This window comes from Primulina eburnea, chromosome 8 (genome assembly GCF_022965805.1).
Source record: "Primulina eburnea isolate SZY01 chromosome 8, ASM2296580v1, whole genome shotgun sequence".
Classification (NCBI taxonomy): Eukaryota; Viridiplantae; Streptophyta; class Magnoliopsida; order Lamiales; family Gesneriaceae; genus Primulina; species Primulina eburnea.
The window spans coordinates 5,606,261-5,721,939 of record NC_133108.1 but is presented as its reverse complement, the minus strand read 5'-3'; the positions used below and the strand labels follow the sequence as shown (position 1 = coordinate 5,721,939).

Genomic DNA, 115,679 nt, shown 5'->3' with positions numbered 1-115,679 from the left:
ACCGCAGCATTATTGGTAGCCTTCTATACTTAACTGCCACTCGCCCCGATATCATGTTCAGTGTGTGTCTATGTGCTAGGTACCAATCTGATCCAAAAATATCCCACCTTAAAGCCGTGAAACGCATACTGAGATACATTGCTGGAACTTTAGAATTAGGTGTGTGGTACACTAGAGAAACTAACACCAATTTAGTGGGGTTTTCTGATGCAGACTGGGCAGGGGATCTAGATGATAGAAAGAGTACGTCGGGAGGATGTTTTTATCTAGGAAACAATCTAGTGTCATGGTACAGTAAAAAACAGAATTGCGTGTCACTATCCACAGCCGAATCCGAATATGTCGCAGCAGCAAGCTGTAGTTCACAACTTGCTTGGATGAATCAAATGATAGAGGATTATGGCTTTCATAGTGACAGGATGATAGTTTACTGTGACAACTCAAGTGCGATTGACATCTCTAAAAACCCTGTTCAACACTCTCGAACAAAACACATAGATATAAGACATCATTTCATTCGAGATTTGGTTGAAAAAGGAATAATTCGACTAGAGTTTGTTAGGACTGAAAACCAGCTAGCCGATATATTCACGAAACCTTTGGATTTTGAGAGATTTTCCAATCTTCGGAAGTCTCTCAGCATGTGCGTACAATAATCACACACTAGTATTGTCGTCGGTGTTCCCAACACCGGTGACAACACCATTGGTGCATATCATTTCTTTAGGATACTAGACATACTGCATAATCATAATCATCCTATTTATGTGTGTTAAGTCTGAACAGTGAAGGGAATTTCTGAAAGGTACCTCCTGTGTGAGTCATACTTTCAATCAAATGTCGAGGTGTAAATTATGCTCAATCCAAGGCATCGAGTAGTTGAAGATATCCACGGAATTCGTGATCGTGTCCAAAGTACAAAAGTGACTTGGAAAATGCGAGCATAAGGAGAAAAACAGAAAAGAGGCAAAACAACAAAAAAAAAAGGGGGGGGGTGGGGGATAAAGAATAATAGAATGGAAAAAGCTACCTAGGGGAGTCCATTGAAGACCGTTCTTCTAGTGTGGGAGCTACCACTTCTATGTAAAAATAATAATGGAAAAAGCTACCTAGGGGAGTCCTTTGAAGACCGTTCTTCTAGTGTGGAAGCTACCATTTCTGAATCAAAAGAAAATTTTATGGAAGTTTGACTCAACTCAGTGGTGTTGCCAGGAGGTGTTGCCAACACTCAGTTCAGACATTTCACGATTCATACATTGTCTGACATTTTGTTTCATTCATCTTCCAAAGGCATCTTTAGGACTTGCATATTATTTGTTGGTTCTTGAAGACATCAAAATAGGCTGGAGATCAGACTTGACAGATAACGGTTGATTAAACTTTCTTTTAAACCAAAATTTTGAGGATTTGATATGTCTTATCTTCTGTGGGTTACAAATCGGAGTGGGCCATCAGTGGTTCCTCTATATCCTGAATTTGAAACCTTGATGAAATTGTTACCGTTGTCGCAGGCTAACCCGTTTTTTTTACCGTTACTGTTGCGTCCGTTCGATTCAAATTGTTACCGTTGGTGCTAGGGTTTAAATACCATGTTATTTGATTTCTCCTGTATTAATCACATTTCTCTGGCCACTGTGTTTCACGATCACTCATTGCTTTTCGATATTTTTTTCGGGGTACTTATCACTCCCAAGCGATACTGAACTCTCCTCTTCTTGGTTATGGCAGATCATCAATTCGATCCACAAGACATCCGAAGTGAAATGGAGACAACTCATAGTGTTCCCAGACGGGAATCAACACCACCTCCAACACCACCGCCTGAGACTCCTGCTCACAATCCTCTGCAAATTGTGCCCGTTCTTCCCCAACTTGCCCCGCTTGAGGAAATTGCCCCGGGAGAACCTGGAAATCCATGGTACCCAGGCATGCCAATCGACTACGAAGCACTTCGCCGAGCCTTTCCGCCACAAAACACCACCGCTCTCCGGCGATCTAAACGGCAGGCAGGATATAGTCCCAATTTTGATGCTCCAAAGAAACCGCGGATGGCCACATACTTCACACTCGACCCAGATTTCTCGTCCGGAGATGATTCGAATGATGACAACTTTGAGTTAGTACATCGGAAGCGTTCTACTCGTGTGAAGAAATCCACTGCTCCGACCACATCCTCTGGGCAACAACCTGACAGATCCCCGGAAGTCGGCTTTTCTTCAGAGGACGAACAATCCCTGGCTGACTTCCTTAACAACTTACGAGAAGCAAAACACAAGGGTGCTTCGATTCCTCATAAGGATGCAGCCCCACCAGAACCCTCTGATACCTCCTCATCTGACACTGCCATGGAGGCTGAATTTCAAGAGTCTGGTGAGCACTCTGGCCATTCAGTTGACACTGAGGCCGCTGCTGAAAATGTTGGCACTGGTGCTACACCGGGTGTTGACAACACTGTTGACGAGGACTATAACCTGGCCACTTCCTTCTCTCCTCAATTTTACTCCGAGACTGCTGTGGGCCATTGGTACCTGTATGCAAACAGGAATTTTGTTGAAGAACGCAATATTGATTTTGAGGCGTATGGAAGGTACAATCTCACCACATTTCTTAACATCCGCAGGCTAAGCTCCACAGTGAACTCTGTAATGCCTTATGCTAGACGACCTGTTCTTGAATTCTATTGCAATCTGACCACCAGTGTTGGAGATAAGAGGTCACTTAGGTACGGGCGTGTCTTTGTTCGGGATGTCATATACGATTTCTCTCCGCAAATTATCAATGCCTTCTACCATACACCTACCAATGAGAATGTGGATGACCTTCCACATATTGACTACATCACTTCGGTTCTCACCGGGGGATTGGTCACTCAGTATCCACAGCTCCCAGAGCGTCTAGCAGCAGCAAAACTGACATCCTTCTACTCAGTTCTCCACAAAACTGCCATACGCAACTGGACCCCGTCTCGAAACACTACTGTGGTCACCCGCCTTCAAGCTGTCTCCCTATTTACCATCGGCACGGGCCGGAATTTCAACTTTGGGGAGTTAGTGTTTTCCACTGTTATGCAGTTTGCAGAAGGACAGTTGAGGTCTGTCACACTCCCGTATCCATCCCTAATTTTTGGTATCCTTGAATCCCAGGGATTTGTGAAAGCGGAGGATGAACCTCTAATCGAAGTCGGAGAACCCTTGAAAATTGCCTCCGCTTATTTCAAAGGCACTAGGGTCCTTGATCTTCCCTGGTCTGACACTGGGTTTGCTCCTGCTATGGTTCCAGACACTAATGTTGATCCTAGTGGTAGCACCACTTTTTCCTCTTCATCTACACCGACAGGGTTTCTCCAGCTTCCAACTTCTGCCATCCGTGCCCAAATTGCTTTCGGTGTTCAACAGATTCAGCAGGCTCGTGACACCATTGTTCTTGCCAATCAGCTGATCTCCCAATCCAATGCAACCATCTCCTATTTTGAAACACAAATTGCTACTTACAACATGTTACTAGGGAGAGGCGTGCCTTCTGTCCAAAAAGGGGGAGTAAGGGATGATGATAATAGTAGGGGTAGCGGTGATGGTACCGACCATGATGATACTGCTGGAGCTACTGACTGACAAGGCAGAATACGTTCTTTCTTCAGACTAAGTTTCTCTTCCTTTCTTTTATTCTAGTGCGCTTAGTTGGTTTTTGTTTTGCTGTCTATCTGGGCCTGTCTTACGGTGTTGTGTGATAGTGTTTGCCAACACGAGTCACAACACTACTAACAACACATGGCAAATTTAGGGGGAGTTACATGGAGGGGGAGTTGTACACTGATGGATCATCCCGTTCTAAAGTTTTGTCCAGAAATGCAAAAAAGGGGGAGATTGAAAGGAATTGTTGATTCCACATTTTACTGAGGTTTTATTTTTGCATTTCTAGATAATATAAATGATTTGTTTCCTTAGAAATCGATACTCATTCATCAGGGAAAATATCTATAGGATAGGCCATATCTTGAAAAAGAGTTTGATTCTTTTTTAACACACTTGTTTCCTTGATTATAGATTTAGAGAATCGTGAAAGATCGTGATGCAGAAATAAATATGTGAACATCATCAATCAAAAGGGTGTGCAGTAAGAACTGTGAGGTATATACAAAATCACCTTGAAGAGATTCTTGACGACGTTTTGACAAAGTTGAAGATCAAGGGAGGAATCGCTTAAACTAGAAGGATACTCTCGTTCTGGTGTACTCAGCAGTTGTTCGACTGTAACATCTAGTTTTGGGTTAAAAGTTTTTATTTGATGTCGTTTAATTCCTTGGCGTGTCAAGGAATTTATGTTTCGTTATTCTCACTAGTATCTGTTTTGTGTGTAAACGATTTACATACTTTTCTAGTGAATTTGTTGCCTTGAGGCTTTGCACAAGTATTAGTACTTGTGCATAATTGAATCCTGCTCTTTAGTTACTTTACTCAGTTTATAATTTGATCAGTCAATTTCCGCTGCTGTGTTGTGTGCCGTGTTGACAACACCAACCACAACACTTAATTCTAACATACAAGTTTTTAATCTTTATTTCCTGACAATTAATGCACAATAATTCTTACATATTATCTTAAATTTATTAAACAAATGCAAAAATCGAAGAAGATTTAAGCTCAATAAAAAAAAATAAAAAAAAATACGGAATAACAAAAACCAAGAAAGCAACTTTATTGACCAAGTCCCGCGGCAACGTCGTATTATGGAAGAGTTTTGAGTTGACTATTCAAAACCTCTTGAAATGCATCCCATTCCGAATTCCATTTTAGAATACATTCCACAAAATGATATTTACAAATCCAAATTCCGTCAAGTCTCGGGATAATGATATTTTGGGTCCCTTAATTTGTACATTTTTCATTTTTTTGTCTTGTTATCACGATTTTAGTCAACAAACTTGCATTTTTTTCTTTCAATTTTAGCATTTTTCTATCAGCGTCTGATAAATCATCCGACACAGCAACAATATTCAGCGTCACGTCAGCATTTTTCGGAATCATGAATGCAATTCCAACATCATGTCAACGTGGAAACGAACTAAAATAAAAAAAATTACAAGTTATTTAGTATATTAAGACTATGAATTGATGGATAACAAAACAAAAAATGAAAAATGTGTAAGTATTTACTATATCAAAAATGTAATGTCAAAAATCCAAGAATCCATTCACGAGAAATTTAATTCAATATTATGAAAATTATTTGTTTAATGGTTTTAATTATAAATTTATATGAAAAAGTTAGTTTGATGTTTTTCATGTACGAGTATAATTCCGGTGATGAAGGAAATTGAGACTAGCCTATGAGCAAAATTTAAGAATTTTAAAACAATATCTGTTTATTATGCACTTTTTATTTAAAATTAAGACAAGCTATTTAATTTTTAAAAGTGAAATATTTTAAAATATTAAATTTTAAGCTTTATAGGCAAGCTTCTATTCCGCAGATTTTTCTATTAAAAAATTAGGGTGGTCCATGCGTAACGCAGGCAAAAATTTTCCCTTGCCTTATTTTTCACATTTGTAGCCGACTCTCTCCATTTTTCCTCTAGGTTTTGAAAATTTCACCCTTTAAGTTAGGAACATTTTGTGTGTGGTTCGTTCGTATTGAGAAACAGAGTAAAGCTCGTTTCCAGAAACGGAAATAACCGTTTATTGAATGAATGTAAAAAAATTGTTCTACAAGATGGAGCCAAAGAAACTTATTTATACTATCTATTTCAGAACCAAAAATGCTATTATGAGAAACACGCTTTTAACTCAGAAACAGATGGAAGCCTTTTAATACTCCCCCTCAAGCATGGAATATATCAAGTATTCCAAGCTTGCACAACAGATATCGGTGTTGATTCTTGTTCAAAGCTTTTGTAAACAAGTCTGCCGGTTGTTGGTTTGTAGAAATGTGTGACGTCTCGATTAGCTTGTCTTGAATCTTTTCTCGAATTAGATGACAATCAATTTCTATATGCTTCGTTCTTTCGTGATATAACGGATTAGAAGCAATATGCAACGCTGCCACATTATCACAGAATAACATCACTGGCAGCTTCAACTTCATTCCCATGTCTCTCAAAATCTCAACAATCCATACTACCTCACAAGTTGTGTTTGCCATTGCCCTATACTCGGCTTCTGCCGATGATCTTGAAACGGTGGATTGTTTCTTAGTTTTCCAAGATATTAAAGAGTCACCCAATTTAACACAATAGCCGGTTACCGACCTTCTACTCATAGGACATGTACCCCAATCAGAATCACAGAAAGCTGTCAATGTGAGTGAACTTCGTGAGGACAGCAAGATCCCTTGTCCTGGTGCAGCCTTCAAGTACTTCAGAACTCTTAGGGCAGCCTCCATGTGAGATGTTTTGGGATTATGCATGAATTGACTAAGTAACTGCACTGCAAAACATATATTTGGGCGTGTTACTGTCAAATATATCAGCCTCCCGATTAATCTTCGATACAAACATGGATCATCGAGGAGAGGGTCGAGTGAACTTTCTTGTCCAATGCTATCATCATATTCTTTTGTAGTTAGCTTCAAATTTTGCTCCATAGGTGTGTCAAAACTCCTAGCATTAGCAAGCCCTGCTTCCGAAATGAGTTCCAAAGAATATTTTCTTTGATTCAAACAAATTCCATTCTTCGACCGAGCAACTTCAATTCCCAGAAAATACTTCAATGTTCCCAAGTCTTTTATCTTTATTTTGGAATGCAAGTACTCTTTTAGGTTCAATATTGAAGGCTCATGGTTCCCGGTGATAACTATATCATCAACATATACCAACAAAATGGTTATAAAGCTATGTTCCTGTTTCACGAACAAGGAATGATCGTGTTGTGATTGTTTGAAACCAGCAAATTTCATGTGTTGAGCAAACTTCATATTCCATTGTCTCGAAGCTTGCTTGAGGCCATACAAAGATTTTGTGAGCCTACATACTGTCTCCCCCTCACTTCGAAGGCTAAGGCTACGAGTCTCCCCCCCCCAGACTTCGAAGACCCTCAGGTAATACCATATAAATCTCCTCATCAAGATCCCCTTGGAGAAATGCATTTGTAACGTCCATTTGATAAAGAGACCAGTTACAAATGGCAGCAACACTGAGCAAACAATGGACAGTGGTAATCTTCGCAACTGGGGAGAAGGTATCATGGTAATCAATCCCATGAAGTTGTGTATATCCCTTCGCAACTAGACGGGCTTTAAACCTATCAACCCGGCCATCAGCAAGATATTTGATCTTATAAACCCATTTGTTGCCGATGGGATGTTTGCCAGGAGGCAGCGGAACAAGATCCCATGTATGGTTGGCATCCAAAGCTGCTAATTCTTGTGCCATAGCCTCTTGCCAACGAGAGTCAAGCATGGCTTCTTTGTAGGTGTGAGGTTCTTTTACTGATGAAAAATGGGACAGAAAAAGACTGTAGGAAGGAGAGATATTGGAGTAACTAACAGAATTTGAGATGGAATGAGGAGAAAGAAGCTTGGTTTGGGAGGAAGAGCAGACAAAATCTCGAGTCCAGATTGGAGGACGAGATTCACGGGATGATCTTCGAATAGGTGGTGTTAAAGGGGCAGCTTGAGAACTGGTGTGTTCAGGGATGGGAAAAGAGGTAGGAGATGAATTTTCAGTAAAGGGAAAAGAAGGCAAAGAAGCAAAAACAGGTGGAGGGGTTGTGGTATGGGAAAAAGGAAATAAGGATTCATGGAACCGAACATCCCGAGAAATAAAAAATTTATGTGTGTCAAGATCTTGAACTCGATATCCTTTTTGAGTGGATGAATAGCCAAGAAAAACACAAACATTGGCTCGAGAGCAAACTTATCACCACGAGGCAACACCGGTGCATAACACAAACAACCGAACACCCGCAAATGTGAATAGGATGGGGTGCGATGAAATAAGAACGCATAAGGGGATTGATTGGCAAGAAGAGGAGTAGGAATACGGTTGATAAGGTACACTGCTGTGAGAACACAATCACCCCAATATTTGTGTGGAAGTGAAGCCTGAAATTTCAAGGCACGAGCCACTTCCAGAATATGCCTGTGTTTACGTTCCACAAGGCCATTCTGTTGTGGAGTGTATGGACATGAGGATTGATGAATAATACCCAAGGAATTTAGAAGGGCAGTGCACTCAGCCTGGAAAAATTCAGTGGCATTGTCAGTGCGAATGAATTTGACAATGGCAGAGAACTGATTTTGGATGAGACGTAAGAAAACTTTGAAAGAGGGAAACACATCGAGTTTTGATTGTAAGAGGTATACCCAAGTGGTGCGTGAGTAATCGTCCACTATGGTAAGAAAATAACGTTCTCCATTATATGTTGGTGTGTTATATGGCCCCCATACATCCAAGTGAATCAATTGGAAAAGATGACTAGATTCAAATGTTCTTTTTGAAGGAAATGGCAGTCGAGTGTGCTTAGATTGTGGACAAACACCGCAATGAGGCATACTAAAATCATGAGTTAAGAAAGGAAGAATTTTCATTCGAGATATTGAAATGTGGCCAAGTCTTTGATGCCAAATAGATTCATTATTCGTATGACCACCAAGATTATTGACAGCAGAAAATAAGGAAGTACACAAAGGCACAGAATTATTAAAAAAACAGTGACTACGCTGGACAGCTGTGGAGTGAAGGCTTGAAGTGGTTAGATGATATAGGCCATTCTTCTCTTTACCAATCCCCATTATTTTCCCATTCGAGAGGTCCTGAAATACACAAAAATTGGGATAAAAGGTGACACAGCAGTGGTGATGTTTTGTAAACATAGAAACGGATAAGAGATTATGCTTGAATTCAGGAACAAAAAGCACATTGTCAAGGGCGATGTTATTGGTTATGTCAACTGGTCCTATATGAGTGACTTTGGTGGTACTACCATTTGGCAATTGAATGGATCCCATGGCATCAGCATATGGCAAAGAATCACGCAACATGGTGTGATGCCCAACCATATGATCATTGGCACCCGTATCAATTATCCAGCTAGAACCAGAAGATGATGTATTACCTGCCATGTTGGCTGAAGCAACACCGGAATCAACTGCTGATTGGTCCTTCTCAAGCATCTTAAGGATAGCAGCATATTGGGCAGGAGTGAATGAATTTCCAGTGCCAAATGGTATGTTATCTTGATCACCATGTCCCTGTGGAGTCACTGAAACATTTGCCCGTACCAATGGTTTACCTTTATCATTCCAATCCTTGGTGTTTCTCTGATTCATTCCTCTATTTGGGACTTTATATAATCGATGTCCAGGAGGATATCCAACTAATTTGAAACAATTCTCTTTAACGTGTCCAAGTAGATTGCAGTGGTCACAACGAAGACTATATCCTCCTAATTTTAGACAATTCTCTTTATTGTGGCCAAGGGAATTGCAGTGTTCACATCGAGGATTGCCTCGCCTCCGATCTTGAGTAGAGAAAATAACTGAGGAAGGCATGCCCGATGGAGATGGCCCTGAACTCAGTAAGCTTCTGTCGGATTCATCTTGAGAGATAATAGCAAAGGCTTGAGTCACGGTTGGAAGGGGGCTCATCATCAACAGTTGACTACGTATGTGCATATAACTCTCATTTAGTCCCATTAGAAACTGGAGGAGTTTGTGTTGTTGAAGATATTCCACATATTTCTTTGCTGCTTCACAAGAACAGGTGGGCAGGACAACTAAAGAACCGAATTCATCCCATAGCTGCCGAATCTTTGAATAGTATACTGAGATTGAACTATTACCTTGTACCAATTGTCCTGATGTCCCGATGCAACGCAAAGATTCTTGAACCATTCACCTTATCAAAACGTTCTCGTAAATCCTCCCAAACAGTTGCTGCATCAGTGGAATACACAATTCCTCCAAATATTTCCTTCGACACGCTGTTCATTAACCAAGACAATACAATAGCATTGCACCGCTCCCACTGTAAAATAGTATTTGCTCCAGGCGTAGGGCGAGGACAGCTCCCATCGACGAAGGCTAATTTGTTTTTTGCGCGTAAGGCGATAACCATCGCTCGGCTCCAGATGCCATAATTTTCAGTACCGATGAGATGCTCATTGATCAAATTGAGACCAGGAGTATCAGAAGGATTCACATATAGAGGATCATACGTATCAACCGGAGTGGTATTCAAACCCCATGGGGAGCCAGAAGAAGCCATTTCGATGGAAAAAAAAATTGAGATTATCGAAAAAATTCAAACGATTTACCTCAATTAATCGAGGAATTCAGGAGAATAACGCATGAGCGGAAGATCTCAGAATGCGCCAATCGCTTGCTCTGATACCATATTGAGAAACAGAGTAAAGCTCGTTTCCAGAAACGGAAATAACCGTTTATTGAATGAATGTAAAAAAATTGTTCTACAAGATGGAACCAAAGAAACTTATTTATACTATCTATTTCAGAACCAAAAATGCTATTATGAGAAACACGCTTTTAACTCAGAAACAGATGGAAGCCTTTTAATAGTTCGTTTCAAAGCTAATATCGCATTCTCGGAGTCCAGTTATTCCCTATCGATTATCAAATGCAAGTTATATTCAGTCATTTGAAAGCACTATCCAAGCGATATTAAATATTTTGATATTAATGTGTGTATATCAAAGTTATGATGTTTTCTTGCGAGAAATCTCAATATTTTGAAGGAACATAGGCATGATGATGTGTATACGTAGAGCGTAGGTCGTTCTCGACAACTTATCAGCATGAGTTAATGGGTTATAGGGATTGAAAGGGGTCAAATCTGGTTTTATTTCGAAGAAGGGTGTTTTTGAGTCAAAATTCTTGAGAATGATTTGAAATGAGAGTGTTTATATTGTTGTGTACTGGGGGTATAAGTCATGGGAGAAAATCATGTGTTATGCATGTGGATGTGTTGGGTTAAGTTCTGCATGCATGGGGTGAAGGGAAACAAATTCCCGCAGGTGGCCGCTGAGCCACCTACGCGAGGGGGCATGCAGCATGGGTTGGGCAGCGTACCAAAGTAGCCATGCACGGGAAGGGGCACGCATGTGTATTTCCTCGCATGGGTATGACAGATGTTTTAAACTCTTTTTGGTCAAGTTTTCTCTTGTAGCATGCATGTAAGAGTCTGAGTGTGGTCTTGTTTGCATGAAATGTCGTCGATAACATTGAGAACGACTTGCTAATTGGATCGCTAATTTTACGTAATGCATAACACTCGAAATATTTATTTTAATGAAAGTTATTTTTAAGTTTGAAAGCATGATGTTTATGAAAATTCACGAGACATGTTTACTTTTCTTGTAAATGGCATGGATGATTTCAAGTATGAATGTTCATGACCATGAAATGAAGAGCTTGGCAACATTGTTTTGATGTTTATCGTGAGTACTTGCATGTCATGACAGTACGGAAGTGATGCCCCGAGATGAGCTCAGGGAAGCCCTTTCCGAACAAGAGTGAACGGTATGCATATTGGTATGAGCGGTAACAATGATATATCTAGGTTGCGCAACTATTTACAAGATCATAGAACTCAATGAATGTACTCTAATGATGATTACTAAATTTGCATTGTAATTCATAACCCAAAGCTAAAAATATTGAAATTTTGTGTTATGATAACATCTTACACATGTATGATGATTTTATTATGTATTACTTGATCGATGATTTCGGTTGGAAAAATTAGCAGGTTCACTAGGTTAAATTATAATATAGTTGGATGAAGTCCAAGTCGTTCTCACATATACTATTATCAAATTACTAGGATATTCATTATTTAATTTTTATATAGGCTAAATAAAAGAAGTGATTTTTGTGAATAATTAGATCAATTAAAATCAAATATATTATTCCAAAGAATATAACACAATTCACTTAAATAACGAATAAGCTTAGGAGAAATTTAAATTCAAATAAAATGACAGAGAACACACAACAGTACCAAATATCAGTTATTGCCATGTATTGGTTTTGATCAAACAATAATTATTTTAAAGTCGCGATGAAATTCCTATCTTAATTATTAATTTATTTCTAGAATTAATAATCTTATTTTTATTTAACATTTCAACTATTTCTAATTGAATTTAATTCAATAAAACACATTCAACAACTATGGTTTTTCAAATCTTTGCCTAAAATCGCACACTGGAACCAATTATTATTTTCAGTCGGTTTAACCATGTGTTGATCAATATTTTTGAAACTATTTTTCAATATATTCTCTTTCGAATTAAGATCAAACAACAAACATGCAATTAATTGGTCAAATTACATGCAATAAATATACGTAAATAACATAAAATAAATAAAAACTCTAATCAATCCGATATGCAAACAATGATCAGAAGTTTGGTCCTATCGTGGTCCCAGTCATAAGACGACTACTTTATAAAATCAAAACTAGACAAAAATATAATGTTTGAATTCATGAAATTAAAGAAAATAAAGATAAAAAAAAAAGGAATCTATGCGATGACGCATGAATTTTCTCGTCCAATGCGTCTTCTCCTCTTTGTTCTTCAAGTCTGATGAAAAATCCCTCTGAGATTGTAGTCTTTTTGGTGTATATAGAAGAGAAGATAGAAAAAAATTCAATTACAAAAATAATTCTATTCCTTCTTTGATAGGATGTAGTTATTAATAAGGAATATTGAGTTTTTTTAAAGAATAAAAATCCTATCAAGTCTTACCTTATCTTCATCTTTTAAAAAAAATCATCTCTCCAAATTATTCAACAAATGAAATACCACAATTATGATTTTCAAAAAATGATATTTTTATCATTAAATTTGAGCTCCTTCATGTAATTACAAGGCAGAAGTGAAGCAGACAAAAGACATGGTCACGCCTTGTTCAAGGACAGTTACAAGGTTGCGAAGCAGACACAAGGCGTGATCCGTGATCCAGGACCTCTTCTGTTTTTTCTTTATTCTAACTCCATTTACCTTCAAATACTATGTGACAATTCTAACCCAAATTTATTCCAAGATCACAAAACTTCCTCGATTTTATCATATATTTTTTTGGATGATAGGAAAACTCTTCGTCAATTATTTTCTTCATTATCGAAAATCCTTCCTACTTGGCATTAAATTATTTGACATTATCTTCAAAATTAATTTGTTTACACATTTCGGTCAAACCTACAAAAAAATAAAAAAATATGGCGATTTAAGCGTAAATCTCGGAAAATAAGCACAAATACGATAAAATAAAGTCCTGAAAGACCTATATGATTCATTATTATCATGTACTCTTTACTAAATGAATACGCTTGACTCACTAATTTGGATGATGCGTGTGAGGAAGATACTATTAACGAATTTGAAGATGGACAATGGACGGAGTAATCGAGGAACGAGAAGGTTGCATGGCACGCTGTCCGAGTCCCTCTAGCAGCATATATGTTCATGAAATTATGCATGTTTTCACGACATAAATACTTTATTTGATTCAATACTGGTACGATAGTTGGAGCTAAATATTTGTTGGTTCTAGTGCGCATATTAGAATTTCTTAGAGTTTATGAATATTTTGGTTGCAAACGATTGTACGCAAAAATTTTGGATTTTGAATGCAAGATATTTTATATCGCGTGCATGAGTACATGTTTCTTTTTCTTTTTTTTTTAAAAGAAAATTTATTTCACATTTTTCGCATTTAATGTATGGTTAAGCATGAATGAGACTCAGGACATCACAAAAAACGTATCTCCTCCCATCCTACGTTATTGTATTTCGAGACCTATTTCCAAAATACATGGTCGACCAAACATATATTATCAGCAACTGGCACGATGCCCATCTTTTAAATGGCAAATTTTGGAAATTTACGTCGTTGGGCTTCATGTGCAATACGTAAGAGATTAAGATAAGTCGACAGCCTCAATATATTAAGGATCCGAATGCCTGACAGGAAAATGATAATTGTAAAGTTTCTTTAGAGAAAAGTTGTCACAATGAACCAATGCTGGCGAATAAAGCTGGCTGAAGATATCCAAAAGATCAAAATAAAGAGAATTTTGCATTTTGTTTAAAGTTATCCCAAACTTATGCACAGACACATCGTGAAAGCGCCCATGCAAAATATAGCACGATGGAAATTCCTAAATAAGTAAACTTCCACGGGTTTTTCCATGATGTGCCCATATCATGGAAAAACTATATATATATATATCATGGAAAAACTATATATATATATATATATATATATATATATACATACTATATATATATATATATATATATATATATATATATATATTAAAAAAATAATTGTTTTGATTCACTAACAGCTTGTCTCAATTTGGGTTTTAATCCACTAACTAGTTACTTGGTCTTTGTGTACTAACTTTAAATTTTGGCAATATTGATCCAATTGTCAACATGTCAAAACGCGAATGAAAATATAAAAAATCAAAGTTATACACCAAAATCAAATTTTGAATATTTAATTGACCATATGAATAAGTTAATGGAATACAAAAGTTATTTTCACATAATTATTTTACGAAGAAGTTTAGTGTGTAACATGTGAGGCCTAGTACTACAGGCTAAGCTTGATGATGCGTTATCTACATGTACAACATTAATGGAATCCACGTTTCGAAGTTGGTATCTTTATGAGCTTCCAATAAGCAGTTAGATATCAGTTGTCTCCATTAATATATATGGCAAAAACTTGTGTGAAACGGTCTCACGGGTCGTATTTTTGAGACGAATCTCTTATTTAGGTCACTTATTAAAAAATATTACTTTTTATTCTAAGAGTATTACTTTTTATTGTGATTATGGGTAGGGTTGACCCGTCTCACAGATTATGATCCATGAGACAGTCTCACATAAGACTCACTCAATATATATATATATATATATATATATATATATATATATATATATATATATATATATATATATATATATATATATATATATAGTCTCACGAGTTGTATTTTGTGAGAAAGATATCTTATTTGGGTCATCTATGAAAAAATATTATTTTTTATGTTAAGAGTATTACTTTTTATTGTGAATATCGGTGAGATTGACCCGTCTCACAGATAAAAATTCGTGAAACCGTACATATATATATATTTATTTATTTAAATATAACTTGTCGAATTTTTAGTTTTGGTCTATTAAATTTTCAAAATTTGCTTTAATACATTAATTTTTAAATTTTTCTTATTTTGATCGGACACGTCAACATTTTCTAATGTCGTGTTATAATTTTTAATTGTCAAATCGGTATCTTTCGATGTTACATCAATAATTATATCAAAATAGTTGAAAATTAAAAGTTAATGTAAAAAATTAGACAAATTAATGGAAAAAGGTATTTTCACTATACATAATTTTGGATTCTTATTTTGTGGAATAATTAGCAAAATAAAAAGACTAATATGGAAAGCAGCATGCATGCTGATTTTATTGAATCGTATGTACAATATAATGGAATAAGTTTAATAAATGACATGCATGTGCCTTGAAACTTTAGCTGAAGCATATTCAGTTGTTTATTATATATATATCCTATTATAATTAGATATATAATAAATATCCAACAAATGCAGGCCAGAGACATTCTGGTTGATATTGTAGCACAAACGATCGAACGAATTCTTCATTGAATGCCACATTTAACTCCAAAAAGGGACCTTGATTTCCTACTGCAAAAAGAATACTTAATTTACATGTACTATATACTCCATTTTTTCAGCTCTCATGCATGTCTTCTCGTAAGGACTCGAAAGACCAGCAAATGTAGGAATGTAATAGACAACAAGCTCTCGTATGATCTCCTTGGTTTCACCTGTTTGATAATCAGTGAAGAAAGAATGAAGACACAATATTAGAAACTCGATTTAATATATTCGTCGATCGTTCTTGTTACCATACACTTCCGATCAAGTCTAACTGCTTTTGTCAATCTCCGACCCAAATTTTATCATGAAGCATGAGATTTGATTCAAACATATTCATGAATTAGGAATGTTATAAGATTTTTTTCATCTCGAATGGGGCAATCGCTAGGTTTCCGGGCTGTTATATGTACAAGCTAAGAGGGGTTTAAGCGCGTGTAAAAGGAAAAAAGAGGGAAAAAGAATAAAGGAACACATGATGTTTGTTAAGTTTTTTTCCAATATAGAAGTTTTGAAAAAATCTTTGGGTAAGGATTTAATGAAAAAACTTAATAATATCAGAAATTAATAAATTTTAGAAATAAATATGAAGGTGGTGCAGGATCATATGTTTTTACCTGGCTGGAATCGGAGGTTAAGGAAATAGTTGCAGATGAAGTGCTCCCAGACAATGAAGTCAGTCCGACGCTGTACGCCATTGTTCCATCGGGCTGAAACAAGCCATAATTCCTTTCCGAAGTCAGGCCCGGTTTCAGATCCTCATTAAACAAAGCAAACACGTAAATCTCTAATTTTATCTTAGGCCGCATTGGAGTCCCTTCGTTTTCCATTTGCCTCCGAAACAAATTCCGGTTATATATCGCCGCGTTTTCAAGCGTTGCTCCGATTTCACTCGAGTCCCCTCTGGAAGGCCAGCCCGTTTCCGAAACACCCACTTCTATTCCGGCGTACCCCATACGGTACATTGCAAATATTACTGCATCCACCTGAGCGTATAACATGTTGTCGTAACGGAGCTTCGTGTTCTGGTCGATCATACCCGAATTCGGGTTGAAAAGCACGTAGTCTAAGGAGATGTTACTCGGGTCGTCTTTGTATGCGAAATACGGGTATGCGTTGATCCAGAATGGGGCTTTTGTGGCGGCCAAGAACTGTAAGAACTGCGGCATTATCGCGTTGAGCTCGGGCCGGAAACACCCAGCTGACGGCGGGAATGATTCCTGGAGGACCGCTAAGGAACTGGGCGTCGAGATTTTGATGAACTGGTCGAGCCCGAGTCGAGCTAGAGCCGCGTGGATGCTCACCATAGCCGGTACGAGGTACGACATGAGAGTGGTGTCCCCACCGGTGAAAAGCTCGTTTCCCACGGAGATTCCGGTGATTCTCGTTGCCGGGAAATATGGTCTAATGTGGGTGTACACCCACTGAAAGGCCTGGTTCGGGTCCATCAATGAGGCAAGCATGTCGTTTTCTACTGTCACAATCAATTCTACGTTGGAGTTGGCAAATGATGTCAAAATCTGTGGGTTTGTGTCATAGATTCTTGCCTTTGTCACCCTAAGCGACCGAAGCAAGTCGAGAACTTTTTCCGGAGGCGGTAAATTGTTGCCAACTTGACCATAGTTAATTCCCAGAGATTCTACTTCTGTTGATATCAAATCAAGACATTAGTTAACACCTTAATGTATCACACACACACACACACACACGACAAGATCACAGGAAATTAAGATTATGCTTCATGCACGTCGATGAATCGCGATCAGTAGCCACGAAAAGCGCCCATGGTACCAAAGGATCTGGGCAATATTATGATCATACCTGATAAAGTAAGCAAGAATAATCCAAGAAGAATATGCAGCACGACATTCCTACCAAGAAGCTTTTCCATTAGAGAAAGATCAAAAGGAAAAGATAGTTGAAGGAGAAAGATCGAGAAACCAATTCTTGAATAAGAATCTCTGTATGGTTTAATTGGCGAGTCAAGGGGGGAGTAAAATGGATGCAGCAAGAGGCCATATATACCTCTTCGTTTAGCTTTGGCGCTCGGGTCTATCATAGTATCTTTTCAAGGAGGCCGATCCTCCTGTCATTGTCTGTGTCCAAACAACGTCATGACACGCTATCACATGTGGGATATTCAAAGAAATACATACAAAATTATAGATTACATTAAAAATTTAATGTAAGAGCAAGAATTTCATAAAGCATATCTAGAGTGAGGAAAAATGGTAATTTTAGTCTTGTAAGTTAGTCTGATTTTTGTTTTAGTTTTATAACTTGTCAATATTTGGTTTTCTTTCATTAACTTGGATTTATTTTTGGATTTAATTTTTTTTGCCTGAAACCACTAAATATATCAAATATTCCATACTTGAAACTGATACTCTTATACATGACTCGTATAGCCAGAATAAAACCTATATTATACGCATTGAAATATATCTAAGTAAAAATAAAGAGAACCAAATTTTTTTTTATTATTTTGAAATATTGAGTATCGTTTTTTTTTAGTTTATATTTATTTTGATGTGTGTATTATGAGTTTATTCTTGCTACATGGGCTAAGAAAAGAGCATCGATATCCGATAAATAATAATCAAAGGAGTTAATGGCTTTTGACAAAAAAAAAAAGACCCAAAAAAATCTTTGTTATTGGATTAAAAACAAATATTGACAAGTTACATGAAAAAAATAGAAAACATGCCAAGTTATATATAAGGACTAAAATTGTAATTTTTTCAATAAGAGAGAATGATAATTGTTTAATTAAGTTTGTACCCAAGATAAGATGACAATTTGAAGGGAACTTTGAAAATTAATTAGCATAACCTTTATAAATATAATAATAATATAATGTCTAATAAGTTTGTGTTGCTGATGTCAAAAGCTATAATAATTCATTATGATTAATCTGATCTTTATTTGATTATTCACTTCAAACATAATAAATCATTATTACTCGTCCTTAAGGCAGGCTTGGTGGGATATAAAGGATAGATAAAGATAATATTAATGGACTATATGTTTTGGCCGTTTAGTAAATAAAAAAGATAAAAGGATAGTCAATGGCGAACTCAAGGACATTATAATTATGATATTTTATTATTATTTATTTTAAAAAGTAATATTAGAAAATACAAAATAAAAACAAAAGAACTTTGTGGTTAGAGGCAAGTGAAATAATTAAAAACTATCCAAACATATTTATGAATAAAAACAAAAAACCATCTTAATAATACATATTTTCTTTTACAAAATCGGGCTTTTGACTTCGGAAGTAATAGGTAAATAATTATCGAATTAGACGCACGTAAAATAATAAAAAAATAATATGTTTTTACTTTGCACTATAATCAAAATCGTAGCCCTTAAAAAACGAAATCTTCGACCGATTTAAATACGCAAAACATATTCTAAATTGGTCCGGTTCCGAAGTGGAAAATTGTTTTTTACTTCATCCGTTTCCTAAAGAGCCATAGTCAAAGACCACATTTGACTGCACATATAACATTAATTGAAGAAGTAAAAAAACCACTTTTATTTCATATTTTTCGTAAATTAAGGAAACTAAAGATCACATTTTGTTGAAAGGGTAATTAATTAAGAGTGAGTATCATGTGAGACCGTCTCACGGATATTAATCTGTGAGACGGATCAACCATACTCATATTCACAATAAAAAGTAATACTCTTAGCATAAAAAATAATATTTTTTCATGGATAATCCAAATAACAGATCCGTCTTACAAATATGGTCCATGAGACCATCTCACATAAGTTTTTACTATTAATTAATAGAGTAATAAAAGTCTTTTACTTCATCGTTTCGTAAATTAATGAAGTCAAAGATCCTATACGATTTTGAGTCTTTACTTTCCAGATTTTTTGAAGTATTTGAGATACTTTTAAATTCATTTTCAAATAAAGTAGTGAAGTAAAAAAAATAACCAAATTGAACAAATATACAACAGTAACACAAAAAATACATCTAGAATCCATTAGATTAATTAAATAATTCAAATGTGTCAACTACTAACTTATCAAATGACCTAATCGACACCCACAAATTCACAAGTTCGCCCACAAGTACAATCCACAAATTCATCGTAACATACACAAGCAGTGTTGGGTGCAATAATTGTCCCTGTTTTGTAGAGCGATCGAACCGTGATGCTTGAGATGCTGTGCGGTTCAAAAGATTTGAGTTGCACTATTACCACCAGCTATAGCTTTTGGTAAAACGGTAAGCACTCGGTCCTACAATTGGTATCAGAGCCAAGGTCATGAGTTCGATTCTCATTGATTGCAAGAAGTGCAATTATTAGGAGGGAGATTGTTCGGTGCAATAATTGTCCCTGCTTGGTAGAACGATCGAACCGTGATACTTGAGCTGCTGTGCGGTTCAAAAGATTTGAGTTGCATCATATTACCACCAGCTATAGCTTTTAGTAAAACGGTAAGCACTCGGTCCTACAAGCAATTAAGCACTCATATAGGAGTAGACGAACTCGCTTAATTACTTTATCATATATAAGTTAATAATCCATATACCCCAAGTTTTTCACTGTCATTTGTTGCTTCGATTCATAAAAATAATATATTGTACAAACTGAACATGATCATGAAATAAAAAATGTTGAGTGATATCATAACTGAAATGAATTTTGAATGAGGAGGCGCAAATTTGATGAAGATACTAGCTATTTGTCAAAGTGCATTTTGTTGCAGCACTACACTACTAAACATACCAGCAACCCACATAAATATGATCAGACAAGTTCAAATATAAAGAAACGATTCATTTCAATTTAATGCAGAATTTAATTGAGAAATTCAACAAATGGGTTCAAGTTTTGATAGATATAGAAAGAACACAACAATGCATTGTGGAAGAATCGAGAGTTTTTAGTTGGGAAAATAAAATATAAAATAAGAACGAATGTAAATAAAAAAGTCTATATTGTTATTAAAAAAAAAAAATGGACGGGTTTACTATTTTACTTCAAGACTTAGGGATTTTAAAAAAAAATTTGGCAGCATATTACTTCATCAAATAGTTTTTGCCGAAGTAACACGACAATTCAAATTTAAAGTGAATACCGTGTTTTTTAACATACAAAGTCTAAAATAGTCTATTCCTTCGTCGGTCATATAACCGAAGTTGATTACTATCTATTATTTCGGAATTCGAAATTGAAGAAGTAACTTTAACGAAATAAAAAAAGAAAATCGATTTTCTACTAGTGAGTTAGGGATAATAACTTTTTTGGTCTACTAACTTGTCCTATTTTGGATTTTGATAAATTAAATTTTTATATTTTAGTTTTAAGGGAAAAAAATGTTTAATATTTATTATTTAGTAACATATTATGAAAATATTTAGGGATAATAATTTTTTTAGTCACTAACATGTCCAATTTTGGATTTTGATCAATTAAGTTCTTAAAGTTTAGTTTTGATACTTTACCTTTTAATTTTCAATTATTTTTGTCAGATTGCTAACGTGATATCAAACAAGTCAATGATTTTCGATGTCACGTAAGTCACCATTTTATATTAATAATCATATTCATTTTATTTGATTGAAAATGCATAAAATGTTTGAAATTATGATTATAATTTATAATGGTATCTGAACCTTGCATGTGAAATACTCTGAAATACGAAATTTAAATATCAATATATGTGAATTAATTAGATAAACATGAAATGAAAAGAGAGGTTCAATTCAAAAAGCATTGCCGATCTCAAACATATATAAATGCATGCATGCACTACAAATTATATTCAATCATATCTCTCTATTTATATGGTATGATTCTTTATTTTACCTTTACACCAAATAGCTTTACAAAAGCTCCATCTTTTCTATATCATTCTTTACGAATTCTATCAAATACATATCCACATCCCTTTCCTATTTCATTCTCACCACATTTGAAATTTTGTTGTTGCATTGACCATTTTTTAGCTAGGAAGACACAATATATATCGTACCGGCCTTAATCGACAAAATACGGCGTATTTCAATATTATGTAGTATACTCTATAATTTTTGCGCCACAGATTTTTTTTTTATTTTAAATGTTCTCATATAGTCAATTAATTATAGTGGGATCGATCGCGAATTTTCTTTTTTTTGATGATTAATTAGTAGTTAAGTTCTTGTGTAGTGGGGGTGCATAAACAGTAAAATGAAAAGGAAAAGATTGTTTTTGGTTATTGTTAGAGATCTACCCAACAGTGCTTAATTCATGGATATGCTTTTGTCAAAGTTTCTTTGATTTTTATCGATCGATCACACTCGAATGTCTTCTTTTTATCTTTTATCGGTTCGCATAACAATATCCGTGCTCGAAAAAGATAATTTTTCAACAATATTTGGTTGGATGATCTTGTAAGGGAGACAACAAGCTAAGTATGGGTAATAATAAGGTGACTAATTAGTTAGCTATAATTAAGCAACCTTTAATTTATGTAAAGTAGATGATTAATTATAATTATCATGGTGTATCGCAATCGGTTCTTAGGAGTTAAGCAAAAGATTCTTCCACGATGTACTTATAATATAATCAAAACTTTTTTTGAGAAATGCGAGTCAGTGTAGAAGTTTCTTCTTTCCATGTTCTTCATTGACAAATCCATTAACTTTAAGATATAGCGATATACATTTTATATTAGTTATTATTGTAGAACAAGTAAATGTTTTTTTTTTAAAAAAAGTATTTATTTATTTATTTTATTTTTTTGCCATTTTTCAAGCCTATGAAAGTGATCAGGAAGACAGGAATTAACATAATGTGCGTCGAAAATAAAATAAATAAAATTCGAATGTTCATATCTTTTTTATTAACAATATATAACCTAATTTTTTTAAAAAAAATACATACATTAATATATACTTACTGTTTTATTAAAATTGAGAAACTAGTAATAACTAACTTTAATGTTATAATATAATATGTTTCCAAATTACAAAAAAAAAATTATTTTATTTTTAATAAAAAAAATTATAAAACTTATGAGTAAATTTGTATCTTATTATATGTTGGAAAATTTAAGTTTTAGTCATGTATGAATTTTTCCAGTTATATTAACATTCAGCACTCCAAGAAATTCATTAACCAATAAGTTCAGTAGACCACAACAATTGGCATATGGCAAGACGTACGACTTACATTTATGGTCTTATTACAACTGATTTATTGTCGTTCAGATTATAACGTTGGAAGATCTTCTATAAAAAGTCAAGTCATAGTTCACTATAATTTAATTTTTCGAATTCACGCGATCATATAATTCAGAAGCTTTGTTGAATACTTGAAAAGCACACTCTCATAAGCCTTACCAGATATTTTTAGAGATCATCTTGTGTTGTGTTATATTTACGATAATCTTAATATCTATTATATCATTTCAGTGAGTTTTGTAACTAACAGAAAGAGTATTTATGTTCAAAATTCTATATAAAATTTTGAAAATGTTTATACGCAGAGTTTCAGTAGGCAACATTAATTAAGTCTCACTGAAATGGATGTTTAGAGAAACTGTAAATATAACAAAATCTTTCAGTGAATATTTTCCGGAAACAGAAGAATGAAATACATAGAAAGTTTCATCATTCGAATTTCAAGAAACAATTCTTGTTTCTTACCTTATTGTGCTACTGTTTTTTGTATTTGTTCACAAAGTATCGGTATACTCATTTCGCATCGTATATCAATCGTCTGCTGAAGTTTATAGGATCAACCAAAGCAAAGAATGTTGTGTGATGTTTATTCATCTTCCTCTAAAATTAACACCTCCAATGATCCCTAACACTATAACAATCATATCCAAATAGAATTTCTTTATTGTTATCCATCTTTATGAATTTTTAAATTACAATATCACTCATAATATGAAAACTGTAATAAAAAAAAATATAAAGTTTTAATTTTTAATATAATCATTAATTTTTTTGCAAAAATTATTGTGCATAAATTTCTTTAAAAATATATGCATACATTATATGTCAAAGGACAAAATAACAACTATCAAAAAGTTTATTCGAGATATTTGGGTCCTCAAAATAACTTTTTTCGGCACAAATAACAGTGTAAAGGCAAGATATTGCATTTGCAACCAAAGAGGAAATCAATTCAAAGGTGAGGAAATTGTTAAAGTCGCATCATTCCCACGTAATATATATTACATTCCTTATCCATTTACCAAATACTTTCCACTTTCGTTAGGCTCTGTTCCTTTCGACACAAATTTTTCAAGCAAATTAAAGGAATTTTTTCGAATATATATATATATATATATATATATATATATATATATATATATATATATATATATATATATATATATATTGGACAAGTAAGGTCTTGATAAGTAGATGGTAAGTCTGAATGTCACACATAGGAAAATCATAATAGTATTATTGAGCTTATACTGAATTACACTTTGTGAAGCTGTAAGAATGAATGGTCAAGAGACTCTATCTCAAGCACGCTGGCGCAAGGGGTGCAAATCATGGGCTCGATATGCACTGAAAAAGATTGACTTGTGTGCAAATGTATGAGCGCGACGTTGGTGTGTCGAACGAATTTCGGACCGAGCAAAGCAAAATTGCCCACCAAGGTTCACATGGCTTTTGCTATTTTTATTTTTGAAAATTCAATTTTGGATAACCTTCCATCTGCCTGACTCTCCATATGGTCTGTCTGTTGTTGCTCCTGAAGGACTGGATTTTGGCCTTCCGGATGGCCAACTGTTGGTACTCCAGTTGACCATAAATTAATTGAAAATAACTGTGATAATTCCAATTTTGAAGTGATTATACTAAGATTAGTAAGATAGTTATTATAAGATGCTCCCTCATTTTTATTTTATTTTTATGATTTGGGAACCTATAATCGGTATCTTTCAATGTATTCCAGATAAACCCTCAAACTAAAGCAATAACCTGCAAGCCACGTTAGTCAGGTAAAATATAACGAGTAAGGCATGTGTGACAAACTCACTTGTGAAAGTGTTGGTAGGAGGAATCGAACTCTTAACAATTGCCGATGACATACTCTACCAACTTAGATCTTTTTTGGAGACGCTTTATCCTATTGCGTAGTATAGAAGTGTAGATTATCACATCATATTTCAAATAAACGAAACAAAGCGATAATATTTTCTCATTTAAGTATAGATTATGATAACCACTTTGTACATCTAAGTCGATACTGTTATTTGTTGATTTTATAGTCTCCATATATTCTATGAATCGAATTTTCTATTAGTACACACGTATGTATAAGTGTATATATTGTTTAATTTATATACGCACATGGCTCAATGACATAAACGTAGGTATGTACGTAATTAGTCTTTACATGGAATTGATGGAACTTTTTTCGTAAGGATGTGTATGGAGAAATGGAGGCGTAATCCATGACATAACCACGTCGGATATCCATTTAAAATTTTTCCATGTAAGGAATAGTTGCGAGTCAAAAAAGAAGCGATGATCAGTTAATGAATAAACATATTTGCTTTATCATTCCATAAAGAAATTATTGTATTGTTTGTGATAAGATAAGCAAGTTGGGCATATGAAAAAAACACGGATGCTTTAGTGGGTTATAATAAAGTGAAACTTGTGTGAGCCAGTCTCACGGGTCGTATTTGAAAACAGATCTCTTATTTGGACCATCCATGAAAAAGTATTACTTTTTATTGTGAATATCGATAGGGTTGACCCGTCTCTCAGATAAAAATTCGTGATACCGTCTCACACGAGACCTACTCTAAAGTTAAAGTGAAAGTGAAAGTGAAAGATGACATCCTCTCTATAATCTAAATATGTTTTGTTATCTGTTTTTATCAACTAGTATTTAACCCGGGATGATATTATTAAAAATTAGTGAAAAATGAATAGACATTTAAAATTGAAAAAATAATATAATTATAAAAACTAATTTTTCGCTATTTTTTAAAAAAATTCTTAAATACAACACATGTGGATTAATTTTTTTGGTTAATAATCACTATCATATATCTAAATTTTAAATTGTGTTAGCATATGCCAATGACATGGTGCTTATCGTGTTTAGTGTATTGTGTCGACCACCAACCTTAATACATATTTAATTCTTTACTTTTGGAGAAGCTATATATTATTATTTTTTAACATATAATAAAAAATATTTTTAAATCAAATTCAATAAAAATAATGAGAAATACTTTTTTTAAAGTTCAATATTTTCATCTAAATCCACATTCACAAACAATTTTGTGATATGGCACGTGTTTGATACATTTGAATGATAACAATAATTATTTCATCAATATCTTTATCCAAATGGGTTGTGGATTTATCTACGAAATTTATCAATAATATACACAACAAAATATTATTCCTAAACAAAAATGAAATATGCGATTATAAATAAATTATGTATAAACCATAAAAGTTATTTTATTAACATTTACTATGTGTAAAACTGACCTGAGAACTCTCTTCATTCTTTTTTAAATTGTTCATTCAGATGAGATCTGTTTTCGGACTCCTCTTGTTCTTGTTGGGGATTCTTGTTTGGGGGTAGATTTCTGGCCATGGCATCCTGAACAACAACCGCGATCCATTGAGCTAGCTCTTCAGGAGCAACAATGATGTTTTGTTGCAGGTTATTAGGGGGCGGATTGCTGAATTAGCAGTTTCTCTTTCAGAGTGATTTCTTTGGGATGTTATTCGTGTGGAAACCATATATACGTCTATAGATCGATTTCCCAGAAAAGACGTCTATGACAAGGCCCATGTAGATTGGGTGAGTTTGGTGTGCAATTTACCAGAATGATGAATTGTCCTTCTTTATATGTAGTTATGACTGAGTGAGATAAACCTCGTTGGACACCTGAGAACAAGACACAATAATGGGGCATCAAAAGATTTTTCGATGTAGTCACTCCGACGCTCAATTCAATCAAGTGAATACTCAGAGGAAAGATAGCGTCGTATTAATGAAAACATATTAAATTCTAGTGATCATAATTTATCATAACCCATTTTCTCCTCCCCTCTGATTTTACCTCTACTAGGGTATTTATATGTTGTTTAGATCGGAAATCATCCCGAGATGCTCGGGTAGTGGCCAGGGTGATGTTAATTTTCTGTGGACGAGGTCCATGATCATTTTGAATTCGTCCTCTTAAGTTGATCGAGCTTGGATACAGATTCGAGCTTGTGTGAACCTGTAACGATCTAATAAGCTACCCGGGCTAATTCAATTTCAGATTGATAGAAAAAGTACTCATTCCTTATCCGGACTGGTTTTCGACTGTCTATGTGACCAAGGTAACGCTTTTGATCTCGGGTAAACATTGATATTATTGGAGTAACTCCTACCCAAGACACCTCAAACCAATTGTGGAGCCGCCTTGTCTCAGTTTCTACTCCTACGCTCGAGTCCAAGGATGAACCGTGCTCTTATCGGGTATTTGATACATTTTTAACTATAGTAAATATACCATAGAGAAATCCAGAATTTATCAAAATTATATCCAAATAGTAACATTTTAAAATTAAGTTAGCAACGAAAAACGACATTTTATGAATTAAAGTTAAGGATTAAGATATTTATTATTTAATAATATAATCTAAAATATAAATATATAATTATTAATATATATACATGGACGAGTCCATTAAACCCATTATAGCCAAATAATAATATTTTAAAATTAATTTACCAACTAAGACGTCAAATTGTGAATTAAAGTTAAGGATCATGACATTTATTATTTAATAATATAATATAAAATATCAAAATATTTATATTATTAATAATATTTATATTGGGCCCATTTGATCGGGTTTAGACCCGCTTCAAACATGCGAATTTAGTGCGACCTGACTTATTGTCATCTCTACTTCCACATCGAAACATTAATTTGAATCGAATTTCGAAAATAACTATAGTTATGCCGATATTTTTCATTTTCTTATCCATATGTCATACTTCTTTTATTATCTCATAACTATGGCAAAAACTTGTGTGAGATGGTCTTACGGGTCGTATTTGTGAGACAGATATCTTATTTGGGTCATAAATGAAAAAGTATTACTTTTTATTGTGAATATGGGTAGGGTTGACCCGTCTCACGGATTATGACCCGTTAGACGATTTCACACTAGACTCACTCTATAACCAAATGGTATGAAAATGTCATATGATTAAAAAGGATTGGGCTTAAACCTGTGACTTGTTTTAAATTCAAAACCAATATCAACTGGACCAAGTAGTCCAACAATTAATTCTTAGCAGATGGACCTACTATACTGGGTTAGCCCGTATATGTTGGGCTACTTTTGTTGATATTTGTCCAAGTAATTGTTGTTTAAATGAGGCCCATGCGAAAAGGGCTTACTTACTTTAAACGAAGCCCGCTTTCAAGGTAAAGCCCAAATTAAAAATAGTATATTTTACTTCAAAAAAAGAAAAAGAAAAAAAAGGAAATCGGCTTCCTGATCTTCAATCGCTGCTTCCTTCTTCGTTGCTTCTCGTGCTATGAGGAGCTCTCTCCTTGAGATTTCTTTGTGATTCTTCTATGTCTCAGCCCTCCACCTCCACCTCCGCCTCCGCTAAAGTCTGTAAACGGTCATCTCCTTATTCTTCCTCTTCCCCCACAACTACTGTAGGAGGCGGCGCAGCTTCAATTTTCCCAGCAATGAAAAAGGCCAAGTCACAGGCAGTTGCATCCTCTGTTGATGGTAACAAGAACGGACAGCAGCATATTAATCCTCACGTACACTTCTCTGAATCCACAATGATCGAAAATGATCCCAACGACGTTGTATTGGAGCCATCTGCGGCCTCCGGCGCTTTCAGCGGCCGCGTTGGCGCTGGCGGAGGCGGAATTACCGCTAATCTTGCTAGGAAAAAGGCCACGCCTCCGCAGCCTACGAAAAAGCTTGTGATTAAGCTCGTTAAAGGTTCTTTTTTTTTTTACCTTTGAAAATTCTGTCTATTTATGCGAATTTTATGGATTGAAGTATCTCTTGTTGATGGGTGTGGATTGAATCCGAGGTTTTCTCAGAATTCTGGGTTGCACTTGTTGTGATTGAGGTGAAAATGTTAGGGTTTGGAGTGTTTAATTTCTTAATTTGAGAAGGGTGCCGAGATCTGAGGTTTTCTCTGGTTTTAAAAACTGCGCTTGATTTTTCCTACCATGTGTTGAGTCGCCCCTTAGAAAATGAACTCTCGTGATTAATTGGACTGATTTTGAGTTCAATCTCAGTGCTTATCTAGACAGGTGAGTCTTACTGACTTATAGATTGTTCTATGAATTTCTGATATTGTTGTCAATATCTTGGTTATCATGATGCGTTTAAAATCCAAAAAATGTGAAGCTGAAATAAATCTTCTTTGTAATTGATTGTGGATTTTTTTTAGTGGAAGATGAATCTATTATGTTTTACGTCTGTTACAGGAAAAAAATACAAATATCTATAGAAATTCAGGAAAAAATACATATGTCCATATAGTCAGCTACTCGCTTCTCTTCCCCTCGGCCATGGGCCCTCTCCTCTTGGTCTTATCTTATCATGAAATTTGGTCAGGAACTCAGGATACTCTTCTGGATGAGTTCATGATGTTTATATTATTTGTAGGCCAATTGTATTGGCAGTGATGCCTCAATGTTAAATGAACAAGAGACATATAGTATAAGAGCTTTTATTTTGGTTTCTTGCTAATCTTCATGCATGGAACCAGACTGATGCTTTTTCTACAGTTCATGAAGAAAGCTTAACTTTCCATTAGTTACAACTTATTCATTTATTCCTGCAAAAATTCTTGCTGGAGTGCATTATAAAAATACTGGGTAGACCTCTGAAAAGAGTTAAGTTTTCTGATGTATGTGCTCCTCATGAATGTGTGCTTCAGAGACTCCATGATGTGTGGGCGAGATTGTACATACTCAAATTTTGCAATGATGAGGTTTGAAAATGATCCTATTAGCAATTGAGGTGATATACCTTCCAAATGCTGGATTTTGAGTGACTTGAAATCCTTCCACAATGAATCGAGGGGAAAAAGACTCAGAAAGTACAATTTAATTTTCCACGTTCCTGAATATTATTGCAACTCATTTTCTAGAAAATACAAGGAAAGCCACCATGCATGTGATTTCTTAAATTTGGAACAAAAATCTGATAGTCATTGTTGGCTTTCTGTGAATTAGGAATACACTTTTTTTTTTATACCAAAAAAATTTAACAAATGAAATATTGAAGCTTTGATATAGAAATGAGAAAGCCTTCTCCTTATGTTGTAGAGTCTGCTTGTTACTTGCTTTGTTCGGTAAGAAAAACACCTTTGTGATGGTTCATTATTAATTGAAACATATGTTGAAAGCACATCATTTAAGCATGGTAATCTGTAGAAAATATATTTTCAAGGTATTCTGATGTATTATGCGTGTTAACCATCTTTGGTGCTAAATTCCTTGATTTATGTGTCTCTAAAGCTAAACCGACGCTGCCTACTAATTTTGAAGAAAATACATGGGCCACCCTCAAGTCAGCTATCAGTGCCATATTTTTGAAACGGCCAGATCCTTGTGACTTAGAGAAGCTATATCAGGTCAGTTTAGCGAATGTATTTTTTTATTGCGACATTTTGTCTTCAATGCTGACAGAGGCCACATCATAATTTTTAGGCTGTCAATGACCTTTGCCTGCACAAGATGGGGGGGAGTCTTTATCAGCGAATTGAAAAGGAGTGTGAAGCTTTCATTAACGCCGCTTTACAATCCTTGGTTGGTCAAAGTGAAGATCTGGTAGTTTTCCTATCTCTGGTTGAGAAATGCTGGCAAGATTTTTGTGATCAAATGCTGATGATTCGTGGTATAGCTCTATATCTCGATAGAACATATGTGAAGCAAACACCAAATGTGTGTTCATTGTGGGACATGGGTTTGCAGCTTTTCCGCAAACAGCTTAGTCTAGCTTCAGAAGTGGAGCACAAAACTGTATTCGGTCTGTTAAAAATGATTGAGAGCGAAAGGTAATTTCATATATTTTTTTATGAAGCTAGACAAAGAATTTATACCAGCTTGATTTGTGAAGAATGATTTGTGTCTTGGCATGTAAGGTCTCGTGACCTGGCACTGATTTCAGTTAACTTTGGATTGCATTGACTACTTATTTTACCTTCTATATGTAATATTTAGACCATGATTTGCTTTATGCCGCTAACTTTTAAGAAAGGATTTTATATAAATTCATGTTACTGTTGTTAACCCACAGAGACCAATCGGGACCATGCAGTAATTATATAAAACGACTTGAACTTGATCAGTTGGTAAACAAGTTTTATAATATTTCAATATCAGTTTTATTTGGGTGTTTCTTGTAGATTGGGTGAAGCAGTCGAAAGAACTCTCCTTAATCATCTGTTGAAGATGTTGACTGCACTTGGGATTTACCCAGAAAGTTTTGAAAAGCCATTTCTTGAATGTACATCTGAGTTCTATGCTGCTGAAGGAGTTAAATACATGCAGCAGTCAGATGTTCCGGATTATTTAAAGCATGTCGAGGTTTGTATGATGCTGTGTTTTCAACATATGCTTATGGAAAATTTAATCTTCCAAGCAATTTTAGCACACTGTTACCAGTACTTGTTAATTTTTTTCTATCGTAAATTGGAGATATTATCAAATTTTCCATTTGTTCCTCCAGATGAGGTTGCAAGAAGAACATGAAAGATGCTTGCTTTATGTGGATGCAAGTACTAGGAAGCCATTGGTAGCTACAGCAGAAAGGCAACTACTTGAACGTCACATATCTGCGATTCTCGATAAGGCAGCTTTTAACAGATCGTTTTCCTCTGAACTTGCTCATATTGCACTTGCATCCTTATTGTCATTCTAATGATCTAATCCTTGTCCAGGGTTTCATGATGCTGATGGATGGGAAGCGTATTGAAGATCTTCAAAGAATGTATTTGCTTTTTTCCAGGGTTAATGCACTTGAATCATTAAGACAATCTCTTAATCAATACATCCGAAGAACGGGCCAAACCATTGTCATTGACGAAGAGAAGGACAAAGATATGGTGTCCTGCTTACTGGAATTTAAGGCAAACCTTGACATGATATGGGAAGAAAGCTTCTCTAAAAATGAGGCATTTAGCAATACAATAAAGGATGCATTTGAGCATCTCATTAATCTCCGTCAGGTACGGTCATTTTACTACATTATTTTGATATAACCAGTAGTGTGGAGAAAGCATCTCAACCTGACTAATTATTGACTATAAAGTGTGACAACTGCATCTAAAGATTTTTCTTTTTAGAAATCAATATGGTGGGCAAAATTTTCTCCATGTCTGATTTCCTTTCCAAGAAATTTTGTCATAAACATTTACCGGAACTGAAAATGAACCATTACACATATTTCCATCTCATCTAACATTTTATTTTTTAATTCTTTTTTTGCCATTCCAAAAAATAACTCGTGGTCATTTTATTTGCCAATAGTAGTTTATAATCATTATTCAATTCTCTTCTAGAACCGGCCTGCTGAGTTAATTGCCAAGTTCGTGGATGAGAAGCTCCGAGCTGGAAATAAGGGTACATCAGAGGAAGAATTGGAGGGTACACTGGACAAAGTCTTGGTTTTGTTCAGATTTATACAGGTAATAGATATGTATCTGTTTTCAATTTGGACTTAGTTTACCCATCAAGGAGAGATACGCCAGGACAGGAAGGATTAGAAGTAAGAGAATGACAGTATCGAGTGAATATTGTGGCAATGGGAGGTGAGCTAGGGAGTTTTAGAAGCTACAGTAATATCATCAGAACATACGTGGTGGTGATACTATGGGCTTGTTTGGTTCTTTCATAGTTTTGGGAAAGTAAATGTATATTTGGTTTTGTTTGTTTTAGGTAAAAGAGAAATTTTAACATAGATATCAAATCAAACTAAAATTTCTTGATAAAATATTATGTTTGGGGTTATAATATGCTATAATAACTGTTATCCCTTGGCGAGCATGTGATATTAAATTTTAATTTAACTATATCGAATTTATATATAAAAAATAATTGTGTTGGTAATTTTTAGAAAAATAATATTTTTGAAATTTGATTATATTTTATTTTTGTGTAGATAAAACAATTAATTTTACTTAACTATTATACGGAACCTACATTTGACGCCCATGAATCACACTTGTTCTTTGTTTAGTATGGTATGGATGATAAATTTTTTTGAAAAAATTAAAAGAAAGTTAAAAGTAATAATTGTCTCACAGAAGTGAAAGGTGAGAAGATATATTTTTGTAAAAAAGAATTAAAGTGAGATGATAATATTTGGTTTTATTTTGTGAATCGAAAAAAATTGATATCAGAGAACAAAAACAAACAAGGCCTATGTCATTCGCGTGTTGTGGTCATAAAGAATTGATTAGCATATTTTAAACTGCTTCTGTAGGGTAAAGACGTATTTGAAGCATTCTATAAAAAAGATCTTGCTAAAAGGCTCTTGTTGGGTAAGAGTGCTTCTATTGACGCAGAGAAGTCTATGATTACCAAGGTAACGCTTACTGCTCTACTCCAAGGCCCCAATGCTTTTGTTTCCATAGTGAAATGATACTATCACATTTTTATTGCAGTTGAAAACAGAATGTGGCAGTCAGTTCACTAATAAACTTGAAGGAATGTTCAAGGTGCATATCAATTTTCCAGATTGCATGTTTGATGCACGTGCTTTTGTAGCTTTATTAAGTGTTGCAGTTGTGGGAAAAGAGCCTACCCTCTTCAAAACCACCCTTAGCTTCTGATGAAATTTTTGCCCAAATAGATGGGTTTCTCTAACTCATTTAAATTGTTATAATATTACCTGTTTTCCCTTGTGGTGCTTACATCTTTGTTCTGGAAAAGTTCCTAAATATTGATTAAGACACATTAGTACTCACTGTCTAGCACTGACAACTTCGATGAATTCTTTGGTGTTTTCAACCTGGCCAGTTATTGGATTACTGTTGGATTAGAGTTGCCTTATTCCACTCTTTCTTGGCTTTCTTTATCAGAGATTTTAGATCATCGACATTGTCGGGTTTAATGAATCCCTTCACAAGAGTTATTCTCCCCAGTGTTGCATGGTTCGCATTTGATAAAACCTTGTTTTTCTTCTGATGTACCTTCAAGAACACGGCAAGAGACTATATATGTCCAGAGTACTGCAACACAAAACAAAAAACTGCCATATTAAAGTAAACTGTCCAATAAGCCCATTAGCTTTTGGATCTGGTCATTAGCTTAGTTGCATTACTCCGTTGTTCCAGGATATTGAATTGTCAAAGGAAATTAATGAATCATTCAAGCAATCATCCCAAGCTCGGACAAAACTCCCATCTGGAATTGAGATGAGTGTCCACGTCTTAACAACAGGGTACATAGTTATATCTCTCAGTTGTAAATGCGTATCATTCTGATCTTAGTCTTCTAGTAAATTAAAAATGAATGGTTGATTTGCTTCAGGTACTGGCCAACCTATCCACCCATGGATGTCAGGCTGCCCCGTGAGCTCAATGGTTATCAGGTTTGTCCACACATCATACAAATTTAAATTGGATATAGAGCATAGTATTCTGTGGAATAACCATGTGTAGCTACTTTAATTGCACTTCAGGATATATTTAAGGAGTTTTATTTGAGCAAATACAGTGGGAGGCGGCTAATGTGGCAAATTTCATTGGGTCATTGTGTACTAAAAGCAGAATTTCCAAAAGGTAGAAAGGAGCTTTCAGTTTCTCTATTTCAGGTTAGTTTCGTTGAATTGTACACGCTTCATGTTTTTCGCAACCAATAGTGCTTCAGTTGAGTGTTGATATGCTAGCGTGTCATCGCATCTGTTTTCTCTGCGCCAGACTGTCGTCTTGATGCTGTTCAATGATGCCCAAAACCTTAGCTTTCAAGATATCAAGGAATCAACCGGTATTGAAGATAAAGAGCTGAGAAGAACTTTGCAGTCCCTTGCATGTGGAAAATTCCGTGTTCTTCAGAAAGTGAGTGATCATTGTCCAACAGCCGTTGCTTCATTTTCTTTGCTGCTCACAGAATTTATTTATGAATAAAATAACAAATTTTCCTTGCAGATTCCCAAAGGGAGAGATGTGGAAGATGATGACTCCTTTGTTTTCGATGATCAATTTACTGCACCTCTGTATCGTATCAAGGTATATTTTTAATACACACTTTGATAACACTGTAATGCGATTAGTGGTGAAGAACTAACATGCTTTTATATGAACAGGTAAATGCCATTCAGATGAAGGAAACAGTGGAGGAGAATGCCAGTACAACAGAACGGGTCTTCCAAGACCGTCAATATCAGGTCTCACACAACCCTGTTTCATTCTCTATGATTCTCATGTTATATGGTTATAATTGCTTGAGAATATCTGCCCAGTAAATACTACTGTTGCTGCTGCTGTTGTTCATACAGATTGATGCAGCTATTGTTCGGATTATGAAGACAAGAAAAGTTTTAAGCCACACCCTCCTGATAACTGAACTATTTCAACAGGTAATTGGCATTATCTACTGTGTTATGTGGCTTTCTTGTGAAAATAGGATGTATAAATTGAATGTGCTCTTTTTTCCAATTGCAGCTCAAGTTTCCCATAAAACCAGCCGACTTGAAGAAAAGGATTGAAAGTCTCATTGATAGAGAATACCTGGAGCGCGACAAAAACAACCCACAAGTGTACAACTACCTTGCATAAATGGGTGCGAAACAACATGTCTTCTCTTGTGAACGGCATGGGAATCACTGCCCTCTATGAGGAAGCTGAAAGCCTGAGAATCCCATGTCGATTTATATGTACAGGTACTCATAGATGATATTTTTGTCGTTATGTTCAGTGAACGTATCTACTTTCTATAAAATCCTGTTCCAGTATTCTGAGAAACTCAGACTGCTCATTATCATGCAATCGATTCTCAAGAACCAAGTCGAAATCTTCAGGAATGTAATTTTAATGATAATGTTGCAACTGCGTCGAAGTGATGTTGCATCTCATGTCTCATGACATGTGGTTCATATAAAATCAAAAATGAATCTTAATTACTCGATTGAAGATCTGTTGGATCATCTGATGTTTCGGGACATGAGCTTAAATATAAAATTAAAAATGATCTGTGATTCAAGTGAAGATCAGTTGGATTCAGGCTAGGCCGTGTTAAAATTCGAAGAGTTGCGACTATGGATTTCGAATTATTAACCTTAAAAACAAAAGATTTTGATGATGAAAGAGTCTTCAACTTGGTGAAAATGCATGGCAATTCTAGACTTCTAGGGCCCAAAATGATGCAAGAAAAGAAACAATATGATGGAGTGCACAAATTCAGTTGTGAAATTTGAAATTCGTTACATTTGAAGGTAAATATTGTTGTATACCCAAAATCTCGAACTTTTAAGACCAACATGTGTCTTACTCAGACTAGTGTCACATTTCACCAATGGCATGAAAACCTTGCAGGATTATAGCTACAAATAGACATCACACAAGTCAAGCCGTAAACTATCCTTGTATATATTATACAACAAAAGACATCCACACGCTGAGATCTCATTGTCCATTCATCTCACATGACAACTATTACAACAGCAGCAGCAGCCACAACACTAATCCAAGTTCTATGCAAACATAACCTGAGCACTGGATGGTGTAAGGTCAAAAAGAGATCCAGGTGCATCCAGAGTTTGCCATTGCACGGAAAACCTGCATTTCTTTTCGGAATCGTTACTTGAGTATACCCTAAGTATATGTCCAACAGCGACATGAAGATTCCGACCAACTACATAAATCTTGCATTCCCAACAGTTTACGCAAAATGGCTTACATATCTGCTCTGGTAAAGGAGGTCCTTCCACAATGTCCCAAGAATCGCACTGTGCATCATAAACCTTGACTTTCGTTCTCTCGTGCTCTGTAACCACAAACAAATGTCCATAAATTACAACACTTGAACCAGTCCAACCTTCTCTGAGTCCAGTAGCCATATTCTCCCAGTTATCAGTTTGTGGGTCATAAATCTGACCTCGTGGGACCACATAGAACGGCCAAAACCAACCTTCTGTTACAAGAAGCTTACCGTCAAGAACCGCTGCATCATAGGAGGCCATATTTGTTTTCATGTTAGAAACGTTTTGCCATGTCCCTTTCTTAGGATCCAAGACTTCTACTGAATTAAGCTCGAAAAGATCTGTGCTGTTTCCTCCAGCAACATATATCAAATCATTTATCACCCCACTCGCGAAAAATGACCTCGGTGTGGTCATCTTCTTCATAACAGTCCACCGATTCTTAATCACTTCAAATTTCACAACTAGATTGAGAGGGCAATCTACATCAGACACGACGCCGCCACAAACAAAGAGAGTACCCTCATGTGGGAAGGAAACACACCTGAAACCTTGTGGGCAGACCTTCTCCTTACAAGGCATGGCTGGGATTGTGTGCCAAGAGAATCGAATCAGGTCAAGAACCTTCCACTCTATTTTTCCTGTACATTTATGATACGCGAACACGAAAAGCCATGGATCGTGAAACCTGAACTCCTTTCTCCGAATAAAAAACTGCTCCTTGCTGCCAAAGAGTAAATACCAGCGCTTCGATACTGCCCTGCAGGCTCCATGATTGTCGATGGCAACACGAAGGAGGCACTGGAGAGCAACATCATCAGGGAGTCCCGGGATTAGAGGCTCTCCTTTGATAGAGAGCTCAAATTCTAGAGAAGGACTCTGCATACTGGATTTCATTGCAGCTAATCTAAATTTTGGAGATAAGGTCATTTGCGAATCCCCAAGCTTGTGCACTGGAGCTTGATGAGATGAAACACGCACCCTCTGCATTTATACCCCTTAAGACTCAATATATAGAACCAAATGCACGGAACAAATTCGATCCTAGAACCAACAACTATAAACTATAATCTAATCACGCCACAAGTGTTAAATAGACCCTTGTGCACACAGATTCTGTGAGGTACAAAATCACTTCCTTAAACGTCTCAATATAAAAGACTCGAGATCAAAAACTACCAGCTTGAACCTCTAACAACTAGTAAAACAACATGCCGTTCTTCATCTCTACTGAATCGACAGAGCCGTTGATTAATTCTCGCCCCATGTCTTGAAAAAGTTACAACTTTAAGAAACCAAAAGCTAATAAAATCTTACTGAAAAGTGCAGAAAGAAGCATCACAACGCACGGTCTTCAAACAGCTCGCCTTGTTAGTCTTTTCACCAAATGAATCTCAAGATACTCAACAGTCTCCAAAACCCAATTCACAAAAATCTAAAACTGAATGATTTACAGGGATTTACACAAGCTAACAAAATCAAGAAAACCCATTTCCCAAAAGTCACAAAACAAATGATCTGGAGATTATTAACACCTTAAAAGCAGAAAGTAGAGGCGCCGGCAAACCAGATAGTAATATCTTAAAGGACCGAGGAAGAACCAAAAAAGGAACAACTTACAGATAATTTATACTAGAGAGAACGAAAAGATGATTGAAACACGGTTCGCGCAGATTTCACGCTAAAGAAACGAGGCCGAAAAAGGGTCCTTTTTTCTTAATTTACATTATCTGGAAGGAAAATTGAATGGCTCTATTCTGCTGATTGCTTTGGAACAAAGTACAATTGCCAATTGGCTTCATCCAATATGAAATGTTCCTTCCTCCAGATTTTACTGTGCAGCAAATTGACTTCTCTGTCCACAATGAACCAAAGTTTGACGCTTATGCACGCGCTAATCGAGCGTGTTACCATCAATCAGGAAAATTGATAGTCAAGCTTGCTGATTGAAGTGGCAACGTGATGTAATATCATTCTTTCATTCCACCCCACCAAATTTCGGGTAGTTCGATATTGATTAGGAGCGGACTCGCCAATTTTGACCACACGCTGAATCATTGGATGATACCCTCGAAAAATTGGATCCTGTCTTATGAAAATAAATCAAAAAACAAAGATATTTATTCTATTTTTAATAATTATTGATATTCACTTAAAATATATTATGCTAGGTATGAATGAAATTCTCACCTCTCAAATGTATGTTCATCGAGTTTTAGTTCATTGGTAGAAGCTTATTTATGGACTTATGTTACATTTTAACATGATATCAACAATAAAAAAAATCGGAAAATATCGATTAAATCTTTCACTTATGACGCGAATTTAGCAAATATGAGATTCGACTATCTTTTGTATCTTCTTCTGTACTATCTATATTATCTTATTAAGGTTAATGAGATCCTACCCATGTGGGCATTACATCCATGAGAGGATGGATAGCCAAGATCTTGTCAAACATACAATTTCAAAAAAAAAAGTGGGTCCTACATATACATGGACAAATCTTGACCATCCATCCTATAATGGAGGCAATGCCCGCATAGGTAGGATGAAATAAACTCTTATTAAGTGTGAGATCCGTAGAATAATTACCTTAGAGGATAACAAAATATTTAATTTCATAATTATTCTTCTTATCTTAATAAAAACATCATCAAATCAGTTCATTTTTACATATAAAAAAATATAAACAAAACTTCCTTTTTAGATCAAACAACTCTTGTAAATTGAAAATAATTTAATGTTAATTTTTTAATATTATTTGATCAAATTAAAAATAATAAGAAAATATATAACGCGTGTGCATATTTTATTAGTTTATATAATATGCCATATATATCTTTTTGTTGATCCATTGATATTTAAAAAAAAAGTTAAACTAAATTTAAAAATAGATAATAAATAATAATAAATGTAAAGACAACAATTTTATTTAAAGGGTGTTTAAGTAATTTGGCGAGTTAGGGTTCGAAATTAGACATTCCCAGGGGAATTTACATTTTCTCCGTTATCTTTTTTTTTTCACGGGTTACGCAAGCTGAAAGTTTTGGATAATTTAACCCTCTCTCGACATTTGTAAATTTCCACCAGCGCATATCTTCAATTTATCCGGAAATTGACTGTGGATTTGTTTCAATCAGGTTTGATTTTCCGATGCGATTTTTCGAGCAACAATCTATTTGTTTGATGATTTTACATGGCCAGGTTTTCGTGAAAGATTATTTTTTCCCCCTTTAATCATGTCTTTTCCAAATGAAATTTCAGGTAAGAGCATTATGCAAATCATCTTCGTTGGATAATTAATAAGCTGCTCTATGCGCGGAATCTTTCTTTTTTTTTTGTGTGTGAATACATTTTACATTTTATTTCTTTTTATCAGCCCTGCAGAATTAGTGTGACGTAGAAGCCCCACGAGGTTCTTTTGATCCTTGCTAATTTTTCCGGTTGAGTTATAATGTTTCAAGTCCTCTGTCTTGAGTAGGGGTTTTAGATTCAAGATTCTTTCTTTATCATCTTTTTTGTTACAGCTTTACGATAATACTATTTTCTGGCATGGATATGGATATACATAGCTAAATGACTGATTGGTGATATACACCTCTGATTTTGACGGAAACCATTTATCTGGAATTAATTGCCAGACTTTGTTTAGAGCACTATGGGTGAGACTGGGAAACGATATCGCCACCATCGTGATGACTTGGACAACAGGAACCAGAAGAGGAGGACTGATAGAGGACGAGACAAAGATGAAAATGGCAATGATGAACTAATAGTGTACAGGATTCTGTGTCCTGATGGTGTGATTGGGAGTGTAATTGGGAAGGGTGGAAAAGTTATAAATTCTATCCGGCAGGACTCGAGAGCCAAAGTCAAGGTGGTGGATCCATTTCCAGGCTCTAAAGATAGAGTTATTTTAACATATTGTTATGTTAGAGATAAGGAAGACGTAGAGGTTGACGAGGAATTCAATAATAATAAACCTCTCAGTCCTGCACAAGATGCGCTCCTGAAAGTGCATGCTGCAATTGCAAACGCTGTTGCCACGGTCGGGGAATCTGATGGAAAAAATAAAGACAGAAGTAAGGAGGGATGCCAGCTTCTTGTACCTGCTAGTCAGTCTTCTAATATTATAGGCAAATCGGGTGCAACCATCAAGAAATTAAGAAACAAAACGAGGACTAACATTAAGGTCATTGCAAAGGATCTCAGTGATCCATCTCACTCTTGCGCCTTGGAATTCGACAATTTTGTTCAGGTTAATTTTCTGTTTACTTGATAAGCATATATTCTAAATGTCAATCGACATGATTCTGACTCTATATAGATGTTATCTTATTAATGTTTTTTCATTAAGATATTAAATGTTTGTGTATGCCCTAGATATCTGGAGACTCAGAGGCTGTGAAGAAAGCACTTTTTGCTATTTCAGCAATTATGCACAAGTTTGCACCCAAGGAAACAATTCCTCTCGACACTTCCATTCCTGAAGTTCCTCCAAGCATCATCATCCCAGCAGATGTTCCCATATATCCTGCCACAGGACATTATTCAAATGTAGATTCTATTGCCCCTACTAGATCTATCTCTTCCATTTTAGGTCATGCAAACACACTAGATATTCCAGGTTATACAGATGCCGGAACATCATGGCCTGTCTATCAATCTACTATACCTGTGGTTTCTGGCTATGGAGGGTCTTCACAAGCTGAGGAGTTGATAGTAAAAGTGTTATGCCCAGGTAATGTGATTGGGCGTGTCATTGGAAAAGGAGGAATTTCCATTAGAAATATAAGGCAGGATAGCGGTGCTCGTGTTGATGTGGAGGACCCTAAGCCCAAGCATAATGAGTGTGTCATCACTGTGATCTCCATGGAGGTATTTTAATGTATATTTGTTTTATGTCATATCTGGATTCCCTTTTTTCGACTCCTGTTTTGTTCATTTATCATATGTTGTGCTCAGATAATACTGCAATTTTTAAGTTTTCGTATTTGCTAGCATTATGTTTGACCACAATTTACCATGTCACACAATTTGTGTTGATGTTACAGGCATGACACAGGGGCATGACTATTCTGAAACAATTATTATATAGGACATGAGATTGAATGCTAGTTGTGTCTTGCTGCATCTCATTTTAATTAAAGATTCTCCGGCTGACGATAACTTTTTCTCAACTTTGGAATGGCTTTTAAATTTTTTGATGGTTTAAGCAGTAGACGTAGAACCATTTTTTATGTTCATGATTGACATATGTTCTTGCATCAGGATCCATCTTAACAGTTTCATGTATCATTTTTTTGTGCCATGCCACTGCTCATTACTTGATTCAAACATCTGCCTATCAATTGATTAGTTTGTCTTACAACATTTCCGATGTGGTACTTATTTTGTAGGCATTAGACGACTTGAAATCCTCGGCAGTGGAAGCTGTGCTATTGTTGCAAGCAAAGATAAATGATGAAGATGATGAAGCCGTAACTATGCGGCTTCTTATTCCTTCAAAAGTTATAGGCTGTATAATTGGGAAAAGTGGCTCTATTATCAATGAAATCCGAAAGAGAACTAATGCAGATATTAGAATTTCCAAAGGCGAAAAGCCCAAATGTGCGGATGATAATGATGAACTTGTTGAGGTCTGTATGACTTTATTTGTTGATTATTTCAAAACCTTTTACATCCTTTTTTTATTAATGTGAATTGGATGTTACAAGTGTAGATTTTTGGACAAGTTGGTCGCGTGAGAGATGCCCTTGTTCAGATTGTTTTGAGGCTCCGAGATGATGTATTAAAGGATAGGGAAGGTGGCCAAAATTCTTTTATTGGTGGCGAAGCATTATACTCTGGTGGTGCATCTCTACCAGCTCAATCTGGCTTGCCCAGTGTGTCTTCTACTGCTTCATTTGGTTATGAGAAAAGGCCAGAAAGTGGGAGTGGACTGGGCTTGCTGTCCTCCAGTGCTTATGGATACAAGTCTTTATCGGTATGCTTGCAATTTACTTACTTGAAAAATCATATTTTCATGCACATGATTGCTTATAAATGAGAATAAAAAACTAAAAAGGCAGAGTATTGTTCTCATCACTGCTTGGGCCAGGTCCTAGTTTATATTTTTTCACCAACATCAGTATTTGGGGAAAGTACATCTATATTGTTTGAATTCAATTATTGGAATGAATGAGAAGATTTCTCCTTTCAAGGAGATCATTTATGATAATATATTCATGATACTTTTAATATATTTCTATTTGTGGTCTCAAATGTTGAATGCTGTCTTTATGTAATTGTTCTTTTATGTTTCAAATTTTCTCCGTTATAACTTTGTTGGTCTTCACTGCAGAATTTGCATTTCCTTGGCTTCTAACCTAGTGTTCTCTTTTCATAAAGATGGGAGATAGCGGCCATGGACAGTTGCTTTCACGCTCATCATCACTATATTCAAGGTTAATATCTTGTCCATGGTGAGTTTATGACTTTTACTTAAAGCCTGAAGCCCTCAAAAGTACATCTTTGTTTGCAATATTTGATCAGGTTCCCTCCACCATCTACTCTGGATATGGTTATCCCTGCACATGCGATTGGTAAAGTCATTGGAAAAGGTGGCACAAATATTGAGAATATCCGGCAGGTGAGTTGTTCTTCATTTACTGTAGAAAGAATTGAGCTGAAAATCACTGTGTTATTTGGTTGAAGACTAGAAAGGAAAATGAAGGAGGTTTTTCGCGCTTCAAGCCTAATCTGAGAAACTAACCTTCTGTTTCTTTTCACCTTACCTTCTGTTTCTATAGTTTTACTCCAATAATTTTCTGCCTTCACCATGCATACATTTCGATTACCAAGGGGACAAGTCTGTTTTCAGGCCAACGGCTTGTTGAACTTGGCAATCAGTAATTGTCATCCTAAGATATGTGGTGCTTTTTATCGTTAATTTGGGTGCTTGTGAGTTGTATCATTGGTCGTGATCTGAATTTAATGGTTATTGGTTATACTTGTTATTTTAGATTCTTCCTGTTCTTGTATATGACAACTTTTTTTGGGGAGGGACATAGATAAGCCATTAACTAGCTTGAAGCATATCCTTTTACTTATTAATTGTCTACTAGTCCATATGTCTGCTTGGCTTAGCAAGGACTATGGGCATGGGGTAGGGATGATGATGTTGCATAATTCACATATGATGCTTCATGTGGCTGTCATATTTCTTTTTCAACTTATATTTCCATACACACTCGTTCTCTTCCAGATATCTGGAGCTACTATAGAGATTTCTGATCCAAAATCTTCCAATGGTGATCGTGTGGCTTTAATATCGGGGACCCCTGAGCAGAAGCGTGCTGCTGAAAACTTGATTCAAGCATTCATATTGGCCACCTAACTTGTGAGGATTCTTCATTCCCAATTCTCTCTAGTTCCTCTAGGTTCCCAGCACTGATGTTACCACATATATCAAGTTTCTGGTGAACTTCGGTCTCTTCTATAGGAAATCTCTTGAATCTAGAGGTTAAATCGAGTATTCTGTTTCAAGTGGTACAAGCTGCTGTTTTGCAGCATGTAAAATCTATTTATCTGCAGAGTTTCATAAGTTAGGAGAAAACTTTCTTCCCTTAAGTAGTATTTATCAGATTTTGTTGACTGCAAATCTTGTTTCCAGCACTGCTTTCCTCGTGATCTGATGTTAAGTGGATTTCTAAAATCTTATATGCATCCTTGAAATTTCTGTTCCTTCCGCTGCTGTTCTTTCATATTGGTGAGTCATGAATCTAGATCTCTACTTCATGTTCCTTTTCCTAGGGTTCATGAATGGTATGCAGGTGCTCTGGGCAGTATTTTCTCCTGGTTTACAAAAACTTGATATGTCTCTAGTACGTCTCAGGCGTACTGCAATTTTTCCAAATACCAATCTGGTCAATAGCTTGCATAGAGTTTCTTATCGACATTTACTAATTATTCTGACTTGGTTTCTTTATTTTATTCATTCCATACCCTTCATGATAACCTTTCTGCCAAAGCCTTTTAAATTTTTTTCATATTGTATTATGCATCCCAGGAATTCAAGAGCGTGAACTATTGGTTGTTTAGAAATTGATTTCCCATGCTCATTATTTGTTTTCAAATACCAGTGGTTAATGACGAACCTTAGGTATGAGGATAGATGCAACTAGTTTTCGGTTTCCATAACCACATCTATTTTCTGATGACCAGCCTGCTATATTCACACCTAATTTATTTTGCTTTGAAAATTAAAATGGTTGTTGGCATCAGTTCATTCACTCATTATTTGGATTGGATAGTAGTGTGGTACATAAAGCATTACCCTTTTTCCAAATGGATTAACCTCAATAATTTTGATCCGATAATGTAATTATCTTTTTTCTAGATTGACGTTTAGTTGTTCGCAATTTTGCCTCCCAAGAATTGTACTGTGGTATTCTTTCATCAATTTGTGAATGGTACATCACCACTAACAATATCAAATCAATTTTGCTTTAACTCGAAGGAAAGAGAAAATCCCTTCTGAAGTAGTTTTACGATGTAACGATAAATTTTTTCTGTTTAAAACATTAAAGAATGTGATAATATCTGTTGGTGTTTTAGCCTTGACAATATCTACCGTCATCAACTCCAATTATCACAGGTTTCAAATACATTTTAGTTTTTATGCGTTTCAAGGTCAATTCTCCAATTTCTGTACAATGTATGGAAATGTTATGCTTAGCCTGCATCCCTGCATGCTTATTTTTCATGAGCAGTTATCGTCTGATTGCTTTGGTCTGTATAACAATTCTGTCATATTTTTTTTGTATCAAGATAAATCTTGTACTTTTGAACCTTTCTACCTTCTATGTCTTCTTTTAGTTGGCAGCCGTCCAATTATCTTCTGTTAGATTTTCTTTGTCTACATTCCTTATCTCCTTTCTCCTTTTCATTATCGGTTTATTTATCTATGAATATTTTTTGGTGGGGTGATTGCTGGATGGGGTTTATGGTTTCGGTAAAGACGCCAATCCCCTTTTCTCCCTTTTAGCATGGATCCAATCATTAGTGATATTTCCTTTAAGACCATTGATAATGCCACTCGAGATGCCAAATCTCCCTTCTTTGTCTCTTTATCTGTTGATGACTATGGTCAGTAATACCAATTTTTTTTGCTTTGCTCTATCAACTCTGCTGATGTAGCTTTCTTTGTTTCCCCCCTCACAGTAAAGTTACATTAGCGATTATTTTTCTACCTCCATTCTTTTACATGTGCATGGACTCAAAATATGATAAACTAATTGTTTCTTCAACTGGATGGCCATTTCCTTCATACATGTTGGTTTTCATCCTTGAGTTGAATGTTTTTTAGTGTTGAGAGGCTGGTGAAGTTATTAGGGAACTTTATTATTTTTAGTCCATTCCAGCTTTCGGATCCATATCCTGTAGAGGTGTGGTAGATGGTGTTTCTTCATCGGGTGAGTGGTGGTAGTTTCCTCGTCACAAATAGATAGCTCCTTCAATGGATGCTTAGGAATTCTCGAGTTGTTCTGATGTGGGGGTGAGTTTATTTTCTTAGAGAAGGCAACTGTAGTATATATTCGGCTCTCTGTTTTTAATTCTTTACTGATTCATTACCTTAAATTTATTGTATAATGTTACATAGTTTTGAATGAGAGATTGTAGCATTATTTTGACTGGTGTATAATTACTAGTAACATCTTTCTTCTTCCTTTTTTAGTGTCGCGTGATAGTGTTATGAACTTATATACCATGTATATGACCCGGGAAAGAGCAGGTTAGTGCTGAACTATTCAAACCCAGTGTACAGAGATTTGTTGATATTCTTTAAAAAAACCTGTGCCCTTTATTTTTGCAAATAGCTACTGTGTCCAAAATGTTCTTGCTTTAATTGATTGAAACTAAGTCTTGCACATTTTTATGTTGCTATTATTGTTTTATGGCCAAAATCAGGAATGTTGTGAACATTAAAATTCCACATAATATTATAGTATGTCTTGGTTAAAAAAATTGCAAATTCGAATTTGTATCGTTGATCTTAAAAAAATAATAGTGAATCGGATATAGTTGGGCCTTGCATGTCATGTCTTGGGTCTGCATGACTTCAGGGATTCTCAACCAGGTTGAGTTTGATTCGTTTAAGATTGATAGATAATTCAAATTTGATTCGAATTTTTATCATTATGTTCGTGCTTGACTATCTTGAAATTACTAAGCTAGCTAAAATTATTAAGCTAGCGAAAAGCTCGAGCTTGGTTCATTAAAAGCTCGTTTATCATGGTATTCAAGTTGGGTTCGAGCTTAGTTCATTAATATATTTTTTTATCATGTTTAACAAATCTGACTTGAGTTCGGCTCGTTCTTGAGTTCGTAAAGCATTACGATTGAGCTCGAGTTTAAGCTTGTTAAAAATTAAATATATCTATGTTCAATTCCTTCCCTTGGGATTAGAGCTAATATTTTTATTTGTCAACTCAACAAATGAGTCAAGTTCGAGCTTACAAGTCACCTAATCAAGAGCTGAAGTTCTTGAGCCTATTAACAAACATGTTTGTGAGCTCACGAGCCGAATATCATTAGGCTTGAGTTTGGTTTGATTAAATTGTCGAGCTCGAGTTTGGCTTGATATGATTAACAAATGAACTCAAACGAGTTTTTTATCGAGCCGAGTTTTGAATAGCTCGCGAATCGTGTGATTCGTTTACATCCCTATGCCAAGCACGAAGTATAATAGGTTGTTTTTTTATGAAAATGTTCGAACTCCATTTACTAGAAGAGCTTATTGTAGTCTCATCATAAGTTAATATTAATTTCTTTTTTCAACAGCATGAAATAATGATTAAAAAAACGTAGGATATGGTCGTAACATTCTTTTTACGATGATTTGAAGCTGTTATTTTTTAATATGCATTGAGTAAATCCTTTGATAATACAATAGTTTGATAATTGATCGAATATATATATATATATATATATATATATATATATATATATATATATATATATATCTTCAATTTTTTTTTTACAATTAACTCGGATTAATTAACGTGTTGTTTATATCTAAGAATCTATCGAAAACCAATTTGCCCGATTCGCTTTCGATGTTGGCTTGTGTTTAAGTGGATAATTTGTCTGCATATCCGGAAATTTCAAGATATGTTTATGGCATTATCTCGATCATGCATTCAAGGATAAATATTTAATATATTCAATGGATTTTCACGTATATTGATAAATAATCACGGTTAGATGCACTTTTTAGGTAATATGGATGACAAATTTATATCCAAGTATATTAATCATAAATTTTATATAAAATAATTTTTTTACTATTCATGTTTCTTGTATATAAATATTTTGTGATTAATTAAAAATTAATCCTTTTAAAATTGGAATAAAAAATTTAACACGGTATTCAATAAAAGTTAAAAAAAATCACTTTATTCAAAAAATTGGATCGAAATTTATATAAAATGAAAACCAAAAAAATCAAGTAATGAATAATATTTTTAATTCGAGTAATTAAAAGTTTTAGTTAACTTTATATATATATATATATATATATATATATATATATATATATATATATATATATATATATATATATATATATATATATATAATATATATATATATATATATCAGAACAAATTATTTTATATTTGACACAAAATATAAAATTAGAACAATTATATTTATATCAATATTTTCTACACTTATTTGTGTGATCAAATATCATATATTAATACTCGATTTGAAATAGATTATATTAAAATATCATATATTAAGTATCACATTTAATATGTTTTGTACCAATTTTTTCATCCGAAAAAACGTGTCATTAATATCAAATTTTTTATACATATTTGAGTACTCGAAAATCATATAGTAGTGTCAAATTTGAAACATTTAATAATCAAATATCATATATCAATACCAGATTATTAATGTTTTTTTAACCATATTTTTATCCCAAAAAAGACGTGTTATTAATTCCAAAATTTGTACACATGTTTGATATTCAAAAATCATGTATTAATGTCATATCTGAAATATCCAGTATTCTAAATATTATATAGTAATAGCCAGTGTTCAGGTTGTGCACCAAAAGTTTTATCTGAAAACATATCCATTAAATACAAAAAATTGGCATTCATGTTGAGGACTAAAAAAAATTTATATTAGTGTCAGGTCCTAAACATTTAGTTCTGATATATTATATATTTGTTCCATATTTTCAATGTTGTACGAATTTGATCCGAAAAAGTATGATGAACCCAAAAATAAAGATTTTTTGTTAGTCAAAGACTACATAATCTATCAACAAAAACATCGATCAAACAAAATTAATGCTATTGATTTATTAGTATTAAAATACAATTGAAGCTGAAAATTTAGTGAGCCATTCCAACCCTAATCTATTGTTGGTGCATCAATGTGCAGTTTTGTATAACAAGCCCAACCCAGTATTCAAATCTTACACTAAAAAGTATATTCCTAGAATATTCTTTTTGTTTACTATTTAATTATAAATTTAACAATATAATTATAATTAATGTTAATATTAGTATTATAATTATAATATTTTTTTATCTTGTTTGTCATTTTTATATTTTTATTCGCATTGTTATCTTTGTAATTTTCAATTATGTATTATCTTCGAATTTGTATTTGAAATTGCATTTGTATTTCAATTATCTTTTTCATTTTAGTTATGAATTGTAGTTGGTGTGCGATCCTAAGTTAACATGCTAGCCTGGTTCCCCAAAGGTAGGTACTTTCGTATCGGGAAGTGCCACCGTATGGTGTCACCTGAATTTATTGCTACCTATATTCACCAACGTGAATCCAGATTTTTTTTCCCACAGAGGAAAATTGGAAAGCCCAGATTTTTGCCAGTGCTGTTTGGGCGTTTTTAATCTCGCCGAGTTATCGTCTTGAGATTTGTACGATTGCCTTCTTATTAACAGAGGAAAAGAGAAGGCAGATATTGACTCTTGGTGGATTCTTAGATGGCGTTCAGGAAAACTCTACGTTATGTATTGGCAGGAGTTCAGGGGGAAAGACATGTTAGGAGCTTTAGCGCACTCCCAGAAGGCAGCGGCGCTTCTGCACAATCCTCTCAACATCTCATCCACTTGGAAGGCCAGTACAGTGCCCACAAGTAAATTCAACACTTGAACCTTTCTCGTTGTCTGTGGCGAACGTTCCTAAGTCTGTGTTTTTTTGTGTCTTTTGGTTGCATCCTGTTGTTGTCTTGTCTTCTGGGTTTTGTTGTATGGTGTGGTTAATATTTTTGTTTACTCGATGGGTTGAAGAAAATTTTCGATGCCCCGAAGATGAAATGTACGACGTCAACCTTTTGTTCGTTGGATTAATGGGACACGAGAGATTCACTGACTGGTTGAGTTTCCGTTACCTGCTTCTTCTTCTCAAAGTGGTTTCTTTTCTGGAACTTTGGGGTTATTCTTGCTTATTAACTCATTATATTTATATCCCACGAGTGTGTGGATAGGTGTTCAGAAGCGAAGAGTGTGTTATGAATGAACATTACATTATTTGTCCAATTCTTTGGAGTATCAAGATTGCTTATTTCCTTAAATTATATGTGTTTCTCTTCAATTAATGTGTGCCGGAAGGTTCTAACTGAGGCTGCCTTCTATTGCGGTGTTCATTGTCATTTGTGTTGCTAAAACGCTTTCTCTCGGTTGATTCTCAAACACAAGATGTTTATCTCCTTTATTTTTTTATCCAAGTTGAATATGTTGAAACTGAAAAAAATTTAAATTCTTGACCACAACGGGGAAGGCTTTATGCTTGCTTTATGAGATCATCACATTCTGGTTATCAGAAAAAGGAAGTCCGTTGACTCTTTTCTTTTGTTGCAGTTATCACCCTATTCCCGTTGTCTTTTCGCAAGCCAAAGGATCATATATTTGGGACCCTGAAGGCAATAAATATGTTGACTTCCTCTCGGCTTATTCTGCTGTTAACCAGGTATGAGACAGGAAAATATTGGGTGTTTGATTCTTAGTTATTCAAAGCTTAAGTTTATCTTTTGGTAATGCAACATGCTATAATACTTAGTTCCTTGTTATTAAAGTACAGACCAAAATGATCTAATTTTCTGTGATTAATTTTTTTTTTAATTCTTGTAGTTATAGCTGAAATGCTTCTTGCGATTCCCACAACCTCATTGTGCTAACAGAATTCACCTTTTAGCCAATAGAGTTCCCCGAGGAGGCGGAGAAGGGCTTTGTTGTTTTAATTGTTTATTCTGCCATAGATTTTTATACGGGACTTCAAAATACATGAATTGAAGGTAAATTCATTAACTGAAGACTTTTGCTGCAGGGTCATTGCCATCCCAAGATCTTGAAAACATTGGTAGAACAGGCTGAAAGGCTTACGCTCAGTTCAAGAGCCTTTTATAATGACCAATTTCCAGTATTTTCCGAACATCTGACCAGCATGTTTGGATATGATATGGTGCTGCCGATGAACACAGGTGCTGAAGGTGTCGAAACAGCATTGAAGTTGGCCAGGAAATGGGGTTATCTCAAGAAAAAAATTCCAAGAGAGGAGGTAAGGAACTTTTGATATTGCTTATACTTGAACAGGACATATGTTTCCAGGGTTGATTGAATAATCCACGATTTTCTTTGTGTACAGATCTGCTATTAGTTTCTAGAAACTAATATTTTGTTTTTATCCTTTCTTCATGGTAGGCCATCATTGTTTCATGCTGTGGCTGCTTTCATGGGCGCACATTAGCTGTTATTTCTATGAGCTGTGATAACGAAGCAACTCGTGGGTTTTGGCCTTTGTTGCCAGGCCATGTCAAAGTTGATTTTGGTGATGAAGTTGCAGTTGAGAATATATTTAAAGGTCTGCTGACTTTTTAGCATGTGCAATGATCTCGGGAAAAAGACTCAAATATCGGAAGCTATTACTCGTTAGAGATATTCGTTTGCATTTGTTCTATCTACTAGGACAACTAGAGTTTAATTTTTTCATATGTAAGCTATTTAACTCATAATTTCTTATGATTTTCAGAGAAAGGAGATCGCGTAGCAGGTTTTCTCTTTGAACCTATCCAAGGGGAGGCAGGGGTATGTATCTCCCAGAATTGACTGACTCCTTTGGATGGATAATATACGAGAGCACAAGTTATATAGTTTTCATAGTATAATTTGTGATAAGTGATTCTTAATGAAGGCTAACAATGTTCATGGTCTTCTATTGCATAAATACCATATGAAATGTAGAATGAGAGACACAAAGCCTACTTTTCAAAATCCTGCTAGTGATGTTTACAAAAACTTAGGGAGATCCCTGTTAATATGGTTATATTTGATTTTCTTTTTCCTTTTAGAATCTCTTTTCGTTAAATTGATTATGAGGTTTTGATGAGATTCTTCTTTTTTCCCTAGGTTATAATTCCTCCTGATGGTTACCTACATGCTGTTAGAGATCTTTGCTCAAAATATAATGTTCTAATGATTGCTGATGAAATACAAAGTGGCTTAGCTCGTTCTGGGAGAATGCTTGCGTGTGATTGGGAGAATGTCCACCCGGATGTTGTCGTAAGGGCTTTAGTTTGATTCTTGGATTTTATGTACAGTAAACACACAAAAAATTCATATTTACCAAATATTCATTTAGTTAGAAACCCTGATTCTTTAGGAAAAAAAATGCCATTACCCTTGCTATCTCTCAGAAAAAATTATTAAAGTGGAGACCTTTTCAATTCCGCAAGCATTGACAAATTTTTTGGGAAGTTAGTCCTACCTTGCATATATGTTTAAAGCAACAGATCTCATGGTCTTCTATTGAATAATTGTCTCTTGATTGGGAAAGTTCAGTTTCAAGTGGGTGTGCATTCCCAGATAAAAATGCATTATGGGAATTTTTTTTAGTTCTGAATGGGTACTTTTTCGAACTATCGTGATCATCCATATTATCATGGTTTACATTTTTGTCGTCATTGAATTTAATTATTCACATTCAGAATACCAGGCTGCATTGCATTCTCAATAACTTGATATACACGATTCACTTCCATGCTTCGAAATGACACCTTTGATTGTTGCCTTGTTAAGATACTAGGAAAAGCCTTGGGCGGTGGAATGTTTCCTGTCAGTGTAGTTCTTGCAGACAAAGATGTTATGCTCTGCATTCAGCCTGGAGAGCATGGAAGGTTTGTAACTCTCGCACATAAATTGGCCCCCTTTTATTTATTTTATTTCTCCTAAACATAATGTTAGATTAAACCATGCCAAATTCTGGAGCATGCTACTCCATAAGATTCAAATACATAAGAGACAATTGTTTCCTATAACCAAGGAAATCAAAATTGTTGTGCATTTCACCATACCCTTACTGGTAACACGAGGGATTTTTTAGAATCGTTTATTCCAATTGTTTTGACAAGGTGTTGCATAGACTATCAACATTCTGGTCTTTATATCCTAATTATGCATATTGAAAATCTAAATTGGTAACTTGCTATTGAGGTAATGTGCAGCACCTTTGGAGGGAATCCATTGGCCAGTGCAGTTGCAATTGCATCGCTGGATGTGCTAAAAGACGAGAAACTTGCTGAAAGGTATCAAATGTTTGCCTTGATCTTTGAAATGACTTTGCACGGAGCTTTGGTATGGTGAAGAAAACAATGATATTATTAATTTTTAAATATTTCTGGGTCTTGCATATGCTACACGGCTTTTTGCGTTGGATAAGGACTTAGACACTTAGGTGGAATGTAGATGATTGTTTAATTTTTTTTTATACACTCTAATATTATTCTCACATGGTCCTTGAAGCAGTCAAATATTTCAATTTCTATTAGATCTGCCCAACTGGGACAGGAGCTTAGGGAACAACTTGTGAAGGTTCAACAGCAATTTCCCGATCTTATAAAAGAAGTACGAGGAAAAGGCCTGTTCAATGCCGTGGAGCTTAACAACGCAGCCATGTCCCCAGTAAATGCGTATGACGTATGCCTTAAGCTCAAAGAGAGGAATTCTTGCAAAACCCACCCATGATTCTATTATACAATTAACACCTCCTTTGACCATAAGGTATGGAACTGTTTCTCCACACAATGTGCATAATAGATTATCATAAATCTTTTCTAATCGAGGATTTAGCTTTTTCTTTCATTCATTCTTTCTTTTATTAACTTTCGTACCAGTTTGGTAGAACGCTGAGAGATGCATAATGTAGCCAGCAAATTACCATATTGTCCATCATCGTTTTTAGATGTCCTATATCCGTTTTCAATACATTATTGTTATGAATCCATATCCAAATATGAGAAATTTTATCCATTGGGCCAGGAACATTAAATTCAGAGGGCCAGACATGTTTGACAATGAGAAGCCCAAGATAGTAAAAATGTATGCCAGGAGAACTAAAGGAAAAACACGTGAAGAGGGAGATGGATAAAAATAACAGTTAGTTTGTATGAGAGAGTATTCAGTTACATTCTTGTTGAGTGAATACTAGCATCTTGCTAACGAAAGGGAGAATCGTACAAAGCAATTATACTCGGGTTCCTTATTTTCAGTTAATGCAATATTCCATTATCGTGATTGATCTTTCTTCTATATTTGAATTGCATATCATCGAGTGAGACGTAACATTGGTCCGACCTGTCGGATTCGAGGCACGATCGACGACGATGGCCAGCACACGAAATGATGCGAAGTTTGAAACAATGGAACAATCGATGAATGGGTTGCAGGAGAGTATGCTACAGGTGCAAGGCATGCTAGATAAACTCAATCAAACTCTCGGAGGCTTCAGTGACCTGATGCTCTTGAATCAAGGCACATGGAGGAGTGACAGTTACCAACAATCAATATGAAGAGGCGCTAGAAGAAGGTCCTGACAGACAAGGAAAGGAGGAGAATGCGGCGACCAACGATGGAGGAGATCGAGAAATAGTCACATAAGAGATAAGAAGGGCATTAATGAGTATTGAGCTACCTGTTTTTGAAGAAGAAGATCCGATGGGCTGGCTGGGGAAGGTGGAACAATATTTTGACGTTCATGACACCTCGTTCGGATGTAGGCTCAAATTGGCTTACATTTGTATGCAGGGATCCACCATCCATTGGTTTCGCTGGATGAAGGTGAGGATTCCCAACATGAACTGGGATCGGCTTGCTTAAGAATTAATTAAGAGGCGTGGTGGGTACGATGCTAACCCTTTTGAGCTTATGGCATAGCTGAAACAAGGTCAACAACCGATCGACACCTATATCGAACACTTTGAGGTGTTGGTCGCGTATATTGGTGACGTTCAAGAAGATCGATATCTGGGATATTTTATGAGTGGGTCGCGAGAGGAGATTCATCGGCGAATGATCGTTCATAATCCTAGAACAGGTGGATCGCGTGATGATGTTAGCGAGGGTATTGGAAGTGGAGTTGTTTGGGAAGGTGATGGTTCATGGCAGAAGTCGATCTAGGCTTGGCCTGGGTCCTGAACAGAGAGGGCCCAGTGAATAGGGGCTAGGCTAATCAGGCCAACTCCCTTTATAAGGATCGCCACTATGGTAACCCACAATCGCGTGTTATCACAAAAACGATGAGTCCAAGAGAGGCGTACTAGCATAGGCCTCTCATGGTTCATGGCAGAAGTCGACCTGGGCTTGGCCTGGGTCCTGAACAGAGAGGGCCCATGAATATGGGCTGAGCTAATCAGGCCCACTCCCTTGGTAAAGATCGCTACTATGGTAACCCACAATCGCGTGTTATCACAAAAACGATGAGTCCAAGAGAGGGGTACCAGCACAGGCCTAGGGGGGGAATGCGATCAAATCTTGGTGGGAACAGTGGCGGAATAACTAGAGTTCCGGCATAGAAGAATCGTGTGGGTTGAATAGTATCACGCAAAGAGTACTTGCATAGGAGGGAGAAGGGATTGCGCTTTAAATGGTGGAAGCCATATCACCCGCTGCATCGATGCGTGAATAAAAGTTTAAGGGTGACCATTCTGGCCGATGAAGATGGGGAAGAAGGCGAGTTAGAACAGGGGGTAGCTGAGGAGGAAATTGGCTGTCAAGAAAGTGAGGTTGAAGCGTGGCAGGAAGCCTATGTTACTGAGTACAATACATTGGAGTTACCATTGTATTCTGTCAGCGGAATTAATCAACAGTAGACGTTGAAAATGAAAGTGAAGGTGGCAGGGCGAGAAGTGATGGCAATGGTTGACAGTGGTGTGAGCCACAACTTCATCTGGAGAAGCTTGATCGCTGATTTGGGAATTAACGTGGATGAGAAGATGCGATTTGGCGTGTCTCTGAGCGATGGGTGCTGCATAGCATGTCAAGGGTTGTGTAAAGATGTGGTAATCGATTTGGGTCTTTGCCAGATACAAATCGAAGGGTATTTGTTTTAATTGGGTGAACTTGATCTCATTTTAGAAGTCGACTAACTCCGAACGTTAGGCAATGTCATGCTGAAATGGGCCAATATGGAGATGAGATTTAGTTGGAAATGGCAGACAGTGGTTCTACGGGAGAGATCCGATGCTCAGTAGATCCGTGGTATCTCTCAAATCAATTGCTAAAGTACGGGAAGTGGAATTTTGTGGGGATGCATTAGTAAAGTAGAATGACGGTTGGATGAGCAAACTGTAGGTAGAACAAAGAAATTTGAAGGGAGCAATTGACAGTCTCCTTACTAATATGGAGGATATTTCGAAAGCTTACCATATGGTCCCCCTCGTCGATTACAAGATCATGTTATTAACAGCAACAAAGAATGTGGGCCGATGTTGTTGCGGCCATATAGCTACGCCCACCACCAAAAAGATGAGATAGAACGTATGGGGCGAGACATGTTCAAATCGGGTGTCAAACAACTTAGTGGCTGCCCGTACTCTAGCCCCATTATTTTGGTTAAAAAAATGGCAGTTGGAGATTCTGTAATGATTACAGGACCCTAAACGAAATTACAATCTCTGACGAGTATCCCATTCTGGTGGTTGAAGAATTTTTCGATGAATTGCATGGTGCTAAATACTTTTCGAAGTTGGATCTCAGGTAGGGGTATCATCTTATTCGGGTTCAACCTAATGACATTCCTAAAACAGCATTTCGAACGCACGAAAGGACGTTATGAATTTGTGGTCATGCCTCTTTGCTTAAAAAAAGCCCTAGGGACCTTCCAAGCCACGATGAACGAGGTATTTCAGCTTTATATGAGGAAATTTGTTCTCGTATTCTTTGATGACATATTGATTTATAATAAAGGATGGAGGAACACTTGATGCATGTGATAACGATGTTGGACGTGCTGTTGCATAACGGGCTGGTTTTGAATAAAAAGAAATGTCAATTTGGGCCGAGTCAAGTTAGCTATTTGGGACATATTATCACTGGCCAGGGACTGATTGTGGATCCGAACATAATAGAAAATGTTAGTTTTTGGCCGGGACGAAAAATACAAAGGCCTTGAGGGGATTTCTTGGATTGATTGGTTAATACAGGAAGTTCATTCGAGACCATAGGAAGATTGCAAGACTCTACAGACCAGGTGAAGAAAAACAATTTCTGTTGAAATGACATGGCAGAGGAGGCATTTGTTAAGCTTAAGAAGGCTCTTGGTACTGGTCCAATTATGAGAATGCCTAATTTTGGTCAGGAATTAGTGGTGGAATGTGATGCATCAAAAGTGGGTCTAGGGGCGGAGTTAGTCCAAGAGGACAGACCCATCGACTACTACAGCAAGGCGTTGGCCGATAGAGCATTAACAAAGTCAACCTATGAAAAAGAGTTAATGGCTTTGTGTTCGCTGTTCAACATAGGCGCCGTCATCTTTTGGGGCGAAAGTTTATTGTGATTACGAACCATAAACCATTAAGAAGCAACGAATCACCACTCAGTCCAGACCAACAATGTTGGTTGGCCAAACTACTCGGTTATGAGTTTGAAATCAAGCATAAGGTAGGGTCGGATAATGGGGCAGCAGATGCTCAGTCACGAAGAGGGACAAAGGCGACTTGGCTATTTTAACAAAAGCAGAATGGGTTGAGATAAATGAAATTATAAAAGCAGTTTTGGAAGATCAAGAGCTGAGGAAAATTAATGATAAGCTTCGTGAGGAGGATGGGGGCAACACACATTATACGTAGTCGATAATTGTTTGTTGCACAAAGGCAGATTGATAGTTCTGCGATCTTCGCAGTGGGTCTCCAAGTTGTTAAATGAATTTCATAACACACCAGCTGGGGATCATTCTGGAGCATTAAGAACATATAAAAGGGTGGCTAGTAATTTCTATTAGAGGGGAATGAAGAAAGAAGAAAGATGTAAGTAAGTTTGTGGCCCAATGTATAATTTGTCAGCAACAAAAGTATGAAACCACCAAGCTTGCGGGTTTGCCACAACCGTTGGCTCTCCCGGAGGTGATTTGGGAGGATTTAGCCATGGAATTTATTACCGGACTTCCAAAATCAAAAAGGTATTATGTTATATTAGTTGTGCTTGACAGGTTGTCCAAGTATGGACACTTCCTTCTTTTGAAACATCCCTACAAAGCAAGTACAATGGCTGAGGCGTTTATAAAAAATGTGGTGAAATTACATGGGGTTCCAAAGAAGATTGTGAGTGACAAGAATGCTATATTTATGAGTCTTTTTTTGTCTGAACTTTTTAGGCTCCAAGGGACTCAGCTTAAAATGAGTACATCATATCATCTGGAAATCGATGGACAGAGTGAGGCTTTGAATAAGTGCGTTGAGACTTATTTATGTTGCTTCTGTTCGGAGGAACCCAAAAATTGGGCTCAGTGGCTACATCGGGCAGAGTATTGGCACCATACTTTCTATCAAACATCGGCGGGGATGAGTTCGTTCGAAGTGGTATGAGTTCGTTCGAAGTGGTATACGGACGCAAACCACCGAGCATGGTTCGATTTCTTCCTGGAGAGACAGTGGTAGCAGCTGTATCGCAGACGTTGTGGGATAGGGATGAGCTTGTAAGGCAGCTAAAATATAATCTTGAAAGGGCTTAACAACCCTTGACGAAGCATGCTAACAAAAAATCGGAGGGTGGTTCATTTTCAGGAATGGGATATGGTATATTTGAAGTTGCGACCACATCGGCAGAACTCAGTTTGCACTGGAGTTGTTCAGAAATTAGCTGGCAGGTTCTATGGGCTTTTTAAGATCGAAAAGAAGGTGGGGACAGTTGCCTACAGGTTACGGTTACCAGAGGGGTCTAGGGATATATCCTGTTTCCTGTTTCATGTTTGAAACGAACAGTGGGTAAAACCGATGCTGAGATCAAATTACCTAGTGAATTAGACACAATTTTACTCATGACTTTTGAACGTGATATGATTTTAGCAGGGCGGATTAAACACTTAACCGGGCAGCCATGTCAGCAGCTCCTAGTACAATGGAAAGGATGGTCTGATGAGGAAGCTACATGGGAGAACCTGGAAGACTTCGAAAGACAATTTCCTGATTTTCGCCTTGAGGACAAGACGATTTTTTAGGAGGCCGGTACTGTTATGAATCCAAATCCAGATATGAGAAACTTTGATCCATTGGGCCCAGGAACATCAAATTCAAAAGGCCGAAGCATGATTGACCATGAGAAGCCCAAGACAGTAAAAATATATGCTAGGAGAACTAAAAGAAAAACACCTGAAAAGAGGGGAGAGATAAAATAGCAGTTGGTTTGTATGAGAGAATATTCAATTACATTCTTGCTTAGTGAGTACTAGCATCTTGCTAGGGACAAGGAGAATTGTACAGAGCAATCATACTTTGGGTTCCTTATTTTCAGTGAATGCAATATTCCATCATCATGATTGATCTTTCTTCTATATTTGAATTACATATTATCGAGTGAGACATAACAGTTGCTGCTAATAAATTACACGAGCACAAATGCACCTAGATGTGGCATGAGGGCCAATTGTACAGGTTTGAATAATCTAGGATGCTCATGATGTCAAGTATCCTAGTTTACTTTGTGTATATTCCAGAGTACGCTGAATGATCCTTGCTTTCTTGTCACACATGCGACTATGGATCTGAGCTTCAAGTGGAGCAAAAAACCGAAAATCTCACAATATCAGTAACTTTATAACTAATCGTCTGTGTAATTTCTTGATGCAGTCGGGATGAGCTCCAAGAAGCTTCCAACGCGCTGCAAAATGTTTTACTTGATCTGCCGAAGATGCAGAAAGCGAAGCCAGATGAAAAAAATATCTCCCATTCAGCTTCCTACGTGTGCGACCGATGTGGGCGTAACATTTACGGTTCTTCACAGTCGTAATAGTCCTTGATCACACACTCTTACTTTCATTTATCTTTTTTTAAAAAAAAAAAAAACTATGATTTGCATTCTGTTAGTTACACCATACCATCTAACGCAGTCTCTAAAACTTTTGAGCCAGTGTCAGCGAAGAGTTTGAATTTGTCTGCATTGATAGTTGGTGTAGAGTTATAAAATTCCAAGTGGGAAATCATAATGTGTGACAAATAAGTTAATATAATTCTGCCAAGATATTTAAATTTGATGTAAGGTGCAGGCCTGTACACGCGTATCAGAAAACATATAATACAAGTTCTTGGCAGGCAGAGTGGAGACACAATAATGGCCGAGAATTTTGGTAGTTATCAAACTTTACGCAGTTTTAAACATATGACAGCGTCTTTCCTTTTGTGAATCTTTATTGCTTTGTCTCACAGACAACTGGGACCTGCTTCAGAGCTGCTATTTAAGACCCTTAGCTGGATTTCATCATTATATATCCTGTAACCAAAAACTTGGTCTAACAGGAGCTATCAATCGTGTTAACCACTTATGTCACGTCTATCTAGATATGATGAAATATATAAAAATTATATATAGAATATGTGAGTGTCATCTCAGTGATGAACATGTTTGATAAACAACATAACAAAACTGCATATATATGCATGTTTGTTTGATATGACAAAATGTGGATTTCGTCAATTATTATGATTGTATAAAGAATTCAACTAGTTTGCGATTAGTTGGGTTGATGAGATTGGATATGATAAATAATATCGTGTTTATTAAAACATGGAGCAGGATGTTGAATAGAATTTAACAAATAATAATATGTGTGGTTTGATTGAATAAATTTGAGATAAAATGATAAATTATTGTTATTTTTAATAATTAATTAATATAAATAAAGTAGAGATACGAAAGATAATGTTATAATTTTTAATAGAATGATTCGATTGATGTGAAATAAATATAAATACACATATTTGTAATCAATCAAACTTGTCGATCGAGATGGAAACAGAACCTTATTCGTAAGCGAAAATGGAAGATATATAAGCACAAGTAGATTGATATGTGGGGTTGGGAATGGACTTCATCGTCTTTATGTAAGTAATTGTGTCTGAATTATATTATATGATTAATTTAGGCATTTTCTTATGGACCATCCAAGATGAAATTCTAAATTATAGAATTTTTTGAGGTGGACATGTGCTTTTTATTATTTATTTCAATTATTCCATAAAATAAATCGATCGAATAAAATGAGTCCAAATTAGGTATGAGAAGAATATTTAACTTTGAACTTATTTTAGTTTCTTTTTAATAATTATTCTTAGCTTTAAGTTGTGTTATCAAATACTAAAAATTCAAATTATTGCATATAAATTTATAGTTACGTGTATTCAATCAAATGTTTAATGACTTTATAATGTGTTTCGACTTTGGCAAAAACTTGTGTGAGACGATCTCGCGGGTCGTATTTTGTGAGACATATCTCTTATTTGGGTCATCCATGAAAAAATATTATTTGTGAATATCGGTATGGTTGACACGTCTCATAGATAAAGATTCGTGAGATCGTCTCACAATAGACATATTCTTCAACTTTTTCCATCATCATTAGTAACCGAAATTCGAAAGTTTAAAGGAACTAAATATAAATTAATCTAAATTAAACTCGCTCAAATGAGTTAAATTAATTTTAAAAATTTCATGATCTGAAATCGGTCAATCCAAATATCTATTTCACGAAACTAATTATAATTCTTTCAAAAGACATTATTAGAACCATAATGTTTCGAAGACCGGGCTTTAGTTCTAATGATCACATTTGATTTCTCTTTGTAATAGTTGGTGTACGAGTTCTTCCACACCTAGATTAAGATATAAAAAAATTATTTTTTTCGTGAAGGTTAAATTCTTATGTAGAATGTCAAAACGCTGTCGTTTGTACCTCTGCCCTTGTCCTTGAATTCCTCTCCAGTCTGCACCACCAATTTTCTCCATTATCGTCATCTCTCCAAAGTTCGATTCCACTATTAAACCCCGAATACACAGAAAACCTCTGACTGAAGACCCGACAGGAATCGAGAATTTTTACTTTAATGCATTTATTATGTGGTATTTCTTTCAGATCCGTTGTTTCTTGAACCTTTCCGTGACATATTGGTTACCCCCTCGCTTTCTTACTTGTATGTATTCCGTTGTTTAACAGTTGATACTGCGTGTGTGTTGAAATTTTAGTTTTTTGTTTTTCTGGGTTGTGGAATATGGGGTCGATTCGGCTAGATCTGGTCGGAAAGATTCATCCAGAACCGATCGATCAATTCGACCGGCTTCCGGACTCCATCCTTCTCTTGATCTTCAACAAAATCGGGGATGTCAAAGCTTTGGGCCGTTGCTGCGCTGTTTTGAAGCGATTTCATTCTATCGTTCCTCAGGTTGACAGCATAATCGTCCGCGTGGATTGCGTCATCTCCGACGATGATCCCTCCGCCTCCATAACTTCCGTGGACAAGTCCCGCCACCCAGTTTCCTCCTTTTTCCGCATGTTCTTGGGAATCTTCAAGCCGTTGCAATCGCTTACTCAGCTCATGACTCCTTCCACTCGTCGCATTCCTTCTATTTCCCCAGACTCTGATTGCGAAAATGAGAGGAGCAATGTCACCCATCATTCACCTACTCAAGTCTTGAAGAATTTTAATGAGATCAAGCTCCTCAGGATTGAACTTCCTAGTGGGGAATTGGGGATTGATGAAGGTGTTTTGCTCAAGTGGAAAGCTAATTTCGGGTCTACCCTCGATAATTGTGTTATTCTTGGAGCTTCGAGCGTCATTACTAATCTGAATAGGGCCGGTGATTGTTTGGCCTCTTGTGATGTCAATGCTGACCGTGGCCATGGGGTGGAGAATGATAATGGGAGCATACCGGACTCCTTTTACACGAACGGGGGATTGAAATTACGCGTTGTGTGGACTATTAGCTCATTGATTGCTGCCTCGGCGAGGCATTACCTACTTCAGCCGATAATAGCCGAACATAAGACGCTAGAATGTTTGATGCTTATGGATTCTGATGGGCAGGGGGTGTTGTCAATGAATAAAGATCAGTTGGAGGAGCTAAGGGTTAAGCCTTTGTCCGCATCTTCGGCATCAAAGAGAACTCTTGTTCCAGCTCTGGATATGCGTTTATGGTACTCTCCGCATTTGGAGTTGCCGAATGGGATGGTCCTAAAAGGAGCGACCTTGGTTGCTATTAAACCTATTGAGCAGTCGAAGAGAGAAGCTGTGGGTTTGGATGTGAATTGGGTCGCATCGGCGTTTGAGGAGCCTTTTGGAACTGCTGCGAGAATGTTGGTGAAGAGGAGGACTTATTGTCTGGAGATGAACTCATTCTGAGTTGGTGTTGGGTAAAAAATTAGCTTACGGATTTTTGAGGTAATTTTTATTTCTTCTCTAGATCATTGCATTAGTGCGTTTGTAAGAATTATTCTTGTTTACAGTAAATACTAGTAAGACCATGTTTGGTTGAAATCATTTGGTTTGAATGATTATTGTTTTGTTTATTAGTAATTCAAATATATAGAAAGTTGGATAGGTATTGAATAAGAAGTAATAATGTTTTTAGTAAATTTGAGAAATAACATTAAAAAAATCAAATTGCGAAACCTGACGGGGTATTCGTTTTGCTTCGATTTGACCTTTATTTTCTAATTATCTTTTTGTTATAAAATTTGCTAGCTTGAAATGAAGGCCCGTATCTGCTTGCAGGGGGTCGTTTCAGCAGTGTGGTGATTTAGCCTCAACTGTGTTTTTTTGTGTAATTAATCCCCCGTATGAAATTCGGAGCCACCCACCCCTACCAATTGGGACTTGGGATCTTTTTTTTCGTGTTATGTTTGTCCTTTACACTCTTGTTCATGAACAAGTGATGTTCATTATGTTGTCCGACCTTTTTTTGTGCTTGCTGTACTCCTTGATGCTGAGTGATGCACGTATCTGCTCCTTTAGAGTTGGTATGTCTATTGAGATTATGTCGTAGCAGTAAATTTATTCGTTTTCTAGGGAAGATAAGGTTTTTGTAACCTAAGGATTGACTAGTCCAGAAGCAGAGACTCGGTTTTGTTTTGAACAAACCTTATTATCGGTTGCAGGATTATATCTCGTAAGCTGTCCAGCTTCTACGGTCGAACAATGGATGATATGCAGCGGCTTTGATCTTGAACTCAAGCATGCGGTTTTAAGAGTGGAGACGTATTGTTATTGTAATATGGCTTAAGAGTCGCGCTCCTTGGAATTTTCGGTCGCCTTAGTTTTCTGTATGTGAATATTATGGTTATGAAGATTATATGCTTCATATGACAAGGTACCCTGTGGATTGTATTCTGAATTCCGGCTGCGGAATCATGTAAAACTGATTTACTGCCACGATAAGAATGTAAAATATCCGACCAGTGGAATTTGCATCTTCGCCTATTATCATTTGGAGTAGAATTCGTCTGTTTGACAACGTAGTTAATTGCCGGGTAATAATTTAGAAACTTGAATGTAGATTTATTAGACTAGTAGATAGGATTAATACGTTTCTCGTGTAGGTGCATTTAATTTTTAATTCAAGTCTTCTTCTCCTTTCGTTTCCATCAAAGCAACATTGATGTATATTGATGGGATATATTTTTAAAATTATATGTACATCAATTATTGAGTTGGCTGTTTTCAAATAAATCCGTCATATATATATATATATATATATATATATATATATATATATATATATATAACTTCGAACATGCATTTCATCAATAATTGACGAATGGCTGCATAACATATCAACAATTGTTTAAAACAGAGGTTGAAACAGAACTTAAGAAGGATAAGTCAAAACAAGAAATGCGGCAGTCTCCAAATTCTGTGATGACCCAGAATGTGTGAATTGCATGCAAAATCTCTAGAAAGTTGACACAGCTGGAACTGGTACAATACAAACAACGCAAGGTCTGAGACGTGGGAAGGATTGATGGTGCAGCTTTTCATCCTCCCTTACCTGAAAAACAAATGCGAAAAAAGTCAGTCCTTCACCTTTTGTATTCAAAGCTTAGTAGTATACATATATATGGTATTTCGAATCACCGTTTACCACTGATATAATTCTTGGTATCAAAGAAGGTACATCTAATCTTTTACTCCAACACGAGACTGATCAATTTCTTCAATGACCGAGGAGTTGAAACTTTTGTTAAGATTCGAGTGACATCTCAAATATGGATCATAATAGATTCAAGAAACTACACGCAAATTGAACCATAAGCCTTCGTGTAATTTCTCGGTCCTATACAAGGATTCTTGAACAGCTGTGGGAATACGGAAGTGAACAATATGTTGAAAACATTCTTATGTAAAATAGATTATCTGTAACGTATTTGACTGTTGTATCACAGGATTTACTGGGCAACGAATTCTTGCAGAGTCTAAATTGCAACACATGTACTATATATTAATTTCATCAAACTCGCTAAATTTTATAGGCCATCATAATGATGCCGAGAGCCTTCAAAAATCAAGTATGGATCTATTCCCTTCATAATTGGAAGTAAATGAAATCATATATGGCCGCATGAACACAGTACGCAGAAGAGTTCAAACCCCAAGATCTTAGTAATTCATGTATGGAAACTTGTATATTAATTCAACAGGAGGCTTTAAATCCAAAAAAAGACTCCAAAGCCAAAAGACCAGCCTTCAAAACATATTCATAAATCCACAATGTCATGTATAACTGAGCAAAAGAAGATATTACCATTAAATCTTGCCATATTTTTGGTGGGACCTAGTCAATAAATTTTGAGGGCTTCGTCTAATATCATTAAATCATACTGATCCTTAACATTTTAATAGAAACTGACATCGCGAATTTATTATCCAAATATCAAAATTTCACTACTTCATTATGGAGAAACTGCATAGAAAAATCCAATCTTCAACAGTCTCTTTGTATTGAAGTTCTTTGTTAGTAGATGCCATATTTAATTGAAAAAACTAGCTACAATAATAATAATAACTACTCAAAGAGGGAGTGTTCACTAATTAATCTGTTAATCATTCTCTTTTAACTTTAAGCCCTTTGTCTCTTAGATTTTTTTCCTGGAAAGAAAGGGTCTATTCCTGAAAATTTAAAATATAATCCTGTAGCTCTCTAACTTGAACTTTTTAGACCTAATATTTTCTACTCTGAGTTTGTGCATAAATTCATTCAGTCAAGCTCAAAACTGAGTTATTTGAAATTTTGAATTTGAGCTGGGGTTCCTTTTATACATATAAATTATGACACAAACTCATAAACTTATGTTTTATTATTTAAAGCTATTATTAAAAATTGATATTAAATTAAAATTATGAATATTTTTTAGCTCGAGCAGAATGCGATTATGTTGTATTTAAAGATATTATTAAAAAATGTAAATTAAAATTATGAATATTTTTTAGCTCGAGCAGAATGCGAATTTTACTTCAAATTAAGACATTTCAATATATATATTGAAAAGAATTAGATCTATTACTGGGCGAATGGAACATAGAACCTAGAGGTATAAATATATATATTTAAAAAAATATGAACTGTGCAGATGGCTGACAAGGAATGAACTCCAAGCATGTTTCTGATTAGTGTTGGGGCAGCTGCAGTAATAACCCTATGCAATTATCAAACTAAAAAATTAAGGTTTTTTTTACACTACACCAAGTGTCACCTGCTTAAGCTTCTAACATATGCTAAAGTGCGCAACTTTAACTCAAACATCAACATCTGTCCGCCATAGACATGTTAGAAACGAGGGAGCCAAACAAAGAGACAACCAGCCGATCCCAATTCACTGTTATCTATGAAATGACATTAAAAAAGGACAAATTGGAGAGCGAGATTATTATTATTTTATTCTGAAACAATAAATGGCTAGCTCCAATGGTCATCCACAGCCTTTTTATGAAATCAAGAAATAGAGAACTGTTCATGGTACGAACGTCAAATCAATGAAGAGAAATCACAGTAAAAATAACACTTCACCTGACTGGAAAATCATCCAAGAAGACGAGATAACGTTAATGGAGAAAAAATATCAGATGAATGATGATGATAATGTGATACGAAAAACTCGGGAAAATTACCAGTTATGAAGATGTGGCATCAGTTCTTTCCTTTCCTTTCTGGGATGAATGCCTGGCGCCATTGTTAGCATTTGGATCGCCGTAGCTGAGCTGCAGACGAGCATCGAATCCAGGAAGTAACTGGTGGTGGTTCTCCACTGGCGCCGCCGTGCCGAGGAAGAAGCTAGGAGATGAAGATCCATCTAGGAGAGAAAATCTCTGGAGGTAATTGTAAGGCGACGTGGAATTGGACTGAAGGGTCCCCCCGTTGTAGGCAGCAGCAAGGCCGGATGAACTAGCAGAAGAGGAGATTGTGAAATTCAAGTTGTACTCGTTGCTGCCATTGTTGTGGTTACTGTTACTAGCTGGGACAAAGTGGTCGGGGACGAAGGAGAACTGTTGGATCTCCGACTGGTTCTCCCCCGCCACGCTAAACAGCGGCGAAGCCATGGATGCGAAGGAATTCGCAAAGTGGATTTGCCCCGGAACAGTGCTGAAGTATTCCGAGGACCAAAGCCGAGATTTTTGAAAGAAATTGGACTCGTTGGAATTTTCTTGAACTGACCTATTGGGGCTGGTGGGGTTGTTACCATTCATCCCTGCGCTCAAGAGCTCGGTGAAAGAAGTGGTGTGTGAAAGAGGGTTTAGAGAAGCCATTTGAGAGTCCTTCTCCTTCCCCGCGACTCTCTCCTTTGCGCGCTCCCTGGCTTTGATCCGGCTTTTAGATCTGGAGAGTGAAAGACCGGAGCTTTTGCTCGTCTCCGAAGTGCTACTACAGGCGGAGGATTTTGTCATTTGCTGGTGATAATGGTATTTGGTATTCCCGCCACCGCCGCCATCCATCTCTACTTCGACTGAATCTAGACCGAGTTGATCGCTTCCGCCATTACTAGACCTTTTCTCATCACTTAGTTGCTTAGGGGTGTCCGGGAAAAGAGAATTCATCGGCGGTAGCTCGGCGATGGAGCTTGCAGCCGCTTTCAACAGCCACTCCACCGCCTTGCTCGGCTGATCATAACCTAAACGGTCCTGCAAATCATAGAACTGAATAGCAGTGTTCACAGAGAGCCGTACACGCCTGTCTCTTAGCCCCTTGGAGGTCAGCACTTTGCTGTGTCGATCTTTCCCCCCAGAAGCTCGCGAAACCCTAACAATCCTAGACGAAGCCCAGCCGTAAAACCCACCTGCGCCACCGCCAAGATCCACACCTCCAACACTTCCGCCGCCGTTAGAACCAGAAACCCTTTTACTCTTTCCATCTTTTTCATCCCCACTCTGGTCATCCATTTTCTTACCATAGACTAATTTTGCTGAGGCCAGCCTTCCATCGCCATTGCTGCTTCTTGGAAACTTACGCTGAATCTCATCCAAATCCATCCCACCAGTTTCATGCCTTTTTTTCTCCAAACCCCTTTCAGCTGCCCCCTCTCACCTTACCTACTCTCAGATAAAGTAAGAGAAAAAGATCCAAAATTTAAACGAAATCTGAACTTCTTGGATTAGGGTTATTAGTTATAACTCACTCACGGAGAGAGAAGATAGCACAACTGGGCGGTGGTTTCCGAGGGAGACAGTCCCACCAGCTCCCTTTGCATTGATGATTATTACACCAAGTACTTTAGCTTTTGTAATGACATATACATACAACAGATTTAAACAGAAAAAGCCGTATTTCTGCTGTACGATACATCACGTTCGGTAACAGAGAAAGGTCAGAAAATGGCGAAGCTTTCGTTTAAAGCTTTTTATGGTTCAAAAGCAAAAAACCAATCACTGTAAACGTACTACTCAGAATCAATATCCCCTCAGCTCATCTTTAAAAAATCCAAGAAAAGCAACAACAAAAAAAACCCCAATGAATCCAGCCAAACCCCAGAAAAGGAAACAGAATCAGATGCCAATTCGTGAGAGAAAAGAAAAGGATATCCAAAAGGAGGGAAAAAAACGTAAGAAGGAGGGAAGGGGACTGTAAGCAGTTAAAGCTTGGCTCTGAAAGTCTGAAACTTTAATTTTGCAGTCATTACTGTTTGCTATTATGCTGGAAAAAATTTAAAGGCCAACCATACATAAAACAAACACATATAAGATAAAATTTATATATTTAATTAAATTCAAAGATAATGACGATAATAAATAATAAAAGAAAAATATGTTTGTGTGTGGACCTTTTGGTCGGAGAAATGCCAATGTAACGACGAGGAATAATACAAAACCAGAACAGTCGGATCTGTGACAGTTTCAGACACCTCTTTATCTACAACTTCATACATTCAACTTTATAAGGATTAATATTTTTAAATAAAAACATTATGAGGATTCATTGCTAATTTTATTTTCAAATAATTAGTATTTTCAGGCCATTTTTAATTTTTGAACCCACAAGATATTTCCATTTGCTCCGTGAAACATCATTTGGTTCGTTAGATGAGTTAAAAAATGATGAGATAAAAGCAATGTTCTAAAAAGCGTGAGAAGCGCGGATGTCGAGCTTCCAAACTTTTCAAGCTTACGCAAAATTAGCACATGCTTAAGCGTGAAAAAACGTTTTTTATTTTTAGTATAATTATAATTATGTCAAACCAATATATAGATAAAATAATACATAAATATGATAAATTTAAGTCTGATGCCTTAATTCTCATATTTATAAAAGCACAGAAATCTCAAAATTGCAATCTTTATTTGTTTTTGCAACTAGATCACGTTAAAAAATGCTAAATATAGTCAAATCATTATCTGACATAATAATCATAATTAAAAGTAAAAAGTAAACATCTAAATCATAAACCTAATTTATTATTTTAAAATAAAAAGACATGCCTTCAAAATAAAAATAAATAAAAATAAATAAATACGATTAATTATACTTAAGCACACTTAATTAAAACGCTTAATCGCTTAATTCGGTGAAACTATAGTTTAACCGTTTTTTTCACTTTTCTCCGAAGCGAAGCTTTTTGTCGAGCTTCAAACTTAAGCGGGCATTTTAGAACATTGGATAAAAGATGTTGAACTTGTATCAGTTTGCATTAAACTTGTAGATAACTTTGTCACGTGAGCTCTCATATATTTGTAAAATATATTTGATGTGTTAGACTCGGGAAATACAACATCGACGTTTTCATTTACACAGTTATAATATTGGATTGCAAGGCTACTCAAAATCTTAATTGAATTGCAAAATCTTATGTACTTAATATTTATTATTATCTTCACCACATTCTTAGCATGCTAGGAAAATATTTTCACATGGAGCAATTTTCTTTTCGTAAGTGATTCAAAATCGACACATTCGGGCTTCTCTAACTCTATTATTATGTTGGATCACTACTTTATCTGAAAACTAACACCATTAGACATTTAATATTCATCGTAGTTTAATATTTTTGAAATATGTAAAGCTTCCCCCAAACTTGTATTAATAAAAAAAAAAAGCAAAAGGGGTCTTATTTTATTTCTCCACCACCACATGTCAAGTTGTGAATTTTTTCCATATTATATGCAATATAGAAAAACAAAAACAAAAAAAATTCTTGCATTGTCAATCCGTCTCGCATGTCAATTTTGTGATACTAATCTCAGCAAAGACTCAGACCACAGGGTGGGTGGGTGTGACAGCCCCGCAATTTATAATTTCATTGATTAAATATCTAAAACTAATCTTTTTTTTCATCTTCCTTTCAAATATTTGTTTTTGTCTCCCCTGAAATTTTTTGCCCCACAACTTTAATTTTCTGACTTCGTCTATGGATCTCATACATGACTCGATCCATGAAAAAATATCAATTTTCATGTCAAAAGTATTATTTTTATGATAATTATAGATCAAACCAACGCATCTCATAGATAAAAATCAATCAAACTATCTTACAATTCACCATCTCATTTTTTTAAAAAAATATATATATCCATGATCATGATGTAACATGGAAATAAAATAAGCTTTTCCGTACGATGTGCCTCACTGCTTCGGCCAACATAAATAAATAAGTTAAAAGATAGAATTGCATTAGAGAACGCATTATTGGTGACAATTATGTGTTGTTTTTTTTTATAAAAAATTAAAACAATAAGAATAAATTGTAAGGGGTGTACTACATACATTGTATATTATCTGAGTAGCTTCATGTTGAACTATGAATTTCAAATTTTTTGATTTATTTGAACTGGACAAAATTGAAGTGACTTTTGAATACATTTTATATCAAATTAAGTAATTTTAGTAGTAATTATAGTGGATTTCAAATACAGTTAAAATGAAAATGTTTCAAATTAAAATCAAATATTTTTTAAGAATAGTGGATCTTAAACTTCTCTAGTACCGCCCCGCTTGCCATTATTACCGGAGCTTGGACCATCTTTTACGCCATGGATTCATGGTCTTTCTATCTCGTGTTCGCACATAAACTCGAGGCAAAAACTTGTGTGAGATGGACTCACGGGTCGTATTTTGTTAGACGAATCTCTTATTTGGGTCATCCATAAAAAAATATTATTTTATGCTAAGAATATTACATTTATGATGTTAATATCGTAAGATCGACATGTAGATTCGTGAGATCATTTCACTAAAGACCTACTCTAAACTCGATACCTACAACCACCTCCATCGTGCTTTCTTGAAAATGGCTCCGATTCAGTGTATCTAAAATCGGATGTATGTCCTAAAAAATTTAAAGATCTTGCAACCTGAAGTATAATAGAGAGCGTTGCACTTGCCGGTAAAAAGGAAGCCAGAGTATAAACAATTCATAAATCCCACCAAATAATAACTTATTAACTATTAGGATCTTATGGACGTCCTGTGTCATCACCAATATTGCAGAGTACATATAATAATATGACAAAACAAAATGTGACAAGTACTTTACATTGTATAATATAAATAGTAAAAAAAAAAAGCAAGATGAGAAAAAGCTGTCGAAGGGGATTAATTTAGCGACAGGCAAGCATGAATGAGAGAGCAATAGAACAGTGCTCTTAAAATATGCAAACATTTGTTTGAGCTAAAACGAAGGGGAAAAAAAATAGGTCTTTATCTTGCATTTCAACCCATATTATTTATCTTTTTATATACCTTATTTTATAATTTATTAGGCAATGCATTTGTTAGAGTCTAAACAAGAAACTCAGCCCATTTGTTTTTATTAACTAAATAAATAATATAAAATAATGTAAAGAAAGAAAAAAATATGAGAAGCGCTTTTTCTCTCTCCCGTAACCACTGTCTGTAAAAGCCAAACAATTTTCGTTTGTCTTTGACTACCCGTAACTTCATCGTCGGTCACCGATTTTCGAAAGTAAGCATAGTTTCGGAAACCGCTCAACAAGATTGTCTAGTGATACCCTTTTTGCTAGGAAAAAATCACGACTCCGTAGACCCGCCGGATACCGTTGCCTATTTTCGCCGGAAAATCAGGAGAGAACCTTGATTTAGGGTGTTTGAAGCTTGAATTCAAAGCTTTGAGCAATTTTAAATTTCAGATGTATAATTCAGATTTTAGGTTCGAATTTTGGGTATTTTAATTTATTTGAATTCCAACAATTGATATATATTGTATTATTGATTGTATGTGCTATATTGGAGCTAATTGGAGGCATAATTTATTTGGACATGATGCTATAGAATTGTCAGTATATTAATTTTAGAAATTTTAAAGCCTAAATTATGGATTTTTGGAATTTAAGGCTCAATTGTGAAATATTGGAAGAAAAAGAATAGAATTTGATATGAAATGCATTATTTGCAACGTGATCAGATTCTTCGAGAAATCCTTAAGATTTTTCAGTGGTAAATTAGGTGTTCAGTTGAGATACGCATGGACTGTTTTATTATGAAGTCTATATGATATGGAATAACGTTAAGTATTTTGTAATGAGTTGTGGCGTGCCTTATGTGCTTCTGTGAATAACATGATTGCGTTCATGCACTTATTGAGTTGATACTATTAGTGCATAGCATTTCGAGCCTTGACTCCGTTGATTGCTATCATTACTGACCTGTTGAACTGTTGAGTCATCTATGGAGCGAGTGATAGGATTAGATCATTCTTGACATCTCATCGATGGAGCGAGTGATAGGATTAGCACACTCCTGATGACTGCACAAGGACTGACCGGGTCGCTACCGGACCCTCGATGCTACGTGCATGGATGAGCGGCGGCTTGATGTTTCGTTGCTGCATTCCTGGCATAGGTGGCCACTGTTCGTGTTGCTGATGCGTTTCATTTGGACTTCCTTTTGGTATCCGTTATTTCATTGTTATCGATACGCATTGCATTGTATTTTACTTGATTTTATTTCATGTCAGTTATATTTGTCATAATTTTACTGGTTCGTCGTACTGAGGCCTGACCCTTCTTTTATTTTATGTTGTGGTTGTTTTGATGTCATAGCAGATTATCCAAAAGGCTTTGACGCGTCTGGTAAAGCGTCAGGTAACAGTGCTCAGTAGTTGGGTTGTTGATTGAGAGTTCTCAGATATTATATCATTGAGTCATAATTTTGCCAGGGAATGCCATGTGTAGCTAGCTATACTGTTATTGTACGATGTTTTGGATTGATAGTTGTGTGATTGAGCCTTGTCAGCTCTGCATTTGTTAGTACTTGGTTAGTGCGGCTGTAGGTTGGTGAATTTATGTTATGACTTTATTTCGAGTATATAAATGTTGTTTCTATTGTTTGGAAATTTTTGGGATATCCTACTTACGGGGAGGTCATGCCGAAATTTCTATTAGACCAAAAAGAAAATTTTTAATTGATTTCTCTGTTTACATTAACGAATCATGTTTGTTTGGTCATTAAACGTTAATCAGGAGAACAGGCCCCCACAGTATTCAAATATAAAAATCAAGTCTCAAAACTAGTCACAAATATATTGTGTTTTTAAATGGTTGTTTATCAATCTTACAACAAATATTTGACAAAAATGCAAAAAAACATTGAAATGTTTTCACTGAATTTCGATGGTTGAGGGAGCCAATAAACTGCGTTTGGATCATATGGAAGAACTAATACCATGAGATATATTTCACCCCAAGCACCTTGTACAAAACATTCTAATGCAAAGAAGAGATTTGTGCAAGAATATTAAAAAAAAGATAATAATATCCATAAGCAATTTTGGAGACACCGAAAGAATGTTAAATACAAAATAAATTCAAATACTAAGAAAGTGTCAGCTAGATTAGTAGGTAGAGAGAGCTCAAAAGCTACACTAACAATGATTCTTAGGGGGTTTTTTTTCAGGCGTTTGCGAGATCGTGATACATCGCTCCGTGAATTTTCTGGAGCTTTAAGTTCTGTAAAAAGCTGCAAATAATCCAAAGAGAGAGTGTCACTCGTCAATATATATAATCGTCATGATAGAAAACACATAATGGAATAATGGTGCAGTTCATATATAAAATGCAAGATTTGTATGCAGAGATGAGGCACAAAGACTAGGTCGATGATTCGCGTGGTCATGTTTAGGTTCATAGGTGGAAAAAATATTTCAGGTCACAGCCAATGGGGACCTGTGTATTTTTGCTCAGCCCACCAAGTCTGAAACATAAAGATCCATATTGACTGGTAGAATTCTAGAGATGTTCATCTACCAATATAGCCAATCAAATTCGTATCAAATGGCTATTTCACCATCACATCTAGTAGTATTCAAGCATTTAATGAATTTGCAACAGAAAAAGAACAAGAGCTCGAGATGAATTTTGCCTACAACACTAAGTCCACAACCATACAACCTAGTCGAAGATAAAAGAGGGCAAATAAAAAAATGAAGCAAGACTTCGGCTACAACAAACAATCACCAAAGATGGTAAGGATATGCACCTCATCTAGTTTTTGTTGAAGTTCCAGAAGTTCTTGACAAAATGTGAGGCACTCTGCGTGATATAAAACTGCTACGTCTTTAATCAAGGCCTTCCGTCAAATAATACCAATCACTTCATGAAATAGAACCAAAATACAGTTTCAGTCACGAAGCATTTCAAACATAAGCACATAACCAGAATTTTGGTCGAATAACACATTGTCTTATTTGGAACTATCATGAATTAGCCTATATGTATACAAACTCATGATAATCTCCAGCATTTTCTTATTTACAAAAAAAAAAGTTGAATTTTTCACGGTACCAAACCACCTACCACATAGAGATCTATTTTTGAATTAAAGGGCCTAAATTTAATCAGACATTGGTTTATGTTTTTAATCCTTCAATTCCTCGAGAACTCACACAAACTACCAACTCACCATCAGATAAATTAACAGGACCATAAAACGATAATTGAATTTAACATAGCAAAGCACAGATTGTTACTTAGAATACAAACTTTATAATTTGTTTAGGCTGAGAGGCGATCGTCAGCCCCCTACGACCCTGTTGGAAAAAGGGGACAAACGAACTATCCATACCACACCAGCTATCAAAGCCAGGCGAAATCACATATTCATTAAAAAAGGGTAGCTTATATAGGATGGAGATCAAGAATCTTGGGCGCAAGAATACACACACACACGCGCTCACAAAACACAAAAACTGACACTGCATAACAAAGGGAATCATATCATAACCCAAGAGTTCAAGAAGATCACAAACAAAACAAAAACATAGTAGAGATAGGGACAGTATACTCCGACTAGCATCGAAATGGGATGTCGGCTGCAAAGGTGCGTCGTCAAGCGACGATGATGACTGATGAAGGGGGTACTCGCGCACTATAGACGGCGGCGGGAGAGGTGGAAGGGGAGGACGCGGAAGAGAAAATGGTTGTTGGATTTGGAACTCTCGTCCCATTCGGGGCTGCGTCAGTTCTTGGAAACCGGAATTCTCGAAACACAAGTGGTGAAATACTTCGCTGTTAGTGGATGGGGCACAAGCAGCTTTCATTCAAGGACAATCTATTATTGATAACATCCATTTAGCCCAGTAATTGCTCAGGAAATACTCTCGTAAGCGTGGTTAGCTGTGATGCACGTTGAAGGTTGATATCCAAAAAGTCTATGACACGGTGGATTGGGACTTCCTTTTTGAGGTTCTTACATTGTTGAGATTTCTTGCTAAGTTCACGGCTTGGATCATGGAATGCGTCTCCACGATATCTTACTCGATTGCTCTCAATGGCCAATACCATGGACATTTTGATGGTAAGAGAGGACTAAGACAAGGTGACCCCCCTTTATCCATTCTTATTTACTCTCTACCTTGAGGTACTGTCTCGATCTCTTAAACGCATGTCTAGATCTACTTTGTTTGGCTTTCATCCTAAGTGCCGAAACCGGCACATCACGCACCTGGCATATGCGGATGACTTGTTGTTATTATCTCGAGGGGATGCGCAAAGTGTGTCTATGGTTATGAAATATTTGAATGACTTTGGGGATATGGCAGGATTGAGAATGAATTTGTTGAAATCTAGTATATATTTGGCTAGTGTCAACTTGGATGTGCGACAAGATATTCTTCGTATTACAGGATGTCGTCATGGTGAACTTCCATTTCGTTACTTAGGAATTCCCCTGGCTTCGAGAAAGCTCAGATCCTCAGACTATAGTCTCCTTGTAGATGCAGTTGCAGCAAAATTAAACTCATGGCCGCGCCATTCTCTATCATATGCCGGGAAGCTAGAGCTCATCAGATCGTTGGTTCAAGGTGTGGATTGTTATTGGCTTTCTATTCTACCTATCACGATTAATATTTTGGATATTATATATGCTCTTTGCATGAAGTTTGTGTGGCCGAGCAAAAGGCCTCCTATAGCTTGGAAGTTATTGTGCAGACCGATTGAGGATGGTGGTAGGGACTGAAGAACTTACGTGCTTGGAACGAAGCCTTGATATGCAAAACTCTGTGGAAAATACATCTGAAGAAGAACAATCTTTGGATTAAATGGGTGAAGCACATATATAGCTCATTCGAAAATGTGTGGCATTGGGGGTGGCATCGAGAGGAATCATCGCTAATAAAACAGATTATTAGTATCCGGGATGTGTTGATTCGAAAATGTGTTCACAAAGAGGGAAGATGGTCATGGAAACCTCTTATATCAAAGTCCTTCATCCTACCTAAGCACCGGTTTGCGCTTTGGCTCTTTGCACGCGCTAAGTTTCTTACTCGGGATAGATTTGGGTTTGTTCTGGATAATTCGTGTGTGCTGTGTAGTGATGCACAGGAGTCCAACGACCACATTTTCTTCAGGTGCAGGATTTTGAAGAAGATATGGGATGGTGTTCGAGATTGGTTGGGAATGAAGAAAGGTATGGGATCGGCAACGGCTGTACTCAAAGCCTTTAGAGGCGTTTACCGAGGCAACTCAATGATTAACAAGATGAGATGTATGGCACTTGCAGCTACGGTATACAATGTTTGGAACACGAGGAATATGGCGATTTTGAAAACGAAAAGCCGAATATTGATGCTCTATCAAGAAGATCAAAATTTTAATTTATCATTGTATTCCGAGTGCGATATATGTCATAGATGATGTGTAGTATGTATTTTGACGGTTAAAACTATGTCTTTGTTTTAGTCTGGGGATACCCAGCGTAGTTATACTTGTAATATTCGTTTTACCTAATTTAATGGAAGTAATTTCATTAAAAAAATAAAATTGAAATTTAAGTTTAGTTTTTGTAATTTAAATTTGAAAATTCTGAACTAATTTTGTACATAGAAATTTTAGTAAATATTACGAATAAATCAATTAATCAGGTAAAATTAAACCATTTATAACGTAATTATTATATTATTTGATTACAAAAATATTTTAAAAACAATTATTTGAGTATTTTTAAAAAATATAATTTATATTTTTTTGTTTTTCTGTTTCTAATTTTTTTTAAATAGAAATAAAACAATTTTTTAAATATCAAAATTGTTTCAGCTATTTTTAATTTAAAAAATTAAAAAACTGAACTAGAAATAAATAAATTTTTAATTATTACAACCGTTTCTAATATTTTTATCAAAAACATTTGTAAAAATTGGAATTTACAAACTTGTGTATCCAAATTCGATACATGTCTACTTTTTAATTTGATTGAAATATCTGAATTGTCGTAAAAGAGTATATATTATTAAATAGAGATGCTTAATTTTTAGGAAATAAATATTTGATTATTTTATTTTTTTAATGGCAATACTCAAAGTAGGCTTCGGTTGGTCAAATCAGTGTTGCCCCCAGCGGCAGTTACCTCGCCGATCGATCCATTTCTTGTTTCGGTATCATCCTTTAATATTATTTTGCCGGAATGATTTTGTAATTATCCACTGTTTTCTTGATTTCTGAAGATTTTATGGTGCGCAACAGTCGGATCATTTCAAGAAATTAGTTTTTTTTTTTGGAGTGAAGTTTCGTTCAATTGTCGGAAGAGTTTCGGTTTTCTTCGGTTTTAGGGTTAAGAAACTGTGTGCTGTACTGGTTCATCTGAATTTGGATTGAATGGAAATGGAAGAAGTACGCTCCTTCACACCTATTGGAAACGAAACTGATCCAGGATCGTTCAGACAAGGCTGCTCTAAAGGTGTTTGCACCGTATTCCATCTTTATGTATTTTTCTCAATGTTTATTTAACTAATTCGTAGTAATTCCGAGATGCATATTAGTATATGTTGCATCGAACTCTATGCCCAGGGTTTCGGAATCTTTTTCAAGCTACTGTTATGTTTGGACATCAAAATTTTGCATTCTAAGTGATACTCATACTGTCAATTAGGTATAGATGAGATATTCTAGAACCATCTTGATCGCACAATATTTGTTCATTTTGCAGTCGTGCACCAGTTTACTCAGCAAAATCTTCCGGCTTGTAAACCTGTCTTATCACCTCAATGGGTGGGCAAATGACTGTAATCCTTCATTTATATTTATTTATAAACCGTGAGCATTAAAATAACTAAGCTTGTAATTTTCAATAGTTTTGTGTTTTGTTCATGACAGGTTATTTCGATATTTTTTGTGGTTGGAGTAATCTTTATTCCGATCGGGCTCGTTTTTCTCCATGCTTCACAAAGTGTAACGAGTTTTAATGCAATTAATTAACATGTCGACAAAGGAGTTGATTTGATGGCATAATTTTTTTGAAATTAATGGATCTAAAGATTGGTGAACTTTCCATTGTAGGTTGTTGAATTAGTGTACAGATATGATACTGAATGTGTGCCAGAACCATTCAGAAGCAATAAATTGGCATACATCAAGGATAGTTCAATTCCCAAAAACTGCTCCAAGAAGTTGAAGGTCGTGTTTCTGATGCTATGTGATAATACAGTGAGATTTTATGTCACTTGGCAATGATTTCTGTTTCATCATGGTCAATGAACATGGATAGAGATTTTGTAGAGCACGAGCATTGATGAATTTTTTTGGTTTAATAAATGTTTACTTCCATGACGAGTATTCATGCAATAATCAATTTGTCTAACAAATTTCTGCGTTGCTTGGGATGGTTTATAATCTGTTTTGTAGAGCACGAGCATTGATGAATTTTTTTGGTTTAATAGATTTTTACTTCCATGACGAGTATTCATGCAATAATCAATTTGTCTAACAAATTTCTAGCTTGAGATGGTTTATAATCTGTTTGATAAATCTCTAAATTCATGTAGTCTAACTGATCTTGATTACATGATCCATTATTGAGTCATTCACCTTCTTCTAAGACAAGTTACCATTACTTAGCAGATAGACTTTGACTTGAAAACTTATTTTTCGTTCGAAATTATTTCTCCATTTTTCTGATAAAAGACGGCTAATTTGTCTTCAATGCTCATTGGGAAAGCTGTCTTTTGGTATGATGATCTATAAACTTTTATATCACTGAGCGATGATCATTACCGGCCAGAGCTTTCTTTAAGCTGTTTGAAAGCTTTTTTCGAACTTGCATAACACATTGGTTCAAATCTCATAAATTGGTTTCCTTGAATGGTCTTTGTTATTGACAATTTGATTTGTGCCTTCTACCTTGTTCATAGATTCACAAGCATATGAAAGCTCCAATATTCATCTATTACCAGCTGGATAACTACTACCAGAACCATAGACGGTAAAAAATACTATGTATATTTCAATGCGTTTATGAAACACTTGTTTATTTTAGTGCTTCAGTTCTTTCTAATATAAATGCTGCAGTTATGTTTGTTGCTGCATGGTTGTGTGGACTTTTCATCAAATTCTTTTATTACATGTATTTTTTTACTTTATTACATCAAGGTATGTTAAGAGTCGAAACGATCAACAGCTCTTGCATGGACTTAAGTACAAAGATTCAAGATCCTGCGCACCTGAAGATATTGGCCAAGGTCTCCCAATTGTCCCTTGTGGTCTGATAGCTTGGAGTTTGTTTAATGACACGTACACTTTCTTCCGCGGGACAGATGAGTTGAAAGTTAACAGAAAGAAAATTGCGTGGAAGAGTGACCGTGAACATAAATTTGGGAAAGATGTTTATCCTTTCAATTTTCAAAATGGCTCTCTAATTGGTGGTGCAAATCTTGATATAAACATTCCGGTGAGTGATTAACGCACAAAAACATGCATAACCAAAAAGTGACTTATTTTCTTATCTAGGTGCGTTGTGGATGGAGTCAACCTCAATGCAAAATGATCTTTTTTTCTCAGAGTTTTTAGTTTCTTGAGGTCTTCCAATTGCTTTTGCGACTCAACCAAATACCGTTCTAGTAACAAGTATTACCATTTGCATGAGTATGCTTTTGCCTTTTGCATGAGAGAAAGGGAAAAGATGCATAACATGGGCTACATTTCCCTTTTTGTGAATTAACTTCCATTTTAACATTCTCATAATACGCTCAAGTTCATGTTTTTTCTTGGTAAGGTTTCTTCTATTGGTTGATTAACCTTTTTTATTTAAATTTAAAGTTGACCTCTAACTAATTTAATTTTATATTTTCTCCTTGTTGGATTGCATAAATTGCAAAACCAGCTAAGTGATCAAGAGGATCTCATTGTATGGATGCGTACTGCTGCTCTCCCCACTTTTCGGAAGTTGTATGGAAAAATTGAGGAGGATTTAGATGCTGATGATATCATTTTAGTTCAACTTCTGAACAATTACAACACCTACAGTTTCAGCGGGAGCAAAAAGCTTGTACTCTCGACATCAAGTTGGCTGGGCGGCCGTAATAATTTTCTGGGGCTGGCCTACATATCTATTGGCATTTGCTTTGTATTTGTCGCTGTTGTCTTTTTGTTGCTTCATGTCAAATTTCCAAGGTAAATCCTCAAATATGCGAATGGGCATACATGCGCTAATTAATGGAATCTAAATCTGGTTCTTATTCTTTTTCGCCATTGTGCACTTTAAAAAACGATACTTTTAAAAAAGAAATTAGAGTAAGTCTCTTGTGTACTGCAACTACTGTGAGACCCATGTAAAGATTTTTCCTTGCATAACTTAACCTTCTTTTCATTCAATAATGTTGCTTCAATCTGTCCCAAATTTAAAGGGTAGTTGCGTGGATTTGAGAGTCGCGTTTACATATCTGTGATTGCAGGCCATATGGTGATACAACTAATTTATCCTGGAATTGGAGTCCGATATCTACTTGAAGGTCAGTAACATTCTTGGAATTATGTTTTGATTTCTTTTTTAATATGCGAAAAGTACCTCATACTCAAATAATTTGAGTCATATGCCACTGACATGACACTGCATGAAAATATAGTGTGCAACTGATGTATGTTGCTTCACTTGCATGTTAAAAAATTATATTTTGATGCCAAATTTTATGTTAAGACTTAAAAATAGAGGAGAAAACGGCCAACAAATCAAACAGCGGGAACTTTCAATTGAAATCAATGAACTCAAATTAAAAAAAAAAAAAAAAAAGAACCATATAGATATGACATATTTCATTATACGATTATACAAACAGAAAATATATTTAATGATGTAACAAAAAATTAAAATTTCTCTATTTACATATGAGCACCTATCAGACTAGTTAAGCTTCTCACAAATCATCACACAGCTTTTGCATGAATTTCATTCAATCAGCTCTTTTCTGCACGAACCTACACGCTCTTCCAGCCCACTTCTCGAGAAATTGAATCAGGGATTGATTCATAACCATTTTCCTGCATCACCGTTCATGTATCCCACATTTTTCCATCAACTGATTCATCAATCCAATCTGGGATGCTGCCACTTGACATATGCTTTTTTGTAGTGCCGAAGAAAAGGAAAATAATTAAACTGTTAGTGTTTCTTGAGATATATATCTAAACTAAATGGTGGCAAATCTGTTCATCAAGAGGTACGAGGCAAAGGAAAGGATGACTGGTAAGAGGTAGAGCACTTTCTTGCTGGACATGGCCATCTTTTCTGAGCCTTCTTCGACAATCGTCTCAAGTCTCGGGGCATTTGAAACCTTGTGGGGACAAATGAGAGGAGATGGTGCGACCTCAACCCAGTTTTTCATATAGCTCATTTGCTTTCCCATGGTAGTCTATATTTTCTTGTGAAAGAAAGAAGCCTTTTTTCTCTTTCTTTCTTTAAACTCTTATATGTGTAATTTGAAGAATTATTCGTGAAAAATGGGGTATATATAATGTAGATTTTGTGATGTTAGTAGGGAAAATGTTTGGAGAAAATTGCATGGAAGAAACCAATGGCAAAAAATACGTAACAAGGTACGCCCAACTGTCAATTTGTTTGGTTTGAAATGTTCCCAGAACAGTTTCGAGAATCAAAATATTGATCAGCCCTTAAAAAGCGGGATTGAATCAGCACGATTTACTATGATGTGGATGACCGTCTACCTTAAACGCGGCTTTGACTAAACGTGTGATTATGACATGAAGTCAACAATGTTAAAAACGCGCTTTTAAGAGCCAATTTCGCTAAAACTAATGGGTTCTTATAATTCCAATAGTTGTATAACAACATTGACGAGTTAATTATATGATGTAAAAAATTTCTATCGAAACACTAAAATTCGGCTAGGTTTTTAAACTAAGTTAGTGTACTTTTGTTAAATAAATTCAATAGAAGTGAATTATTCATATCATAATACAGGTTTTACAGTGAATACAATCAAATTTATGAAAGCCAATTATTACGTTGTGAATTTCAGTTACAAATACCGATCTTTAATAATTTAGTATGAATTTATAACAGTTACTTTTTAAGAAAATAAACTGAATATGTTAGATCTTTTGATTTTGGTAATGACAAACAATAGTTTTTTGTATTAGATCAAATTATTGTTTGCTCTGTATTACAAGCACTTAATCGCTTCAGTAGAATCCTTTCAACCGGTTTCGCAATACTAAGCTACTCGACCATCTCTTGTGCATTAGTTTGTGGCAAACTACTTAACCGTTCACTGTATCCATGAATATCTATAAACGTTCGAGTCAACACATCTTACAAGGGTTTTACTTACTTTTTTGGAAACGTTTGTAGACTGATCATGCCCAAAAAACATGATGTTAGAAGATCATAAGGCTTTTCACAAAAGTTTACGTGCATATCTAGTTATTTTATGCTTTTCGTTGATGTTTTCTATCACATTTGATAAATGTCAATCTGCTTATTAAATGAAAGATATGATAAACCAAGAAAAGACGTCAACAACGATGTCTTGGTATTAATGCTCATTTAATGAGCTACAGTCGAACGTTGAACAAAAAAATACATAACGTAATATAAAAAAATGTCAAGAAGAGCAAATCAGATAGACGATTCAAGCTTGCATTGTTAAAAAAACTTACGAACATTTATCAATTTGATACTTACTCACTGCTCATCAGCCCTCACTTTAAAGAATACTTATTCAGATCATCAAGGATCTTCAAGGGTTTCTCTCAAATTCGATCGTTTATTGCCAAGATCGTTGAGAAGTTTCTTGACAGTTTGAATCGAATGATCCATCCTCTTATTTCTATATTGGTCGTTAGAATCTGTGTCTCAACCGTCGTAAGAAGTTACGAGGAGTTTCAATTTAGGTTGTTGATAAGTCATAGTGTAACGATCATGGGCTATTAGGCTGAACCAACATGGGCCTCGACCCATACCCAAACACCACTACTGTTTATGGATCGTTAGGATGGTCCAGCATGGGCCTCGGCCCATACCCATGCACCGCCACTCATATAATATCTCACTCTTAGAAAGTGATTTCTTTCGCCTTCCCCAATACTTGAACTCAGGACCTCCAGGCATAAGTACCTAGATTCTTAAAGTGTGGGTACCAGTTGGGTGGTGCACGAGGCCCATGCTGGACCATCCTAACGACCCATGACCAGTAGTGGTGCGTGGGTATGGGCCGAGGTAAATGTTGGTTCAGCCTGATGGCCCATGATCGTTACAAAAAAAGGCGCAACTAATACCAACACTTTAAGAATCTAGGTACTCATGCTTGGAGGTCTTGGGTTCAAGTGTTGGGGAAGGCGAAAGAAACCACTTTTCAGGAGTGAGATATTCTATGAGTGGCGGTGCATGGCCCATGCTGGACCATCCTAACGACCCATGACCAGTAGTGGTGTGTGGATATGGGTCGAGGCCTATGTTGGTTCAGCTTAATAGCTCATGATCGTTACACATAGGGTTGAAGCAGGTTGTTCCAAGTTTTGTAAAACTGAAGCTTTCTAGTGAAATCCTTTCATAAGTAGAAGAAAAGGTAATGTAGGAGGTTGAGTTTCCGAGCATCCATAAAAAGCTCTTGTGTTATTCCTTTACTTCTTTTATTTATCTTATACAAATCGTCTTATTCGAGTATAAATTAATTATAAGATTCATCGGACCATTCTCGCACAATATGTGGTCCAACCGTTTCTTAAGAGTTGAGAAAATCTGGTATTGATATTTAACATCATCAAGACCGATCGCACAATTTGACAGGGTTTAGAAGAACAATTTAAAAGAGTATTCAACACTCTAAACTCTAACTCGATCATAACAAATGATATTAGAGAGACTTTCTCTCGACCTCTGATGTTCATATACTCATATGACATCTTTCAACAAAATTCATATGTTTTCAAAGAAGATTATGATGATTGAAAAATTCGCAATTAGACATACTTATCTACACAAGATTATGACACGTGATATGCCATCATTGATGGTCCAATGAAAATTCTAAAGATAAACACAGTCATTTCCATAACTGAAGGTGTTCCGTAGATGGTGAAAAAGCATTGATCGTAATGGATAGCTGAAGATAAAAAGAAGGCTAACCTAGACAACATAGCCAATGATATCCTTTATAAAACTTGTTCTAATGCTAAAGAGATATGGGAGAAACTGACTCAACTCTGTGAATTCAATTATTAGACTAAGGAGAAAAAACTAACTGTGATTATCTAGAAGTTTGACAATGTCAAAACGAAGCCCGAATAAACTCTCAATGAGTTTGATAAACGGTTTAGCAACATCATTGTTGAATTAACATATCTTGGTAAGCAATCTTCTAATCGATAAATTGCTTTGAAGCTTATGAGAGCACTTCCCTGAGAATGAGAGGTAAACACGGTGGCCAGGTGAGAATCCAATTATCTAAAAAAACTGGATTTGCATGACCTATTTGTTGACCTCAAAACCTATGAGTTCAAGCTCGGGATTTGAACAGAGGAAGAGCCTTCTACTTCCCAATCAACAAAAGGCTCTTGCTGCAACTGTTGCTATTTTTCCGTTCGAAGAGACATCAAGCAAGAAGCTTGCTTAACAAATTAGCAATGAAGCCATATCCATATTTGTCAAAACTTTTGGTATATTTATGCATAAAAATCAATCTAAATTTACTAAATCTTATTATAAAAAGGACCATACAGATTATGGTCAAGCTTGCTTTATCTGTGGCAATAGCAAAATGTAACATGCCCAAGAAGGATGACAATAGACCATTTGAGAGAAGATGGTCGAAAGATGAAAAGAGATCTTTCAATAAAAAAAAGACCAGAAGGTTCTTGTTGCTAAAGAAAACAATAGTAAGTGGGCAAACTTAGAGAGTGAATCTTCTGGAACTGACATTAGCTCAAGCAATAGTGATAATGAACCGGTATAGTGCCTAATGGCTGACTCAAAACTAGAAGAAGATGTTGATAAGGTGTAAACCTTGTCACTGCACTACATAAGATAACTAATGGGTACATAAAGTTTTCGCAAATTTGAGTTATAAAAAATAAACAAAAGCTTGTTTGAAGTAAGGTGGCAAGAATATTACCAAATTCCTATAGGATTCTAAACAGTGTCATCATGATTATCAAATCATCTCATTTAATTGCATTAAAAAAATTGTCGTGATAATTCCGCTCGCAAGTCACGATGTCAAGTTTTAATATGTGATTAATAGAATATCATTCCCACAAAATGTGTATAATAAATAATATATCAAGTACCGTAATTATAATAATCTAGACTTTATTTACAAAATCAATAACAGTGTTGATAAATTAATCTAAGCTAAAATAAAAAGAAATAAATGAGAGGAATGATCTAGAGTTTGGATTTCGTCTACATTTCTACAATGATTACTCCCCTATAATAGTATATTCATGAATTCACCCTATTTAGTAGTTAAGAATGCTTAATTATTTCTATTTCTCTTTCCTAAGTGACAAATAGAGGTACGATTTCAATATTTTTATTTAAAATCTAACGTCAAACAACATATTAACTATAGTTCTTACATGGACTTCGATGGAGTTATACGCTTTCTGAAAATTATAAATATTTTTCCCTACGATCCTAATTCAATATCCTCTCCCGAGTGGTGAATTTCAATTATTAAATCATACAATCTATGACCAGTTGACATGAAGCATTAACAGTAAGAAAAATAATTAAACACAGCGGAATTCAATCATATAAATCACTAAGTCACATTCATCGTTTTCAACCAAACTACTTCATTCCACTAGAATAGAAAATTTGTTCATAATGCAAAACAAATAGAAACAAGGCATGGTTATAGATCTCAACATTAATCTAAAAATTTGAGAAAAATAAAGAATTAATAACGAATCCGAATTGGTGCGCTCGCCCCGGATTATCCGTTCTTCGTCTTCATTCCAAATTCTTCGCTTCGATAATCCTTGTTCTGCGCGTTCTCTCTCTTGATCAGTCTATGTGCTCTAGTGTGTGTTTTGTTTGGTGTTCTTGTTATCTGATGATATCTGGCCTTTAAAAACTTTTATGATAGATTTTTTCGCAGCCCAAACTCTAGTCCAAATCGCGTAAAGACTCTAGGCGTCACAATCGTCGTGCTTCGAGTGCTGTTGTTATTCACGCATAATTATGTTTAAAAAAATAGCATAATTCAATTGGATTCTTATAACAAATTTGTTGATCTCATGTGCGGCAATTTGAGATAATAACCATGAAAACAAAAGAATAAATTGGACACTGAAATTTACGTGGAAAAACCCTAAAAATTATTAGGGTAAAAATAATGGGTAAGATGAAAAGAATTTCACTATAATATTTTTATGACTTATTGTGTTTCTAAAGAGAAAACACACTCTCTTAATACAGGAGAACAAACACCTTACAAATATTATAAAACTAAACACTCAAATGCTATAAACGATAGAAGACTCGAGAATTGGTTGCATTGAAATGTCGAATGATTCCAATATGAACCCTTCGTCTGCAATTTCAGAAAACCAGCTGCCGAACGAAACGTGTTCAAAATGTTCTTTGGCACATCTCTTTCTATGCTTGGCTGCCACATATTTCTGCCGACAAAATAAAATGCAAAACTTGCTCTCATAAAAAAAGTTTTCGCACCTCGTCAAAGAAATCAGATCTTGCGAGTTTTAAATGAAAAATATACAAATTATATATATAATTTTTTCCCAAAATGTAATTCTAAAAAATTTAGTCTGAGTCGATTTCTAAAACTATATGATGCATTCAATTTTTTTAAATTATAATTTTCAAAGCTAACATATTTATACATTATAGACGTTTATATAAAAATGATATATAATAATCTAAATTAACCAATATATCTATTGTTTCTTCCCTCAGTATTTAATTATTTTCAATAAGTATTTATCAACTAATTAAGAAATCTCTCATATATGGTGATGATTTTAACACACATGCATGGATCAAGTCATTAACTTTAATCCGCGGATGATATTGCTTGCTTCGACTAATCAATCATGCTAGTCTTTTTTAATTTGGTCGACATGAATAATTATAACATTTATATTTAAAATATTCTTCTACGTCATAAAATTTTGTGCAGTTTGATAATTAATCATGAAAATTTTATTTATTTATTTATTTATTTTTAGAATCCCACTTTAATATTTTAACAATAACAATAATAATATTGAAAAGCCAACTTTGAAAAATCTGGTCTATTAAGATGGGATAATTTACGAAATTAATGAAAAAATAAATCTTTATAGAAAATAATTAAGATTCATCTACATATGAAAGTAATTATAAGATTGAATAATTAATAATTCACGGGCAAAAACTTGTGTGAGACGGTCTTACGGGTCGTATTTGTGAGACAGATCTCTTATTTGGGTCGTCCATCAAAGAGTATAACTTTTTATGCTAAGAGTATATTGTGAATATGGGTAGAGTTGACTCGTCTTTATAGAAAATAATTAAGATTCATCTACATATGAAAGTAATTATAAGATTGAATAATTAATAATTCACGGGCAAAAACTTGTGTGAGACGGTCTTACGTATCGTATTTGTGAGACGGATCTCTTATTTGGGTCGTCCATCAAAGAGTATAACTTTTTATGCTAAGAGTATATTGTGAATATGGGTAGAGTTGACCCGTCTTACAGATATATAAGATCCGTTAGACGGTCTCACATGAGACCTACTCTAATTCATGATATACAGGATAAAGCAAAATGTTGTCTTAACCTTAATATATCCCAAGACATGGGACAACCTAATACTAACACAGTCCATTAATATTGTCACACCCTCTAAAATAATTAAACCATCCCCTCTTTATATCTTGGGCTGGCCATAAACAACTGAATTTATTTTGGGTCCCGATCTGAATATAGAATATAGAGATGATAAATCAATATATAGTTAACATAATAATTTATAATGTTGATGTTTTGTAGAATTTGAAACAAAATGCTGGATAAAACAAAAAAGAATAATCAACTAATCTCCGTACTAAACCACACATTGTCACGGGCTTGGGAAAGAGGACCCAAGAGAACTTGCTTGGGACATTAATGTAGCGAGATCAAAACGCAATAGGATGGCTCGATGTTACATCTTGTTGAATTCTTTGCACTGAAATAGCTACAAACATGGCCACCTTAATGGACCACAAATCACGAGACGGCGCACCAGCAGCCATGAAGTTCTATACCGGCTGATGCCACCCGGGTCGAACAGTGGAGTCGGGTCGGTAACTCTACCAGGTAAGCTATCAAGAATACGGGAAGAAATATGAGCTAAGACGGCGGACTGGGAAGAAGATTCTTCGTTGACCTTTGAAAGATCTGCCAATAAGAAAAACAACCACGTGAATGGGCGCCGGAGGGGGTCCCCGGCGTGGCCACTCCGATGCTTAAGTCAGCAGGGTACTCAAACAAGAAACCAATGTAGCCAAGTGATGGCTGTGATATTGGTGTGCAATAAATGAGTGTTAAATGTTCATTAATATCTGAATGAAGGAATAAATGCAAAACCTGGTATTTATAGTAGAGGAAATAATGATGACCTCGTTCTCCGTGCTACCTAGCTACTAATTATAGTAGGACGGCTGAGCACACCCTATATTCTGACATGTCAACTCATCGGCACGGTGTCAGAGATGGGACAGTCGCCCACATCCTATTCTGCTAGTATACTCGAGTGCGGTGCTCATATCGAAGTGGCCGGGTAGAATGCCTCCCTGGAGATTTATACAAGAGCCCGGGCCTATGACTGCCCGGAGAGTCGAGCATGGGCTTGCACCTGCCCGGCTCCAGAAGAATCCACCTGCAGACTTACTCGGATTTGGGAATCCATTTGATATTCCGGGTCATCCATGACCCGGGCTCTTACAAGGGTATCATCACACATCCCTTAAATAGTCGGGCTAGAGTCATACTCGCTGTCCCGATCAGTCATGCTTGGATTCCCAAAGAGACAATCGATTTTGTTCTATAAAAGCATCGGGGGCTTCATGTCTCCCAGAAATGAGATGAAATGCCGGAGTCTCGTGTCTCATGGACTTGAGATAAGATGCCGGGGCCTTTTGTCTCTCGGACTTACTGAATAACCAAGGTGCGGAGCCTTGGGCCGGGGAGCAGGTCCCGGGACTTGGAATGGTCGAGGTGCGGAGCCTTGGGCCGGGGAGCAGGTCCCGGGACTTGGAATGGTCGAGGTGCGGAGCCTTGGGCCAGGTTTGAGAACCCTGGGCTTATAAATAACCAAGGCGCGGAGCCTTAGCTTCATGAATGGTCGAGGTGCGGAGCCCCGAGCCAGGGTACGGATCCCTGGACTTAATAGATAACCAGGGTGCGGAGCCCTGGCCTTCATAAATGGTCGAGGTACGGAGCCCCGAGCCAGGGTGTAGTGCCCTGGGCTTATCAATAACCAAGGTGCGGAGCCTTGGGCCGGGGAGCAGGTCCCGGGACTTGGAATGGTCGAGGTGCGGAGCCCCGAGCCAGGTTTGAGAACCCTGGGCTTATAAATAACCAAGGCGCGGAGCCTTAGCTTCATGAATGGTCGAGGTGCGGAGCCCCGAGCCAGGGTACGGATCCCTGGACTTAATAGATAACCAGGGTGCGGAGCCCTGGCCTTCATAAATGGTCGAGGTACGGAGCCCCGAGCCAGGGTGTAGTGCCCTGGGCTTATCAATAACCAAGGTGCGGAGCCTTGGGCCGGGGAGCAGGTCCCGGGACTTGGAATGGTCGAGGTGCGGAGCCCCGAGCCAGGGTACGGATCCCTGGACTTAATAGATAACCAGGGTGCGGAGCCCTGGCCTTCATAAATGGTCGAGGTACGGAGCCCCGAGCCAGGGTGTAGTGCCCTGGGCTTATCAATAACCAAGGTGCGGAGCCTTGGGCCGGGGAGCAGGTCCCGGGACTTGGAATGGTCGAGGTGCGGAGCCCCGAGCCAGGTTTGAGAACCCTGGGCTTATAAATAACCAAGGCGCGGAGCCTTAGCTTCATGAATGGTCGAGGTGCGGAGCCCCGAGCCAGGGTACGGATCCCTGGACTTAATAGATAACCAGGGTGCGGAGCCCTGGCCTTCATAAATGGTCGAGGTACGGAGCCCCGAGCCAGAGTACGGATCCCTGGACTTAATATAATGTGCCGAATGCCGGGGCCTCATACCTCCCGGGCTCTGAATATGAGTGCCGGGGCCTAGTATCTCCCGGACTTTGAATATGAGTGCCGGATGCCGGGGCCTCATACCTCCCGGGCTCTGAATATGAGTGCCGGGGCCTAGTATCTCCCGGACTTAAAAGATTTTGTTTCTCCTGCTATATTAGTTTTATTAAAAACCAAATCACTAACCTGGAAATACTGAATCCGAATTCATTTTCGGTAGAGTGAAATTCTCTAGTTGAGCTAGACTACAGCTGTATGCTACTGAGTACATAGCAAATACTCTTCCACGTCAATCCGGAATAGCTGCTGAGCTTCGAGCTCATATAAAATCCACATATAAGATCTGAATGCCGAGCTGGTCGGACTTCTATGTTTGCCAAGGAGAGTTGGGCTTACTGTGGTGCCGAGCAAGGTCGGACTTGCTTCGAATGGAAACCATATCTACGTCTTGAGCTCAAGTTTCCCACAGACGGCGCCAATGATGCCACCCGGGTCGAACAGTGGAGTCGGGTCGGTAACTCTACCAGGTAAGCTATCAAGAATACGGGAAGAAATATGAGCTAAGACGGCGGACTGGGAAGAAGATTCTTCGTTGACCTTTGAAAGATCTGCCAATAAGAAAAACAACCACGTGAATGGGCGCCGGAGGGGGTCCCCGGCGTGGCCACTCCGATGCTTAAGTCAGCAGGGTACTCAAACAAGAAACCAATGTAGCCAAGTGATGGCTGTGATATTGGTGTGCAATAAATGGGTGTTAAATGTTCATTAATATCTGAATGAAGGAATAAATGCAAAACCTGGTATTTATAGTAGAGGAAATAATGATGACCTCGTTCTCCGTGCTACCTAGCTACTAATTATAGTAGGACGGCTGAGCACACCCTATATTCTGACATGTCAACTCATCGGCACGGTGTCAGAGATGGGACAGTCGCCCACATCCTATTCTGCTAGTATACTCGAGTGCGGTGCTCATATCGAAGTGGCCGGGTAGAATGCCTCCCTGGAGATTTATACAAGAGCCCGGGCCTATGACTGCCCGGAGAGTCGAGCATGGGCTTGCACCTGCCCGGCTCCAGAAGAATCCACCTGCAGACTTACTCGGATTTGGGAATCCATTTGATATTCCGGGTCATCCATGACCCGGGCTCTTACAAGGGTATCATCACACATCCCTTAAATAGTCGGGCTAGAGTCATACTCGCTGTCCCGATCAGTCATGCTTGGATTCCCAAAGAGACAATCGATTTTGTTCTATAAAAGCATCGGGGGCTTCATGTCTCCCAGAAATGAGATGAAATGCCGGAGTCTCGTGTCTCATGGACTTGAGATAAGATGCCGGGGCCTTTTGTCTCTCGGACTTACTGAATAACCAAGGTGCGGAGCCTTGGGCCGGGGAGCAAGTCCCGGGACCTGCTCCCCGGCCCAAGGCTCCGCACCTCGACCATTCCAAGTCCCGGGACCTGCTCCCCGGCCCAAGGCTCCGCACCTTGGTTATTCAGTAAGTCCGAGAGACAAAAGGCCCCGGCATCTTATCTCAAGTCCATGAGACACGAGACTCCGGCATTTCATCTCATTTCTGGGAGACATGAAGCCCCCGATGCTTTTATAGAACAAAATCGATTGTCTCTTTGGGAATCCAAGCATGACTGATCGGGACAGCGAGTATGACTCTAGCCCGACTATTTAAGGGATGTGTGATGATACCCTTGTAAGAGCCCGGGTCATGGATGACCCGGAATATCAAATGGATTCCCAAATCCGAGTAAGTCTGCAGGTGGATTCTTCTGGAGCCGGGCAGGTGCAAGCCCATGCTCGACTCTCCGGGCAGTCATAGGCCCGGGCTCTTGTATAAATCTCCAGGGAGGCATTCTACCCGGCCACTTCGATATGAGCACCGCACTCGAGTATACTAGCAGAATAGGATGTGGGCGACTGTCCCATCTCTGACACCGTGCCGATGAGTTGACATGTCAGAATATAGGGTGTGCTCAGCCGTCCTACTATAATTAGTAGCTAGGTAGCACGGAGAACGAGGTCATCATTATTTCCTCTACTATAAATACCAGGTTTTGCATTTATTCCTTCATTCAGATATTAATGAACATTTAACACCCATTTATTGCACACCAATATCACAGCCATCACTTGGCTACATTGGTTTCTTGTTTGAGTACCCTGCTGACTTAAGCATCGGAGTGGCCACGCCGGGGACCCCCTCCGGCGCCCATTCACGTGGTTGTTTTTCTTATTGGCAGATCTTTCAAAGGTCAACGAAGAATCTTCTTCCCAGTCCGCCGTCTTAGCTCATATTTCTTCCCGTATTCTTGATAGCTTACCTGGTAGAGTTACCGACCCGACTCCACTGTTCGACCCGGGTGGCATCACCGGCGACATAGTCTCCCTTAGTGCAGCTTCCCTCATAGCCGCCAGCGAATTGAACGAAAACTCGGTCGCGTACGCATGCTTGGCCATGTTCAAAGATCGTTTCCGCAAGATGGTGGGCGCAAATTGTGGGGTTTGCTTGAGATCTCAGAGCTTGCCAAGAATTGGATGCCTTTTCGTGTGGGATACTCTGCAGAGTTGCTACTCATACATTCTGATATACGAAGGCCATTATTCCTTATCTTGATGGCTTCTCTCTTGATCACATTAAGTACGATGTCTTCCGAGTTGTGTATGTCGTCAGTGGACACTAGCTCTTGGTTATAGATGAAAGAGCTTGAAATTTGTGTAGAATATTTGAATATCAGTGGAAAGATAATTCTGAATATTTTCTTCACTTAATTTGATTCGTTAGTTTCGGTTCTTTTTGTCCAAGTCACTTCTTTTTTTGTCCAGGTAGCTTTTCTTTTTGTCTAACCCACTTCCTTTTTTCTGTGTGAGTTTGGAGAATATCCTCATTCATATGTCCGAGTTCTACATCTATGAATTGAAAGGTCCGAATGATCAACTCTGCAATAAGTTGTTAGAATCAATGGGTCTTCAAATTGTTCATTTGAAAAAATGGAAACCCTTCTTATTGGATGATCATGATACTTCCCGAAAATCGAAATTCTTGATCAATGGAGGAACAATATCACCCTTTTTATTCAATAATATACCAAAGTGCATGATTGACTCATTCCATACCAGAATTAATAACAGAAAATCCTTTGCTAATGCGAATTCCTATGTCAGGCAATTGATGGACCGGATAGTTAAGTTCACTTAAGTTGTCATTTGGAGATCATTGACGTATTCGTATTAATTAGATTAGGTTGCGAATTTGTGGTTTTTTCTATTTTTCGTGAAGAACATACCGTTTTTCCTTCAAATTTCCAGCAACTTTTAGTGTAGTTTTATGTTTTATTTTAGATTCTTTGTGATTGTGTAAATTATAGTAGGAATTTGTCTCTCACGGTGATATCGGTCTTCATTTTAAAATCTTTTAATATTTTAAATTGATTTTCTCATACTAATATCAAATTAATTCAAAGTCATACAAAATTTACTTATAATATTTTAAAAGCCTAGGTGCTAATGAACATGGCTCCACCGCCACTGCTTTGTTAAAAGTAAACATATTAGTTTAGAATATCATAGTAACGATTGAATTTGATTTCAACCTCGTTTTATTGAGGGTGTCCTTTAATTTAATCAACTTTCGATAATGTACATGAGTTGATGTTATTAATGACTTATAGTATATCTAATATCTGACACTAAAATCTCAAGTTTAGAACAAAATATTGAGCTCGAGATTAAATTATAACAAATCTCTCATTCAACTAAAAATAAATTGAATCCTACTAAACTCGTATACATATTAAAAAAACTATGTTACAAAACAAATTATTTATTTATTTTTTAAGTTAAAAATGTGTTTAGAAGTTCCAATATTGTCATTTAGCGATTCCCTGATGGAAATGATTTTTTTTTTCTTTTTTTGCTTCAATATCCTTAATTATATGGTGAGATGTAAAAGGTTACGTCAGCCTATAATTCGAACGAGAATGGGTCTCATGTGAGACCGTCTCACGGATTTTAATCTGTGAAACGGGTCAATCCTACCTATATTACCTTATCCATATTCACAATAAAAATTAATACTTTTAACATAAAAAATAATTTTTTTTCATAGATGACACAAATAAGAAATCCGTCTCACAAATACGATCAGTTAGACAGTCTCTGTTAAGATTGGAACTTGGACCTAACTCAACCCCAAAAGCTAGCTCAAGGGGGGAGGATTGTCCAAGCCAATATATGCCACTCAAAGGTTAATTATCTAACCGATGTGGGACATTTAACACACCCCTCTCACGCCCAGAAATGAATAAACTTATTTGGGTTTGATAGTATTCGTCTTTTCTTACATGGTATCAGAGCCCGGGTTTCACCGTTATGTGTTGGATTGTCTATAATTAGGCCACCCGTTCTGCCCATAATTGGGTCATTTGTAAACTCCACGCTCCAGATGTTCATTCCTGAGCGTGAGAGGGGTGTGTTAATTGTCCCACATCGGTTGGATAAATAACCTTTGAGTGACATATATTGGCTTGGACAATCCTCCCCCCTTGAGCTAGCTTTTGGGGTTGAGTTAGGTCCAAGTTCCAATCTTAACATGGTATACACAAGTTGTTGCCATCAAATGAATATTTGATTAGAAGATTTTTGAATAGCAATCCCCGCAGTCTCTTTTTTCCTTATCTTTTATGATTATATACATAACGTAACGGAAATATTTTTTTAAACTTTTGCCAAAACTTTCGATAGATTCGTAAAAATACCGACAAATTTGAAGGAGCCGTGGAGAAATATACCATGCCATCTCGGTCAAAGCATGTGAATTATACATGCAATAATTAAATTTTTTTTAAAAAAAAAACCTTTTTTAGAAAAAATTCTTTTTGGTGGGAGAATGGATGTTGCAAGATTCAAATTTTGGACCAATATTTCAAGGCTCGAACGTGAAAAAGACTTCAAGAAATCGATCGTTAATTATTTCAAAAACCGTCGCTAAACATGTGTCATTATTATATGTTGTACCGTTTTATTTTAGGTTTATAATAAATTTTTAATTTTAAGTAAATGACACTCATAAAGTTAAATTATTTTACGTATTGAATATATAAAAATAAATTATTATTAATATAAAATAATAATAATTTAAATTTCTTAAAAAATTTGAAATTGAATTTATTTAATGTAAAATAAGAGTAAGATGAATGAGTGGACAGCGGGACCCACAAATAATGAGTGTGAATGTTAAAATGAATGTGGGAGAATAGATGTGTTAATTGTAATGTGTATGTGGCATGTGGACCCCACGATTTTTGATGAGGTGGTGGGTGTTATAACACCCACCAATGCGGATGCTCTAATACAATATCTCAAACGTCTGACAAACAATCAAATAAATGATGTAACTAACATATTGTTACACTCTCGCACTACATAAACTAATCAATCATCGGCAAAAACTTGTGTGAGACGGTCTCACGGTTCGTATTTGTGATACAGATATCTTCTTTGGGTCATCAATTAAAAAGTATTACTTTTTATTGAGAATATCGGTGGGGTTAACCCATCTCACAAATAAAGATTCGTGAAACCGTCTCACAAGAGACATACTCTTAATCATTTAGTGAAGACAGTCAGCTCTAGAGTCAAATCGAACCATGAAAATTACCTGCCGTGTGGAATTTTTATAATGTGACGCTTATTTTCAAATTCCAACACTTAAAATTGAAGATATTTTTTTAGAATCAGTCAAATTTTATACAATTCAAACCACTAAAAAGTTGATAGTCGATTTTTTAAGAGTCATTTTCATGACAATGGGAAGTGGACAAGGGAAAACGATCCATGTGAATGCAGTCCAAAATCCACTTGCTTGAAACCTCTTGGAAAGAATGTTTTGGACTCATATTTCCACCCTTTATTATTTGTACCAACTAATCAACACAATATCCAATTTCTATATTCGGTAGGCCCTTTTTAAAAAATATATAATAATAATAATAATAATAATAATAATAATAATAATAATAATAATAATAATAAATAGGAGCCCTCCATTAAATAATTATTGAAAAGCCTTATAATTGCCGGAAGTATTGTGTAAAAAATGAGATTATAATATACTTTTTGTCATTAATAATTAAAATTATATGATAATTTCGGTTTATCGTACCATCCTTCATCGTCATCCTATCCGATATATCATTTTATTTGTTCACATTCAAGTAGCATACATACGTATAGTTTAGTTTTATATATATTATGTTAGTAAATCTATAATAGGGATTTGTATATATTATACAATGCAATGATTTATATTTTATTAAATTAATCTCTTTATAATATGGTTAAAAAAATTAAATGCCAAAAAATAATATATTTGGAGCGTGGGCTGTTTGGGTTTATCGCAAAGCAGGACAAATTCCCTGGGCAATTCTCGTATGGGGTTACGTGAGCATAGGGGCATAAAGTATAATGCAAATATTAATCATCATCGCATTAAAAGACTCAAACGAGGCTAAATAATGGCTAGAGTCCCAATTATAAATCGAAATTTGGAATTATATATATATATATATATATATATTTTTCCAGAGTGTATCTTTTTTTTCTTATGGTATCTCCAATTATCCTCTCCAACCATTCTCTATTTGTTTCCTCCATTTTAGAGTATGCAACAGTGATCCTCTATTTAGAGTGTTCATATGGACGATTGAAAATGAGTGAGAAATAATTACAAAATAGATAATTTAAAAATTGCAATATAGTCCTTTTGTTGATCGACTGATGGCTTGAAGAAGAAAAAATCCACCCAAACAAGCTTGGTCACGCACCCACACTTAGGTCGACCAAAACAGATTTGGTGGTGCTTTGGTCGACCAACCAAAGCACCATGCTTAGGTCGACCAAGCATGGTATGGTATGCTTTGGTCGACCAAAGAAAGTATTTGGTATTATTTAGAAGATATGGGTTGAAAATGAAATAAATTAAAGAAATAGAGTATTTGATAATATTTAGATGATATGGGTTGAAAATGAAATAAATTAAATAAATAGAGTATTTGGTAATATTTAAAGTATATGAGTTGGAGAAGGTTTTTGAAAATAGATATCATGGATCTCTATTTTGGAAGATAAGAGATAAAAAATAGAATATATAGATTGGAGATGGCCTTAGTATTGTGTGTTTCATTCTTTTATTTCTTGGAGACAAATTCACAACTTTTGGAGCTTTTGTCGAAAATCCATTGAATCACTCCTTTGAATTTTTCGAACAACCATATCTTTAATTTTGGCTGGTCGCTCAACATTAACAATGTAATGCCCGAAAATTAATCGCTGTTAATTGACGGTTATTGATTTATAATTTGAGGTGATTATGAGAGGATTAATCGGGACACGGTTTGAATTCAGCATGAAAAGATGTATGTGCGAGGATGAACTCCCGCGCATATGCGCGACCCAGCCGGGCACATATGCGCGAAATGTCCAGAGAAACTCGCGCATATGCGCGACCTAAATCCGCGCATATGCGCGAGGGTACCTGAGAGTTGGGCAAACTGAACAATGGCCTCGCGCATATGCGCCGAGTAAGGGCGCGCATATGCACGAGGGGCTGTGCGAGCTACGCGCCGAGACGTGTTGCATGTAGGATGAGCCATTTGCCTTAATGCATGTCGAGTGTGTGTGTGTGTGTGTGTGTGTGTCTATATATGTACGTTATAATCTTCGAAGAAAACAAGAGAAAAAGGGAAAAAGAAGCCAACCTTACAATTTTAATTTTAGAATTCGATTTACGAGAAATCCGTCCATCCGAATTAGAATCCGATTTCAGTACTGTGTTCCTATCGACGCAGGCTACAAATGGACGTAAGTTTTACTGAGTTCTATCATCATTTGAAAATATGATATTGTTGGAATTGAATACACTTCATATATGATGTTCTTGGCATGTTAGACATCCTAGAATTGAAGTCAGATTGAGAAACGGATTGATTATGAAATTGTTATGATCTTTCAGAATATATCGATTAATATTGGACAGATTTGGATTATAAATGAATTACAAATTGTATCGGATATGAGTTATGATTTGTAATTGATGTCTATTGATATGGTATTGACGGGGATACTGAGATTGTGCCGTTATGCCGTGATTTGACTTAAATCCATATTAATCAGATTCAGTGTTGAATTGAGAATAGAACATTGATATTATGATTCTCGATATGTCGTTTCGGATTTGCAGAGACAGTCTTGAGTTTAGAACGGTTATTGCTTCAGACCGAGATTACAAACGAAATGTATAAGTCAATGTGGTATTGGGAGATCGACTCAAGTAGGATATACTTGGGTTTCCCTAAATCACATACTTATTGTTATTGTATGCATTGATTTGATTATTATATGATGTTCTATTGATTTGTAGCAAGCATGTATTAGATAAGTATTAGATGAGTAATCTTGTGACAGAAGTGCTTGATAGTGGTGGGATCGCCACGGGTACATTGCACAATGTCACAAGATAGTTTATTGACGATAGTGCCAAAGTCTGTCACCGGATGATTGGCTATCGATGTGGATAGAATGAGAGTTTCTTCTATTACTGGTGATCGATACCATATCGATGTGGATAGAATCGGAGTTTCTTCTATTACTGCTGATCGATATGGAATGCCAACGTCTGGAAACCGGGATCCCTAGACTAGGATTGAGTCTAGTCTGAGTCGTGGAGTCACGAGTATTGTCGACAGTTTTATATTGATTATATTTCAGCTTTTGATATATATTGCTGTTATCTGTCCATGCTTTTATGGTTATCATATGATTGCATGTTTCATTGGTTTATACTGGGATTATATTCTCACCGGAATTATCCGGCTGTTATCTTGTTTGTATGTGTACATGACAACAGGTGGGACATGATCAGGGTCAAGGAGATGAGGAGGGAGCGTGATTAGAGTGGAGACCACGGACTTTGATGTACATAGGGCTTCGACACTTGACATTTAGTTGTTGAACCTTAGTTGTAAATGATTGTATGTTGTACTGGATTTATACTGATATGTATAGGAGTTTGATTCCATTACATTCCGCATTTAAAAAAAATTAGACTCTGTTTATTATAATTGATTAAATTATCCCAATGACGATTATGAACTTGATTAGCGTCCGGGTCCCCACAAACCAAGCTTTATTTCTCATCAGAGTAGTGATTCCCATAATTTTGCACAAACATTATTTGAAATATATATATATATATATATATATATATATATATATATATATATATATATATATATATATATTTTAAGAATTTCCTAGATTTCAATTTAAATAATTCATAATGAATATGATCATCTCAATGGACGATCCGCTTTGGTTAGATGCTTCTAGATCAATAATTTTATTTTAGAAAGCGAACATCCGTTTAATATTATCGTATGTTGTCTCGTATATGTGATTTCCATCCATTTACTCATAGTTATATTCTTTCTAAACCAATCCTCGGAAAGTAATGTTGCTTTGATTATTGTCAATTGTCGGATAAGTGGAAGCGTCGTACCGTGTTTTTTTTTTTTGCGCGCCATTTATCTTCAATATTTGTCCAATGTTTCTTTTTGACGTCTTTACCTCATCATCAGCAACAATATCCATCCCTTTGTTTTTTGGTTTTGGAGGAAAAAAATCATTGTGATTTTGGGTGAACTGAATTTGGTTGAACATAAAGCTCAATATTTAGTCCTCGTTGTATTGATAATTGAAATGAAAAGAATTTGGTGTCTGAGAATTGATATCATCATTTCTCCATGAATTATTTTATATTTAGATTTTAAAAAAAAAACAAAAGAAATGAAATATGAATAATATTTGATTTTTGGAATTAAAGGTAGAAGATATTGTTATTTTTTTTAAGTGTAAATGATGTCAATTTAGAGAAGTATGACTGTATTTTCACAATATGGTCATTGGTGATTTATCATATTATTTTTTTCTATTTTTTTATGCTTTTTAATTTTTATATTCACATTTTAAAATTAAATGTTGGGTAAGATCTGATGCAGAAACTCTTATCACAAAAGTCCTTATATCTCTCGCACACAGACCCTTCCGCGCGCTTCCTCCTCACCCCTTAGAGGCGCGAGTAACCCACGCGACGAGTCACTGAACATAACCTAAGTCTGTAAATATAAAATATGCACTCGATTAATCGAAATTTTAAGAGTCCAAAAAATATTTCATATAAATAATTCAAGCATATAAAACAAAAAATTGAGGGCATTTATTATTTTCTTTAATTTAAAAATTTATATATGAATTAAGAGTATTGAAGACCGACAGTCGCCTTATGAAATTCTGTAGCCTTTTTTCTGGCGAAGTATGGTCGCATATTATGTACTTTGACTAGTTTTTTTTGTACAAATTGACCTCACTAGAAATCCACCCAACAACCCCCCACCCCTATTACTATTAAATATTATAAATATGAAGCAAGTAAAACCAAATGTATTCATTAAAATAATATATAATTCTGTTTCAAAAATTACAAAATCTTCTTCCTCAATATAATTTAAATTTCTTAACATTTTAATTGTATCATGAGTGTTGTACCTTATCATGGATTGTGTGACAGGAATGAGATCTTCCAACCATTGAAGACTATATAATAATAATAAGAGTGGGTCTCATGTGAGACCGTATCCCGGATCCTAATCTGTCAGACGGATCAATCCTATCCATATTCACAATAAAAAGTAATACTTTTAGCATAAAAAATAATACTTATTTCATGGATAACCCAAATAAAAGATTCGTCTCACAAATACGACCCGTAAGACCATATTAAACAAGTTTTTTGTCAAATAATAAAGCATATATTTAAGTGAAACGGTCTCACGGATCGTATTTTGTAAGACGAATATCTTATTTGGATCATCCATGAAAATATTATTTTTTATTGTGAATATCGGTAGGGTTGATCCGTCTCACAGATAAAGATTCGTGAGACGTCTCACAAGAAACCTACTCTAATAATAATAATAATAATTATGAAAATATTTTAAATTATAATATTATATTATATATTCCCTAAAGTAGGATTGATACGAATATACAATCAAGTAGGACCACTTAATTCAAAGAGACCACAATGAATTGAAGATCGGATTTGAACTCATTAATTGTATGTCAAAATTATATTATTACGAAAATCTTATTTCTGTTTCCACGAATGCGACGTTGTTCCACTAAATATATATTAATTTGTAAGGAAACAAACAAAAATCAATTTAAAAGGTTTTTTAATTCAACTCCAAGAGTGATTGATGGCGGATAATGAATAGGCAGGCATATGTTACATTTCACTATTCATTTAATCTTTATATTTCAATATTCACAATAATTTCTACCCTGTGTTAGTGTAGATCAATTTAATAAGACGAGTTTTCGACTCGATCTATAAAAAAATATTATTTTTATATAACAAAATATTACTTTTTCGTTTTAGATATAGATCAAGTCGAGCTGTCTCATGCACAAAATAATGTAGGTATTTGAATAAATATTTTTTTATTATGTTTATGTATTGTCTGTGGACATGCTAATAAATCCAATAATTATGATGCGTAGTATAATTTATATATTCCCTTGAAGTTAAGAATAGGTTTCTTGTGAATATTTATCAGACGGGTCAATTCTGTCGATATTCACAATCAAGAGTAGTACTCTTAGGCACCGTTTGGTTCGTGTGATAGGATAATATATAATAATAGTGATTATAAAATAAAAAGTAAGGATACACAATACATCATGATAAATTATATGATGTTTGATTATTTTTGTTAATTATTTACTAAAATGCCCTCATCATATATTAGTTAGTAATATATTCTTAAAATGATTGAATAAATAAATAAAATATCTAGAATTAATTGATTTAAAAAATTATAAATAAAATTTAAATATTATATTAATTATTAAATTTTCATTAATTCCAATTTTCGAAAAAAAAAACTAAAAAACCGATTAATATTATAAAAAATAATTAAATTTTGATAATAATATAAATATACATTTATTGTGATAATTAAAATATTAATACAAATTCGAATAATAAAAATGATTAATAAAAATTATAATATTATAATTAAAAATAATATAATAATTAAAAAGATGATCAATAATAATTAAATTATTTATACTATTAGTCAAATTAAAAATTATATTTAAATATTATTAAATTTTTTGAATCTATAATTATTTTAAACTTTAGAATATTAAAAAAAAATTTAAATTAATCAAATATAATCCCTTCTCCCCCAAAAGATTATATAATCACCCACATGAGTATAATAATGCATATAGTGCGGGCCGGGTGCGGGCTGAACGGGCCTATCACAATCTTAATCATGCACACCAAACACATGATAAGTGAAGGATTAACAATCAATCCCCCCTTATCATGCACACCAAACAATGCCTTAGTATAAAAAGTAATATTTTTTCATTGATGATCCAAATAAAAGATACGTCTCACAAAATACGACTCGTAAAATCATTTCACACAAATTTTTGTTTAAAGTTAATATACCATTTTAAAAACATATATAAATACACAAATGCTCTGATTGCTCCGGTAAGTGCTCCGGGTTGGTTTATTTTAATTTTATTTATTATTAAAAAAGCCGTGTCCAGAAATTAAATTAAATTAAATTAAATAATGAAAATCTCTGTAAGATCTCCACCGTTGATTTAGCAACTTTTCGTTGATAGTGTTATTTCTCTTCCCTCTCTCAACTTTTGTCATCAGAGCTTTGGCTTCATCTTAAGCCTCTCTCTGGACTCGCTGTGTTGCAGTGAGAGAGAGATATTTCGAAATACAGACAAGGATCCTATGGAGTACGAAAGGATAAACAAAGCTCAGGTATACTTTTACCTCTTGTGCAACTTCTAAATTGACCATACGTAGCTTGTTTATCTTGCTTTCATTTGTCTTTACCCCTTTGCCCAGAATTTTTGTTTTTATTCATTATGGCGTTCACGTGAATTGATTTTTTTTTTAAATTCTGATTTTATCTGGTTTCTGTGGAGCATTGGGTTTTTCATGTTTAATTTTCTGAAAAAAATGAGATTCGAAAGATTTCTGAGATGGGATTTACGTAATGCACCAATTTTTGGGAGATTTTCTTTGGTGGGATTTGGCAGATGCTCTGTGTGTTGCAAAAAATCTGCTGAATGTTTTGGTATTTTGCTTAATGCAGACTGGTATGATTTCTCCAAGTAAGTTGAGGATGAAGCTTATAGGTTCGCACAATAAGAAGAAAACGGACGGATCAAACTGTAATTCTTCGAGAACATCTCCTTCTAAGCTCGAGGATACAGAATTTGTCAAGAACAGTTTGTTGGCACCGGATAATGATGATTTTGGGGAAGAAGGTTTGAATTTTCATTCTTTTTTTTATTTTTTTGCTTCAATTCAAATTCTTAGGGGACCAGCCCTAGCTTAGAGTGAAGGCTTATTTTTTCAGATGTTGGTATTGGATCCGAAGTAATCTGCTTTTGGGTTCTGTGATAATTACGCCTTTATGTGGTGAATCTATAATAATTAATAGTTGGCTTTAATTCCTAAAAATTATGAGCACTTATTGTTGACCAAAGCAAATATTTGAATCGATTTGCAAACTCTACTTTTAAATTCATGTGTGCTGATTTTTGGACTGTGTCCATCTTTTTTCAGCTTCCTCTATAGGAGTTCCGCCAATTAAATTCGATAACTCGAAGCAAGAAGATGGAAATTTGTTGCATTTAAAGGATCCTGGGCTAAGGGATGCTGGAATTCAATTGGTTTCTAAGGTTGATGCCAGTAATTCGAATTCGGTGTATCCGATTCGAAATTACGAAGAAGAAAATCTTGATTACGACAGTACATCAAGCTTCGAGTTCCATAAAGGGGAGAGATCTCTGCACCAGTCGGTCACAAGATCCTTGTCAAGACCTATGTCGTCTAAGTGGAATGATGCGGAGAAGTGGATTATGAATAGGCAAAACGTGCAATCCAATGTAGCTAAAAAGACCAATCAACAAGTTCTAGTGAACCGGCCCATAGGTCCTAATTTGGTCAGAGTTGCACCAGAGTCTACTGCTGGTTTTGATAATAAGCCATCTGCGAAACGGGTTGATTTCCGTGAAAGTGAGGATTTGATCGAAGTGGGTGATGTGGAATTGCCCTGTCCGAAGAGCGTGACAGAAGAAAAGACAGGTGATGTATGCATTCACGAATCATTTTTATAAGTTCTTTAGCTGGGATACCAAGGGAAAAAATGAACTTCAAATTCTTGCTGTTGTGTTACACTTTGGATTGGACAGATTGATTGAAGCTCCGGTATATGATGCTGTTTTTCCACTGTTCTTGGATAAATATAAAACCTTTTACTGTGTATCATCTGTATCTTCATAGTGGATTGATAAAATTGAAATGCATCGGTACAATTGAAAATGGTATTCTGGACTTCAAGAAATGGCTCTCATTAACTTGGCAAATTTTCAGGTGTTTCAGGCATAAGATCGGTGTCAATGAGAGATACAGGAACAGAAATGACGCCTATTCCAAGTCAAGATCCGTCAAGAAGTGCCACTCCTGTCAGTTCAACGACCCCAATTCGCAGTCCAACTTCTTCTATACCATCTACTCCTCGAAATCGAGAGCCTGCAGCAACACAAACAGAAAATCCCACCGATAGTGCACCACAAAATTCAGATGAATATGGGGAAAACGATTTGTCCGAACAAGAAATGAAGCTCAAAGCAAGAAGGGACATTGTAGCCCTTGGGGTCCAGCTTGGTAAGATGAATATTGCTGCTTGGGCAAGAGATGGTGAGAATGAAAAGAATATATCTGGAAACAACACTAGCGGTAGTAGTGAAGTTGAACAGATTGGGTATGCGAAACGAGCTGCTGCATGGGAGGAAGCTGAGAAATCTAAACATGCTGCAAGGTTTGATCTAAAATTATATTCTGATTGTTTTGGATTTGGACTATGTCATAAAATTGCAAGTTTTGATTGAATGAATCACACTGTCAGGTTTAGACGAGAAGAAATAAGAATCCAAGCATGGGAGAGCCAACAGAAAGCAAAGCTTGACGCAGAAATGAGGAAGATTGAGGTAGAATTATCAGCACTTGTAAAAACGAACTTGAAAAGAAGCATGGGTTATAAACATGATTAAAATTTGACTTTCAGGCCCAAATTGAGCAAATGAAAGCAGAAGCTCAGGCGAAGATGGTAAAGAAGATATCGTTGGCGAGACAAAAGTCAGAGGAAAAACGGGCTGTTGCCGAATGTAGAAAGAATCAGCTAGCAGAAAAAACTACTGCACAAGCTGAGTACATTCGCCAGACTGGTCGAATCCCCTCAAATCTTTCTATATGCTGTGGTTGGTTGTGATTGAACCAAAAATATATATCTAGGTGATACACAACCCATTGTTCGGGAGACCAAAATTCTCAGCATGATGTGCATATGTGAGCTCCATTGGCACAGTTTTTCTCTGGTAAGCCATGCCAATGGAGGATTGTTATCCTGTATTGGGAGCTGTCTTTGTATCTATTGACCATCTGAAAGTTCGCGTGTTTGGAGATGTAATTGTAATCATGCTTTTTTTCTTGCCTCCATTTAAACCTTGAATGCAAGAATTATAGTTTGATCTCACAAATTTTTACAATTATTGTATGATTTCCACTAACATATAGTAAATTCAAATTGTGGTATGACTTTTTATTAATTCTTACAATTATAATATTATTCAAATTTAAATATAAATCAAATTAATTATAAAAAAATTATACAAACACACGACACGAGCGACAGTAGTTGGTATATATGATTGTGGAAAGATTATCAACAAAAAAAAAAAAAATCAAGCCATTGTAATATAGAGTATAGTGAAGACTCGCTGAAAAGATTGTCGATAGAAAACAAAAAAAAATCCTGCCATTGTGATAACTGCCATCTTTTATAATTTCTTGAAATATCTTTTCTTATTACAACCATAAATTTTATCAAAAAATATTTAAAAATAATTACTTTTTTTAAATATATATATCGTGACACACGTGGTATGCGTGGTCAGTAAAAAAATAAGAATAATCCTTCGACAATAATACGCTAATAAGGGCTTCTCCAACCCTGTGTTATCATAGCGTGAAACACTATAATAGCGCAGGATTTCCCCTCCAACGAGACTGCACCATTTCTCCAAAATGGCGCAGCCTCCCTCCTCTGCGCCAAATTTGGCTAATTTGGCGCATGCCAAATTTGGCGCAGAGGAGAAAATTTGGGCCTTTTTTTATTTTTTTTAATTTTTTTAATGTTTTTTAATTAATATAAATATGTATTAAATATTTTTAATAATATTATTATATAATTGATGAGTAAAATTAAATCATGTCGATATAAAATATAATTCATAATAAAAATTAAAACACAAAAAATTTAATTATAATTATATTAGAAAATTTATAAAAATATTTCTAGTTTTTTTTATTTTTGACATTTTTAACTCTCATAAATATATAATTGATAAAATATCAGAAAAACTAAAAGCAAAATTTTGAAATTAAAATTACAATGCTCAATTGAAATATAAATACAAAGATAATACATAATTGGAATACAAATTCGAAGATAATATATAATTGAAAATTATAAAGATAACAATGCGAATAAAAACATAAAAATGACAAACAAGGTAGATGATCAATAATCTCCTAAATTAGACCTTGATCCTCCAAAATCACCAAAATATTTCCCAAATATGTCATTTTCGTGTTGTCCATGTTCTTCATTTCTTTTTTTCAAAATTTTGGCTCGTTCCTTTCGAACAATTTCGCGCATTTCAGGATCACCTATCGTGCTTAAATCCATGTACAAAACTTTATTCTCCTCTTGAAGGGTTGCTAATGCTATTTGTTGTTGTCTAGTTTCAATTTTTTTTTGTTGATTTGCTAATTTGAGCCACTCATTTTGCAATGCTAGAAGTTTCATCTCATAACTTTGTTGAAGTTCAATGGATCCTTTTTGTAATACATTTATAAGATCGCGATGCCTTTCTTTCATTGTAGATATCAATTCCAACACATTGTCGTCCTTTTTTTTCTTTAGTTTAACACCAAGAGGTTGATGGGATGAAGTGCCGCCTGCATTTTCATCATTACTTAAATTAATTGAAAACGGAGGTAGAAATGGTTGTCGATGAGAATATCAGATTTTAAGAATTTCTTGCTCGATATAAAATGATAAAAGACAAAGATGCTCACTATGCACTACGAAATGCTTTAATTGATTATTTGTGGGAAGAATATAGTTGTTAAGATGTTTGAATTTGGATTCGTATTAAGTTCTAAAAATAAATTATATGTATTAAAATTATGTCAATTTTAATAATGAAGCATTTGTATTAATTCTTATTATAATTATTAGAGTTAATATATATAAGAATCAAATAAATAAATTTAACTATTAATAAAAATAAAATTATAATTATAATACTAATATTAACATTAATTATAATTATATTGTTAAATTTATAAATAAATAGTAAACAAAAAAATATTCTAGGAATATATTTTTTAGTGTAAGATTTGAAGTAAATGGGTTGGAGATGAATGTTATATTTGATGCAGAAACTGCACTATTTTGGTGCAATTTCTGCACCAAAATAGATTTATGGGTTAAAGATGACCTAAGAACTCAACCTTCTAGATCACACTTTCACGTTCGATCAAATAACTAAAGAAAATCAATTTAAATAAACCAAGTTAAATAAATAAACTGATTCAAATAATTATTTTAACTTAATAACAGAAGGCTAGCTATTCATGCATTTTTTAAACAAACTCCTCCGAGTTGAACGACACTTTCTGTCGATGAAACCTCAGCAAGAAACTCCTCCTATGCCAAGGAACGGAAATCGACCAAATTTTCCGGCAACTTAGGTCCATATTCGCTTCATTTGTACACCAGAAAAGGCAACATAGGCCATAGCCATTGCGAAGAAGGAAGTGCATATCACCCACACTTAGAAATTAAATACGAAAGATAACCAGAGGCTAATTAGTCATCAGAATCTCAAGTCAACTGTAAATTTTTTTAGTGGGGATGCAGCTCATATTCGCCTTCCGCTGGGTCTGTATACTTTTTAAAATGCTCCAATTGTGTGTCATTTTCTCGTCCTCGGCATCCTCTCCTGCTTCAGCCTGTCCATGTAACTCGATCGTGAAAAGATTTCACAAACTTTCCATGGTCTCACCAAAAACAACTTAAATATTTCATAGCACACGTCATTTTCGCCTATATCAACAGCTCGTGCCATTTCTTCATCCATATCTGTCATCTGCTAGAGAACATGGAACAACTAAAAGAATAAAATGATTCAAATCTGCACTTATCTAGGACTTGTAGTTCAAATAAAACTACACTTTTTAAATACACCGTGGATATATAATATAAATACAGTATGTTACCTCAACTTCTTCTGTTTTCTCTCCTGCCACGATTTTCTCCAACTCCTATTGCCATGCTGAAAGAAGTTTTGCACAAGTGCTCAGAAACGTATGCTTCACTTTCTTGGTTGATCTTAGATAGTTCGTTTTTGTTGAAACATCTAACTCGAACAATTTCAAGTTTTCGACAGTAACGGTCGTTCTTTTTTTAGGTTTTGACTAGTGGCTGTTGGTTGTAGTCGTTTTGGAATGGAGGAGCTTCAATCAATTTCAGGTTGGTCTTGTTTTAATTTCTCCATCACTAAGGATTGCTGAGACTTCCTTCAGAAGCCTTCGACTAATTTATCTTAGCTCATTATATTTTGCGACCCCCTACTTGTCCTTGCAGGGGCGGATTTAGTGTAGGGCGAACGGGGGTTACGGCCCTCCCAAAAAATTTAAAAAAAAATTTTAGTATATATTAAATTTTTTTAAACTAAATATATAAATGGATATATATATAAATGGCCACCCCAAAATGAATGATACGTCCATGTATCTCAGTGGCTAAAGCCACTTATAATGTTTCATCCGCCGGACTTCGAAACCATTTTTCTGGCTTAGCGACGGTTGTGACGAAAACCGTCGCAAAATTTGCGACGGTTTCTTAAAACCGTTGCCATATAGCGACGGTTGTTGAAAAACCGTCGCAACTTTCGCGACAGTTTCTTATAACCGTCGCCATATGGCGACGGATTTTGAGAAAACCATCGCAAAATAAACTTAGCGGCCCCCCCTGTCCCTAAATCCTAGATCCGCCCCTGGCCGTTCTTGCATCATCCCTATCTTTCATAGTAGTAGTTCTCAGCAATTGGATACTAATTCTTATTATGTATGTATGTATGTACAGTACTAGGCTGGCGTAAAATTTGACAAGTTCTTGGAAAAACAAGGTTTTTTGTTGGAATGCATGCATGTATGCAGTATGTTATCCCTCTTCAAAATTTTATAACCAAATCCCATTAATATATTTTATCCCAAAATAAGTGTCGATAACAGTAATGGGTCTGTAGTTCGAAAGAAAGCTGGCGCATCAAAATTTGATGAAGAAAAAGTGATAATTGATTGCTGATTGGTATCCCCGACCCCAAGCAAGGGGGCGCAGATGATAGAACTAGTCTGCGCTACCTAGCCATTAGGCACAAGTTACCATGCACTTTGAAAGACTGATGAAACGTCTTTGTCTCCATATTATTTCCATTGGAAATTATTGAAATTTTACTAAAATCTTGTCTTATATATATATATATATTTCTTCATAATACTCGTATTAGATCAAATGGAAACGATGATCCACTCGTTTCCAGAATCTGCAAGCGAGGGATTGCGGATCATTGCGTCTTGGAACCAACGCAAAAAGCCACAGCAGTCACCATCATGTTACATTGATGAAATATACAACATGGTGGCTGCTCGAATATTTCAGGATTTCAAGAATCTCCACAAGTACGACTTCTTTTATGCAAGAAAGCACCACTCGTTGTCACGGACAAGACTTCGTGTTCTTATTTCGACTCAATTTAAAATAAGGTGTGTTAAGAATAATCATGTCATCTATATTTTATCGATTTATCATTCTCGTATTATGTATCACAAGTAAGACGGAAAAATTTAAATGTATTAGGACATACTTATTCAAAATTCATCAATTTATTATTCTCGTATTACGTATTATGCTAAAAAGTTGGGTTTTTTTTTTTTTTTTTGGCATGGCCTTCCCACTTGAAATGAAAAGCTTCGAAATTTTCTGGCTAATTTTTCTAAATATAAAATCTACCGTATCAAATTCATCGAGTTCTTGTACCACCAAAGTTCTTATATTGGTTTGACCTAATATTAATATGCATTAAGCTTGAGTAAGTTTCTTATGAGACGATCTCACGATTTTTTATCTGTGAAACGGGTCAACCCTACCGATATGCACAATAAATGACCCAAATAAGATATTCGTCTCACAAAATACGACTCATGAGACCGTCTCACATAAGTTTTTGTCCACTTTCCTTTCATTACTTATAAACTGCTCTGGTCGAAGAACAAATAGACACCAAAAGCTGCCCATACAGAGAAGACAGATCCCACGAAATCTTCTTGCTAAGATTATCATATGAAATAACAATATCTTCATGTGAGCTCATCAATTTATTTATTAATCTATACGTTTTTCTAGATTCTTTGACACTCTTTAAGCCTAGGGGATTAAATTAGAAATGATGTTAAATAATCAAATAGTTGTGCTTGTGCAGAGACTGTAATTGTTTTTACTAGCATTTGAGAACTTTATCCCGTGGATTTTTTTTTATTACTACACATGTATTGTTTTTTCTCTCGTAATGTTTGAAGTTTTGACGTTTGGATAGTCAACACGTGATTAGTGCTTCCGTTGAAATACGAGAAACTCGTATGATTTAATGGTATTGAGACATGATAAGATGTAGTGTAGATTAAGCTCATCTCATGAGAGAGTGATAGTGAATTCATGTGTTTTAACTATGTTGCATGGATACAGGTATACGAACAAATCGAAGATACGACAAATTTTGATGATATTGTTAGAATGTAAAAATTATTAAAATATAGAAAAATCATACATGCAAATTTATATATAAATTTAGTATTAAAAATTGTATATATATATATATATATATATAATATATTGAAGAGATATATATTTATGTAAATATATACAATGAAGAACTTCATATGAGCTTTATCGAAATGTATCCAAAAAGCGTATCTCTGTCCGTCGTGTTCATGATGTATCCTAGCCTTGTCCAAGGCATATCTGGCTAATAAAATATACAAAAAATCAACGATACAAATTTTTTCGTATTCGACACGTATATCGGAGTGTCGTATTCGTATCGGTGTCCGATGCGTCAGGAAACAAAAAATTAGGACACCCAAATTTTACAATTTTTTTATTAGTTTTGATTTGTGAGTAAATTTTTGGCCTTACCATATTTTTGTGCTTTTTTTAGTCTTATCTTAATGATGCAAATATGAGGAATTTTTTTAACAATTAATTCTTTTTTAAAATGGTTTTCTACAAATAACTATAATCAAATATTATTTTTTTTTGCAATTCACTCAAAGAATTGAAGAACTTGATGCAATTTTTATAATTGGTTTTAAGTTCCAAATATATTTTAAACCATTTATACATTAACGAAAAGATATACTGAATCGAGCTAATAATATAATATAATTATGCAATCATTACATGTTTTATTATATGTTTATTTAATTTATATTAACACTGAAAGTTTTATAGAATTTAATTTTATTATGACTTAGCGGCTCTTTATCATGATTGGTATTGAGAAAAATAAAGTAAATAATCTTTCAAATTTGGTAAAATATCGATTGAGTAATAGTATGTGATATTTTACGATTTATCAATGATTGAATTTCCAACACAATGGTTTGAATGATATACCAAACTTTTTGCTCATATTAATGTCTATCTTATTATTTGATGTTTGTCAATATCTAAATATATGTATTAAATTTTTTTTTTTACTGATTGCTTTAAAAAAAAAACTATGTGAAATGGCTTTGGATTTGACAAGAATGGTTTGTAAGAGTCATAAAAAATTGAAAAAAAAATTAGTCAGGCGTCAATTCAATCTAAAGGTGAGAAAAATATCAATTTCAACCAAAATAATCGACTAAGCTGAATTCAATTGAAAAAACAATTCGGTTATTTGGAATTTCGATTTTAGTTTTTAAAACATTATTTAGTTCTATTTGATTTCGAGATTTAATATAAAATTTCAGTTAACACATAATTTTCATAAAAAATAATATATTATTAAATTTTCTAATAAAGTTTATTATGATATAAATATCCTAAATTTATAACAAAATTTTATTTGACAATAGAACTAGACTTAAAAATATTTGCTTTAAATAAATAAAATTTAAACTTATTTAATTCAATTTGTATATTACATTTTTAATTAAAATTTTATATTTTAAAAAATTTATGATAAAGTTCGGTTAATTTGGTTATCAACCGAAGTAACCGATTTTTTAGGTTTGATTTTCGTAGCAAAATTTGTTCGTTTTATTCAGTCGAAACAAATTTTTGTTAATTCGATTTAAAAAGTTCGATTTAAATTTAGTCTGAGTCCTCACATATTAGTCTCTAAACCAAGAAAGAACTAGCCCAAATATTTTTAAATCCCGACTCCAACATAGAATGTCTACATAGATTTTGGATAAATTTACCATTTGAGGTAGTGAAATTGTCCATATACCAAAAAAAAATCTTCCAGTAAAATGGCGTTCGATTAACCGGTTTATTTCATCCTACCTATGTGGGTATTGCCCCCATGATAAGATGGATGACTAAGATTTGCCCATGTATATATAGGACCCACTTTTTTTTGGAAATTGTATGTGTGGCAAGATCTTACCCATTGAAATGAAGTGAGAGTAGTGCGTCACACAAGTAAGATCTAATCTACCCGCTGAACCGATGAAGTAGAATTTGTCAAGACTCTCTTTCTATATATTTGTGAATATAATTATAGAGTCACTGACAAAATCTTTTGGTCGTCCTTTCCAGTTTTTTTTACTACGTTATCCTATAAGTAATTTAAATTTAAAGCTCTTTTTTTTAGGCTTTTGGCATTTTTTCCTTAAAAAAATGTCCCACAGCTATAAAATCGGATTGACAAGCCTTTGTGCCATCCCGCATTGTTCAAGATTCCATATATAATTCAAATATCATATAGTATTATTTTTGTAATAATATGTATGAATATATTCTTGTCTTTATAGGGATAAAATGCATGTGATGATTGTAAATTAGTAGTATTCTCCCTTCGGAAGAAAAAGTTGGCTTTGACATTGCAATTGCAAACAAGAATCTTAAATTAATGTGGGCTGTATGCAGCGTAGACCCAGTCATTAAAACCTATTACTCGAGTATTATTATGTATCATTGTACGCATTTAATTCTTTTTTGAGTCGATGGTGTTATAACCGAGTCTCAAACTTGAGATTTCGATGTCAAATGAGTTACAGTTAGTCATCGATAGTACTATATAAAATTAGATGTTACAATTTAGGTGTTATATATCTAGGGATGACAATGGTGTGGGGGACGGGTCTGTCTCCATCCTCATCCTCGAATTCCATCATTACCCTCATATCTATACTTAACAGGTCCAATAAATCGGCATAATGGTCATTCTCTAGCCTATATGTGTGTGAATACCATAAATTTCTGGTAGAAATGACACCATAAAAAGAATGGAACATTTTGGATGATATGATTAATTGCAAATGGACCCCTCTTACTCTTCTTCTAACGTGAGATGGACCTTTTTCCAATTCCAACTGTTGAACACCCCCTTTTGCTCCCATTCTTGGTAGCAAGTCACGCTTGCTTTTGTTCTGTACTCGCCCAAGTGGCTTCTGTTTTGTTCACATACTGAATACACCATTTTATGACATTGTAATGACTTACAGATGGTCAGGTTCTTCGATTTATCAAAAGATATAGCTGGTGGTCAAGACAACTAAAACAACGGTTTCGTGAAATTTTTGATTTTTGAAGATTAAGAGTGAATAAAGCAAACTTAGTGTGACAGGGAGGGATTCGGCCAATGGTCCAACCATGTGCCATGAGTATATATAGGATTTACCTTCGATTTTTTCATTTTCTACGCATATGCCAAATGACGAAAGAGTACATCACGATTATGGTCCATGAACTTAAAAGGCGAAGGGTATAATCGACATTACGCACCCCGAGGTTACGATCAAAGTATTAAAGTCGGAACCCGAGTCCAAACCACGCGTACTGTACACTTTGTCTGAACAGGCAATCGAGTAAATT

General features: G+C 35.6%; 9 protein-coding genes and 3 long non-coding RNA genes across 27 annotated transcripts; 8 read left to right on the top strand and 4 right to left on the bottom strand.

Moving 5' to 3' along the window:
* Positions 1 to 15,443: 15,443 nt before the first annotated feature.
* LOC140837731 (glucan endo-1,3-beta-glucosidase 14-like) lies at positions 15,444 to 17,649 on the bottom strand. 2 transcript variants are annotated; one of them, XM_073203844.1, is made up of 3 exons: positions 17,477 to 17,649; positions 16,273 to 17,300; positions 15,444 to 15,825 (listed from the first exon to the last, which is right to left on the bottom strand). In XM_073203844.1, the coding sequence occupies exons 1-3, from the start codon at positions 17,544 to 17,546 to the stop codon at positions 15,736 to 15,738; spliced, it is 1,188 nt and encodes a 395-aa protein (XP_073059945.1). In that variant the 5' UTR covers positions 17,547 to 17,649; the 3' UTR covers positions 15,444 to 15,735. The 2 variants fall into 2 exon arrangements, with proteins under 2 accessions (XP_073059945.1, XP_073059946.1); XM_073203845.1 differs by having other exon boundaries at positions 15,444 to 15,682.
* Positions 17,650 to 28,138: 10,489 nt separating this feature from the next.
* LOC140838690 (cullin-4-like) lies at positions 28,139 to 36,261 on the top strand. Its single transcript, XM_073205177.1, has 17 exons — positions 28,139 to 28,628; positions 30,164 to 30,279; positions 30,356 to 30,702; positions 31,054 to 31,234; positions 31,377 to 31,499; positions 31,588 to 31,875; positions 32,209 to 32,334; positions 33,132 to 33,233; positions 33,313 to 33,366; positions 33,985 to 34,091; positions 34,181 to 34,241; positions 34,332 to 34,463; positions 34,570 to 34,707; positions 34,798 to 34,878; positions 34,956 to 35,036; positions 35,148 to 35,228; positions 35,314 to 36,261. Exons 1-17 carry the CDS (start codon positions 28,244 to 28,246, stop codon positions 35,425 to 35,427), a joined length of 2,517 nt encoding a protein of 838 aa, XP_073061278.1. The 5' UTR covers positions 28,139 to 28,243; the 3' UTR covers positions 35,428 to 36,261.
* On the bottom strand, positions 36,142 to 38,484 carry LOC140838691 (F-box/kelch-repeat protein At1g30090-like). The gene has a single exon (XM_073205178.1). It carries the CDS (start codon positions 37,557 to 37,559, stop codon positions 36,342 to 36,344), a length of 1,218 nt encoding a protein of 405 aa, XP_073061279.1. The 5' UTR covers positions 37,560 to 38,484; the 3' UTR covers positions 36,142 to 36,341.
* Positions 38,485 to 39,528: 1,044 nt separating this feature from the next.
* On the top strand, positions 39,529 to 44,414 carry LOC140838686 (KH domain-containing protein At4g18375-like). Of its 6 annotated transcripts, XM_073205175.1 has the most exons (9): positions 39,572 to 39,712; positions 39,952 to 40,015; positions 40,214 to 40,830; positions 40,956 to 41,450; positions 41,972 to 42,211; positions 42,295 to 42,558; positions 42,963 to 43,018; positions 43,107 to 43,203; positions 43,819 to 44,414. In XM_073205175.1, the coding sequence occupies exons 3-9, from the start codon at positions 40,231 to 40,233 to the stop codon at positions 43,948 to 43,950; spliced, it is 1,884 nt and encodes a 627-aa protein (XP_073061276.1). In that variant the 5' UTR covers positions 39,572 to 39,712; positions 39,952 to 40,015; positions 40,214 to 40,230; the 3' UTR covers positions 43,951 to 44,414. The 6 variants fall into 6 exon arrangements, 5 of the variants coding, with proteins under 5 accessions (XP_073061274.1, XP_073061272.1, XP_073061276.1 ...); XM_073205173.1 differs by lacking the exon at positions 39,952 to 40,015 and having other exon boundaries at positions 39,529 to 39,712; positions 40,225 to 40,830; XM_073205171.1 differs by lacking the exon at positions 39,952 to 40,015 and having other exon boundaries at positions 39,563 to 39,712.
* A 4,887-nt stretch (positions 44,415 to 49,301) lies between these two features.
* On the top strand, positions 49,302 to 60,022 carry LOC140838687 (ornithine aminotransferase, mitochondrial-like). The gene is given in 11 exon segments (XM_073205176.1): positions 49,302 to 49,734; positions 50,459 to 50,567; positions 50,925 to 51,155; positions 51,299 to 51,458; positions 51,627 to 51,682; positions 52,004 to 52,156; positions 52,673 to 52,770; positions 53,098 to 53,178; positions 53,422 to 53,586; positions 53,588 to 53,653; positions 59,713 to 60,022. Coding segments are annotated over 11 exon segments (1,431 nt in total). The 5' UTR covers positions 49,302 to 49,582; the 3' UTR covers positions 59,873 to 60,022.
* On the top strand, positions 55,377 to 59,402 carry LOC140838689 (uncharacterized). The gene is made up of 2 exons (XR_012119643.1): positions 55,377 to 55,452; positions 55,491 to 59,402. It is a non-coding gene; the product is annotated as an uncharacterized lncRNA (long non-coding RNA).
* Positions 60,023 to 61,771: 1,749 nt separating the features above from the next.
* On the top strand, positions 61,772 to 64,310 carry LOC140838685 (F-box protein At4g18380-like). Of its 3 annotated transcripts, XM_073205170.1 has the most exons (3): positions 61,772 to 63,259; positions 63,495 to 63,533; positions 64,011 to 64,310. In XM_073205170.1, exon 1 carries the CDS (start codon positions 62,128 to 62,130, stop codon positions 63,253 to 63,255), a length of 1,128 nt encoding a protein of 375 aa, XP_073061271.1. In that variant the 5' UTR covers positions 61,772 to 62,127; the 3' UTR covers positions 63,256 to 63,259; positions 63,495 to 63,533; positions 64,011 to 64,310. The 3 variants fall into 3 exon arrangements, with proteins under 3 accessions (XP_073061271.1, XP_073061270.1, XP_073061269.1); XM_073205169.1 differs by lacking the exon at positions 63,495 to 63,533 and having other exon boundaries at positions 61,772 to 63,294; positions 63,922 to 64,310; XM_073205168.1 differs by lacking the exon at positions 63,495 to 63,533 and having other exon boundaries at positions 61,773 to 63,294.
* A 314-nt stretch (positions 64,311 to 64,624) lies between these two features.
* Positions 64,625 to 69,047, bottom strand: LOC140838684 (transcription factor TCP2-like). Of its 2 annotated transcripts, none has more exons than XM_073205165.1 (2): positions 67,018 to 69,046; positions 64,625 to 64,900 (listed from the first exon to the last, which is right to left on the bottom strand). In XM_073205165.1, the coding sequence occupies exon 1, from the start codon at positions 68,371 to 68,373 to the stop codon at positions 67,021 to 67,023; it is 1,353 nt and encodes a 450-aa protein (XP_073061266.1). In that variant the 5' UTR covers positions 68,374 to 69,046; the 3' UTR covers positions 64,625 to 64,900; positions 67,018 to 67,020. The 2 variants fall into 2 exon arrangements, with proteins under 2 accessions (XP_073061266.1, XP_073061267.1); XM_073205166.1 differs by lacking the exon at positions 64,625 to 64,900 and adding an exon at positions 64,965 to 65,207 and having other exon boundaries at positions 67,018 to 69,047.
* A 5,004-nt stretch (positions 69,048 to 74,051) lies between these two features.
* Positions 74,052 to 75,852, bottom strand: LOC140837730 (uncharacterized). The gene is made up of 3 exons (XR_012119443.1): positions 75,632 to 75,852; positions 74,828 to 74,940; positions 74,052 to 74,308 (listed from the first exon to the last, which is right to left on the bottom strand). It is a non-coding gene; the product is annotated as an uncharacterized lncRNA (long non-coding RNA).
* Positions 75,853 to 78,127: 2,275 nt separating this feature from the next.
* LOC140838682 (putative ALA-interacting subunit 2) lies at positions 78,128 to 82,582 on the top strand. Of its 4 annotated transcripts, XM_073205162.1 has the most exons (10): positions 78,128 to 78,218; positions 78,393 to 78,520; positions 78,770 to 78,831; positions 78,937 to 79,011; positions 79,120 to 79,236; positions 79,971 to 80,041; positions 80,209 to 80,506; positions 80,939 to 81,228; positions 81,510 to 81,566; positions 82,185 to 82,582. In XM_073205162.1, exons 2-9 carry the CDS (start codon positions 78,439 to 78,441, stop codon positions 81,562 to 81,564), a joined length of 1,050 nt encoding a protein of 349 aa, XP_073061263.1. In that variant the 5' UTR covers positions 78,128 to 78,218; positions 78,393 to 78,438; the 3' UTR covers positions 81,565 to 81,566; positions 82,185 to 82,582. The 4 variants fall into 4 exon arrangements, with proteins under 4 accessions (XP_073061263.1, XP_073061264.1, XP_073061262.1 ...); XM_073205163.1 differs by having other exon boundaries at positions 78,136 to 78,520; positions 82,272 to 82,582; XM_073205161.1 differs by having other exon boundaries at positions 78,137 to 78,520.
* Positions 82,583 to 90,475: 7,893 nt separating this feature from the next.
* Positions 90,476 to 91,752, top strand: LOC140837729 (uncharacterized). Of its 2 annotated transcripts, XR_012119442.1 has the most exons (4): positions 90,476 to 90,618; positions 90,701 to 91,070; positions 91,153 to 91,344; positions 91,390 to 91,752. It is a non-coding gene; the product is annotated as an uncharacterized lncRNA (long non-coding RNA). The 2 variants fall into 2 exon arrangements; XR_012119441.1 differs by having other exon boundaries at positions 91,153 to 91,752.
* A 12,310-nt stretch (positions 91,753 to 104,062) lies between these two features.
* Positions 104,063 to 106,926, top strand: LOC140838681 (uncharacterized). Of its 3 annotated transcripts, none has more exons than XM_073205160.1 (6): positions 104,063 to 104,212; positions 104,550 to 104,724; positions 105,038 to 105,547; positions 105,836 to 106,283; positions 106,371 to 106,452; positions 106,530 to 106,926. In XM_073205160.1, the coding sequence occupies exons 1-6, from the start codon at positions 104,183 to 104,185 to the stop codon at positions 106,731 to 106,733; spliced, it is 1,449 nt and encodes a 482-aa protein (XP_073061261.1). In that variant the 5' UTR covers positions 104,063 to 104,182; the 3' UTR covers positions 106,734 to 106,926. The 3 variants fall into 3 exon arrangements, with proteins under 3 accessions (XP_073061261.1, XP_073061260.1, XP_073061259.1); XM_073205159.1 differs by having other exon boundaries at positions 105,026 to 105,547; positions 105,845 to 106,283; XM_073205158.1 differs by having other exon boundaries at positions 104,064 to 104,212; positions 105,026 to 105,547.
* The last annotated feature ends 8,753 nt before the right edge of the window (positions 106,927 to 115,679 follow it).

Coding starts and splice junctions, on each gene's coding strand:
- LOC140837731 (XM_073203844.1), bottom strand. CDS start 17,546: ATGGAAAAGCTTCTTGGTAGGAATGTCGTGCTGCATATTCTTCTTGGA. Junction 17,301..17,476: donor ATTCTTGCTTACTTTATCAG/GTATGATCATAA, acceptor TGATATCAACAG/AAGTAGAATCTCTGGGAATT. Junction 15,826..16,272: donor TAACCTCCGATTCCAGCCAG/GTAAAAACATAT, acceptor ATTATCAAACAG/GTGAAACCAAGGAGATCATA.
- LOC140838690 (XM_073205177.1), top strand. CDS start 28,244: ATGTCTCAGCCCTCCACCTCCACCTCCGCCTCCGCTAAAGTCTGTAAA. Junction 31,500..31,587: donor TATCTGCGATTCTCGATAAG/GCAGCTTTTAAC, acceptor ATCCTTGTCCAG/GGTTTCATGATGCTGATGGA. Junction 34,242..34,331: donor GTGAGCTCAATGGTTATCAG/GTTTGTCCACAC, acceptor ATTGCACTTCAG/GATATATTTAAGGAGTTTTA.
- LOC140838691 (XM_073205178.1), bottom strand. CDS start 37,559: ATGCAGAGGGTGCGTGTTTCATCTCATCAAGCTCCAGTGCACAAGCTT.
- LOC140838686 (XM_073205173.1), top strand. CDS start 40,231: ATGGGTGAGACTGGGAAACGATATCGCCACCATCGTGATGACTTGGAC. Junction 42,212..42,294: donor ATAATGATGAACTTGTTGAG/GTCTGTATGACT, acceptor TTACAAGTGTAG/ATTTTTGGACAAGTTGGTCG. Junction 42,559..42,962: donor ATGGATACAAGTCTTTATCG/GTATGCTTGCAA, acceptor CTTTTCATAAAG/ATGGGAGATAGCGGCCATGG.
- LOC140838685 (XM_073205170.1), top strand. CDS start 62,128: ATGGGGTCGATTCGGCTAGATCTGGTCGGAAAGATTCATCCAGAACCG.
- LOC140838684 (XM_073205166.1), bottom strand. CDS start 68,373: ATGGATTTGGATGAGATTCAGCGTAAGTTTCCAAGAAGCAGCAATGGC.
- LOC140838682 (XM_073205162.1), top strand. CDS start 78,439: ATGGAAATGGAAGAAGTACGCTCCTTCACACCTATTGGAAACGAAACT. Junction 80,042..80,208: donor TACTACCAGAACCATAGACG/GTAAAAAATACT, acceptor TATTACATCAAG/GTATGTTAAGAGTCGAAACG. Junction 80,507..80,938: donor ATCTTGATATAAACATTCCG/GTGAGTGATTAA, acceptor TTGCAAAACCAG/CTAAGTGATCAAGAGGATCT.
- LOC140838681 (XM_073205158.1), top strand. CDS start 104,183: ATGGAGTACGAAAGGATAAACAAAGCTCAG. Junction 104,213..104,549: donor AAAGGATAAACAAAGCTCAG/GTATACTTTTAC, acceptor TGCTTAATGCAG/ACTGGTATGATTTCTCCAAG. Junction 104,725..105,025: donor TGATGATTTTGGGGAAGAAG/GTTTGAATTTTC, acceptor ATCTTTTTTCAG/CTTCCTCTATAGGAGTTCCG.